General features: G+C 38.7%; 1 protein-coding gene across 1 annotated transcript; it reads left to right on the top strand.

The window, feature by feature from the left end:
- Positions 1–36,554: 36,554 nt before the first annotated feature.
- RET (ret proto-oncogene) lies at positions 36,555–128,573 on the top strand (the record flags this gene model as incomplete). The annotated part of the gene is made up of 20 exons (XM_080620268.1): positions 36,555–36,606; positions 84,118–84,369; positions 86,019–86,312; positions 87,186–87,427; positions 89,159–89,360; positions 95,820–96,019; positions 100,491–100,749; positions 101,904–102,029; positions 103,445–103,555; positions 107,302–107,421; positions 108,918–109,174; positions 110,363–110,510; positions 113,639–113,746; positions 115,287–115,501; positions 115,610–115,732; positions 118,512–118,582; positions 122,619–122,756; positions 124,713–124,812; positions 126,378–126,525; positions 128,416–128,573. The coding sequence occupies 20 exons, from the start codon at positions 36,555–36,557 to the stop codon at positions 128,571–128,573; spliced, it is 3,324 nt and encodes a 1,107-aa protein (XP_080476394.1).
- Positions 128,574–144,179: the final 15,606 nt, after the last annotated feature.

The following is a 144,179-nucleotide window of genomic DNA, read 5'->3' as shown; positions in this document are numbered from 1 at the left end:
CAACAATACTCCCACCCCCCAAAAAAAAACCACCTCAAGAAAAACCACAAACAAAAACATACTGGGAAGGAAAATTTTTATTGCATTTTCCTGAAATTGATAAAGTTTAGAATTCTTTTATAGAACCAATCATTAAGGGCTTTTTTATCTAAACCGCATTAACAGATGGTTTTGTTGACCAGTTTCACTTTCTTTTGAATGTACTTGACAAATAGGCTGTTGACTACCACAATTAAAGAGAAACAAAATAACTATTCAATTTCCTATATAAATAGGTTGCAATTATATAGTAAGATTATGAGATCTGAAAATTAATATTAAAGCAAGTGTTCTGGATATGTGGTTTGTAGTTCTGAGGTTGTAATGTTAGTATTGATTAAAATTCACTCTTTAAGTGCTTAAGGATTGGTTGTATAAGTCTAAGCTTTTAAATATGCCTAATAAATTACAGAATATGCAGAAAGAATGATAAGCTAATGAGTAGCAGGTATAATGGTGTACAGAATCCTGAAACGTCAAGGTAAGGTTTAAAAGTATGGTAGTTGATGAAATATGATGTTACTCTACCTTCACATAACTTTTTCAGGTCTATACTAACGCTGTTCTATTAAGCTTCTGGAAACTTAAATTTTAAAACAGACTCTGATCATGATTACTGTTCACCTCGGGACAGATGCATTATCTCTCTTTTTTTTTTTTTGTCTTTAAATGGTGAGGATGCAGACTGGGAATTTGGGATGCACAATACAGTTATCATGTCCAGGCACCTCAATGGAAGAAGAAATGCCCATCTCTCCCTTACAGCTTGAACTCCGTCCACATGTACCACCACCATCAGGCAGTGCTGTCAGTAAAATAAGAGTGATTTTCTCTATCTTTCATTGTCTTCCGTAGCTAGTATTTGGGCAGATACTCATGAGAATGTTTAATACATTGCCACTGTTAATCCTTTCCATGGCCTGCTTTAAGTGCAAAGGGGAGATGAGTCTCAGTCTTCTAGCAGCCTATGCCTGTACTCTAATGGAGTAATTCCCATCTGACAGAGCATGGTACCTGCATTCCCTAGTCTTCCTTACTCATGTGATTCATATTTTGGAGATTACCTTTACTGCTCATCAAACTGCCATTGCAAAAAAACCCACTCCCAAAACAAAAACTCGGATCTAGCAAAGTGTGTAGAAGGATGTGTATTGCTGTTGGTACACTTTTGGTTGAGACTACAACTTGCTGCAAATCAACCTGATTTGATTCTTCAGCACTAATGTCCCCACACAGGACAGGGAACAGTATGCATGTCCTCCAGTGAGGACAATGCACATCACTCTGCACTGTGCCGTTTTTTCCCTGGGATCCTGAAGATGAAAATAGACACCAAGAGCTGCTTATCACCCTCTTGTTGTCCCACATCACTGTGTCATGAGTTAACAAATAAAGCGAGGAGCAAAGCAGCTCTGGCAGCTTGCATGCAGCTCCACATGTGGTAAATCACCTGCCTTGCACAGGCTCCCAGCTGAGGCAGTCAGCCTGCTCCTGGGAGCCTGACTGGCAGTTCCACCTTATGTACAGCTGTAAATTGTTCCAAAAATTATTTCCAAGTCACCTTCATTTTCATTTGGGACATTGCCTATTCACTGTATTTAATTTTTATTTAACATTTTACGTTCCTCCTTGTTCTCTTTGCATAGCGTAAAGGTGAATGGAGACGGCAACAGTTCTAGGTAGCCTAAAGCATATAGTTTCCTGTTTGAGATGCTGCCTGTGCACCAAATCCCGTTGCTTGTTAGTACTGAAGCTTGAACTTCAGAGGAAACAATTACCCCTGTTAAAAGAACTCTGTTTAATGTATAGTGCATAATGAGAGGACAACAGGGGGAGGATCGTTTCACTTCTTCATGAACTACAATTGAACTTGAAGCCAACTTTTGTCCTCACTTCCACCAGTGTAACACAGGCCAGGATTTTCCTCCTATGAGTGAATGAAATGTGAAAGGTACAGTTCTGCAGCTGCTTTGTTCTCGTGGAAAGTTTCCTGACAGTGAAGTACTGTGCAAGAAGCAGCTGCAGAATCAGGCCCTTTGTACACATGCACTTGTAGTAATCTTAGAAGAAATAAAATGGGACCAGCAAAATGGCACTTCAGCTCAAAGAAAAATCCAGCATCTTCCATCTGCTCCCTGCTCTTGCAGCTGCAGTGAATTATGATGTGCTGTCACATTTATAGGGTGATTTCATCAACTGATTTATTTAATTAATTTAGATTTAACATTGTACAAAGGGTATGTGATAAAGTGGTGTAACTCTTTCCTCAGCCACTGCACCAGCCAAGATTTATTTTAAGTGTCCTCTGCCTCACTGTGTCCTCCCTTGTTCTTTTCAAGCAGCAGTCAAGAGAGAGTTTGAATATCTGATCAGACCTAAAGCTGCTTAACTAACTGTGCTGCCATGGAACAGAACAGGCAACTTCAATCTTGTGTTATGATGCTAGAGTTGAAACAGCCATATATTCTCTCCACCAAAGAAATATTTATCACACTGATGCATCCCTAGTGACTCTTGAATCTGCACAATGTTTCATGTAGAAATATGGATGCATCTGTGGTCAAATTGTTACTTGGGGTGTTAACAATATGTTTCCTGAATACCCTTCTTGGATATGATCTTGAAACAGCATAGACCACCCTGTTTTATTTTTGCTTGTATGGATCACTGAAGTCTATGGGTGCTAATAGATAAAATTAGTAGCAACACAAATCCACACTTGTGATTTGGTGTCATGCTGGTTGCAAAAATAAGGGACTCTTTCCTGGTGATGGTTTCAATAATAATTATATTTATATTATATTAATTATATAAATATATATTTTATATATATATTATTTATATTATATTATATTAAATTACATTTATATTATGCTAATATGTAATGCAGATATAGGAAAAATTAGGACATGGTATTTGGTAGCAGCTGTGTATGCAGACATAGCAAGTTATGATTCCTGTGCTGAAGAACTTCGTATCAAATTGGAAGTCATGCTTGACCAACCTCATAGCCTTTTATGAGGAAATAACATTGTGGATGGATGATGGCAGAGCGGTGGACGTGGTCTACCTTGACTTCAGCAAAGCATTTGACACAGTCTCCCACAGCATCCTCATAGCTTAATTGAGGAAGTGTGGCCTGGATGATCAGGTAGTGAGGTGGACTGAGAACTGGCTGAAGGACAGAAGCCAGAGTTGTAGTCTATGGGGTGCAGTCTAGTTGGAGGCCTGTATCTAGTGGAGTGCCTCAGGGGTCAGTACTGGGACCAGGATTATTTAATATATTCATCAATGATTTAGATGAGGGAATTGAGTGTACTGTCAGCAAGTTTGCTGATGACACTAAGCTGGGAGGAGTGGCTGACACGCCAGAAGGCTGTGCTGCCATCCAGCGGGACCTGGACAGGCTGGAGAGTTGGGCAGGGAGAAACTTGATGAAATATAACAAGGGAAAGTGTAGAGTCCTGCATCTGGGCAGGAACAACCCCAGGTTCCAGTATAGGTTGGGGAACGACCTGTTAGAGAGTAGTGTAGGGGAGAGGGACCTGGGGGTCCTAGTGGATGGCAGGATGACCATGAGCCAACACTGTGCCCTTGTGGCCAAGAAGGCCAATGGCATCCTGGGGTGTATTAGAAGGGGGGTGGTCAGTAGGTCGAGAGAGGTCCTCCTTCCCCTCTACTCTGCCCTGGTGAGACCGCATCTGGAATATTGTGTCCAGTTCTGGGCCCCTCAGTTCAAGAAGGACAGGGACCTGCTGGAGAGAGTCCAGCGCAGGGCAACTAAGATGATTAAGGGAGTGGAGCATCTCCCTTATGAGGAAAGGCTGAGGGAGCTGGGTCTCTATAGTTTGGAGAAGAGGAGACTGCGGGGTGACCTTATTAGTGTATATAAATATATAAAGGGGGAGCGTCATGAGGATGGAGCCAGGCTCTTCTCAATGGCAAACAATGATAGGACAAGGGGTAATGGGTATAAACTGGAACACAAGAGGTTCCACTTAAACTTGAGAAGAAACTTCTTCTCAGTGAGGGTGACAGAACATTGGAACAGGCTGCCCAGGGAGGTTGTGGAGTCTCCTTCTCTGGAGACATTCAAAACCCGCCTGGACACATTCCTGTGTAACCTTATCTAGGTGTTCCTGCTCTGGCAGGGGGATTGGACTGGATGATCTTTTGAGGTCCCTTCCAATCTCTAACATACTGTGATACTGTGATACTGTGAAATAGATAAGACAAGTTAATGGAATGAAAATATTCCAAATTGAATATATTCTGATGTACATACATATGCGTGTGTGAGTGAGAAAGAGAGAGGTGTTTAATTATGCTTCTTGGCTGGATGGACATAAATCTGAGAAGCCAGAGGAAGTCACAGTTTCAAAATCGTTTCTCTCAATGTTTCTCCAGTACTTGCTTAAAATGGGGCAAGGGTTATGCTGAGTAAATCCCAGTAAAATACCAAGCACACTTTAACTAAGTCAGTGTAAAATATCTACATTTATACGCACGTTTTGTAGTATTGATTGTGCTGCGGTTATAAGCTGTAAGAATTCAGTGATTCTCACTTATGAGGAAATAAAAACAATTCAGTGAAAGAGAGAATGAAAGCAGTCAGAAAGAACTTAACATTTGTTACAACGTGCATGTAGACTTGGTCTGAGAATCTCTTGTGTGCCCCTGAATAATGCGCTAGGCTTTCTGAAGCCAGAGACGGTAGAAATATTGTTTTTTATTTCTACTTGTCTTGTTGTGTTTTACATAGTCCTGAAAAATATTTGATCTTCTGAACTGTATTTTGTTGTTTATTTTCCCATAAATTAATATCTACTAAAAACATAGCTTATTTCTATGGAATGAGGCCACAGAAATGAAAGTTTTTTCACTAGTTGGAAAACTGTATATAACAGCTTTGTTAAAAATGTATGGGCTCCATCTGAAAAGCTTCAATGATCTGTATTGTTGGCTGTTCCAATTTTACAATAGTGGATAAAATCAGTACAAAGGGAGAAATGTTATTACAAGAAACTGGGCTTGTTTCCACAGTGTTAGAATTATGATTGCGACTCCAGAATTCTAGGCAGTGCTCAAAAAATAAAACTGAGGCAAACCCCACTAATTTAATATGTTAGGTCATTATAAAAGAATTCATCACATGGTAGTTTGGAAAAAAATGAGTAAAAAATTGTAGGAACTATATCTTTATTTCCAAAGCAACCCAAGTAATTAGGAGTTGATAAGGTCATTGAGAATACAGACTTACTTAGACTTCTCGAAAGTTTATTAACTTCATAATCAAAAGGTGGAGATGAGAGGGAAGAACAGCATAGACTCTTCAGTAGTACAGAATCATGAGCTAAGACTAAATTACACAGAAGATCTATTTTTATAATACCCACTTCTTAATAATTTTTACCTGATGACTACAGCTAAATGTAGGTATTTGTGCCACAATCAAATTAGATTTGATTTCCACATCAGTGTAGCTTGTTTACCTGAGATAATAAAATTCCCCACCAAAATAAGAGGTTTCACTATTCTCATGGTTCAACAGAACAGTGTCTAAAATCAGAGATGATTCCCAGTCACTACTGTAAAGATTAATTGCTATTCTTATTGAGTAATTCACCTTTTGATTATCCAATCAATAGGAACACTTACAACTTGGTATGGATGCTCATGCCTTCCTTCTTCCCTCACTTTTTTTTTTCAGTGATTTCTATGCTAGATATTGCTTGTCATGGACCATGCCCTCGTGGATCTCCCTAAGGGGATTATTTTGTCTGCCCTAGCCAAGTGCTTGCAAAGTTAAGGATTCATTCTTGTAAAAAAAAAAAAAAAAAAAAAAAAAAAAAAAAAAAAAAAAAGGAAGAAAAATCTCTGGTATGTGCTTTCAAATCCAAAGTAGCTTTCATGTGAGTTGATAGGTTTTTTTGGAAATATAATAGGAAATATTATGTTTAGCCAGAAATTCTGTCTATTAGTGGTGAATGTGAGGTTGATTTTTATACTTATATCCCATTTGGCAGATCCCTCCAGGGCTGTGTTTAGTCTTTTTTTCAGCTTTAACTTTTTTTTTTCTTTTCTTTTTCCTGCTAATGTTAAAGTTGAAAACTAGCACCACCCACATCACTTCCAAACTGTGGTTTGCCTAGGAAGTGAAAATTAAATGCTTCTGAATCAGAAGTCTGATCTCCATATGGATTCTCTCAACATTACTAAGAAGCTAACAAAAAAATTATCCCCTCCTCTCAAACTCCGAATGTTTCGTATCCACATTTTAACTAGAAAAACATGTATGAATCTCTGACATCAAGCAGCTCACAGAAATCAAGCAAATACATCAAAAGTCTAACATATGAAACTTTAAAAAGAGCCTTAATATTATCCTTTAAAAATAAATTATTATTACATTATTATTAATGAGCTTTTACTAGTAGCAGTAGTAGTCATCTCAGAAATCTTCATCAAACTATACATTATTTGGTCAATAAATTAATGGTGGGAAATGCATTATTGTCTCTAGCCAGCAGAGTAAAGAAGTGACTAAGAAAAAATGGATTTGTTTATCTTTGCTTACACTGGACAGAATGAGACTTTTTGTGGACAAATCAAAATGTTGTATGTTAGACACATTTAAAGATTCCAATTTTTGTATGCTAAACCACTGGAGGAGTTTACAGAGAAAAAACTTCAAAGATTTCTCTGTAGGGTTCATTATTTGCTGTTTGATGAGAAAGGAATAGTAAATTGCTTCCACTTCAAAACAGAGTATTAGTGTAGCTATTCCAGTGGAAGACTAGACATATATACAGCTAAGAAAAATGCCTAGAATCACTGCAGTGACTATTACTGAGAATCAGTAAATGTTTGAAACCACTACTCATTCATGAGACCTAGCATCTAATTAGGTGGCAGATTAAGACCTTGGTCACAGTAAGATCTTCTCAGCTGAAGTAAATGGCACCATGTGTGCATACTAGCCAACTTCTTGCCAGCCTCCTTTAAAGTATGTGTTTAAGACAAGGCTCTTGTGGATCACTATTTGAGCTATCTAATTTGCCTTTTCTAGCAGTACTTACCTCTTTCCAACCATCATTTGTGATCATCCTCAGCACCCAGGTTAGACTCCTTTTTCTACTCATAGAATTTTCCTGTCTCATATACTCTTTATGCCAGTCTTCCTACTCCTGCATTTTACGCCCCATAGCCTTTCTCTTCAGTGTTTGCCTCTGCACTGTGTGATCACTCCATTTTCTTTCTTCCCTCAAAAATCTCATCTCCTGTGTTATGCATTTTAATTCCATGGCTGGTTATATACCAGTGGAGAAGGGGCCATCATCTTTCCTTAGAAAAGTACAACTTTAATGCTCTGTGGCTATCTGGAATAGTAGTATCCTTCTTGTGCACTTGCTTAGGCTGTGTGATGCGCTTAAGCAAAAGGAGTCAATGCTTCACATTGATAACAGAAGCAAACAGTGACTGTTTTGGTCATTTGAAGCAGATGAACATGAGCAAAATACCCTCTAACCAAAATTAAGAGTAAATGCTGTGAAAATTGCAAACTACGTAATATTGAGCATTCCAGCTGTGTAAGTCCTTCTACTTCATTTGTCAAGAAAGGCAAAAATACCGCTTTGTTTCCAGAGATTCATGCAGGCTTTTGTCTCTTTTTACTTTCCTTGGCCTTCATTTGACTTTCATGTTTGAACCTTTGGAAGAGTACAGAATAGAAGTCATCCAAAATTGCTAAGATTGCCTGGTTTCATATTAAATGATACAAAACCTCTGAGTTCAGCATAATTTCCACCCGAAATCATAAATCTGCTCACAGTCACTCAGCCTGTGATCATGGAGAAAGTTTTTAAAGGGCTCAAATGTAGGTTTCATAATAAAACCTGTCAGCAGGTTTGGATTTCATTGCAAAAAATTTGTACAGTTCTTTTTCAAAAAAGGAAACTGAGAAACTAGCCAAAAGAAAATTCATGACCAAATCATTCAATCACCAGAAAAAGCACATAAATTTTGCCTACTGATCATGGAAAAAAATGCTAGTAATTTTCACCACTGGTCTTTTTCTGGACAGAGAATGTAATGAAATGAATGGTTTGGGTTGGAATGGACTTCAAAGATCATCTAGTTCCAACTTCCCTGCCATTCCCCCTTGTCCCATCTCTACATGCCCTTGTAAAAAGTCTCTCTCCAGATTTCTTGTATGCTCCCTTTAGGCCCTGGAAGCTGCTCTAAGGTCTCCTCTGAGCCTTCTCTTCTCCAAGCTGACGGGGAGCCCAAGCTCCCTCAGCCTGTCTTTATAGGAGGGTATGCTCTAGCCTTCTGACTATCTTCATGGCCCTTTGGACTCACTCAAGCAGGTCCATGTCCCTCTTGTGTCGGGGGACCCAGAGCGGAATGTAATCTTGTGGTGCTCAAGATTACAATTCTGGCAATCTATCTAGTCTGACAAGACAAAAATCAGCCAGATTAAAAGCTTTCAGAAAGTTACTAAACACAGCACATATGTTGTTAGGTGCCTAGTCTACCAGAAGATAACAAATGTATTATGTCAAATTAGGAACAATTGTCTGATAACTGAAAAAAGATATTAGACTATTGTTACATGTTGAAGAAATGCTTGCCTATAGAATTATCAGACACCGTAAAAAGATGGCATTTGTCTGTGCAAATGTTCATGGTTCTTTGATCAGTATTGAGATGAGCATTAAAGAAAGCATAATTCTAAAGATTTCTGTCTGGTAAGAGCCATGCTGCCATTTTTAAAAGTTAACTTTTTAATAAAATGACAGGACTCTGAAGGCCAAAATAGCTGATATCTTTTAAAAAAGGTAAAATTATTAAATCCATGAATTGAATTTGAGTAATTGTCATGAAACTACAGCATTCTTGCAGACATATCGTCCATGCTCAAGATATATGACAGGTCTCTGGGCACGTATATGTAATATATCTTAAATGGCTTGCTGGAAAGGTCTTGCTAAAAATACTGTTGTCTGTCTTCATAATTGAATAGTTCTAATATGTGCCTTTTAAAATGCTTATGTTCAGAAATTGTCAGAAGGGTACTATACTTCTAGAAGTTCCTTAAATGTGAAAAAAAAAAAAAATCTACTGTTTTTATGTGATACTGACTACAACACAATATATTAATTCACAATGTCCTTTTGAATTTTTATTTCTTTAATGAATAAAGGGGGGTTCACTCAAGATACTGAATTTATTTTATATTCTTCATGAAACACAAGGAAATGCATTTCTCTTAATGGAGAGTTAACTAGTGTTAACACTTTACAAATTTATTTAAAAATCTGTGTCTATGTACTATCTTCCAGTCCTTTATATTGCGTGTTAAGAAAAATATTGGAAGAAGCCATGATGGTTTTAAAGGAGCAGCAAAAATCAGTAGGAACCTACTTAGAGTATTGCAGTATGCAGATAAGCAGCTTTGCTAAGCCTGAACTTTGCACAGCAACATCAATACAATTTGTAGAACAATGAACTTCAATACAAATGCTGTGAAGGGAGAGAGGAAAAATGCTTCTTATAAATGAAGCAGTAAAAGGTGTTAATGCTTGTTGAGAAGAGCCCGCTTGAGTTATTTACTGTGCTCAAATACTTTGCAAAAGAATTCCTAGCAATAGCTACTTCAGAAAAAAAGGCATGGAATTGATGTGGCCTGTTTGTGTGAAATGCAACCCTCTACGAATACAAAACTAACACTTTGAGAAAGGCTTCATTTCCACGGGGTGCAGCAAAAGAGTAATAGTTGTTGGGTTTTAATTGCACAGAATTTAAATGTCTGTATGCAAAGAGATATTTTAAATCTGACAAATAATATTTCAATGTAAAAGATGTGAAATATTTTTGTGTATCATAGCTTCTTAAGTGTATGCTGTAAGGATTATATTGGCATGTGTCCTGGATAACTGCATTACATTTAGGAGTGATAAAGACATGAATAAGTTATTTTGTTATACTAAAGAAAGGATACGGTGAGGTGTAAGAGTTTTAAGTACTCACTCTTAAGAAAATAATTCATTGCATACCTGGCTATTTATTCAGCTTTCTGAAACGGAGTAGTGACAGCAATCTAGCCTCCAGGCTTTCCAAGCACTGAGTGGGCCAAAATAGTAATTCCAAATGTAAAAGATGAATGCTTCTGTGACTATTCTAGCTTTGCTGGGAAGGCTGGTTTCTATGAAGTTTTTGGGTAATCTTTTGGAAAACTTCAAGTGATCATCTGTTCTCATGCTTGTGTCTGGAAGGTCTAATAGTCTGTCAGACTTCTGGTTTCTTATTTTTTGGGATCATCTGATAGTTGTCTTCCTGTGTTTTTTCTGTCTTTTAATATGCATACTGAGGAAGAATGTAATACTAGAGACTGCCTGGTGTGGGTTAAAATGGATTCAAACCAGATATTAACATAACCACTGGCTGCTGAACTTTGCCATCAGAAAGCTCTTAGGGTCCCTGTAGCTGCTGCCTTCCTTATCCATGATTTCAATACATGTAGGTTGTTAAGTGGGTGATTGCTCTTTCCCTGTCCCTGCACACTCAAGCCTTTGAAACTTGGTTCTCTGGATCTCCCCCCATGCTGGAGCTAGTCTTGACAGCACTGCAGGTGTGGTGGGTTTGACCTTCCCTAATGTGTACCTTGGGGAAAATGCTTTAAAATTTAAAAAAAAAAAAAAAAAAAAAAAAAATTTTTAGTAAAAGCTGCCCACAAAGGTTTAGGTCCAGAAAGTGAATAATTTCTGAATAATATTTCTCATTCTCCCCAGATTCTCCTGCTGCTTTGTATGAGTAAACACTAGCACTTCCTTACTCTTCAAGTCCACTGTCAAAATCAGATGAGAAATCAGCTGCTGTTTATAATACCAAAAATTAATTTACATCATAGGAAGTCCTGTGCATTTTGGTAAGGGCAACATTTAAGTTTGAAATTGATAGCTAGAAAAATCTAATGAGACAAACAGTATAAGCATGGGAAGCAGTGATCTGAAGAGTATGTGTCTTGGTTTGATTCCCAAAGTATTACAGATCCTAACAGAGAAAACGTACCTTCTTGACTGTTGCTTAGATCAATTATAAGCAGAAAAAGTAAATGCATTTTTATGACAATGTAACAGCTAAATTTTTTTACTGTTTATCTATTTCTACGTTTTAAAACTGTGAATATTGCAGTAGCATGGGAAAAATGTGGAATTTAATTTTGTTTTAATTAACACAATGAACAGTGACATTTCAGCGTGGCTTAAGCAAATTCAGCTACTCTCATTTAAATGTTTGGAACATTTCTATTTAATTGTAACTTCCTAAAGATTGCAGGATTTCATGCATTGATTTTGGCCCAGAAAATAAAAGAAATCATCTAGTAAGCAGTCTTCAGCATACAAGGGAAAACAAAAGGCTACGTTGCTGTAAGAAACCTGAGATTGGATCCAGGGATACACCTCAGCACCTTTGTCAATTCTTGTAGACCATTGAATGCCCCATGGCCTCAGAGAGCACTACATACAAGTCTATCTGCCTTGATGCCTCTTGAATGTCACCTGAAAGCTGTGCTTTGTCCCGAACACTTTATTATGCAAAACCCAAAATGTGGTTTTATTTGTTTGTCTGTCTACGTATATATGTATTTATTTATTTATTTATTTATTTATTGTCAAGAGCAATTTTGCATAAGACCTGTAAGGTAAGATGACAGCATTGCAAAACATCCAGCTACAATTTCAGGCATGTCTTTGGGGAAATTATTTTAATACTGTGATATTTCTGAATCAAACACATGAGTCCTGCATGAAAATCAGTGAGAATCAAACTGTTCTTGTTGCCTTTCTGTCTTTGTTGGATACTTAAAAGTCTATCAAAACTTTAATGCATTGAAACTTTATGTTGTTTTGTGAGTTGTTATAAAATTATGGACTTACCAAGATCTGAGAGAGTTGGTACGGTTGGAATAGGCACCCAAATCGGTAAAATGTTTTTTTTAAAACTTTGTTGGAACACTTTATATCACTTTCATTTGGAAATTGGAATAAAGCATTGTTTGAGAATTTTAAAGTACTTTGAGTATTTCTGCTTTTAGTAAAGTTGTATGAATATTTTTGCTCATGGTTTCTCTCTTTGCATGCAATATGGCTAACTTCTCGTCTTCAGTGATAATGAACTACAAAGCTGCTGTGTTTTCAGCTAGCTGCCTGAATTTTGGTACTTACGCTTGCATCACACATCAGAAAGCTTGACTGGTCTTCGTAATGGCACAGATTAAAGCTAACCACGTATCTCTTCCTACAGCTGAAGCATTCAGCTCCAAACACAACTTAGCAAGTGTGAAGACAACACAACTCCTTTTACTTAATTGCAGCATTGCTGTGGTGCATCCACTTGAAGGTCCAGATGCATGGATTTTGCTCATTTTTTTTAATGTCAGTGCAACATAATTTTGCTACTGTGAGCTTTGATTGTTTTCTACAACTTTCTCTTCTGCTGTGGAAAAGGTAAACCTAAATGTTCCCTGTAAATGGTGGTAGCATATGAGCATTCTCTGCTATCAATCTGGTGGAGTTTTTCTGTTTGTCACATATCTGCCGTCTGTGACTACAGTGATTTGTTTCTTTTCTGTCTGTCTGAGACTAATGTGATGTTGATTTGAAAAACTGATAGAGTGGCCAGCCTTTCATTTATCTTGGGGAGGATGCTGGAACTAAGTCATTACTCTGTTGTTGAAGTAAAGGAATTATGCAGGAGTCGCTCAGCAGTGAGGACCCTAAGATTGTTTCCAGAACAGTTTGGCTTACTGAAAAATAAGTGCTGTGTGAACAAACTGCTGTTCCTCATCTAATATGCCACCAAATAATATTCTTCATCTAATATCCATCCAAATAAGTGAAAAGGCTGTTCTTTGATGTATGTTAAGTGCTTATTAACATGAAGTACTTAGAAAATATTTTCCATATTTCCAAGGGAAATCAGGGATAAATCAGCCTTCATTTTTGCTTAATCCAAAATCTCCCCTGGACACATTTGGAAAAAATCTACTTAATTGTATATTTGTTCAGGGATATCAATTTGTACTTCATGATGTTGTTATGCCAAATGTAGCGTTTCTGCAGTAGGTCATAATTCAACACTCCAAATACACAGCAGCATACTATTGATGCTAACCCCCAGGAGATGGGGTGGGTAAAATATTTGAAAGTCTGATTTCTAGTACTGATTTCAGCAAAGGGAAATGTAAATAATCTGTCAGTTTTCATGTCTTTCACAGCAAGGATTGCTTCCCTTTTAAATCTTATTTTCCTATATGGGAAATGGGGCTTTATCTGCATCTTGCCGCATGGAATCCTTTGATGTTTCAATTTCTAAAGATTTGTTTTCTTTCAGATTTTTCATCTATGGTGTTTGTATGTGCAGTGTTATTTAATCCTAAGGAAGAGCAAAGTGGTTGATTTTCATAGTTTTAAGATATGAACACTGTCACTTGGGGCATCTACTTACCTTTTGACTAGGAAATGAAATTTCCCTTTTACATACGCAGTTTCTCTTTCCAAACCTACTGGGCACATCTCTGTCAGATGCAGTTATATTTTGAAGAACTACTTCTCATAGAGGAGAATAAACAGCAAATACTCAATGATTTATTTTGACTTTTAGGCTTCAGTGTCTGAAAACATTTGAAACAATGACTTGGGTAATATAAGAGGAATTATTAGTGGGTTATGGATGACGTTAAGCTCTTTTTATTCCATAGTAATAAGAAATCAAATTATTTATGAGGCCTTTAGCAAACATATAAGCACAAGTTTAATGCTCTGGACTTGATAAGGAGCAGTTGTTCACATTTAATATATGAGGAAAATATTGAAATTGGGATTTTCAGTGTCAGAGGATTAAAAATATTGCTTTAATAATGAAATATCTCCTCAGATGCTTGGAAAATGGGGATGTAAATGTGTTAAACATATATAAAAGATGTGCTGCACATCTTGGAAAGACATGCTGCATGAGGTTTTATAACAAAATACAGATCTAATACACAGACTTTTTTCACCAATATTGGCTTTTGCATATATCAGCAAAATTTTGAGTGAAATTTTGAGAGAGATTTAACTAATTTGTGCTTGCTCATTTGAGGTTTTGAGCATTGGTTTGAGGGGAAGAGTCAGGATTCTAAAATATCTGAATACTTTACATTTTTTAGTACACAGGGCAAATAATTTGTTTTACGGTGCAGATTGCCCCAAATAACATTTTCCAGACTGTATTTGCCAAGCAAATTCTGCCTGTGATAAATGTAAGCAACATGGAATGGAAAAATGGTCAGAATTTAAACTTGCTCTGCAATGATTTTTCCACCTAATGACCATTAAGTTTTTTCAAGAACTCTGAAATGAAACTTCTATATAGACAGTCACCTATATGCATTGCTAACTCATATGTTACTTAATTTCTGTGATTTTCCCCAAGATAAGCAACTGGTGCAGCGACTTTGCTGCTTGAATTTTATTCAAACTAATCAATCAGGACAGAAAATGAAGGCATTATTAACATTCAAACTGCATTTTCACTTCCCACAGAAATGTTTTTTATTATTATGGCTAACTGTGTCAGCAGTCAGACTAGACATAGACTCATTGCCAATTAATATAAAAAAATCCTGTCTTTGATTTACTAGGAGAGACTGAAGGGACAGAATTTTTTATTTTATTTCATGCATTTCCTCTCCCCAGGCTTCACCTGATTAAGGTATTGGCTCTCTGTGGGTCAGTATACTTTTAAATTATTAACTACTTCACTTCAATCTATAATACTTAATTAAAGCTTAAAACAAAAATAAATTGGTTATGTTTGGTGAAAACGTTGTCAGCCAGATGGGATTTTAGCAACATAATAGTGCTGATAGGTTTGTTTTGTTTATAGCAATACTGGATGACCTTGAAGTGTTCATCTGGCCAATGTGGACTCTTTAAGATAAGAACCCAATTTCTTTTCTTCTCTTTACCTGGGTTAGGATTAACAGTTTGCATTATCAAAAGGCTATTAGTACATGACAAGCCTACAGATATTTCTTAAGTTATTTTGCTTGCTGTCACTCGGAGCCAGGATGAAGGCACTGTCAGCAGAACTCATACATGTTTGACTGCAGCTCTGGCTGTACAGAAAAGAAGGTAGCTTTAATATTCACCCTCCTAGATTTGCTATTGCATTCCTTAAAGTCTCTTTTTGTGTTTGAGCGGATCAATGCTGTTGTTCTGTTGCCTTGAGAGGCAGAATTTAAAAATGGAAAAGTTATTAGATTGAAACAGTTATTTCCCTGCAACCATAGAACAGAGAGCAACTAGATTAAGAGTTAGGTATTAAACTCTTCCAACCCTTCTCTTTTTTGCTGGAACCATTAAAGTCCAAAGGACTTTGTAGTTGGTATCACTTAAAACCAGCTGGACAAGAAATGTAATTTCAAAATGCCACAAAATATTCTGCCCTAGTACAGACATCAGTGATGGCTGCTCTGCTATTTCTATACTTTTCAGTTGCCACTCAGGAGTCAGAGCACATGTTCTTTTCATAACAAAAACAAAAGCCTTTTCAGTAATAAATTCTGCTAAACTCTTACATTTTTAATCCCCAGTTCCACACGTATGCAACATACCATGATTCCCTGGTTTACATCCAGCTGTTTCTTCAAGGTTAATTTGCTGTGAAAAGAACTTGCTTTTGATATCCTAGAGAGATTTTTATACCTTTTAAATAACATAGATGCTCTGTTTTCTTTTGAATAACAACTACAGCCTCATGAGATTCTTCCTCCTGTCTTTCTCCCTTCTATAGTACAAATGCATTCCTTTAAAGGGAGCATCTGGGCTGAAGTTTTCTCCTGCTTTTATAAAACAAAATGTTAAAAATGAATTTTAAAAAGGTCATTGTATGGGCTATGAGTGCCAGTCTGATACAGATGTTACTCAAAACTGAACACAGGCAAGCACCCTTTTGGCTAAGATCAACTTTAGCTCTGGTTTGATATATCTTACATCAAGCACTTTCAGGGGTCATGCATCAAAAGAAATGGTGTGTAATTTCCACTAACTCTGTTTTGGGGGTATTACATACTCTTAAAGATCTAGGATTCAGCTTTTGAAATTGTTTTAGGTATATGTATTTCCTGAAAGTTGAGAACTTTACCTTTAAAAATTTGGCCCCATGTACTCTAGCACTCACCAGTCTGTAAAAAATTGCATGGTAATATAGGTTGCTATCCTGCTGATCCTCAAAGACAAACCTCCTCCTTCTATTCTGCTATTTTCAGTGTGTATAATCTTCACACTCAGAACACTGTGAAGATTTGGATTGTCGATATGTACCTTGCTGGTTGGAAAATGCTGCCTCTTGCCTCCTTGGATTGCTAACAGTAAGCAGGCTGAGCTGAGGTGCTAACAGACAGAGGAAATAAAAGGAAATAATGGGAGTTTAAAGAGGAATTGTACAGAGAGACAGAAAAGGCATTAAAATGTCTTCTCACTCTCCAAGTCATATGTTTCTGTCACATGGAGCCTTTGCTGTATGTATTTGGCAGGCCCTTTAGTGGAACCTGCAGCTATCTGGCAAGAAGAGAGGCATAAAGTTGATTTATCTGAGTCAAAAAAAGAGCCAGAGCTTACTGAAGCATGAATTTGCAGTGTACCTTAAAGGGTAGGCGTGGATATATAAGCAGAATTTCACGTTTATGTTCCCATAGCGTAGGAGAGGTTTTCACAGAGATTATCATGGAGATTTTCTCTACAAACAATATCACATTAAGCAGAGATTTATAACACAGAAAAGACTTGCACAAGGTACACAAGTCCATATCTACCTTGAATACCTGGCTAAGTGACTGAATTTTAAATCCTGTGTGTGTGCAAGAAAGCACTGAAAGAAGATGCACAGGAGAAGCATAAACCTTGGTATATATTTTTTACATCTGCAAATTTTATTTTGGGGTTGTTTATGTCATCAGCTTTGTTTTTCTAGAAAGTACAAAACTGGGAAATAATATAAACATGATCCACAAGTGAAAGGCAAACGGCATGCAGCCAGCCCAGAAAAAATGGAACTCATTACTGTGATAATTTTTTTACATTAGGAGATATTTGTGGTGGTTTAGCCTGTGCAAAATAGATCAATACACTGAAAAGTTCAGTGAAAGCTTAATCAGTTCAGGTTTGTAATTGTCTTTGACTCAGTAATTACATAACTGGATCCTTCTACCTGCCACATCCCTTCACAATCATTTTATTGTCTTTTAGTGTCACTGTGTCGGATCCTATATTAGTTGATAATAACTTTGGTAGGGTTGTATCTTGCGTTTTATAACCTGTTAGTAATTTTGCACCTCAAGTGTGGGCATCATGGTAGTTCACTGTTAATTAATTCACTTTGAATTTTAAATCTCTAAATATTTAGTACTTGGCTTAGATAAGAGAGGAATTGCTGATCTGTTGGTTGAGTATCATAACTTCAGTCATCAGGTAACAGGAAAATGGACACTGAATTTGGTTTTATTAAACTTCTCAGACATGACTGGGTATTTTTTATTGTTATTTGATGCAAGATCTTTCTGACAGTTTATTTTAAAATGCACATAGTTAAATTTTCTTAGTTGTATTCATTTTCCCCACGTTCATCCAGAGAGCACTTTAACTTTCAAAGAATCCTAAACCAGGGAAAGCATGATCACCTTGGGAAGAATATTATCCTCAGCACATCTGAGAAAGTCGCATGCAGAGGGCTTCAGTTATTTTAAGCCAATACTTTTGTCTCGAAATAGCAAACCTACTGTGAGAAAGTTGATTATTACAGCAACTGGATGCCGGCACAGTGGACGGCAATGTGGATAAAGGTGTTAGCAGAGCCGCAATTTTGGCTATTTCCTGCAAACCCAGAGCCTTGTAGCAGCACCATGGCTGACCAAAGGCTCAAGCTAACACTCTGATGTTACTCATAATCTGGTTCCCGGCATTATAAATCATGCTGTATTGACAGAGGGGTCAGTCCTCTGAAGGTGTTGTCATTTGATAGGGGATGCTGACATTACCGATGTTCCCCTAGCAGAAGGCAACATGTGGGTGTGAAGTAGGCTTAGAGAACCTAAGCTTTGTACAAACATCGTGCTCTTTCTGCAGGTTAATCAGGTCTTTTATTAAAGACCATGGAAATGTCAGCAGTCTGAACAAATAAACCAGAGCTGTAACTGAATGTTCACTCAAACAATGAAATACAAACCCCCTTTTTTATTAATGTTCTTCACACAGAGACAAAATGGATGAAAATTATAATTAGAAAATATATATTTTCTAAATATTGTCTATAAGCTTCAGTACATAATTGAATATGCATTACACGTTTGTCTTGCAGACATGATCACACTTTAAAGCCCGCAGTCCAAAATTTCTAATGAAAAATGTTGCTTAGTAAATAGATTAAATAAATGGACGAATTAAGTAATTAAGCAACCTTTTGGATTAATTAAGAGATGATAATGGTAGGAGGAAAAAAAAGATAGCTTTTGTACCAAGGCAAAAAGCCAATCATAAATCTTTTTAGTCAGAAGTATCAAATGCTCTTTAGCCAACCTTTTCTTGCAGGTAGTGATAAAATAAAACTATTCATGAAAATACATTTTTCTGAATTTTGGATGATGAGCCTGAAAGGTGACTGTGGATGATTTTCTGGCAAAGAACGGCCATGTACCCAGATCAGCAAGTGCCTACGTGGAGTTCAACATGAACCAAGGAACAACAAAAGGTGAAGGAGGATGGGAGCGAGGCACTGGGAGTGAGAATCCCAGTAAGATAAGAAGGAGCTGGAATTTACTGAGTTGCTAAATTGAGGACTGTTGAAAAACTTTGAAGGTCAGGTTCTCACACCTGTGCTTAACCAATTATGTGTTAGTTGTTAAGGGCCTCAAAGATATGTATCCAATCACAATGGGCCAAGTTAGTGCAAACAACTTTAAGAAATAGTATATAAAGAGTTAGTTTTCTATAATAAATGGCTTTGTCTGATCACATTGATCTCTGACTGAGTCCATTCCGTGACAAGTGACTAATAACACCTGCTCTCGAAAGATCCCATTCTTGTATCTTGAGTCCTAAATTAGATATAATATTTCTTGAGATAGTGTTGATTCCTATGTTGTTCTTCTAGGAGGGTTTTGAGGGGGTTTTGCAGGGGGGGTGTGTCATGGCTTGTTTTTTGTTTGTTTTGGTTTTTTTTTTTTCAATATGAAAACTGGCTGACAAGTTTGCTTCTTGCTCTTCTTATAAGATTTTTCTCTCTCCTCTTAAAATAAAATACTGTAGTAAATTTTTCTCTGGTTTGCTTATCTGAGAAAGTCAAAATAACAATAGATCTCCTAATCAGTGGAATGTAGATACAAATACAGGAAAACTATACTTATTGTCAACTGCAGCTAGGTGGGAGTACAGTTGGTAAAGCAAGATAGATTTAATTGCAGCAAGGAAAATTTACATTTGGTAAAAGAAAAACATCTTCTATCCTCTACTGTTGAGGATATGAAGCATTGGTATAGAAAACCTAGCCATGCCCTGTAATTTCCATTCCTTAGATAAATAGACAAATATTAGTTAGGAACAACAGTCATGTCCAATCTTTCTTTGTAACGGGATAGACTGAGTAACCTTTGTAGAAGAATGAGTGTGGAAGAAATTACGCAATACCTATCTAATAAGACTGATGAGAAAGTCAGTATGCAACTCATCATTTTTCAACATATGGGATTGTTTCTGCTGCCCACCTCCCCTCCCCCCCCTTCTTCTTCATTTTCACCTGTCTTTTTATTGTTTCCAAATGAAATGGAACAGGTTTTCCCAAAAGCACGCCATAGTCCTTGACAAAGTTGATCACACCTGTAGAACCATGACCACAGCCTCTGGAGCCTTCCTGTACTTTCAGATATGCCTCTGTTTGCATTGATCAGCTATGGTGAAGGTTAAAATGAAGATTTATACTTAGTGATGCAACGTAAATTCTAACTGATATTTAGTTTTGGCAAGCCTTCTCCTCTTTTATATGCTGAGCTCTAAGTTCTGGTGTTCAGCCAGTTTTTGACACAGGTGCGGGGTAGTGCCATCGTGTGGATTCAGGATGGGTGGAGACAGAAGATAGGCTTGAAAGACAAAAGTAGGTGTGAGGCAGGTATGCAGATAGTTTGAATCACCACAGAAAAATTAAGGTGTTATTCTAGATTACCAGGTTCTGAATAGCCAGCCCTCCATGACTTCTTGGATATTGAGCATCATTTAATCCAGTAAATTGTGGAAGCAATAAAAATATTTAATTGTAAAACAGAACTTGTGTCATAAGCAGAACAATAGATAAAGAACAGTTCTTTAACAGTATTCTCTTTTCCTAGATGCCTTATTTTCTTGCACATCGGTCATGCTTATTGTAAATGTCAGTGCAGGTTGGTCTACTTCAAGAAACTTTTGGTCTAACTGTGATAGTCACCTAACTAAGCTCAGTAGCATGTATAGCGTTGATGATGTCAGGACAGTGGAATCCGGAATGCATCAGAAAAAACAGGTACGCAAATCAGTCTATAGTATGAATGCAGCTGTGGTAGTGGGACTGGAAACTGTTGTATATGTGGAAGAAACTAAGGCTGAAATGGGACTTTTCAAGGAGTCCCACAAACCAGACTATATTTTGAAGTCACTATTAAAAATAAATACATAGATGAGATCACCAAATGGGATGTGAATTTTAATACTATATGGTGTGTTGTGCTGCAATTGCCCATGGAAAACAGACATTTTCTTGTTTGCTATGGGGAAAACAGTAGTGCATATTTTGAAACTTCTTAATGAATTAAAATAATAATCTGAAATTCATGTAGTAACACATTAAAAACCTGTAATGGCTACATTGTTAGATGGGTATTCTCCTATTCCGTAGCTGATCTAGCTTATTGATTTTAGATCAAAGCTTGTTGAGCAGCATAAGAAAGTTTTTCTTTCTGCAAAGACCATTAGTCTTTGCAGAAGGTGTTTGATTGTCTAACAGAGTTCCTGTTGGGTACTGTCCCTGTCACTGAACATATTATCCAGACATTAATGTTGATAGCTTTGCCAGTTTGTTTATAAGAAAGGCCAAAATCTGAAGAGGCACAGACTAAACTAAATCCTTCCTTCCTTCCTTCCTTCCTTCCTTCCTTCCTTCCTTCTTTGTCAAGGCCTTGATACTATACGTGAATAAGAAACCTAATATTACCTCTGCAGTGACTGTCTCATGGATTAATAGCAGAATTTAGTCTCCCTGCATGTTAACATGCACTGCTCTCTCAGCACCAATAAATTAACACAAAAGTACCAGCAGTTCACCAAAAACATTGAGTCCTGTGCTCTTTCAATTCACCTCAGGTGCACTATGGCTGAGATTTCATATGAGTAAGTCTGCTTGATGACTACTGTGTGAGAAGAGCCATATTATTGCTTTAATTACTTATAATGAAGGATCATGGGATGGTGATGTCATCATTTTAAGACTTACTATGTCTAAGTGCACTGCCAGGAAGAGGAAAGATGAATGATGACTTACGTACCTTGGACAAAATTCAGATAAAAACCACTTCAAAAATGTTAATTATTTGAGGTCATTTTCTATTACATAGGATCTGTTCTTCAGAATTTCTTACAGGTTAATAAAGATGATTCAGGAGTGTTCAGCCTGGGTTGGTTTGACAAGAAAAAGCAGCAACTGTGTGGGGGAGGGAAAAGAAAGAGACAAGGGGTGTGATTTATCGATGTGCACTTTGCTATTTGTCACTAACAAAGAGATGGTTCACAAATGTCTCAGACTCAAAGCTGTGATCTGTCAGAACTGCTGAGCTGAGGAAATAATACCACTAAGTAAAAATAGATTGGTCAGCAGTTGCAGACTTATCTGTAAGCAGGTCATCCCATACTATCTATATGTGCAGCAGGCAGATCATTTTGCTGGGTTAGGAGGAAGATAACTTTGTTGCAGTGTTGTCTGTTATCAGTCAATGTTTTTAATTAGTTACATGATTGACTAATAATAATTCCCCACTGATTAATTGATCTTTTTTTTTTTTGATCTGGCTAACGCTTTATTATGAGGTGATTTTTCATTTGAATGAAATACTTCATTATCAAAATGCAAAGGGTTTTTACCACTTCTGAGGGAATGAAGGAGTAAAAGGGTGCAGAGGGGAAGGAATAATGACATCTGTCAGGGAAAAAGATATTAAAGGTACTATTGATCAATGTTAGCCTGATAAAAATTATTTGGAGGCTCTGTGAAATAATTGTGAGGATCCACACTTTGTTTTTTAATCTACTGCCATTTGCCACAGATTAACCTTCTTTTAATGATGAAAGGAATAGAGTTTAATATTATAGCGCTTCTGTGCTCTGTAATAATGCTGATCATCATCCATAAATGCTCTTATATTTACTCAACGATAAACCTAATGCTTATTTACAATTTTCTTGGCATCTCAACTTAAACATAGTTATATGTACATACACAACCATCCTCTCTTCTTTGAACAGGCAATCTGTGTTATCATGGGTAGTGATGTGCATGTGAACTTGCTCATCATAAATCTGAGGCAGGCTTTGCTGCAGCTAGCAGGAACCATCACAATAAACAAGTGATGACATTGAGTTGGCTTATAAGATCCTGATTCTCCACACGTGTATATCATTATACCTTGTGGGTAGTATCTATAGAGTGGCAAATATGTTATATATATACATATATATCTCCCAGAAATGAGTTTGCAGATTGCCTGGAAATACTGAAAGAGCAACCACGCGTGTTGCATTGAGCAGTTAAGCTGCCCTTAATATTAGCAATGTAAATGCATGCTTAGTAAGCTGTTAAACTGAGTCTTCCAGAGGGAATGGACTGAGCTGTACTACATAAAGGCTTGTAGCACTTTTGGATGTTAGGCTTTAGAGTGTGAGCCTTGTGAGCAAAGCTATTTCTGCTGGCATATGGACCAGATTCAGTTTTGTCTTCATCTCAGTAGCTTATACTGTTCTAGCGTTGAATACCTTTTTATTTTATGTCCCAGTGTCTTTCACTGACCACACTGGCTGTTTCTCTTGACTGAGAAAATGTTCATGTTAACTTGCTTCCATCTCAAGATACTCATTTCATTAGACTAGTGACCCAGAACATTAACACAGTAATATGATTGAAGTCCTCCAAAGACTATCGTCAGTTCATCCACAGGCCTATCAATCTGACTAACCCCTGCAGGATCAGAATGAATTACATCTTTATGATTTTCAAGGGATGGAGGCTTAAGAAGAAAACATCAAACTGACTCAAGATGAAGCAGCCTGATAACTGATTTTCAACCATGTCAGTTAGTGGGTGCCTTGTGAGGACTCTAAGTCACAGAGAATGAGGAATGTACAAAGCTAAGCTTAACTAGGGCTCCCCACAAACTTCCAGTAGTCAAGCGAAGCTTTCCTTTGTCTCCTGAACAGACCTGTAGATACTGACCCTGAGCTCTGTTCCCAGCTATGCTGCTGACTCTGGGCAACTCACTTTGTATCATAGTCCACGTTTGTGGTCTCTGATAGTAAATGTGTTTTTCACTGAATCCCTTTCAATATGGGAAATATAATTCTGAGAATGGAGAGCATGAGGTTCAAGTTCATGCAACACTAAAAGCAATGGACATGTGAGTTACCTCCATGAAAAATCTTGTATTTGTATTCCAGAAAGATAAATTATAACATTTTTCGCATAGGAGCAACAAAAGCAAAATATGTTGTTCTAATACTAGTAGTGAGCTCTTTTAGTAGGCAGTAATGGTAATATTTTTGCCACAGTAACTATGTAAATGAGAAATACTCCACCCCTGCTAAGGCACTGTAGCTTTGCTTTTTGCTACCTGATGGTTAAAATGCCTATTATTAGCTGCAGTTTCTTAAGCCATTCAACTGTTTTGGATAGCTAATGAATTATCTGTTTTCTGCAAGTGGAAAGTATTACCATAATAACTTTGCATGTGTAGTCTTTCCAGCTACAAGTATTTGCTAAGCTTTAGATCATCCTTATGCAACAGCAGTGAAGCAGATAACGTGCAAAAGGGAAAACTCTCGCTCCCAGATCCAGTATTTCAGAGCATGTCCACTCACACAGCAGAGTCACCGCCCAGCCGCCTCAGACAGGCTCTGTCTCAACTGACTGGTGACAAACTTGCAGGGTTTATTCCCTGCAGTCCAATGCTGCTAATAAAGCCTTTCTACTCCTAGCTGTGGAGTTGGTGTCACTGTACTGGGGGATAAACATTTGAACAGGTGAAACATTCTGTTTCAGAAGGAAATTTCCAGACCTCATTCCCTTTGTCTCTAAAGTCAATCATCACTCCTGTCCCAAATATTGCAGGCTCTAACACCTGGGGCTAGCTTTAGATGCTGACTGTGTAGATTGCAGGCTGATGTGAGCCACAGGTGAGCTGCCTGCCAATTTGTATGGGGTCATGGGTGGTAGCAAATCCATTTTCCTAGGTTTCCTGAGCGTCTTGGAGCAACAAGGCCACTCTTCTGGGCTCTGTCAGCAGGCTCTGGGCCACTTTGTCACTGCTTTGTGACTTGCAGCCAGCCTGTTGCCATGCAGTACTGAAGTCTAGGAGACAATTTGGAAGTGGGACACTAACTTCTCTGACTTCATCAGGAAGCTGATCCTGGTAGGCCCTACACAGGTAAGAAGCCAATCCTTATGTTTTGCTCAGTACTGGTGCTGGGAAAGTGGCTGCTGGATAGAACATTGACAAGGAAGGAGCTTGTCCTGCCTGAGGGTGTCCTGCTGGATGGCATTCACTGCTCCATTATGCACCAATGCATGTCCTTAGTTCATTCCTTCATAGTGCCTCATGTTAGCCTTAGTGGCTTGGTGTCTGTATTAGCCTTCAGGGAAGCACTTGAACAATTGCTAACAGAAGACTCATAGCAGTGAGAGGAATTACATAGAGAAGTGCAGTAAGAGCAGAGTACCTCAGAGTTCAGGGAGAAAGCTGAAAACATGCAATGAAAAAGTTCAGAGGACAAATTTTTATTGTGATCACATAGTGGAGATATTTTGAATTCCTATTCATGTAGGATTTTGTAGCAAGATTAAGTCACCCTGCCTAAGCTAAGCTCTGAATCATCTTTATGAAGTCACTGCAGGTTTCTGATGGCAATAATCAATAGAAACTTATTTTCAGTCTTATTTCAAGCATTTCCTGGGGCGAAAACTATTCTCAGGAGTTCTATCTCATGGGTAATCACAGAAGGTTTAAAGCATGTTGCTGACCCAGGTCAAACAGCATTTCAGGATATATTTAGAAAGACTGGGTTAGATTCATAATGAATACACAGAGCAAAATAACTTTATCTGAAAACATCCAGTAAATAGTTTGATTCATATTCTAGAGCAAGACTCCTAAGCTAACACAAACAAATTTAGGATCTGTGAGACACTGTTAGGTGATGCTAAAGTCTTGAAATCCAGAATGGAAGATGTTGAAGGTCGTAGGTCATTTAAGATGATTTCTGGGTTGTGATTTGGGAGTTTTGTTTAATAGCTTAGAAGAAGCTATTAAGCAGAAACTCATCAGCACTGAACATTACCTTCATGCTCTTGATAGAGTGGTTCCAGTTGATTTGTGCTAGAGCCTCTTGTCATTTCCTGTCTATTTAAACTTCAAGTTCCCAGTGATTCAGAAATCAGTTCTGACAGAGCATGTATTCTTGGTTTCTGCTTTCTGCTGAACGAGATGTCCACAGGTGACAACCAGTGTTTCTTTAATGTAGTTAACAAGGTTAAAGAATCTTAATCTAATGCCCTTTCTTGTGAATGTCTTATTATTCTGACACAGTTTCCCACTAGCTTCTTAGATGGTGGGTACTGAGGACTATCAGCTTAATGTCTAGCATTGTACTTCAATGTGAACTGCTTAATTTCATGTCCTCTTATCTGTGGAATCTTGTTAAGAATTATTGTGCTAGGCATGCAAAATAACAAAAGTAGATTCACCAAAGGCAGTTTCCTGTCTAGCTTCTTAGAAGACTCTATCAAGCCAGTCTGAGGTGCACTTAGCCATTGCTTTTCTTTTTTTCTGACCAGTGGCATAGAAAGATATGTATTTCAGGCAGGCAATTTTTTTGTGTGCCATTAACATACAATTTTTTGTTAAATTTGGTTTGACATTGAGAATTTTTTTCAATGTGGACATACAGCACCCCTTGAAAAAAACAAGTACAACATCTCTATGATATTTTCCTAATAGAGTTGGCATTGTGGCCAGCAGAGTGCAGTTAAAAGTCTCTCCAAGATAACAGAGAAATAGTTACTCTTATATAGGGAGTTGAAGTGTGATATCCAGGGATTCCTTATCAGTTCAGGCTGTTTCTGTGGCCCCACTGCTATTTGGGGCACCTTCAGGAGAACCAGCCTGCCAGTGAGACAGAAGATTGCATTTCCTGGCTGCAGAAGTCAATATCCTGTATGTCAACATCCCTACAACTTTCTGCTCTAGGATTTTATTTCTTACAATCTCTGTCATCAGTAGTTCAAGAGGCTGCAGCTTTTTTTACAAACCACACATCCCTTTCATTCAGAGATGCCTTATGCAAAGCATTCACTGAGGAGCCAACATAAAAAATTAAGACAAAACCACCTTCCCGATGGGAGCACTTCCTTGGTATATGTTGATGAAATATGTCAAGACTCTTTAAATTGACTTCTTAGGTTCATTGCACGGTTTCTCTTTCAATCACAATCTTCTGTCCTGTCGCCTTAGTTGTGTATATTTTGTTACTTTTTCAATGGTTGATTTATTGGTGGAGAGACCAGCTGTGACTAGTTTATATGAGATGTGTTATAGGAAGGCTAAAAGAGTCTGGTTTAACTTAGAAATGTTGGCGCTGTAAAAAATGTTGATTGCAAGTTGACAGAGCATTGAGTTACTTTATTTGATAGAGCATTGATTTACCTGATTTCTTTTTACCTGGATGTCAAACCAGTTTCAGGTGTTAACTGAGCAATGTTTCAGTGTAGAAAGTGTAATGGATAAAAGAGGATAATTTTGGGTCATATCTCATGAATTGTGTTTGTCAGATCTAACGGACAGTAGTCAATGTTCCAAAATTTTCTCTTCCAATTAATGAGTGGTGTGCTGGCTCCAAAGCTATTGCTGCACATCAGACACCACCTGTGTGGCCTTGCTTGTGTTCACCGAGTTCTTAGTTTTAGTTAAACAGAGTTGTACCTTCCAACAAAACTGAAACAGCTGTGTTGAATTGCTCCGAGATACCATGTAGTCAGGAGTTATAAACAAGAAACTCTTTCTTTCATATATATGCTGCTTCAGAGAAATTGAAATTCCAAGCAAGACAAATTTCTCTGAGCTAAAATACAGGATACTCCACAGCCCACACAAAAAGAAAAAGACTTTAAGCAGCTGAACTGACCATGCTAACTTTAAAAAGAAACTGCCTAGCCATTGATAATAGGAGACATATATACGACTGTCATCTTGTCCCATAACATGCATGAATTAAAAATATGGTGGTAACCTACTTTTGGTTATCTGCTTTAGGCATTTAAATTTTCTCGTCTCTGTCTCCCCTGGGCTCTGATTTCTACTCTTCAAGTTCATGGAAGTCAAGGCACAAAGGAATAGTAGAATGAATTTCTAAGGGTTTATATTATTTCTGTATATGTGTGTAAAGGTAGGTGTAGTTTCACTAAAACAGAAACATTTCTATCTGAAAATTGGAAAAATAAATATGAAGCTGTTCTCAGTGTTTTGATTTGCAGCAGCAAGACAAAATAAAACCTTACTGGTTTATAATATTTTTTATAATGTGTATTACAAGCAGAGACTAGTTCGAAGTTATCTCATGCTGTTGTTGCTGTTTTTACTAGAGAAACTGCAGTCAGAGCCATGTATTAGATAACGGGTAACTGCAACAGAGACACAAATACACATTTCTTCTCCCCAAAATACACATATACAGTGTTTTGTGCTTTTACATAGGTAAGTGTGTCTCTTCAATAAGAAATGGTAGGAAATGCTCTATCAGTGTATACTTTAAAAGCTGTTGTGACCTGGCATTTTGAACAGGGACCTAATGGAAGAGAGGAACGGTTTTTTCCCATGCCCTTGAAAGTCAACCCACATCTGCCTCTGTGTTAAGTCTCTAATTTAAGGAACTTGCACGCTTGGCATTTTCTGAAGACTTTCTGCTAAAATCTCAGAGTGGTTCATTTGTTCGTAATGTGTTCTCCACTCTACAGAGCCGTAGGGCCATGAAGGATGTTGGAGGTCATGGATCTCTTGCCTTAAGCTGAATCTTTACTGGGCTGGCCAATAATTAGCATCCATTTGTCTTGTTGGTCATGACAATTTTGAGAACTTTCTAGTCCTTCTTAAGTTCAAATTGTGATCAAATTCCAAAGTTAAGGGGCAGATATGAGTCACGGCACTTTTTTGTTTTTTGTTTTCTGGGTGGCTTTGGGGGCTTTTGTGTTCGTTTTGTTGTGTTGGGGTTTTTTGGGGTTTGTTGGCCATACTTGACATGTTGTATATTTATAATATATCACTTCTACCTACAGTAGAGTCCAACAGTTTGCTGTTTTCCTTTAGAATGGTTGTTTTCAGCCATTTAAACTTTTGTGGTAACACACGCAGCACTCAGTGTGGCTCCATATAGTGCAATTATGAAACTTTGATTTAGAAAAGGTTTTAGGAAATGAAATACTGGAACAAGCTACATTCAAGGACAGTATTGTAGTATTAGGCACTAAAAACAGGAGCAAAGTTTATCTTTCCAATTTGAAATCAGAGTATTTATATATGTAATTGTATTTTCTTGCATTCATACAACTCTGGGCTTACTCAGTGCACAGCAAGAACAAAGCCGAGTCTTCTGTTAGTCTCAGGTATGTTATTTTGAGGTTACGTCTTTGGGTTGGACACCAGGAATTTGCAAGTTCCAGCACTAGTACTGACGTTGACTTCGAGGAGTTCTTGAATGAGGCTTATAGGGCATATGAGTAAGCAAATAAAAAATATATGGGGCAATCTCCCTGCTTGCATTTCCTCACAGGCAAGCTCTTGATATCATTTTTAATGTAATGTTCTTTAAATGTAGAGACTATGTGCATGTGTAATAGAAAAACACATCCTGTTAGATTGGTAGAATGCAGGGGCAAACGTGCCTCTATAAACCATGGCGGGAATGAAGATACGTGACCTGACTACTTGAGTGCTTTCTTTTATGACCATGGTACTATATAGTTAAAGATATATTTTAGTATGAATCCAGATCTCTTGAATTAGCCTAGGATCATATTTCCTGGTTTCTAATGATTACAATTTAGTAACATATGGTGCTGAAAGTAAATCAGATTTTGTAGATCATTTAACCCAATACAGGTTAACTTAGAGGTGAAGTCCCTTGTAAGTCCTGAATCTGATATTTTATACTAATTCCTATAGTGACAAAATTAATTGTTATTCCATTGAATGTGATCTTTTCTTCATTAATTTTAGTGTGCCTTCATGGTTATATTTGTAACTGAATAATGGTCGTGATTTTGTCAGATCTTCCTTGGCAGAATTTGACCTGATGAAAACTATCAGGTCAGTGTTTCTCCTTATGGTATTGGGGCAAATCCCCCAGTAGCATAAGTTATTGTAACTATTCTGAACCTATGAAAGTTTACAACAACTGAGGACCTTACCCATTATTACTACAAAGCTGTTGTGTTACAAAGAAGGTTTGGTTGGGTTTTTTGCTTCTAGTACTAGATCATACATAGGAGTAGCAGGGTTTATCATTGTACTGCCAGTGGCTTCTTTTGTGGAAGACAGAATGATTTGAGAGACCATGTCTCACACCCTTGGCTCTGGGCTCTGCAGAAGCTCTCTCATGGGTTTGATTTGTATAGAAACTCTGTAAGGTGGTGAGTCAGCAGCTACCATGCTTTTCCAACCCCCCGTTTCCCACCATGTATCCCGTTAGAACTGAAGACTGATGACTGTGGCAGAACCTCACCTGTGACTGTGGGTGACATTGCCAAGAGCACTATGGCATTTACCAAACCTTGCTGTGGGTTGCAGGAACTGGCAGGAAGAGTAGCATGACTGGCAATTCCTCTTGGCTCCCCACACACAGAGATGTCTGTGCCAGGAGACTGAGGCCTCTTCTCAGGAGTGGTGTGGTAAAGGTAAAGCTGAAAAGATTTCAGAACTTAGTTGCTGAACTTAAAGCAAATCAGATTATATAGTGCTCAAGGAAGAGATGGGTTTGTCACTCCAATTAACTACATTTCATATTGAACCCCAAGCAGATGTATATTTTCAGTTAGTTTTTCTACATTATAAGTTATTTTTAAAACTATCACATTTGAAACTCCTTCAGGTTGAAACCTCTAGGGTCATGTTTTCAAGTTCTCTGCAGCCAAGTGTGCTATTTAATGAAGAAATAAAAGGAAACCTGAGGTCCACAAATATTTATTGGGCATTTAGAAAGTATCACAGCTTTATATGGCTGTTGTTATTTTTATTAAAGATGGTAATAGAGTACTTTTTAGAGTCATCTATGAACTCCAGAAATGGTTTTGGTGAGTTGTAAAACATGGTGAGTAGATTGAACAGAATCACTCTCCAACACATTCACCTCCTCCAGGTTGCTGTAAGGGTACTTTAGCCAGGCAGTAAGCAGGAAGCTTGCCCTGGCCATAACCCAGGCTGTAAGTTCCTTATGAATAACTAGGGAATTGAGGTTTCCTATCTCTCAGGTGGGCTTTTACATTTGACACCAAATTCTAAGAAACAAGGATGAAATAACTTTTTTGTTGTTATCATCATAGTAGGACATTATCTACTTGGAAACAGACCTGGAAAAGAGTCAACAAAGAATGTTTTGTGTTTTGTTAGCTGATTTTAATTTATCAGCTGCCACTTTCAATATATTTCTCTAACTAGTTGTACTGTAACTTCTGGAAAAATATCTACCCCCTACCATTCAAATTCTGATGCAGGATGTGTGAATATGCTTGTGCGTGTTCATAATGTTTCCAGGCAGATTCAAAATGTTTGTTTAAAAGCTAGAAAAATCTGGTCTTCAAAGTTCAGAAGAACTTTACTGCTCATACTGATGTGGAGAGATTTATCATATTTACATTTGTTAATACCTCAGGGAAATTAGTGTCTCTTGAGTAATGGAATAAATATTGAGCCTCAATGCCAAGGTGCCTGTGGGTTACAACTGTTGGAATTGTGTTATAGTATGGTTCCAGGCAAAAAGGATTGTCTGTGCAAATGACATAATCATGAGTCATCAGCCCTGTTGCTGCCCCTCATACTATACGGGGTGTGGAGATGGAATGGCAGCAGCCAGCCCAGCTTTGCTGGATGCCCTGCAACATGCACATCTGCCTTGAGATGTTGTGAGCTCTTCTGCATGGAGCAGTGGGCATCATCGCAGTGGGAGGCATGCATTCTGTTTTAATCACACTCCTGCAATCCTGCTGGCCCACAATAGTATACAAAATGCAGCTCTGGATTTCATTCTGAATTTTGAAACTTATACTATTGAAAGTACAACAGTTGAATGTCAGTGTGCATCTGATTCCATATGCCTCTTAATTTATATAATAGGTAGCATTCATGGCACTCCCAGGACTATCCTTAGAATAATGGTATGAAAACTGTCAGCTTTCAGGGCTCAAGTAACCAGACAGGTGCAAGACATGAGATTCTTAGTGGAAATGAAACAAGGAAACACCCATTGTTCACAAGTACTGAGAGAACTTGTTTCCTCTTTGCGTTGAAACATCCTAGCACAGTTATCCTGTGCTTCACAAAAACAGGAATGAGTCAAGCAGGTGAAAAATTCAGATGAACCAATGGTTTGAGAACTATTTCACTACTGATTTGTGGTGGCATCAGACACTGAGGTCCTTTTGGCACAAGAAAACAGATGGATATGATTTATGATTTCATGATGGTTTTGATAGATAAGTTTATGCTTTTAGTGAAACAATTTGATGGCCAGAAACAGGCATTGTTGTGGATTAATGTAGTTTCAAAAGCTCTATGTTATATTTATAGCGACCTGAACTACCCTTTCTTGGAGGAACTTATGATCTTATTGCCAAAAAGCAGCAGTGGGGTCTGATGAGGGCAGCCAGCTCACGGGAGGGATAGCTTTGTCAGATCGCCAAAGAATTTTGGTTCTTCCTGGTCTAGCCCAGGCTCGTGATCTGCTGTTCTGTTTTCCCTCACACAGTGTCTTCACTTATGCCTGTCCCCTATCACTGTTTTCACAAGAATCCTGGTTTTGCCATGAAATCTCTGTATTGGACAATGCTGAGCCCTTGCTTAAATGGCTTGTGATCAGGACGGTTGGTGGCATTCCTTCTCCACAAGAATGGTTTATTTCCTCCTGACTTGAAAGAAGTATATTCTTGGTTCCCTTCTCTAGGTGCTGTGATGGCGACATCCCTTGGCATAGGTTTGCTGCTTTCTCACGATAATGGGTGTTTCTGACCATTTCATAGCACTTTTGGATGAGTACTCCAGGAAAAATACTGCTTTCTTTTAGGGATCTCAAATGGACAAAAATTAAATAGATGGTGTGGTTATTGCACAGTTTAAGTGTTACCTGTATGTAACAAGTAGGGAAGAAAGGAGTAGACAGAAGGACTGTGGAAAATATATATGTAACAACTTGAATGAAGTACCATGCAGATAAAGTCTTTATCATTGTCACAATCAAAATTTGATCTGTCCTTTTACCATTAGATTTACCTCAGGAAGCATATCTGTTCAGTGCTATCCCAGTTGTAACTGTATATACTTACAGTTTGATCACAAAGTAGCGTTAAGTGTTAATAAGCACTTTTTATCATTTTAAAATGTTTTTCTCCTAACATGATCAACAATAGTATGTCAAACTGAAACTCTAAAATAACCAGCCTCATAGCTTGGGGAAAAAAAATGTTTAAATCCTGAACTGATCAAGAATTATATTTCAAACACAATGTTCTAGAAGGAGTTTCATCTATGAAAATGTTTCTGTGTTCATGTATGAATGTTTGGTTAATGTGGAAGGGTAGAACAGTCCTCAAGTGTTCTGATGCTAAATGAGCATGACCTAAGACTTCTGATGAAACTAAGAAACAGTTATCAATTAGCATCAGTTTCAGGAAGCATTATCATATCAAGATATCTCAGGGTGCCTTTATAAAAGAAAAAAAAACCCCAATAATTTAATAGCTCAGTCTGCTGTGCCAAATGAATGACTCAAAGCAGGAGAGAAAAAAATATGCACCTTAGTTTCACAATTGCACCAGCCTGCAGGGAAGTGTTGATTTATTTCCAAAGTATTTGTACTAGGAGAGTGATGTGAGATCTCCTTGTAAAGCTTGAGCTCATCTGGAGACTTAAGGACACCTAATTTTTTATTCCTCCTTTTCTAGCACTGATTTTCACTCAATTTTCACAGGGCTGTCAGACAAAGAAACCAAGTGAATGACATGACCATGTATTTTATGCATATTGGAGCAGAAGTTAGCTGTTGGAAGGAGATGGTTGTCGTAGGCTTGTACTCCCTCAGTAAACTCAAGGGCAGATGCTTCACAGTCTGTGTTGGGACCCCTTTAGGGGTCTGAAAACAAGTTTGGGCAGGAAGGGTTTCATTTTTCTCCCTGAACTTTGAATTCTGAGTGAAAATTCGAAATGCCCCCATTTTGATAGGTTTTTACAAGGTTTCGTGAGGTGCTGCAGTTATTTTTATCTTCCGTATGGTAAGCTAAGTTTCCTGGATGAACTATGTTTCCTCAATGTACCATCACTTTTCCTTGTTGAAGGCTTGCAGCAAACTGGAGACTGAAAAGGAGAACAGCTCCAGGAAGGATGGTGACTACATCAACATCGGAGTGATGATCACAGTAGCTGGAACACCAAAGACGTTAGTATTTGGTCCCTTTCTCATCCAAGTTGGCAACCTTTTTCCCATGTGTGCTGTGCATAAGCTATGATCCTCTGAAAACATATAAATCTGCTTAACTTAAAAGCCTGAAATCGAATGAAAAAATTATTCTGGTGACCTTACTTCTGCTCCTTGTATGACGAACATGATGGCATCTAAAATCAGTTTTAATGCGCTGGAGCAGAGCCTGAAGTTGGCAGAAGAGTACAGCTTTGGCTTCAATTGCTGAGATGCCAGAAGAGATTGGAAGTCCTTGACATTCTTCCAAGAAGTCACTTTGTCCTGGATGGAAGCTGGCATTTATCAGTGCAGATGATAGTGGTGTATTTTAGATGGCATCAATATTGATTTGTATACCGTGCGAGCTTTTAAATATGATTTAAGATAAAGCTCAGCTTAACGTAAGACAATGCTTTCTCCACAAAGCATTGATTTAATGTTAATGTTTTATATGTTTCTTTCTTTGCTATATAGCCTTTCCCTTGGTTTATGGAGACATCCTAAGTATGTTTCATAGTTCCCCCTTCCAGGCATTCGTGAAAGCCCTGGAAACACTTGCACATGCGAGTAAATATTCAAAAGTTTATACTGTCAGGCAGCTTCTAATGCAATTAATTTATGGTGGTTGCTAGTGTTCATCTCAAGTTCATCAATAGCCCTTGCACTTGGCCTCTTGCTCTCCCAAGGCTGATCAAGACCATGTGACTGCTTGATGGGGATCTAACAGAGGAGTTAAAATAGGCTATTTCTTTTATCAGTTCTACAGGGTAATTTCTTGTATTTTGCCTCTTGCAGAGTTGGGTATTTTAAGCAGAGTCCTTACCAGGCTGCAAAGCAAATTTCCTATTTGATTTGTATGTAAGTAATCTCTAGCACTTCCTGTTAGGTGAAATGGCACCGAGTATCGCTCTACAGTGTGTGCCTCTTTGCTCTTGCTCGGGCGCTTCAAAGTGTGAAAGCTGGGAAGGGTGAGAGTTGTACCTGGGATCTCTGCCTGAATCCTGACGCCCAAATCTCTACAGCGGCGCGGCTGTGGCGAGGCAGCATCAGCTATGGAGAGAAGGAGGGGGCAGAAAATATTTCCCCGGCAGGCTGACGATGACCTGGGAGGAGAGGTGAAGGGAAAGGGGCAGGGATTTCCTTCAGCAGGGAGATCAGCGTGCCCTCCGGGCAGGCAGCAGGGGTGCTGCTGCGCAGCGCTGGAGAGCGCGGAGCCTGTGCGGGCGCGGTGGGCGTTGCGGGGCTGCACCCGTCCCGCCCCGTCCCGTCTGGGGGCTGCCCGGTGGCGTCCGGCGCGGCGGCCGCGAGCGGTGGCGAAGCCAGGGGCGGTCGCGGGCGCTGCGGCGGGGGTTTCCCGGCAGAGACAGGTCCGGCAGCGCGCGTCCAGCGCTCTGGGCGATGTTGTTAGCGGCGGCTTTTTCGGACTGCGCTTGTCGGCGAGCCGGGGCTGCTGTTAGAGCGTATTTTTTATTTGACTTGGCTAGATTATTTTTTTTATTATTATCGTTAATTTTTTCCCCTCCCCCGCTTGTGGTTTAAAAGTGGCGCTCGGTCGTTAAGCGGGATGCTCGCATTCCGCGTTACTTTGGTTGCCTGCCAGGTAGAGCTCATCTCTTACAGCATCTTCCTGCCATCAAGCAAAAATTGTCTCTTCTCCCACGGATTAATTATTCAACACGTTTAATGTGTTTGGGGCGGGGAGGCGGCTACTCGGATGCATCCTGGTTCCGCAGCGCCTGTCCCTGCTTTGTCTCGCACCTGGTGTGTTTGTGCTGCTAGCCTGTCTTCCTTACCCCCCAGCCTCCTCGCGCTCGCTCCCCGCTCCCCCCTGCGGAGCTGGGGTCCGGTGGACCGGACCCCGCACCTTGTCCGTGGGGATGCTCGGGGCGGAGCCGCCGCCGCGCCCCCTCCGCTCCCCTCGGCGGCGGCTCCGCGGGCGGGCGGGGTGGGGGGGGAGGTCGGGGGGCTGCCCGCCGGGCGGGGCGGCAAGTGCGGGGCGGCCCCGAGCGGCTCAGGGAGCGCGGACCGGCGGCCTCGTCCGGGTGCGGAGGAGGGGCTGGGGGCTGGCCCGAGCCGGGCGGTGCCGCCGCCCGGGCTGCGCGGGGTCTCGGCTGCAGGAGCGGCGCGGAGAGGGGCTTCGCCTGTGACTCCGGCTTCTCCCCGCAGAGCCCGAGAGGCGCCGGCACTGCTAAGGGGAGAAGGGCGCTCTTTCCCGGCCGGTGGCAGCGGGTCGGGACCCAGGAGGGCCGACGGAAGGAACCGGCGGAGAGGCATCCCGAAGAGGCATCCCTGTGCGGTCCGTCCCGTCCCTGCCTGGCTCGGCGCTTCCCACCGCGGCCGCTGCTGCCGCCCCGGGCCATGGGCCGGCCCGACTGAGAGCCCGCTGAGGCCGGTCCGCAGCCCGCCCGGTGCTGCCCTGAGCGCCGGCCGCCGAGGCGGGGCCGCGCCGCGGGAGTCCTGTCGCAGGGGAAGATGCCCTCCACGGGGCGGACGGCGGGCTTCCTACTCGTCCTCCTCTGCGAGGGTAAGTACCGCTGAGCCGGCTCTGCGGGGAGCTTTGGGGCTTAGGTGACCAATGCGGCCGGGGCCGGCTCCGAAAATCTTACCCAAAATACAAACAAGATATAAATAACCCTAATACTTTCTCTTTGGTTTTTAATCTCTAAGGCTAAGTTAGAACAGATGTGAGTTTACTTGTATTTTAAATTTATGATGTGAAGGAGAAGAATATTCAAGTGTATTCCTATTTCAAGTTTCTAAAACATTATGCCTTCTCTGCTGCCTCCCTCCCAGTGCTTTTTGCATCATCAAAGTAAATGGGGTTTTGACTGATAAATGGAAATGACCAAAATATGAAAAGTTATTGGATACTAACTTAGATGATGCTATCCCACAGATGCTAAGTTACTAAAGCAAACAGAAAATCCATTATATCTCTTTTTCTTCCATATGGCTTTGTTTGCCAATACATTTCTGATGTTTACATGAACAAATCAAAGTTGTTGTATGCTAGAGAATGCAGTACAACCTTGCACATCAAATATGCATTTGCGAAAACACAAGCCCCAAACCAGCCCAGTAGTTCACTAATTGGTACGACAGAGAGTAAAGGGCAGTATTAATTCTGTACTTGTGATTCTCCGTAAAATATGCATCTTGGTCTTTCTCGTTATTGTTTCAAATTCATTGTTTTAGTTCACACCATCTTAAACTACTTTCTGTAACTAGCAGAGATTATAAAGCCTCTTTATTTCACTTTTTCCTTTCTATGCTAAGATGCTTCAAGTTGCCCTTATTCCTTCTCTTCCTAGTGTATTATTGTTAAGGCCTGATCTTCATAAAAACCCAGTGGTACCCAAGCATTGGATGTGTGGGACATACTATGTCTAAACTTACTTAAAAAATAGAATGGGTTTTATCCCAAGTCATTTCACTGTCAGGAAGAATTAGCCATACTTGTATTGCTAATGATGATCTATCCCGCCTACTTTGCTTTTATCTTCAGCAAATCCATTTTCTTAAATGTTTTTGGCATAATTAGGAGAAATATAATTTACCTAAGTTGTTCAGTTTGAGGGGTATGTTTTCATTAGTGAAAATGATTCACATGCATTTGCTTGAAAATGATTTCCGCTTAAGGTGGACAGGTGAACTTCTATTCATGCTGTGATGCCCCAGAATATTCTATGCACTGAAGTAGCTGGTGCTTGGAACTGCTGAGCTGCTCTCTTGTACATTTGTTGGTTTGTTTTTCTTCATTGTTTCCGTTTCAGTTGGACTGTCGTTTGATTTTATGTTTAGTTGTATAACTTTAGATGAATTTCACTCTGTAAGTCAGGGGCAGGAAGGGGAGTTGTCTTTGTGTTCTCCCCACTCCAGATAGATATCTAAGCCTTTTTCTCTGTAAGTATCAGACCTAAGCAGTTGCAAATCAGTTTAAAAGACTCTTTATTATTAAATGTGACCGTTAGTTGTTAACTCTTGGATCTGTCCATACCTTGGAGGAATATTATAGGAGTTTAATTTATTTGAGTAGAATAGATTCTCAGCTAGACTTTCTTTTTCTTAATACTACTTGCTTATAATGGCAAATATTAATTTTGTCTATGTGCTCAGCTTTGACTGGTGAGGCTTAATGCTTGATTCCCCTTAATTTTCACCAGAACTATGGGGAAGAAAAGTTGTATACATTTAGGATCACACTTTACGGTAATTGTATTCATAGTTATTTCAAGAAGTCTAGCATATTAGCAATGTCGTATGGATGTCTGTTGCTGGAGAAGCACTGTTTCACATTGTTGAGGCGTGTGACACTAATTCCTATTTATCTAATAAAAGCTGAGTTGACAACGGGGGTAAGATGAGTCGTTTTATCTTGGAGGTATCAGCAAAATCCCTGCATGCATAGAGTTCCAGTTCAGAAGCAGAGCTACCTTATGTGTGATGCTGCAGTCCCCTGGCAGGAGGAGGAGGAATACAGTGAAACTTCAGTAGGCTCCATCCTAGGGGAGAGCCAGAGATTCATTAATGGTAACTCTGTTGTGCTTTTGCCAGGTGTTGTGAAGGAATCTCTCTTAGCTGGGCAAGACCTTGTCATAGAGGATTCCCACCCAAAGTTAACATGCAGTGATAGCCTTACACTCGTCTCCTATTGGTACATCTTGGGCTTATCTAACTCGGGGGGTTTTGGAAAGCTTCAAACTGCAATAGTTCTTAAAACTACTGTGTTTGTGCTCACAACTAACCCAAAGGATTTCTCTAACTTGGAACAGGATTGCATTTTACCAAGAGAGCTGGATTAATCAGTCTTGTGAGCATGCTGTTAGTTGAAAAGGATTAGATATGGTTCTTTTGTATTGGTGGGCTTCAAAAAGCACACTGGACCATTTGTTCTGAAACAGAAAGGTTGCAGCCCGCTGCTTTTGCACCATAAGCTACGTGTGAGTCTCCTGCATGCACTGGTATTAATGTGCAGCAGCCTAGAAATAGAGGAAATGAAAGGAATGTTTCTTCTCAAATTAAGACTTCTGTCATCAGTATCAACTCAAAGAAAACCAGGGTTTTTATTCCGGAGTGTGCACATGTATTTTTCAGAAGTTTTACATCTTGTCAGTTGTACGCTTCAGGGTGTTTATTCGCAGGTTGCACTGCATGACTGTTTGGCACTGGAGTTTTGATTCATTTCTGAAAGCCCATAGATATAAGAGAAGGACCTTGTTAAGTGTAGAAAAAAGTGCCTGTGGGAAAGACGTCATAGGATTGTCTTGTCTGGAAAGTAATTTTTATTATTAAAGGGAATACTTTTGAAAAGCTAATCTATCCTCAGTGGATAAAATGAAGTTTGAAGCATTACACTACATATGTGTTGTAAAATTGTAAGGGAAACCTGCATCTACATTGAAATAATAGAGATGCTACTTCAGCAAATGTGCTTTTGAATACAGATTACTCAAACTTTTTTATTGATTATGATATGAAACTACTCATGAACATATTCTGATACTCATTTAAGCACTGTTTGGGATCAATTTTCATACTGCTAGGGTTACTGTTAATATTTTATTTTGACTGGTTATGATTTGCAAGAACTCCTGGCTCGATTTAAGCATCCAGATCAAGGACAGACTTTAGAAACCAACTGTGCAAATATTGACATTCTTCTCCCCAAAGTTTAGCTATTTTGTGTAATATTTGTATTTCATAACAGAAAACGGATGTTTTCCCTAGGAAAGGACACCTATGTGATTCTTAAAACAAAACCAAACCAAAAACAAACCCAAAAAAACCCCCAAACAAAAATCTGAACCAAAACAAAATGAGATTGCCTGTGCAATCTTTAGATAAATCAAACAGTGCTAATCAGATCAAACGGTGGAGCACAGACCACTGCCTTGAGTCACGGACCGTGTTAAAGACAGACATAAATTTCTGTGCCTGTCATTTTGGCATTGATCTGGTCAGACAATATGTGATTCTGATTCTACTTTGTTTGCCCTGACTGTAGGGCAAGCGCAAAGATAATCTGTGGAGGAACGTGAGAGGCATTTCCTTAGATCTTCAGTGTCTTATTTGGACAAAGTCTAAGAGCTATGAGTATATTTCAAACATCACTGTTCTTTTTGGTAGAAAAAAAGAGTGTTATTTATGACACTTTGGTTCTTTTCTGCTTTTAATTTTTCTCTGCCCGGAGGTTCAGCATCTTATGCGCTGGCTTTTCCCCAGGCACCTCACAGCCTGGTGCCAGCGCTTCCTCTCACTCCTGTTACCTGCTTCTGCCTGCATGGACCATGAAACTGCTGCCTTACCCACACAGGACTGACTGCGAGGTTTGTCCCGCACTCCTGCTCGCTTCACGGAAGGTGCCTGGGTCCTCTGTGGCCTTCTAGGCTGAGTCTGTCTCCTCACTTTACTCCTATTCCCAGGTCCTTCACCTTCCAGTTTCTCCACAAATAAAATTTGGCACTGAAGTTCACAACCTGCAGCATTTATCATTTCACAAAAATCACTGTACCATTTTGGGCTTTTTAACTCGTTCTAATAGGATCCATACTTGTGTATATTTAATTTCCTTCTCATTGCTGTACTACTGTACTGTACTGTCTGCCGCTCAGGTGCCTGTATTTGCCTGTCTGCCTGTCTTCTCAGGGTGTGTGTCAGGTCACTGTGCAGTATTGGCTTGATTAATTACACCAGTCAGTTTGCTAGCATCTTGGTCTTTGGCTTCATTCATGGGTTTTGTTGTTATCATAAAGACAGTACAAAGGAAATTAATATGAACATTACAAACCCCCAGCATTTTAATGCTAAAACCTTTATTCTTTAGGCTCTGATTAACAGACAAGATTTCTTGTAGTATTAACAGAAGCAGTCAGTTTGTATGACAGCCTTGGTTCAGCACCTGAATACAAGATGCACATTGAGAAGCATGCCCACGTTCAGTTTTCCATCTGCATGTCATATTACACTTCCCCCTCCCCTTTTTTTTTTTTTTTTTTTTTTTAGATTTTTACTAAGGCCACAGATACAAGGGCTGAGAAAATGTGTATTTTGTCAATCTCAAGTTTCTCCTCCATTTTGGCCCCTGGCAGGAGGGAGAGGATTCATTTGCTTGTTGCTGCACTCACATTCTTGGCACTGCTGCTGAGGCTGGTAGCAAGGCGAGTAGTAATTCTAGTCTTTTTTGGATTTGAACTGAGGTAACTGTTTTGAGGGAAGTTAAATAGTAGCTCTCTCCTCAGTACCTTGTTTGGCAACTGTACTGATTTATGCATGCTGCGTATTTAAAGGGGACAAACAGTAAACAAGAATTCATAGCTTCCGCTCCTCCTGGGCTGCTCTCTCACCTATAATGCAAATATAATAGCAAACACAAATATACAACAGGTTGGAAAAAATCCATGCTGCTTGGAGCTCTAGAGAGCCTTTTTGTGTAAAGGTCACTTAGAGTCCGTCTGCGGTGACGAGAGGGTTTGCTTTATTCATAAGTCAGCATCCTTTGGCTTTCCAGTAGAACCAAAAGTGGTGCCAGCTGGTGACTGACTGGAATTGTCTCTTGGTTTTGAAGTGTAACAAATTGCTAGACACTGCTTATTGGGTGCTGGCATTTGTAAGGCTGAGAAACTTACTTGAACACAGATGGTGATTCCCTGCATGACAAAGGTGTATGTTAAGAGCATGCTCCTTCATGACTGAGGCATGTTCGTGGTGCCGAATCTGTTCTTAGTTCTTGCTTTCTACTTTGGTTTGATTTGACAGAAGCAGACCTTAAAAATTCACCAAATTATTTAAAAGAAACTTTGGAATTGCTTTTTCTCCAGATGTTTGTTTTTTGTTGCTTGGTGGGGTTTTTTTGTTGTTTTTTTTTTTGACACATTTTGGTGAGCAGACAACTAAAGCATGGCAAGGATAAATAAAGCAATTACTGTAGGAGAACGATAGATTTGAGGTTTGCATATTAGATTGGTTAGATCAGGATTCAAGTTCAGTTAACAGCTGTGCTACAGATTTGCTTGTTGTCTCACTCAGTTTTCTGTAAAACAGCACCATCACTAACATTCTCCCTTGCATGCCACATGCACTGTTGATTGCCTATCACATAACCCCATATTGGGGCACAATGGAGGTGACACAAAGTGGGGAAAATACACTGGAAAACACTTTTCAGAATTTCTAGAGTGGTGATGCATAAGTAAAAAACAGTATCAGAGAAGTGGTAGGTTGCTATAGAATAAAATCTGTTGAGAAGCTTTATCTCTGCAATGGAATCTTTCCTTTCCTCAATGAGATTCATTGGCCACTTCCACAATGTTTTTGGTGAAACCTTTTGACAAGTTTTCATATAGATAAGATGCTTGTTAATAAGTTTATGGAGAAAGTTTGTGTTAATAAAACAGTGAGTCAGCTGAGGTGTGAACAGCCAGATGGATTTTGCTCCTTTTGGAGCTTACCTTTTTTTTTAAAGAAGTACCTGCAGCCATCTTATTCTTCAGGTTTTTTGTCTCTTTGCCCCACATAAGGAGAACACAAAACTGGTTTTCTTAAAGATTGCTTCATAAAAACAGCTCAACAGTTTCAGATTTCTGGATCTTGAAATGAGACCATAAGCATGTCTTGTGCATTTTTACCTAAAAGAGATTCTCTGTAAATCTTCCAAAATGAAGACGATCATTAGAGCTTAAGGGAAAATTAGAGTCATCACAGTCAAAACAAGGAATTGGAAACTTTAAGGGGATAATAGTGCCAAAAATGCTGTTTGACTGAATTACTTTAGATATTTGGCTAATTAAATCAGGTGATTGTAAAAAAGAAAATGGATATATTACTCCTAATGGCTGTCTAATGGCTTTTCAGTGTATGCATTTAGAAAACTAATTAAACATTATATTTAACTGATATAACAAAGTTGCTTGTGTTGCGGTAATGGGTGGGTTTTTTTAGTGTCCATTATGGCTTTCTTCTAAATGACATAAACTTCAATCTCGGATAATAAAATTAAATCAAGGTTCTTTCCTTATTCAGAGACACCAAGTTTTCTTACATTGACAGTTCCATTATCTGTTCTTTCATGTGCGAAATGGCAAAACTCGTGGGCATCAGTAGGCCAGAATGTCACATAACTCTGAAGCCCCTTAAAGACTAGTTTTGCTACTGAATTAGAGCAGGTATCCAGTAGTCGTATCGGTGCCATTCCAAAGCTGACTTGGAGCCATATCTTAAATTTCCCAGTGTCTTAAGGACACAGAGACATTTCTCTGGTTTTGTAAAGAGTATGTGAATAATTGTGAGTAGTTCTTTACCACACCATTCCTGCATCAATATTTGAGGCTTTCAGATTGGTCCCTTTGACTCCTTTTAAGAGGATACTTCTATACTGATTTGTTTCTGGTGTTTTTTGCCCTTGTTGGGGGGCTTCCCATGTTCTGTTACCTAAAAGTAGACATTGAGAAGTTATTTCTGTGCAAATAGAAATTAAGATGTAAGAAATATGAATGGTTTACAAGACGTTGGTGAGATTTGATTTGATTTGATTCTCTAGGTTATCTTCTCACCTCCTACCACTGTGTTCCTCAGAAATTACCTATGAGGTTGAAAGTAGCTCTTTGTGTTGCTCCTGTGTGTTTGGGAAGAAGATAAGGATGAGCAGTGTTCCTGCCGTTTTGTGCAGCGGGGGTGAGGGGAGAAAGAATTTGGATTAATATGAATAAAACAGAACAGAAAGCTGAAGAGAAAGTATGGCTTACTGAAATTTAGTTCATAACAGTCATCTATGGCTTTAAACATCTGATTTTTTGAAATATATATTTTAAATTAATTATGTCTATTTGGAATACCCAGTATAGAATGAGTAATACGTACATTTATGACGATCATTCATCTCAAAGTAGGAGAGCATTTGAAATGTGCATGTACTCGAGGGCTGCAATCAGGCTTTCTTTTGCAAAGAATAAAACCAGACACTGGTAAGTTATATGAAAATATTTCTAAGTTATATTGACATTGCTTTGTGGTCTGCAAGACTGTAAGACAAAAGGGTGCTGTTCATGAAATCTTAGTAACAGCGGTAGGAAAGGAGGGGATTCAAAACTCTCATTGGGAAAAGGTTTAAAGTTTTATTTTACTAGGAAAAGAAGTGGTTTATTTTCCAGGGGAAAAAAATATTAAAAATTCAAATTGGGAGTAGGGGAATGAGAGTAGATTTGGGAAAAGGGCATTGACTGTTCTGATACTGTCCTATGAAATTGCAGTGTGATAACTGGGAAGTTCTGACAGGACCTTTGGGGAAAGTATCCAATGCTCATTATTAACAGCAACAAAGTGCTTCATTGGCACTGACAATATGAAGAACATAATTTTGTAAAGCACTTTAACAGAGCCTTCTTGCATCTTTGAAATACTTGGGTATATGCTTAGGTTTAACCCATATCAACAAAGCATTTTAGTCTGGGACTGCTGAATAAAAGCCCTGTAAAGAATTGCCCAGAATTCCCTAAAGTTAAAACTGTGGCAGTATATTCAGATGCCGGATTTCTTTGCTACCCTTTGACGTAAAATTCCCTTTCCTGTCATGTACCTAGGCTAACAATTGTCATGAAATGCAGGTTTTACTCTTGTGCGAGCAGCACATTACAAGTGTAAGATCTCAAACTTCTGCTGCTGCCTGCAAGAACACAAACGACCCTGGTAGTTTGGAAGCAGCTTATGTTATTACTCAGGAGCGTAGGTGAGGCTAGCTTGCGCTGAGATCTGTGTTGTCTTAGTTTACAGTATCTAGGCTAGCATGTTTAGAGCAAATTTAGATATCTTTGGCCTACCTTTTCATCTGAGAGTTAGATAAAGTGCTCCTGACCGTTTTCTCAATGTGACTAAAATAAACATTTGAGATACTTCTCACTGACAGCATGGGCAAAGTCCTGTGTGTGTGTGTATGTGCATTTATTTACTTAGATAGTTTTACTGAGTAGCCTTCTTAATAGTCTAACTAATTTCGCTGAGTTAGACCAGGGAAGACCTGCCTTTAAATCTTTCTGTAGGTCTGTTGTTTCCTTGAACTGTAGCCATTTGACAACGTTTTCTGGTGCTCCGCTGCCTTGGATCACTTGTGCTGCTTTTGAACTGTGAGTTACTGTGGGGTACTTTGTATTTTGATAGTCAAAGTGACTGTGGAAAGAAATACAGAAACAAATGTAAAGAAATTATGTCTGCCTGTTACTGCTTTTGAGCAATTCAGGATAGAGGTTTCTCCAGTTGAACCTGTGGATGTTGTTGAAATAAAAAGGACTGACGAAAATGATTTCTCTAGAGTGGCTCATCACAATCCCAGATCTGAAACGAAAAAGTGATGAGAGTGTTTAAATCTTGAGTTCGAACATCAGGTTTTAAAGTGATGAGGGGGGAACAACATGGCTGCAATATAAATTTTATTGCACATTTCAATTGAGTATTGCTGACATCCTCCAAATGAGAAAGCATTTTAAACCGTTTTATTGCTTTGATAAACTTTTGCCTTTGTGAAGATCAGAAGAGTTGTCCTAAATTGCTTTGCTAAGGACTTTTTGGATATTAAGAGTTTATAACATATATTTTCCATATCCTATTATATTTTAAAACAAGACAGAGAAAACAACCCAAGCATTTAAAGCCATTTCTGTAAATTCAACAACAGGCAGGATCATCTTAAGACACTATGACAGATCATACATATCCCCTCTATAAAAATCAGAAACATTTACAGATTATTTTTTCTTGTAATAGTCAGGCATTTAAGGGAGCCTGTTACTGCTGGGGAAGGGGTCTTTATTTAACTCTTTTCTATTCTCAAACTTTAATAAAATTTAAAACTAAAATTGGACCAAAAGTTTCAGGGTGGTAAATACCTAAAGGAAACAGGTAATATTCTTAGCTCAAGCTTTCACTTTTTACCTCCCCTCCCCCTCACTTTTTTTTTTTCATTTTTTTTTTTAAATGTCTGCCACAGATTTTATTGTTATTTGTATTTTCATAATGTTTCCAATAATTTATTAAAGCTTTATCTCCTGGTGTCATGCAATTAGGTGGGAATCTTTCCCTTATTGAAAAGCTTCTGTCCTTTGTCTCTACACAAGAAATCTCGGCATCACAGCCTAGACTTCCTAATTAATTGAATATCAGAAAGCAAATTAGAAGAATCTATACAAGACTCTACTTTAGCCTCTCAGAGTCTGTGTGTCCACAACATGACTTCTAGGAGACAGTAAGGAAAAGGCATGTTATTTCATAGAATCATAGAACAGTTAGGGTTGGAAAGGACCTTAAGATCATCTAGTTCCAACCCCCCTGCCATGGGCAGGGACACCTCACACTAAACCATGCCATCCAAGACTCCATCCAACCTGGCCTTGAACACTGCCAGGGATGGAGCAATCACAACCTCCCTGGGCAACCCATTCCAGTGCCTCACCACCCTTACAAGTAAAGAACTTCCTCCTTATATCCAACCTAACTTCCCCTGCTTATTTAAGTATTTATGTTAGTAATCACAAACTCAGCTTAGCTTGAATATAGTAGTGTCAGTGTAATAAGGAGACTGGTGACAAGGACTTATTTTAGAAAATGTTCTGTTGCTATAAAAAAATCCCTCTGCCAATATTTTTTTTTTTTTTTTCTTCCTGATAGTGGTGATGATAATGTCAGAATTACCACATGGAGTCACGCTAAAACTCCCATCTGGCTCAGTAGCCTATTTCTTGATGATGACTGGCACTATCCAGTTTTGAATGGTGCATTTTGGCCTTCATACTTCTTGGAATGTGATGGATAATAACAAGAAGTTTAGAAAGTGCTGTTTTTGAAGAAAAATAGAAACAATTGGTAAGATTTAGTGACAAAGACGAGAACCGAGAAAGCAGTTAAAATTTTTCAGTTCATGCAGAAGTATTATAAAGATGGATGTAATGCTGAAAATGGACTAATGGTGGAAACAAGACAAGGGGGATTATAGCAAGTAAGATTCAGGGAGCGTTTTGGTAACAGGCAGCCACAGGAATCAGTTGTTTGCATTCACTGGAGGATTTCTGTTACTGGGAGTATCTTAAGAACAGGTGAGACAGCAATGTATTGATGTAATGTGTAACAGGTCCTACCTTGGGTGAGTTATATGACCTCTGCTGGTAACTTCATCTTACAGTTTTATGCTTAAGGTGTAAGAAATAGAACCAGTGCAGCCTTTGTGTGTCTGATGAAGTTAATGCCTAGTGTTTGATCAATCAGGACTCTTAAGAGATCATGATTACTTGCGTTTGTGGTCAATGGGATTTGAGAGTCAATATCAAAATACTTTTAATCGTTAACAGCTGAATAGACAGGAGCTAGATGCCTTTGATGTCAAGACAAGTTTCTGGAGTTTCTGGTTTCCAGAATATCCTCAGGGATGTATTTGATCTGTGGTGGTCTTTGTATTTTTGAAAATCAAGTTCTAATACCATGCTCAGTGTTCTCAAATCACAGGCAGTGAGTTGGGGACCTCACATTGGCACTGAACATTTCCAATTAGGGCCTTGAAGAAGCTAGTATGTGTATGGACTAACCCAGTCACCCAGAAGAATAGAGAGAATTCTGTTTTCTTCAGACAGAGAAGGATGCATTGGAGTGATAACATTTGTTGAATATTATCACTGTGTTGAAGTAGACACAGGATTTGAGAATCCATTTTCTTAAGAGTTAAACTTGATTTATGCTTTGGTAGACAGGTCTTGTTAAATGAGGTTTTAATAACGGCAGAAAGACCATGGGGAAAAAAACCAGTGCTGGGATTATAACTCTATTGTCAATATTTTCCACCCTGAATCCTAAATTGCAATTACCAGGACTGCTTATCTGTCTTTGACTTCTGCTGCTGAGAACTCTCCTCTAGTTTTCCCCTTTATCAATGCAGTGCTTTGCTAGATTTTATTCTTTGAAGAACTACAGCTTGTGTTTTTTCCATTCTTGGTTCTGTTTCACTGCAATAATGCATTCATTGTATTTCACATCATTTTCAAATAAAAAAGTGTTTATGTTTAAATGTGCTTAATTTAAAAAGGGGTTTGGGACATGAGCTACTTAACTGCTGTTGGTTGCCAGTACTGGTCTCATTGAAGGAACTGATAAGGTGTTTTACAAAATAAAACTATGGGGAAATATGGTGCAATCCTATAATGTTATCCTGTTTCTCATTCTGAGAAGATTTTTGTTTACCCTCTGCGTGCCAGCATAGTATAACAATAGGTTGTATCCCATTCTGAATGCAAGATAGAGACAGGAAATCACTCTGAAGAAAAGAGAGATTATTATTCCTCCTATCCAAGGATTGAATTCAGTCCTAGTTAGTCTTGATTTAAAGGAGAATTGTTACCTTGTCACCTTTTCTGGCATTTGGACAGAAATCCACAAATGTGTGGAACTGCTGTTGAAAATGAAATTGCACTGGGCTACGTGATTACCTTTCCAAATATCCTGATAAAGAGTGCAGGCACTGTTGCAGCATCTGTGATTTTTTAGACATGTGATTTTGTATGATTTTTTTTTTTTTTTCCCACCTCTTGCTTTTGAATAGTTTGTAAATACCATCAATCTCACAATGAAATTAAAACCTTGAGACTTAATTCTTTTTTCATTAATTAAAAAGATAGGAAGAAGCATTATTGTCACAAAGTTGACTTGGAGAAATTGCGGAACACCTCATCTTTCTCTTTTTACAAGACATCCTCTTTTAGCAACTTTAATTATGATTGCCATTAGATATCACTAGGTAATAGATGCACATAGACTCACAGAATGGTTTGGGTTGGAAGGGACCTTGGGGATCATCCAGTTCCAACCCACCTGCCACAGGCAGGGACACTTTCCACTGTATCAGGTTGCTTAAAGCCCCATCCAGCCTGACCCTGTATTATGAAGCATACTGCCTAAACTGTTAACAATGCTGAAGTTTTTTGTGCAGAGAGCTGCTAGTGCCTTTTTTGTTAGAAGCCTATATATAGTCAGGGTAGACCAGAACCCCCAAACATAGCCTTGCTTAGAAAGAATGAGCTTAAAAAATGTCAATGAGAGAAGAACTTAAGAATTTTAAAAAAATCCATAGTAAATTAATTCAGGTCCTACACTTCAGCTTCTGTGCCTATCTTATTTGCTTGGGGAAATTCTGGCAAAGTTGGTGTTAAAATATATTTCTTTTCTGCTGCTAATGCCAGATCTACTTAATGAGGGAAAACTGACCAAGTGTAGGGAAAAATCAGGAAACTGTCAATGCAGAAAGTACTGTCAAAAGCAGTATGGGCAAGATTTTCATATAATGGTTCACTAGTGCATTTAATGGGGTCATAGTCTTTTCTAGCTGCACTTAATGGAGATTGTTTTTCCCCCTAGATTTCAGGTAACCTGTAGACTGTAAGATAATTAAAACAAGAATAAAATTGACACTATTATTAATAGTGTGGGTGGTTTGTTTTTGTTTGGTTTTTTTTGTTTGTTGGGGTTTTTTGTTTGTGGGTGTTTCGGGGTTTTGGTTTTTTTTTTGTTGTTGTTGTTTTGGTTTTTTGTAGGTTTTTTTTTTTCTTTTAAGGATGCTGTATTTGCTTCTGAAGAACAGCACATTGAGACAGGTTTCAATCGACATGGTAACGTCTCCCAACATCAAGTAATGAATGAAAGCCAGTTTTGATGACAACTTCCAGAGTTTGAAAATTACTTCGGAATAAAAGCTGTGAAAGGGAGGGATCACTCCCTTTATCTCAATGAGACATTAACCCTGTAGTCTTCAAAAGGCATTTAAATGTGGTCATTGGCAAGGCTACATTTTTGTTTGTTGCCTTTGCTGATCGTTTTAGTAGAACTGTCCAGATAAACAAGTTAATCCCAGTGGAATGTTGTGGGAAACAAATAGCCACTGATGGGCATCATGATCACTGTCAGAGTTAGGTGAATATTTAACAGGGTCTTCAAGCCCTTGGCAAAGGCCATCCAGCTATGCTACCAATGGACACAGAGATTTGGCAGTGGCTCTCTATTTTAAATATCTATGGTTATATTTCAATAATAAGATATTGTATTGTAATATATGAAGTGAGAGGTTGCAGACTGACATAAAATGAGACATTAAATAGACCACATGGACTGTTTTGCTGATTTTTATCTAGCTGAATAATGTTAATGTTATTTTGAAAATACTGGAGGAGGACCAGGTGCATTTAAGTTGCTTAGCATTTGCGGGAGTCTGGATTTCTCATTATAAAATTGAATACACTGGTCAAGTACACAGATAAATATGTGCAAGCTTATCTGGTTTTACTCTTTTGGGAGTAGTACTTCTGAAATTATGATTTAGTTCAATACATGATCCAGAGATGTTGATGGTTTTTCTCTCATGTTGTTGTTTCTGTATTGTACCTCCAGCCACTGCACATCCATGGCGAAATGTGCTCCGTTTTGATCACTGCTCCTGATGGTCTGTCAACCATAGTAAACATCCAGGATGCCATAATAAACAACTATGTTGGTAGTGCTTGTGATTAAAACCTTGATGATAAAAATGCATATTGTTGTTAAAGAGAGGATGAGGATTGAGGGACATAGAGCAGTATAAAATGCTGGAAAACCCTGTTACAGGTGGTGATACTGTGTAACAACATTTTATGAAACAATTTTGAATACACAGCTGGCTCTTATGTTTTTTTGGGAGACTAGGTTGGTTTTGTGTCAAAAAAGCCTTATGTGTACATATTAAGAATCACTGGCTAGTCACAGAAAAAAGTCAACAAGCAAAAATCTCTGTCATATGACTTGAGGGCATCTGTTGCTATTCTTAAGGCGTACAGAAAGGACTGTACAGTAACTTTCTGAAACAACAGTCATTTTCCTTATAGCGGGCTTAAAAATATGTGCAAGTTTAGAATCAAGCCTTCTTCCAAATACTACAGGTTTGTCTGGTCTGTCGGCAGGTGTCAGGTTTCTTGATTTGTTTAAATCTAAAATCTCTGAAAAAAAGATTAATCTGCTTGATCTGTAAGGTAGGGATTTCGTCTTCATACACTTAGGCCTGTCAGAGCTGGTCCAGGACAGTTCTGGGCACTGATGTCATACTTAATACATTGTATTTTAGCAATGGTCGATTAACACCTCTTCCTGTCAGTAAAGCTGGATACATTTGTCAAGAGAGAAAGTGAGAAACCACCATTTCTCATCATCCTGTGGTATCTCCCTACAGTTGTGATATTAAGCCCTGCTTCCCTCACACTTGGTATGCAGAATGAATGAGGCTGTTTTAGTATGACTTCTGTTTTTATAGTTAACTGAGCTTTGAAACTGTCTCCTAAATCATCCTTGCCAATAACATTAACTACCCCTTTGCTGGTAGACAGAGATTATTCTACAGTAAGTTAAAGGGTAACTCATCTTCTTTCGTGATGACAGGAAACATGGAGGGATGTAAAAGATAATGGCTAATTCAAAGCAGATCACTCCACTCTGCTTCTGGAAATCCATCAACTCCATTCAAACACAGATCTGAAATTTTGCAACAAACTTTGAAAGCTCTTTCCCTTTCACTGCTTCAGTAAATTGTTATCTGGGGGAGGATAGTGCAGATGCCCTTGAATTATGATGCCTTTCATTACAAAGGGGTGAATTGCACATTAGCCTGGCATTCAGAAGCCTTAAGGTTTCAACTACTGTCTGTGCTTTTGCTGCTTCAGACAGGGTAAAAGAGAGATGCAAAGTAGATAAGTGATGTGGTGTTAAAGAAAGGTCTTTGTCCTTCCTTCTCATTTTGCAGAAACAAACTTCTGGAAATACATCATTTAAAACTGTGCTCGTGCTGAGATGAGTCACCCCAGCTGTATGGCTGGAGCAGGTAGTGAGGCAACAAGGGCAGGTGGAGCCACGGAACAGCAGGTGAATTAATCCTTGAGTAAACATCTGTGTTTGCTTTTTTGACATTTTCTTTTTAAAGACAGCTGCGACAAAGGAACAAGAAAATGTCATGTAATAATAGCTGTTTCAGAGAGGTAATGTTTCTAGAAACAAGCTATATCTGTCTGTCTTCTTATGGCAGTTCCATCCATACTTCCTTGTTCATCACCTGGAGTTGCTTCCGATGTACAAAAGCTAGTTGGTTTGTTTGACAGCAAGGTTGTTGCTGCTCCTTCAGAGAAATGTCATTAACTCCTTCAGAGAAATAATGTTATTTACTGTGGATGTGGGGCTGGGATCAAGAAAACAGTCCTCTTAAGTTCGCCTCAGTCTAGATCAAGAGCATTACCCCTTGCATTCTTCTGCAGCAAGTCATCTTGCAAAACCTCAAGCAAAGCACATGAAAATTCAGCATCTGACTGCTTGCTCATGGGGGAACTGGACAGTAAAAAGACTGAGATTGGAGAAACCCCCTCTTTAAACACTCCAGAAAACCTTAGAAAAATGCCGTGTCCAAGAAGAGTCTAAAGACAGCCCCCTGTTCTGAGAGGCTCTGAAGACAGGGGCAAAGACCAGATTCTACTGTTACAGCTGCTCTTAATCTTTGACTATAGAAGTTAATTAGGCAGCATTTAGGTATGACAGTGACAAACACCATAAAAAATTATGAAGTAGATTGTTTTTGCTAGGCTATGATAATAATTACAACTCCTGATAGGTGTCTTGATATGTACTGTGAACTATTTTTAATTTCCTGAGAATAATGCAACTTATGATATCTTTATGAGGATGTTTGATTTATTGGTGAACTGCTGGATCCATGTATTGAAACTGTTAATGATTCTTTTGTATCATTCCTACTGTGAAAAAGTGAGAAATGTGGTAACTTGTATGTGTTAAAATGTGAGCATACATTTTAACATAGAATCATAGAATAGTTAGGGTTGGAAAGGACTATGATGATACATGCTATACATCTCTCTGTATAAGCTCTGCCAAAGATAAATAAGGCAAATATTCCACAGTAATTGTAAAGCAGAGGAGGAGTTGCCTTATTAAAGTGGTCTTTCTTCCTATGCTACCACATACAAAAGAGATTTATTGAAAATAGAGAAAAAAACATTAATGAAATAAACAGATTTTCAGTGAAAACCATTATCACAATATAGCTACACTATTTACCAAAACACCTCATGGAAAACAATACAATATTCCAGTGAAGCTGCTTTTATTTTATAGTATTTCTTTACAAATTAATTGACAGTGTGCTTGATAAAATTCATCTTGTTATGATAGATGTATTTCCATTACCAGTAAATTTTGCTAAATGGATTAATTTGTTTCATTTATTCCTTGCAAAGTCAGTATGTTACTTGAGAATACAGCCATTCATTAATGCCAGTATGTTAAGTGATGGGGGGGGGGGGGTAAATACTTGAAGTAGAAGGAAATAGATGGGGGGGGGGGGTAAATACTTGAAGTAGAAGGAAATAAGGTAGCCATCCACCAAAAAGAGTTTAAGTTTTGCCCAAACATTATGACAACCTCTGCTGCCTTCAGAGTGCTTGGATCAATCCTTACAACTCACCTCCTTTAACAAAAATAAAGAATTCCTGAGTGTTCTGAATATTTGCATCCCCAAGCTTACTATCCAGTGTAAATCAGAGAAGGAAATTTTGTACAAAGCTGGCTGTTGTCTGAAAAGTTTATAGCTGTTTAATAAAAAAGTGTTTGGTATATTTTTGTTGCAAGGATGTACTTGTTTTTTTCCAGACAGTATGCTTGCATGCTTCTTACTTGTAGTACAGTTCAGGGGTTTTTTATTGGTAGCTCTCATGATTTATGGCTTGCCGAGTAACATTTTGTTTTCTATTCAAGGTAGTAATGGCTCAGATTCTTCAGTTAATCACTTTTATAAGTAAAACTGATGCACTGGGTACTTACAGAGCAATTTTCAGGCCAAGGTCTTTGAGGTATTCAAATTACCATAAACCATGTGGACAAACACAACCTGGTACGGGCAGATATATATGAGTCAGAAAACATTAAAGAAGGAGGCTGTAGCTGTAATGTCTAGACTAGCGTTTGTGACTGCTTGTACAGTGCTAATATGTCTCTTTTTTTTCAAGCAGAGGTGTTCAGAGGAAGCTTAAGGTCTACTATGAATTTTCCCCTTGTGGTAGAAGTGAAATAACTTTGAATAGGATCAAGCTTTGTGGATTTCAGCTGCAAAACTCTCATTAAGTTCAATTTCACCTTTTGTGTTGGTTTTGAGACCCTGCAGAATTTCATTTGGCACAGAGAGAGTTTGCTGAGGAAATAGAAAGTTTGAGAAACCATGATTGTTCTTACAGTCCTGTGATGTGTAACCTGGCAGGACATGTGTCTGTGCCCAAAGATGCTGTAGTTCATATCCCTGTGTTTGTAATTAAATTTAATTTCTTAATAAAAACATAGAGCATGGTTTGGGGAAAACACTGCAGTGTCAGCTGATTAGTGGTGGAATGAAAATACATGCTCTTACTGGAAATCAAGTGCTTTCCTCTGATTTTAAGGCATACAATGATGAATGTGATGCTGCTAATAATGCTTTTTTCACTCTTAACCTTAGAAGCAGAGGAATGCTTAAAAGCCACGTGAATACATACGTGTTGGAATAAATGTGTTTTTCAAGGCCAGGTTGAACAGAGTCTTGGGTGACATGATTTAGTGTGAGGTGTCGCTACCCATGGCAGGGGGGTTGGAACTAGATGATCTTAAGGTCCTTTCCAATCCTAACTATTCTGTGATTCTATGATTCTATGAAACCTAGTGTAGGTATCTGAAGGGATGTGTGTTCATACTTTGAAAAATAATAAGAACTTGAATGAACAAGTTATTGTGAGAGCTTTTGCGTATCAGGATTATTTATATGGAAAAGAATAACCTACATGATCTCATGGGATTCTGGCTGCTGAGAGGGCGTCACACTGGCTTGTCAAGAAGTGCTTGACAGGCTGCAGAGGACAACCTATCGGATGAGGTGTTAAGAAAAATGGTTTCCTTGTCATTTCAGTTCTTGGCCAAATCTCTTCAATTTCACTCTTTATTTCCTTCTCCAATTTATGGCGATCGAGATCCGATTTTGTAAAAGCTGTTTGTGGTCTACGAATGGAAAAGTACTCTTAGTTCTAGTAACTAAGTATTACAGTTTTCTTGTTTGCTATTTTCAAGCATTGTTGTAATTTTTTTAACCATTTCAATATACAGCTTAGTGGAAAAACTATTTCTCTTATAGAGATAATTCTCACCAATTTCATCATATGAGACACTGCAACACTGTGGGAATGGTAGAAAAAGACAAATGCTGTTAATTCACTCTTTTGTTGGTTTAAGTAGGATTCTGTCTTGGATATTTCTTCCATTTGGAAGAATCAGACAGTATTTGTGCCTGTTGTAATACGGTGTTTGTTTAAAGGCAGAATTCCAAATACATTTGTTGGCTTTTCTCCTGAAACATGACTGTAACAGGGACATGGATACCTAAGAGAGCTAAATATCCTGCAGTCTGGTTTGCTACTGATGTGCATACATAATTTCCACTGACAGTAATGGGAGTTACATGTGTACAGAAAGCAAAACAGACCCTTAAAAAATGTTGGTCAAGTAATAAGAGAGTGTGGAAGTAGGGAGTGGAAAGGTGACTTTTTTTCTTTTCACTTGCTTTCTCTTTAACTTATCCTCACTCCACTAATATTAGCTTGATATTATTTTTATGGATTCACTCCTCAGTTGTTACAGCATAAAAGGCAAGATGAGATCCATGTGTAATAGGTAAGCAGAAGATACATTATTAAAAATACACTTGCTCTAAAGAGAATGAGAGAGAAAACTAAACAGGCTGGAAAAGGTTTTCCCTTCCCTGCTCCCGGAAGAGTTAGAAGAGCAGTTTTCCCATGTAGTGGTTGTACAGTAGAAGAGTCCACCATACCGATGTGCTGCTAAATATCTTTTGCGCAGTAGCAAATAGTAGCAATGAGCCCATAGGGGCAGTGGTGTGTAGCTGCCCTCACAGCAGCACTGGCAGGCGTGCCTAGAGCCCCTCTGCAGCTGAATTATCCACACCAGTGCAGGTATTCTGGCTGCAGGGAAAGACCCTGCATGTTCTCAGCCATTGCAGTGCCCAAGGGCTGGGCTTCCTGCCTTGCCGCAGACCCCTTCCTGCTCTGCCTGTGTATATTACAAATTAAAATTTAAAGATTCTTTTCAGCAAAACAAACCAGCAGACCTGCATCCCAGTAGCATTCAGCATCCAAAATGTAAAACTGTCTATCCCAGTGCATTTGTTGGGAACTTAACTTTCTTAGCACCATATGTGTTATTTTGAACTCTGAAAACAAGAAACGTAACTGGTTTGGATGTGTCAGGGTTTTGATTGTCTTCCTTGAGCTTCAGATGAGAAAGGAGAAGCAAACTCCCATATAGTCAGATCTAGCAGTCTGTAGTCTATCCCCTAATTAAGTTCTTTGCAACCAGCATGTTTTCATTGTTAATCAGTAGGCATTTGTCCTCAGAAGAAACTAACCCAGAGGAGCGTAAGAAAGGCTAAAACTGTTGAGAAATCTGAGTGTTATACAAAAGACATAAAGATCAAATTGTCTGTTTTCAAAATAGCTGAACATCATGGCATCTTAATAAAGGGAGTGCTAGAATATGTTCTCCTAATAATATTCTGTGATTCTGTAATAAACCTCAGTAAAACCTCTAAAAATAACTACACAGATATATTCTAAGTTGATTAGCAGTAATTGAACTGATTTAATGTAGTTGGATGATGTCATGTATAATATTCCTCTAATTTCTGTAGACAAGCCATTTGAGGTCCTTTTGCAGCCAGCATAAACATCTTCATGTTGCTAAACTGAGCATTCAGACTAAAGCAGCAGAGCTCTGACATCTGACTGTTTTATCTGGTTTCTTTGAGCTACTGTGGCTTGGCTGTTTAGAAGCAGATTTACAATGACAAATATCCTTGTTTTAGTGAAAATGTGGAAACTATATAATTGTATAACAGTTTAGACCTGCTAGTTGTATAATAATCATAGAATAATAAATGTGAAAGATGGAAAGGACCTTTGAAAGCATATGGTTTCAAAGTTTCCGGGCAGTATGCATTTCCAGGGTTTTGTCCAACTAGGTTCAGGCTGCCCAAGCAGTGGGGACTGTTCCACAGTCTAATTCATCTCATTAGAAGGAAGCTTGGAAAACTATTTTCCTAGGTTTGCGTCTTGGTTTTGCATCTGCTCTTACATTTCCTTGCATATCTGCTCTTGTATTTTTACAGCCTTTAAAAGCTTGTAATTGGTTAATGCGCGTGGTATCTTCTTTCAAATTTTTGCAGTTTGGATTATTGCTTTTGTGGAAATGGTTTTGTAGGGTTGTGCTGCAGGCTTTTGGGGTCTTTTGTTTGGTTGTGGAGGTTTTGTTGTTGCTGGTTTTAATTTTGTTTAGATTTGTTTTCTGAGGGCCAGGACATCCATACATGATTTAAGTATCTAGAGTGTAGTACAGGGTGTAAATATGGCTTCTACAGAGAGAACCTGCTGTGTCCTTGCTCTGAGATTTTTCTGTTTACTGACCTAGACTGCTTTAATATAGAAGTGCCTCTAAGTTTTTCTTCATCAAACTCTGTTTTTTTGTCAGTTTCCTTCGTCGTGTCATGGGGTACTGTGTTATCAGCATTCTTGGGTGGTGTTTGATTAGGGCATCAGGATATCAATTACTGGATATTCATTTTGCTGACGCAATGGAGAAATTCAACTGTCCAAGATTTGCCCTGCTCTTTGCCACATTTAAGGTCAAGAGCAACACCTTGTGAGAAAATTTAGTAATTTATTTCTGAAACCACAAGATTTTGTTTGTTTGGTTTGGTTTGGTTTGGTTTGGTTTGTTCAGAATGGTTGCTCAGTGAGTGATTCACTAAAGCAATGATGTGCAAATCCTGTCAGAAATTTGCACTAACCTCCTGAAACTGTTGGAGTTCCAAGGGCCCTGTGAGTTACAATCCTGCTCTTAATCAAGAGGCCTGGCAAGGCCAGGGCTGTAGCTTCTGTTCTTGTATTATTAAATATCAACAGCTAATAGCATACTTGGTTAGCACTAGCTGATTTTTTAAATGATAGCTTATGGGGGAGAACATATCCTGTGGATGAGGGGAAGAGTCATTAACTTTCTCTTCAATAATGACATCTAGGAGCAGGCTTCAACATGCCCATATTTTGCCCCTTTCCCTGTTAGCCTTTGAGGAGGAGATTTCCTCTTTTTCTCATACGTTGTTTTGCCAACTGTCCTGGATTGCCTGCCCAGAGCGCTTAGCAGTTCAGTTTTCTCAGAGGGCTTGCAACATGTTTTTCTGGCTGCTGCTGGAGCACGGACCTAGGTGGCTCAATGTGAATGCCTTTTATAACCTCTGTTCTCTGTGCACTTAAGTGTCTTTTCTGATCTTTTGCAAAATCAGATGCATGTCTTACAGGTTTGAGAGTTGCTGCTGAAAGCTATTGTCTTCCTAGGAATGGGATACCAGTATGACAAAGGCTGACAGATTTTGGAGTCTTTCTGTCTCTTAAAGACAAGTCTTAAGTGATTCAAATCAGGATTGAACCTATAGCGTTTTCAGAGAGGCTGACAATGCCATTTTTATGTGCAACAGTGCACTCTATTCATCAAGGAAATGACCGCAGAAATGTGTACCCAGCTGTCTCCATATCAGAAGCATCTATGCATAGCAGCTGCTGATGTTTGTGATGATCATTTCCCATCAGAACCTTCTTATTTTAGTGGATAAGCATCAAAAAAAAGTAGTTAAAATCTTGGAACTCAAGGACACCTAAGAGCCAAAATCAAAACTATTTCAGTAACACCACTGTTGCATTGCCTTAATCCGTTTTAAATTTAAGTCAACATTGGATGATGTTCCCCACACGATAGAACTGTGCAGCGTGCCCTGCAGTCCTTGTCCCTCGAGTATGCCCTGCTTCAAATCCTGGTCTTGTCTCACTTAGCCCAGAGAGCCTCTGGGGCTCCACAGCACCCTGCAGACCCCAGGTTACTTCCAGGCGCTGCGTGGGAGCAGGGTGCTCACATCTCCTTCAGCTGCTCAGGAGATGCCTGCGGCGCTCACTGTGAAGCGTGCCTTGGCCATTAGCAGATAGCATCTGAGCAAGTGTCTGCTCTAATGCTTTGATTTTGGTTTTTATTTTTAAAACTTTGTATCTGCTTTCATAAAGAGACTTCTTGTTTTGGGTTTGTATTTTTGTAGGTTTTTGGTGGGGTGATTTTTTTTTTTTGTAATTCCTTATTGTACATTTTGTACAATTTTACAAGAATCACAGCTAAAGAGGAGATGATACCGCGGACAGGGCTTTAATCTATTATTTATTAGACCTCAGTTAAATGAGGTGCCTGTGACAAAGCAGGGTGTGTGGTTTTGGTTAAGTCCCCTGGGTCCGCTGGTATGCAGCGTATTAGGACTGTCAGTGCAAAGTGCTCTTAAAAGAACTTTGTATTTGGATCATAACCCTCCTTACTACTTCCAGCTTCTCTTTGCTAAGGAAATTATATCCTTAAAGGCACAGGTTGTAGATGGATTAGGTCTGTACTGAAAACAGATCTGTGTTAGAGACTTTACCTGATGGACATAGTTTTGTCAGCAAAACCCATGTAGATGTAGTCCTTAACCCTTCTGCACCCTAGTTCTCCAGGTGAAAATAGGGATAAGATTCTTGACAACTCAGAAGGAAGTGGGAATACATTAAAACATGATAAAACCACTTAGCACTACAGTAATCAGGAGGGGTTCTGTAATGAGGAGATATTATTTCACTTTTATGTTTTAAGGGTTTGGGAGCACTGATCCACACAGAAACCACACTATGCAATTTGTGTTCATTATTCTGTGAAAACCTTCTGTAAGGAAGAAGCATATTGCATCTTGGAATAGCTTATAGCTGTTTCAGAACTTTGCATCCAAACTGTCGTGTACTTTTCTGATGGGGCAAGTAAATATTTATCAACCTAGTGTGAAAATGGTTTTTCTTGTCCTGAGTCAGATGTTGTGGAAAAAACATAAGGTATGTGAAAAGGGATGAAAGAAATATGCTGGGGATTTAAGAACTTTGTTTACACTACCAGACAAATATGAATGCATAAACAAACATGACTACTTTTTTTCTTACTGTTCTTAAGTTATTAAACCATAGGCATACTCATCCAGTCAGCATGAAAAGTGTTGGGTCATTTTATGCTGTTCAGGTTTGGGCAGGAGGACACGTGGACTGAGAAATCTTGGACAGTGAGAACCTTTGTGGATGTTTCGGTCCTCAAAGTGGCAGAAACCTTATTTTTTCTGTAACCTTAAAGCTATTTTTCAATGAATGTTACTTCTCTGAGAACAGAGGTAACGTACTGAATACTTAAGTGGCTTCTTGGGGCAGGAGTGACACTTAAGCTCAGATTTGCCTTTTTTTCTGACTACCTGGCAATGTACACAACCAAAGGAAACTGAAATGATCTAGCCAATAGTGCCAACAGTCCAGTAGGCCACACTAAGCGGGTGTTTTTTCAACCTCTCATTAGAGCTTCCAGTCCAGGCTTTGTCTCCCAAGCTATTGAAGCTTTCTCTGTTAGATCAGTGACTTGGAACAATGATCAGTGCAGCAGGCTCTTGTTTGCATGGTTTCCTGACAGGAGGTAGATTTCCTGTATTTCTAAGTGCCGATAAAATCAGGACTCAATCAGGACTCAAAGGTTCCCAGCCTACATCCATGTCAGCTATGTATTAGTAGGATGCCTTCGTTTTCTGAGGTGATTAGGTTGATACTGGAGCGTCTCCAGTGCGCCTCACATATATTCTTGACAAAAATTTGTATGAGCTGAGCTATTCATTTACCTTTGACCCTCTTTCTTTTTTTTTTCACATTAGTAATATCTAAGCAATAGCAACTTTTATTTTAATAGTTCAGTTCCACTGTTGATTTGTTTTCTTGTTTTGGTGGGGTTTTTTTCTCCCAATTCTATGAAGAGCTGTAGTAGTTGTCCTTACATGGAAAACTGTAAAATTTGTAGTCATTACAGATTTATTTTAGAGATTGAAACCTAAAAAAGGGAAAGAGTTTGGCAGTATTTTACCTGTGTTTTTAAGAATGTGTACGAAAATACAGACAGAAAAATTGGGAAACAGTTATGCTGAAGTATATACTGATTAGACAAGACACATGCGTTTCTATTTAGGCATACTAATTGATGATTTGTATTTGTGGCCACCTAACTATACAATAGTATCTTTTGTATAATACCCTGCTAAAACTGTAATCTTGGCAATCATTTAAGAGTTTTAAGAGAAGTTAAGAACAAATTCACTGAGTAGAATAGCATACAGAATATGGTGCTTGCCTGTTCAATCTGGTGATGTAGTATCAATGAAGACTGATTTAATGATATTTTCCTCATAAGAAGTACTCAGGAAAGCAATTTCCCATTTTTTCCTAGTACTTTGTCCAGGAAAACAGAATTGGAATGAATTCTGTTAATGTTACTGGAAAAATTATGGCTTCTCCTTCTGGAAAGAATAATGGCAATTTTCATTGGGACATCTGTTTGGTTATTTGAAAAAAAAAAAAAAAGGCATGAAGTTAACTTGATTTTTTTTTTTTCAGATGGTTATATAAAATATTATTTGATTGAAAATAAATATTTTGGATTTTAATTAAATGTACATCCAGTTCTTTTCTGGGTGCACGTGTTTATACACATGCAGGGTAGTCAAAGGTCATTATTTCCTTACTTAGCTGCTCCTTTGTGACACAGTTTTATTCCATTCATGGGAGAACAAATAGAGAAAATGTAGTAGTAAATCAGACTTTATCGTGGTTAATGCCTTAAACATTGGAAATCATCTGGAATCTGTGATGAAATTGCTAGCCCACTATTATCGTTATTTTAAGTAGCCGTTTGGTGTTTCCATGTAAATAATGATGAGCAATAGGGAACCACTGTGCTCGTGCTATACTTAGCACGTTTGTTAGTAGTTTTTAACTTTCACTGGAAAAAAACCCAAAACCGCCACCCCAAAAAAACCCCAAACCAAACCAACAACCCAAAGGAGGGGGGCAAGAGATGAATATCTGAAAGTAATGCTGACTTGGATTAAGTTAATAATGAATATTTCCATTTGGAATATTCACAGGAGTGAAGTACAGACTCAAGTGAAACTATATGTAAATTCAGTCTTTCTTAAGGCTGAAGCGAAACAGGGGTTAAGATTTTTCGTGTCTCTCTCTTGAATTGTGGTAATTTTATGAAATTGCTCTGCAGCTGATCTGGGCAGAAGACCAAACCTCTCAGTCTGAAGTCTGATCCAGATATGTAACTGAGAGCAAATTTGTATACATGGAACTCAGTATCAACTCTACTCATTGCAAAAAATTTTAATTAAGGCACTTTTTTTTAGATCATTTATAAACTCAGAAGCTTATTCCCACTAGTTTTCTAATCTGCCTCTTGTTTCTTGCCTTTACCAGATTTATGTAGCAAACTATGCTCATATAATAATATATTAAAACATTTGGAATATGATAAATTTCACATAATCTGACCAGCCAGAATAATTTTAGATGCTTAGAACATGTTTTCAAAAGCTACTTCACTAAAATAACTTAACGATCTCCAAGCTCACAATACCTTGGAGGAGGAGGCCTGTATTTTGTGAAGTCAATGTTATTGGGCTGTAATGCAGATAAATAATTGGAAATTGTAAGAGTGCAGTCGATGTACTAAAATATTCTCTGAATTCCGCCTTAGATGTTTGGTGAACACTTCTACTTTAGGGTGAGAAAGGTGTGTGGTAGCTGTGTAGCCTAACATTTGTAGTTTCCATGGTTGAATGTCTGCTTTTCAAGGTCTACTGTCATAGTGGAGTTTGTTTCAGACGAACACTAGTTTAGATGTTAAAAAAGTCATGATGGAGAGTTGAGTTACCCATTAAAACATATTTGATGTAAAAGCACATTCGTAGTTTTTCAGTGCAACTGTCTGATTAAATGTTGCATTTCCTCCATGTGCAATTTTGTAGGTATCCAAACAGCCTGTAGAGGATTTGGGTGTTTTGTCTGTTGTTTGAAGTACAAAAGCTGTAGTTAGTTCATTAAGAGCATGAGGCTCATGGTTGCAGATTAACCAGCTGCACTGCCTGCATTCATGTGGTCACAACCTTTCAAATTTACCCCATCATGAGAGGAAGAATTAATTATAGTCCTAATTGACTGTTTCCTTGGATATAAGCAGGAAGGAACTGCTAGGAGGCAAAGTGATTAGTCAGTTAAGCTAGTTACATCAATCAAATGTGCAAGAAAGTTCATCATCCTAAAGGCAGAGTAAAGTAATGTCAAAATACAAAAGCCATCAACTGTTTCATTGGGGGTTTTGCCGTGTTTCTTTTGTCACTTTTCAGAGGACTTGCAGAAAATAAAAATATAAGTACATGCAATTGACCCGGTTTGTGCTCAACAATCTGTCTGGATTGTAGTGGAAGAGGCAATACGGCAATCTGTTCTCTTATCAGACATCGCATGTAGTCCTCGTTAAACATGTGCTTTTCATGCAGATGGACAAGTCACATGTATCTCCCAAACAAATAGCTTGGTGCTCCTATCTCATCAATCTTGTCAGTTGTGCCAAGGAGCTGGAGCCTCTTGATTGCAGCCTCAGTACGCTGCAACCAGGGAGCTTGATATACCGAAACTGTTAAAAGTTCCAAGTCGCAGTTAGTTGGCAGTGCCTTGTACCGCTCCCCCTGCTTCCCCCGGCTGCTGGCCCTTCCTCTCCCAGGGAACATCTGGCACTTTGAGGGCAAGTGAAAAACTTCTGGAAAATCCCCTTGAGTCATGATCATCTTCAGTTCAGGGTATGTTGGCTTATTGTAATAGACTGGATTGTAAACATCAGCTTTTAACGACCCGTTAAGTTTTCCTAGCTTTGGCTAGCAACCTCTGTCAGAGAGAAAGGGAGAAAAAGGATGGGTAATTACTCTTCTCGCTTGTGCTGGGGTGCCTTTGTACAGGGCTAGACACCACAGATCTGGGTCAGCCATACAACCTTTCATTTGGGCAGAACTGATTTAAACCCAGCTCGCTCCTTTAGTCACACACTGTTCTGCAATGTGTCAGCACAGCTGAGGCAGCAGGGTGGGAAGGGGAAAAGATGAAATATGGGTAAGAACTGCTTTTGCTGGCATTGACAATAATGGCAAAGGTCTGTGGCACTAAGGTCTCAGAGCCTCGAGGCACAAGCTCAACATAGAGCATATGAGTAACTTCTTTTGCTTCAGGGGAACCGCTCGTGCTTATATTTAGCCACATGAACCGTGTTTCAAGGACTGAAAGCTTTGTTGCGGTGCATTATTTTATAAAAGAATGCAGTTTCACTCACTTACTTGTCTATAACTAGAAGCTTAGTTCAGATGGAAACAGAAGGCTTTCTGTTTGCCTGAGCTCTGGAATGCTGTGGGTGCCAATCTTGTGACAATTCAAGGGAAACTTGGGAAATAAAACTGTGCAGGAGGTTAGGAGGGGTGTGAAACTATAAGAACCAGTAAGGCTTCTATAAAGTTAACATTGGAAAAGCTAATTACAATTTTATATGGTCCATTGGATGTAGTCATGTGTTCAGATACAAAATTCGCACAGACTGAATACTTTATCTAGAAAGAGGCACGTGAGCAGTTATACTAACTGGGTCTTGACTGTAGCTGTAAGATCAGGGTTTGAAGTCTGTGTGAATGTGTATTACTACTGTTTTTGTTGTTTGTTTTTTTCTAGACATGTATTCATGCTTATGAATGAACATGTACTAGTACATAGTCTAGTCTGTGGGTAAGATGTAACTTGTTTCAATCACAGTAGAAAAATGAGCAATATTAATCTTATCCTTGCTTTGCTTCTGTATTTTAAACATTGGACTCTATAATGATTGATAGGCTGAATGTTAGCCAGCAGCTTCACTTACGAGCTTTCCAGGGTAAATGAATTGTTTTAGAAAACAGGGTATTCTGCATACTTAAGGAGAGACAGATTTGATCCAAATTGCTCCACAAGAAACATGGTTAGTTTAAAGAAGCAATTTAATATTTTTTCTGATTATAATTATGATCTGTGCAGTGCTGTTTGTATTGGCATATGTATTTAGCATGGATTTTATTTATATACGTTTTCTTTTATAAATATCTAATCCATAGCTGCATTAAAAAGTTGCTGCATTTAATCGTTTAGCATAATGCTACATCTTTGGCAGATGGTTCTCGTTTTGTAAAATGAAACCTTTCTAGGAAGGTCATCTTTCACTTGCATATAACTTTTTTAATTATCTTGAATCAAAGGTAAAATCTAGGAAATAATATTGGGGCTGTAAATGTGTCTTGTGTGTGATCAAATGTCTTTTGGCTAGCATTCTTTTGGACTCAGTGTAAAAGAGGTTATCGTGAGTAACAGAGCAAATGGCTCTGGGTGGCCATGCTTGAGTAGGGGTGTTGGGCCTTATGATCTCCAGAGGTCCCTGCCAACCTCAAGTATTCTGTGATTTTGTGATGTGCTGTTTTAAAAAAATCTATAGCACAAGACCACGGTTTCTGAACAAGTGCCATCTGTTTGTGCCTTCTCAATTTTCCTTTAAAAGTGGAAAAGATATTGATGACTGGATAGTCTTGAGAAAAAGGCACGATGTTTCAGAAATGAACCAACCTACAATGACTAGGATAATGCTGAGGAAACAGAAATATACTCTTCAGGTCAGCAAGCCTTGAAGCTATATGACCATTCTATTCTGGACCTCAGCCTTATGACCATGGAGGTCTGCTGTATAACTCTGTTCTCTGTCTTTTGCTCCAGAAGAGAGTTGTATTTTGCTCATACAGCTGTATAAGTTGATTTACTCTACCTTTATTCAGAGAAAAGTGAATTAAACCTGTAATGAATAAATCTGATTTTAAAATTACATTGTTGATCATCACTGCAGCAACATGTGAAATCCTTTCTGAGGTTCACCAATCAAATGTCTGAAGTACAATGCAAAGCAAAATATATGCAGCTAGGCATTCCCATTTTGAGAGCCAGAGCAATGTGATCTTTGTAAAGTGTTTTAGTGAAATTTGGTCAGCCAAAGAGCTTTGAGTCGAGCAGGTCCACAAATTCCTTAAGGAATCCAATGAAAAATAGTGGGTTTAATGATATGTAGACTGATTGACTCCACTGGGCTTTTTTGTAAAGTAGCATTCATTCAAACGGATGGGGATCATTGAAGAATTATAGTCGATGTGCTACATTAATTTTGGTTCAAAATGGAATATTGTCCAACCTTAAAAACAAAATATCACTGAATTAAAGCTTCAGAGAAACTCTTTAAACTCTTAGGATAGTGGTAGTAGTCCAAATACCATTTTGAACCTAAATTCTGGACAAAGAATTTTAAAACAACAAGTATCATTTCCTAGGGAGTAGGAGCTGGGACTTTTAAATGTGTTTTCCTTGTCTAAGTTCCTAAAACATAGTATATTCTCTTTTTTTTTTTCTGACTAAACATTTTTATGCAACAGTTCTCCAAGAATACATCTTTCTGTCCTTAGGTGTAACTCATATTTTCACACATTTATGTCATTGTGTATACGCTAAAATTCGTCATTTTATCCTGTCTGCAAATATTGGCAAAGCGTTGCCTGTAGTCTCAAACCTGCTGAAGTGTGTAGGGTTCTTGATCTCAGCAAGTTTGGATAAGGCCAGTAATTGTATTAAAAATAGATATTTGTGTAAGGTGTGCCTGCACTGTCACTTATCTGAGCCTATAGTCCAGTACAGGCTTGGCATTATTTACACAGTAGCATGAACTCAAGTGTGCATTTAACCTGGGGTCTCTGAGGAAGAGAGCTGAGGTGCTGCATGTCCAGGCTCTCCTTTGTGAATTTTGACCAGGCTTGGCACAACAGTGCCAGCTGTGATACCTCCCACCCAGGGACTGGGACTTCCCACCCAGCTTTTCTCAAACTATTTCCAGTCTGAGAGCCAAGACTGCCAAAATATCTGATCCTTAAAATTTGGAGTGTTTAAGGAAATGCTTGAGCCCACTGTGCATCCTTTAGTGAGACATAGTCTTCAGTCTGTGGTTTTCAAGATTCTTCTCTTCTAGTGTGGCTGATGAGATGGTGAGCGTGAAAATTAGTCAGAAGTGTTGGCAAACAGTAGGTGTACTCCAATGGATCTTACCCTTATAATATTGCTACCTGAATTTCCATCCCTAGTTCAATGCTAACTATAATCCCTGTAACTAAGCATCTGATGCCTGTTAGTTGTTTTACGTCTTTCTGAAACACTCAGTTTTATATCTGTGTATATAAGCACATGTGAAAGGCCACATGGTAAGGGAGGTAAATTGTGTTTGCATCACAGGAAGTGGGGCTATGAGCTGAATGCCTCTAGCGCTCTTGACATTTCATTTTTATTTTTTTATATAGCATAAAAATATTGTATGTGTGAGGCTATCCCTAAAAATGTTAGTTAAGAGGACACATTTGGAGCAGATCAGATAGCCTTCATGTAAATTGCTTCCCACAACTGCCTCGTGTCTCTCAATGGACTACTGTATTTGCAGCATTAAATGGAAGTGTTATTCTGAAGCACTTGGAGACAGACCTATGTAGAGTACCTCCAGAGAAATGGGCAGAGTGGCATGAGGTGCCAGGCTTCGCTGGCAGTCCCTTTGTACCAGAAACCAAGGGGGTTTTTAATTCAACATTGTGTTCCAAATGCACAAGTCACTTGGGTTAGCTAGCTGAGCAAAGTCTTCTCCAGTGCATGGAAAGATATGGGAGATCAGACCCTTTCTAATAAAATAGGAAAACTGGAAACCACAGTGCTTTTGGACTGATTCATGAAAGCCTAAAGCTGGAACCTTATCTTTTTCCTTGAAATCAATGTTTATTAAATTGGTTATTACTTTAAAAGTGGAGAAATATGCAAGGGACTGACACTCTCCTTCCAACCACTTTCATCTTTGCCAGCCGGTGTGTGGGAACTCCTAGCAGAACTTGTCAGTATTTATTCCAGAGCAGAGCAACAGGAAAGCCACAAAATACTTTTAAGCAACTCTGCTGTTACTTTTCTCATACTGAAGCCTCATTAGAAAAGTAAGCAATTGTCTGGTACCTTTTGCTATCCTTCACTCAGAAAAATATTAGTGCATCAGCAAAAGAAATGTGCACCAAATGTGCGTAAAAACTGACACCTGTGGTTGGTTAATGCTCTGGGAAATAGCATTAGTGCTCATCAGTGAATCTCTGAGACGTGAAGATTGATTTATATGCTGGACATCTTATTCTGCAGCACAAAAACTAGGAGAATATTATTCAAGAATGTTCCAAGGTACCCAGCTTAGTTGATTGTTGTATGCATTTTGCGTCGTACATGAAGTGTCAGTGTTTAGAGTCATTGTGGATCCGTGTTAAAGCTGAAGCGGAGTTTCTTACTTTCAGTGAGGCCTGGGTTACCAAACAATGTTTTAGGTCACCCTTCCACCCCCCTGAAGAATAATCTCTGGAGTTCTGCTCAAGTTTTGAATGCATTTTGTTACAGGCATTTCATTATGTTACAGAGATCAGGTTGTATTTCCCCCTTCTTCCCTTTCTCTCAGTTTTTGTTTGGTTGTTTTTTTGTTTTTTTTTTTTATTCCAACTGCAAATTGGAACTTTGATCTGAAATTTCCTAATGCAGTATTTTTTTTATCCCGTGTAGCATGAGAATCCCGGGAGTTTAGTCCAGCAGGTTGCTGGTTTTCCCCTTTCTTTTCTTTCTGTCAGACTGACACATTCTAGGAAAGTTTAGCTTCAATCTTGAGTCCTGAACCTCTCAACAGAGAAGATTTGTGAAAGGAAGAGTACATCCTGCTGTGAGCATTTTATTAGTAGCTGTAGCATAGAAAGAAATCTGGAAGTTATAAAGGTTTGTAAGTTGTGGTCTCTTTTTGGCATGAAATATGTTATCATTAATGATAAAATGGGAATAAGTAAGTGTATGCCTTAAGTTTAAGCTTTGTTAAGTTTTTACAACAAATAGCATGAAGCCAGGCAGCTATTTATTCCTAATCCAGGGAAACTGTATTTCACGAAAAGCATTCATGGAAAAGTCAGTGCACTTGAGTCTTAGCCATGACACAAAACCCTGCTTAGTTTGTTATGTCAATGTGTTTGTGGTGGTGGTTTGTGGAGTTTTTTGTTATTTTTTGGTTTGCACAGGGCAGAGTTTCTGAACAGAGAGACAGCCTGCAATTTCAAATCTACATTTTGGTGGCATTCAGTTGAAATCTGAACTTCTATTTTCATTATGGTTTAAAGTCTTTTAGCTTGTGAATATTACTGCCTTGGTAAGGGAAGAGGGAAAGCAGAGGAAATGAGGTTTTTTGCTGACAGTTAAATTTAAAACATGAGCTTTTGATGAAATGGCGAAGCAAACACCTTTGCAGAGGAGCTGAAAATCAAAATGCCTTGGTAAAATGTGCATGGGGATTCTGTGCTGGTATCTCCATGCTGCTACTGACCTGATTACTTCTTTGTGACTGGAGATGCCACTGGAGGCATTTTCAGCTTAGAGCTGAAAGTATCAATTTCTCGAACGGAGAAAGATGTAAATGTATAAACTTTGTGCTTCAATATTCTTTTTGGGTTGGATTGCCATGGGGCTGGTCGCTGTATGACCATAGTACTTCCTTTGACTCTGGGACTGTCACTTAGACTCTGTTTATACATCAAAAAGGTGTGATCAGGATGACTACTCTGATAGTCTAACAGTTCAGAATAAATGTTAACATCAAGGACTGTCTGTGTACATCAGTGCAACCCAGGGCTCCGTACAGTTCTCAATGTAGTAGAAATTGCTGATAGTTAAAGATAGTAAGTGATCAGAAGTTAACTAACAGAAATGCTGCTGCTTTTCAATTAATGAAACCTTCATCAAAAGTGATAGTGAGAGAGAGGAATTGCCTTCTATTGGCAGTGGAGGATATAAACACAGGACAAAGATTTAACCTGATAGTAAAAACATTTTTAAAGTAAAAAAGGCATTGAAATAGCTATCAAATATGTTAATGAAATTCAGTCTTTAGTAAGCAGAGAATTGTTTTGTATCTGTGATTGTTTGGCAGTCTGATTGTCTGGTATGCCCTGTAGCAAGGGACTGGGCTAGAACCCAGAAGTTAGAATCATAGAATCATAGAATAGTTAGGGTTGGAAAGGACCTTAAGATCATCTAGTTCCAGCCCCCCTGCCATGGGCAGGGACACCTCACACTAAACCATGTCACCCAAGGCCTCATCCAACCTGGCCTTGAACACTGCCAAGGATGGAGCATTCACAACCTCCCTGGGCAACCCATTCCAGTGCCTCACCACCCTCTCAGTAAAGAATTTCTTCCTTAGATCCAATCTAAACTTCCCCTGTTTAAGTTTGAACCCGTTACCCCTTGTCCTGTCACTACAGTCCCTGATGAACTTAAGTTACTTAAAGGAAAATGAAGCTTTTGTAAACTCCTGTAAAGGCCCCTGCTATTCCAGGTTTTACTGCTACTTTTATTACTGGGGCTTTTTTTGTGTTTTTTTTGTTTGTTTGTTTGTTTGTTTTCTTAAGACTTCTCTAGGTCATTCCTGTAACTTGTCAGGAATACAATGTAGTTTGTGTGTCTCTTAAAGCTAGTTGAGAACAGCCGTCTAAAAATGCCATCAGTGTCAAAACCCATATAATTAGTGTTATGTCAGCCCATTTCCAAACCTTCTCAATACAATTTCTGCCCTTTCACTGACAGCATTTATGCTTTAAGACAACAGCATAATGACTAGCTACTGTGTGGTAATAACAAGAAGTCTCCGGAGAAGAAGTTTTTCTGTTTTATTAAACAGTGATATTCACAGCTGGGATGCAGAGGGTTCTTGTCTTTTCATTCGTCTGTCTATTTATTTAAGTGATGGCAGGTGTAATATAGATTTTTATGAAATTATTTTAAAAGCAGGTCTGTATTGTACAAGCACTTAAGAAAATGTATTCTCTGCCAGGGTATCTTCAGGAATTGGAGATTCAAATGCAGATGTGTCATAACAGTATCTTAGGTCTTACATTTTCATTTGAAGCATGCGTTTATATTAGGAGATAACATAAAAAAATAAAAATAACAAAATGACAAGACCTTATCTTCTGCATTTCATTTCACAGATAATCTAAGATAATAATCTAAGCCAAAATGTTCTGTCAATTAATGACAGAACTTTAAATAAATAAATAAGCAAGCTCACAATTACACTAAGATTTCACTTCCTGGGTTGAAAAATCGAATTGCAGGCTTGTAGCTCCCTGGAGTGTTTGGAAAGAGAATAGCAGCTCTTGATAACAGAACACTTTCCTGTGAGAGGTGGATGCATGTGTCATTACCATTTCTCTGGTAACTTTTCAACCACCAGCAGCAAAAGTTTTCAATGATTGCCTCCTACAGTAAGTCAGTGATGATACTGCTGTCTCTTTCTTTAATGAACTGCAGGAATTGGAGAAAATGAGGGAAGCTGGAGATACTATATATGGATAAAATACAATTCAGTCTGAGCTATTTGCTATGTCACTACATGAGGTCTAGCAGGCTAATTTTTATACATCTGCACTAAATATAGAAAATAGGTTTTCCAGTTTAACAGTGGAGAATCCTAAGTAAAGGAGTTGCCTACTTGCTAGGAAGTGAGAATGTGCTGTGGACACATTTTTTTTCTGAAAATCAGACCCCTCTTGCCATGACCCACATAGAGAGGCTGCTGTTGTTGATCAAGAAGACATTGTGCAATTATCCCAAACCGATACTGTTACTATTGGGTCTGGGGTTACCATTTTGTCAATTGTTGCAATCCAGTGAATGGTGAGGGGAGAAAAAAAGCTATCTGTGAGAAATATTGATACATACTTCACTAGATTGTGAAGATGGCTCAAGCATAGGAAGTAGATGGCGGTATTTGTGGTCATTAGCATTAGGATTGCACTGAGCTGTCAGAAAGTGATCCCTGATGTCGGACTCAGTCTGTTTATAATTGACAGGAAGACTCGTTTTCATTTTGATGATGCAGAATCAAGTGCAGCTGGAGGGAAGGAAATAGGGAAACTTGAGACAAAGTAGTAATGGAACATAGGAGTTTGTGCATATACAAACCTTTGTCATAAATCGACAGTTAATTGTTTTTCATTCATTTACATGAGTTGGGACTGTGAAAATTTAGTACTTTATTAAGGAAGCAGCATAGGGATACAAATCTGTATCTTAATATAGGAAGTGCATTATGATGCTGATCATCTCTTTGACTAAGATAATGAATTTAAACTTGTCTTTACCTTTAAGAACGCTTTCATCTTATCAAGTATGCATAAAAATTCTGCAGATAAGTGTCTTGTGATTTATTTTTATTTTTTTCTGAAACATATTTAGTTGTCAGTGCCTTGTTCCCCAAATTACTGCTATAATATTTACCTTGCGTATGAGCTCAGTGCTGTTGGAGTAAGTATATGTGAAAGCTAATTAAAGTATAACGAGTTTAGAGCACTTGTAAATCTCAAAATCATAAAATCCTCAATTAATAATGTAGTGACATACAACTAGTGTGTCATTTTTAGCACAAAACAGCGATACATACATTGATGGTCTTCTCTGGCTTCTCATTATCACAGTTTCTGCATATAGATAACACTTAAACACATTCTAGAAGGCACATAGAGAGTGTGCACAGACAGTGAATAGAAAAACAGTTCTTTACTTCAAAAATTAGAAATGAAACAGCAGACTGAGTTCACCTTCTTGTCTTGGCATCTCTTATAGTATAATGCAGAATTATTCTACTTGCCAGAAGTACAAGCAACATAAATGAACCTTGAATGCGTTGAGCTGTAGGAGTTCATTGAAATGAGTTGAAAATAAAGTAAAAGAAAAAATGAAAATTAAAGAAATTTACTAAAAAAGTGGTAGATAAGGGTGACCCAGTGGTTGCAGAGCCTGTCTATGACAGAGCTTGGAGTTTAATAAAGATGGTATTCCAACACTTATACTCAATTTTGCCTTTCTTCTTGATAATCTCATCCATTTTCTGGAAGCCTGTATAACACAAGAAAGGAGAGGACCATTTAAAATGCAAAATGAACCTTTGATCACTTGAATTTCTTATTTGGGTGTTCAGCAGTGCTAGGTTTGCTCCTGGTCCTATCCAGTTTCTGATGGGGGAATACATTATAGTAATGTACTATTGTATGATAATGTAATGTTCCTGGGCTGCATCAAAAGTAGCGTGACCAGCAGGTCAAAGGAGGTGATCCTGCCCCTCTACTCTGCTCTCGTGAGACCTCACTTGGAGTATTGTGTGCAGTTCTGGTGTCCTCAACATAAAAAGGACATGGAACTGTTGGAACAAGTCCAGAGGAGGGCCACGAGGATGATCAGGGGACTGGAGCACCTCCCGTGTGAAGACAGGCTGAGAAAGTTGGGGCTGTTCAGCCTGGAGAAGAGAAGGCTGCATGGAGACCTCATAGCAGCCTTCCAGTATCTGAAGGGGGCCTACAAGGATGCTGGAGAGGGACTATTCATCAGGGACTGTAGTGACAGGACAAAGGATAACGGGTTCAAACTTAAACAGGGGAAGTTTAGATTGGATCTAAGGAAGAAATTCTTTACTGAGAAGGTGGTGAGGCACTGGAATGGGTTGCCCAGGGAAGTTGTGAATGCAGTGTTCAAGGGCAGGTTGGATGAGGCCTTGGGTGACATGGTTTACTGTGAGGTGTCCCTGCCCATGGCAGGGGGGTTAAAACTAGGTGATCTTAAGTTCCTTTCCAACCCTAACTATTCTATGATTCTAATGTATAGTAATGCATGTTATACATTGCTATTCCAATTTACCTTTAAAAAAATAATAAAAATGGGACCTAGGATTGTACAAGATGCTTCCAGTGATAGGGAACTCAGAGCAGTCTCAGTAGAGATGCTTCCTGGTTTCTGATGTTGAAACTGCTGAAACTTTGTCTATCTCCAAAGACTGAGCTATTTTTAAAAATTAATTTATCTTATTCTTAGTGTTCATTTTGCTTTAGATAGATTCACACTGAATAAGGTGCTATTTAGTAACAAAAATGTGATTTGTATTATGTCATGCAAAAATGAAAAAATCATTGTAAAAAATATTTCCAATTAAACTTCCATATTTAATTTGGGAAAGGCTGCATAATTATGCTTGGGATCTCAATTTGAACCTATCATTAATCCTGTTTCTTTTATTGTTTGTATAATTGTTAGACACTAATATCGATGTCTTGACATTACGGATTTGTGGATTGATGTTCCTTTTATGTTTACAGTCATGGGCTTTATGATCCTGCAGATGACTTGAGCTGAGAAGTATGGAAAGCCTCTTATATGGACGTTATGGTGTTTCCTTTTGCTTCTGTATAAACAAACTGAGTCACTTCCAGGTAGTCCTGATGGTTGTTCTAGCTGAATTATTTAAAGAAAAGAAATGATTGAAAATACAGTTGTGTGTGCATATGCATGTGTATTTTCTTAAATTACGAACATCTTTTTCAGGATCTTATTTTAGTCTTGATACGTAAGTAACTATGTATATACACACTTTCAAGCTTCCCATGTTTCAAGTGAAGATTTTTAGCTGTCACCCACTGTAAGCAAGCCCAAACAAACTCTGAAGCTTTGCAGCTTTTAGCGTGGGCACTCTTTATGAGATCATTTCTCCGATGCTTTTAAACTCAGGATTAGTTGTTGAAGCAAAATACAAAGAGATCACTGGAAATAGAGACATGTGGAACATGATAAATCATATCCGGACAAAGGTGAATGGGAGTGGTATAAAAATGAAGCGTTATGTCTTTTTTGCTGCCTTGTAAACACCCTAAATTCCATCCAGAGGTAAATAAATTCTATTAAATATTTATTAATTTAATTTGTGCTGCAATACCATAGTCCGTTTCCTTGTCTTACATTTCAGCTCTGCACTCATACAGAGCAAAATTATATCTAGTTATTCTCATGCAATTAAGCCATAATTTAAAAAAGGAGTATCTAATCACATAAATAAGGAGGGGTGACAGAATTAGGACCTGAAGAATTTTCAGAAACACCTGCAGTCTCTTGCAAAAGCTTTCCATGCAATGGAAAGCAGTTAATTTCTACAAGGGATGGTTTAAGTTTAGTAACACTGGTATTTACAACAATGAAGCATCAAAATCTGGCCTTCTTACTGAAGTAAAAAAAAAAGCGAACAAACAAACCGTAAGAAAGTAAGACAAAGTAAGATTTTCTAAAATTTACCTAGAAGTATGGGCTTTAAAAAGGAAGTTGTAGGCACAGGTTTGACCTTGTCTGAACTGGGCATCATTGAACTAGGAGGTAAGAGGTTTAGTAGAAACATTGTCCCATTCATTCTCTGGTAGATACTGTGCTCTACAGATTTTTCATTCTTGCGTCAAAAATGGAAATCTCACAAATCCAACTGAAATGCTTTCTTTTTGACAAATTTAGGGTCTCTCTTTCATCCTGACATTTTTAAAATTTATGTTCAAAAATGCCTGATATAGGAAGCAAACTTTTTGTCTTATAGAATCATAGAATCAATGAGGCTGGAAAAGACCATCATCTGCACTTTTTTATCCTTCTTTTGGCTTTACCAGGTCTATCTTATTAATGTGTTATGAAATTATTTCTCATTTTCCTTACTAGCAGGTTAATACAAGTTGTTGACTGAGCTTTTTTTTTGTCTAATATTTGTATCTACTTAATTTCTGTGTTTTCAATCTAAAATTCAGGGTGGTTTTCAATATGAGCATGGGAATCTTGTGAGCAAAATCACAGGAGAGGCAATTAACTTTAAACAGACTAGTGTAACAGGTCTGGAATATATTCTAGTTAAGTATTGTTTCTGCTTACCATCACTTTGTAAGGACCAGTTCCTTCTGGAAGTATCATATTCTGTCAAACACATGTGTTTCACTGATACTTTGCTATTGAAATTCATTCTGTAATTCTCTACCAACTGTGCTACACAGCAGGTAAAATTTAGCAATTATCCAGTTCCATAAAATTCGAGCATGCTTTCAGAAAATTCTGGAACTAAGTTCTACAGCGTTCCTTCCCCAGTCTGCTCTAACCTAGGGTCTGGACAAGCAGCTTTATAAAAAAGGGATTAATTTAATTTTCACTTTAGTACAGCTCTCTGGTTCATATCACATCTGCTACAATTTCTGTAATGATCAGCTTAAAAGTAGCATACCTAAAAATAAATAACATCATGCTGCTGAGCTGTGTTAATGGTTTTCTAGTTAATTAAGTGTGTGCCAGTTCTTCTGTTTGTCATTGTTGGAGTGACTCTCAAATGTACTAGGAGTTACACCTAGGCACTAATGCTGCAGCCTAAACTCAGTGAGGTGGTGGCAGAATTTGACTTGACTTCTCTGTACAAAACCAGGAGAAATTTTTAATGGTATTTGTGCAGGAAACAGTCTCCTCTTAGTGATGGTCATACCCCTAGGGCAGTCGGTGAGGCTAGCAGACCCTGGTGCCTGGCTGTGCAGGCGCATGGAGGGAGGAGTACAGCAGATGTAGGGTCCCACCACCACTGGTGCTGTGTCCCTGCCTGGCACATGCTGTCTTATGCCATGACTGTGTGGTCAACCAAGGAGCTCCCTTGGAGAGAGATGGTGAGTGAGGGAAACTGTGTAGCATAAGGTCTTCTCCAGCCTGCGGTTTCTGACGCTGAAACTCCCTGGCTTGAAAAAGGAAACTCAGCTTGTGCTCTGCCATGAACTGCAGGTACAAGCTGAGCTCCACAGCCATTCCTTGTTGATGGGTCCCTTTCAGTAATGTTCAAATAGCTTTTCAGGGTGCTTTGTTTAAACCATGGTTGTTTTGCCTTGGTCAATATTAGTTCGTTGAGTGGATATGTCAAGTGATGTGCAACTTGGAAAGTGATGTCTATTGGAAATAGTTCTTCTGTGATGACCCTGTAAATGAGTCACAGTGTAATGATAGCTAGTGCAGTGAGGAGTTCTTCGTTGAAAATTCTGCTGCTGGACCAAAGGAAAGGTTGGAGTAATTCGCTGTGTAATGTGGAGGTTGTTCTCTCTGTTAAACCCTCTCTGACTGAAGAAACATTCATGTAAATGCTGGCAAAAACATTTTTATTCTTATGGGATGGGTCAGCCTGTGTTAGATGGTGGATATTGTTTTGAATACATTGCAGGGTGTTCAGTCCACAGAGTGTTGTTTCCAGCCATGCTGTTTCGTGCTACATTTCTGTTAAGTGATAGTGATTTTTCTAAATTATTGACTTTTTGGTTTATGAAGGCAAGTTTATTTCTTAATTCTGCAGGGGCTATAAAAGGGCATTAAGCGGGCAAGTCCTTTAATTTAAAATATACAATTGCATTGCTGCTCTTGTTTTCTGATGAATCAAATTTTGGGTATATTGATACTAGTAATGGAACATAATGGCTACATGTCAAAAGTAAAGATAATTATTTCAGGAATACAAAACTAACCTTGACAGATAATTGCTTTTTGAAATCTGATGCGGTGCAACAAATGGGGGATTATTAGCATCAGACTCCCATGTTCATCTATTATTTCATTAAATCCTGTATGTTACAATGATAGGGCCACCATTGCATTAAAAGCATACCCCTTTTCTGGGAGATCCATGTCAATTCTTGATTAAGGATTTTTGATTGCATGAGAGCTGTTCTGTCCTTAATAAATCATTGTGGTGTCGTTCAGAATGCTGTGAAGCTCCCAGTAAATTTTGTCAGATGTGGGTTATATGGGTGTATATTACTTGGTGAATGAAAACAAACCCTTGTTCCATTTCTGTGTTTCTGACTTTTTTTAATCTTAATGTTCTCTTAAATTCACAAAGCAGTCCTTGTGTTTTTTAAATGCATGTTCATCCAGCAGACATTGAGAGATTTGTGAAGATTTTTTCATCTGCTGGAAAAAAGTGTTACTTTTGACATGAACTGGTGAAAAGAAGGTGAAGGTAGCAAGCATGCAGGCTAGAGAGAGTCTTCAGATTACATGAGTAATGAAACCCCAAAGAACTTTAAAGAGATATGTCTTTGTATGTCTATTTAAAGAGATATGTTTTGTAGTCTATGGGGCGGAGTCCAGTTGGAGGCCTGTATCTAGTGGAGTGCCTCAAGGGTCAGTACTGGGACCAGTATTATTTAATATATTCATCAATGATTTAGATGAGGGAATTGAGTGTACTGTCAGCAAGTTTGCTGATGACACTAAGCTGGGAGGAGTGGCTGACACGCCAGAAGGCTGTGCTGCCATCCAGCGAGACCTGGACAGAGTTGGGCAGGGAGAAACTTGATGAAATATAACAAGGGAAAGTGTAGAGTCCTGCATCTGGGCAGGAACAACCCCAGGTTCCAATATAGGTTGGGGAACGACCTGTTAGAGAGTAGTGTAGGGGAGAGGGACCTGGGGGTCCTAGTGGATGGCAGGATGACCATGAGCCAACACTGTGCCCTTGTGGCCAAGAAGGCCAATGGCATCCTGGGGTGTATTAGAAGGGGGGTGGTCAGTAGGTCGAGAGAGGTCCTCCTTCCCCTCTACTCTGCCCTGGTGAGACCACATCTGGAATATTGTGTCCAGTTCTGGGCCCCTCAGTTCAAGAAGGACAGGGACCTGCTGGAGAGAGTCCAGCGCAGGGCGACTAAGATGATTAAGGGAGTGGAGCATCTCCCTTATGAGGAAAGGCTGAGGGAGCTGGGTCTCTATAGTTTGGAGAAGAGGAGACTGCGGGGGGACCTTATTAGTGTATATAAATATATAAAGGGGGAGTGTCATGAGGATGGAGCCAGGCTCTTCTCAATGGCAAACAATGATAAGACAAGGGGTAATGGGTATAAACTGGAACACAAGAGGTTCCACTTAAACTTGAGAAGAAACTTCTTCTCAGTGAGGGTGACAGAACATTGGAACAGGCTGCCTAGGGAGGTTGTGGAGTCTCCTTCTCTGGAGACATTCAAAACCCGCCTGGACACATTCCTGTGTAACCTTATCTAGGTGTTCCTGCTCTGGCAGGGGGATTGGACTAGATGATCTTTTGAGGTCCCTTCCAATCTCTAACATACTGTGATACTGTGATATGTCAGATTTCAGTCAGTTGAAGTCTTTAAATCAAGAGCAAGCCTTTTGTTCAAATACATGGTGTACCTTAAATCAAGCAGCAGTCATTTAAGGTTTGGATTTTTGCTATGAACTACATAAGACATCTGTAAACAGATGAGGAAAATGGTTTGGCTGAGAACCTTGAATATGAGCAGTGCAGTGCTTTCACAGTTTCTGTGGGTTTAGCTCTTAGGTTTTCAATCCCAGGTTCAACAGAGAGCTAGCTGCTGCATGTAACTGACCAGCAGCTCACTTACTGCTACAACCTGCACCGGCTTCTCTTCAGAAGAAAAAGTCACGAATGGATCTTTTGTCTTGTGGACCAGGGTGATGGGATGCTTCTGACCAGTGACACTGCTGTATGCTGCTTGTCCTCTCTTACTCTCTCTAATGTGCTTTGAGACTCTGCAAGTGATACACATAGGCCTGAGATGGTTTTCTAAGGACTTCCCTAAGCATGTCCTTTCCCAGAGCAAATTTTCTGACTGGGATAATTTGCTCCAGAACAGGTTTTCTGAAGTCTGCAATTGTACTTTGAAAGATGGTTACAAACTTTGACTGGGAGAATGTCTTACAATGATGTCTTCCTTTACACTAATTAAAAATTCCGTGTCACTTCATTTTGTGACTAAAAAGCTGAACTACATTTTTCATCATTGTGGTTGATGGTAAGAGTATAATGTTGCTATAGTCAGTTTAACTGTTTTCATCAAGAGTAGTCCACCAATGCTACTCAAGGCTATGGTGGCAAGGATAAAAAGCGCTAAAAATGTGAAGTTTTCTACAACAGATTTTATTAAAAAAAAAAAATTATATCAAAAAAGGCATTATTTACCTAATTGTCCATGACTGAAAAGAAGCACATGAAAATTTGCCTTATTTCAAAAGGCAGTGAAGTCTTCAAAGAGTATATAATCTCATTTCTCCACTCTCATCTGCTTTCTGTCTCTGACCTGGAAAACTGCTGTCATAGCTGTATCTATTTCCTGTAGGAGCTATTAGTCAGTAGCATTACATCCGCCTAAACATGATCACTTTTCTGTATGTTACTGATACCCTATTATCATGTAATACTTTTCATCCATCAGAGGTTGCTGAGTTCTCTGTGCTGATTGTAGAACAAAGCGCTGAAGTGTCCTCTTGAAGAAAGTTCAGAGATACCAAAATATTTTAGTAACTCTATTTCTCTCATGTAACTCATGAATGTTACAGAGGACAACCTTCTTGTGGTATATTTCAGGGTTGTAACATGAAATGCTTCTCCGCTTTTAATTCCTAAGCAAAAGTACTTCAGCCATCAATTTTGAGCATAACCAGCTCAATTCCTCTTTATTTAAACAGCAGATTCAATAAAAAACTCCATCTGGCTTCCATAGGAAGCTTGCACAAGTCCTTTTTATTTTTTTTTTCAGGACACAAGGAACTGTGGCCAGGATTAGACCCTCTTCCTCCTGCAGCGTACTTGCCAGATGACAAGGTTATTGAATCTGGTTTTAACTTACTATGGCTTAAAGGAATGAACACAGCTCAGGGAAGTGGGTGCTACTTTTCTACTTCAAAGGTCTCCTACAAAATCAGCCTCCAAAGATTCACATGCAGAGTGTGGTTTTGACTTGGGCAGTCTGTTGCATACCTCTCATTTCTTTCAGTGCTTGAAATAGGGTTAGAGAGTGACACAAACCACATTACAAAATCCCAGCAATTTCAAGATCAGCAACATTGGGTGAACCTTGTTACAAAATCCCAGCAATTTCATGATCTGCAGCACTGGGTGAATCTTGTTACATGCCTAAATTCAATTTATATTTTTTCTTTTACCATCTAAGTTTCTACAATGCTGTAAAGTCTCTTCAAATGCTTGTTTTCTAAGTAAAACATGAAAGTATTTCGTATCCACTGGTGTCACTTAAAATTATCCTCAGGTGTTGTCCTCAATGACATATGCACTGTGCTAAAAACTTATCACTTTTGATGGACAGAATTTAGTTTCATCAGCTTTCAGGTTTGAATTGGGGAGAAAAAGATCATGCTTCTACTTTAAATTTCTTAAAGTGGCTTTTACTAATTTCTTAAAGTGGTTTTACTACTTGTGAAGAACATTTCTGGTTAATCAATGATGCAAATTCTAAGCTATTTTGTGAAGGAATCCTTCTCCTTTTTCAAAATGTAGATCATTGTTTTGCATTTCTGTTATCTACAGAGAAGTCAGATTGTAATATTACAGGATTTTTTTCCCAAGAACAGAGAAGACTGCTCCTGTGAACTGATGCTGAAGTATTTCAGAGTCTGCAGCATAAATACTAACCTTAATCTTTCAGATGCAGAGCAGTCAGGATGCTGACCTCTGCTGAGGTGTAGCTGCATGCAAAGTTTCAGACATTCAGGTGGCAATGCCTGTCATAATTATGCATGTACTTCATTAAACATAACTGTGTACATAATAGCATGCAGCGTGGGCCCAGATTTGTAAAGCAAAGCATATAAAAATTAACACACTTGTGTAAGATGAGGAAATAAATAATTCCAACTTAAAATATCCTGGGTTTCTCTTTTCCAATTTTGCACTTTACCTATACATACTATTTATATATACTCTGAGTTCTATTTGCTCCTTTTGCTGGAGGTGATTTCATGTCTCTGCCACTGTGCCAGTTCTTGCACTGCGTGATCTGTTTGTGATGCTGAGCACACAGCATTGCTGGCATTAGAACTGTTCAGACCAGTCTTAGAAATAAGGAAATATTTTTCTGTCCTGTAACTAGCTTTGTATGAGCCTCATTTCTTTGCATCAATGGTTAAAAGTAATCTTTTAGTCTTGAGCAGTGAATTTTCAGTGCTAGATATGTTGTGAGGAAGTTTTCATAATTCTAAAATCAGGTTTTTATGTAAAATAGTTCAAGGAAATTTATTTGCTTGCACTAGGAGTGGGCTTGCTATTTGGGTATCCCTTTATTCCTCTTGTTGACAAAACAGTTTGTTGGAACTTCTAGCAGTGAATATTTGCCAGGTTTGCCTTCACTTCAAAACAGACAAAGGGACTAGGAAACTATTTCGAATTTATTATGGATGCTCAGGAAACTTAACTCACAAAAAAAGATGGTGATAGCACCAGAATCCCAAGTAATAGTTTTCTTTGAGACAGGGGTCATCAGGACTTAATGCTTTTCTAAAACTCCCCAAAAGATTATTGTTGGATTTCCTTTGAATGAACTAATTTGGATCAAATTCACCTACTGTGTTACTTTAGCACTTTATTAAAAGTTTATTGCAAAATATATGTAAAAAAATAATGGGCCTCTGTCAATCTCATGGATCTAATTGCATCCAGGGATACTGATGATGTCATGAATCATTACAAGGTACAGCGGTTTCTGTGGTATTTCCAAATGAAATTAGAGGTCTCTTGTTTACAGTTTGTTTGTGGTCCTATCCATTCAGTAAACCAGTGTATGGATCCAATAATAATAAAAAATAAATATGTGCTATACTCTGATGCTATTTTGAAGAAGTTTTGGCATTATATCTCTAATTTTACTGTTGTATTACCATCATTTCCAGTTGTATCTGGCTTGATTTATGATACTCTTGTATTAGTAACATATGAAAATTGTTATTATTTTCATTTGTTCAGCAAATGCATAAATCTTTCATATGCCTTACTCCTCATCAAATCAGATTAAATGATTCAAAATTCTGCACTATGCAAGTATTCTTTTCTACCTGAATGAGTACTGACTATTAGTGCAGGTGAAGCACAAGCACAAGAGCGACAGTTCCAGTATTTCAGTTCTCGTGAATGCAACAAGCATCACTTTGTACTTTTCTTGCTTATCAAGCATTCCACTGTGATCATATTTGCAAGCAGTAGAATTGGAAGGGAAGTACTGGAAAGGGGGAGAGAGGCGATTGAAAGTGACCTGGTAAGATGAGATCATCTGAAGAAATAGGCATCTACGTCACAGCTGAACCCTACTAGATGCAAATGTCAGAGGGTGGAGGGAATTGCAGAGAAATGATGGGTCAGTCACAGCCCATGTATTAAAAGTAAATGTATGTTTCCTGCCCCAGTTCAGGCAAGTCAGTTCTCTGCCTTCTCCTCTGTCATATTCAAAATACTCATAAGACTTTTATATCAATTTTATTTAAACATTTCCCATTTTCAGAACCAAAAGTATCATGCTGTTTAGAAAGGGAGGGAGCCACGAAAGGACTCTTCTGTAAGAGAGGTTTTATGTAGTCCAACGAAATGTGTGCAAGGCATTGCTATATTTTTGTGTTTTCTCTCAAGAGAGAGTGCCTTTAGCTTTTGAAGTATGTGACTTCAACAAAAGGTTTTTCCTTCTTTGAATATAATCTGTGAGATAATGGAATTACATCTGAGAGCTCCAAATATGAACTTAAGTACAATTTGACAAGCAGAGCTTCACTGATGGGACTTTGAGCAACCTGGTCTAGTGGAGGGTGTGCCCTCCACTTCGCATAGCAGGGGGAGTTGGAACTAGATGATCTTTAAGGTCCCTTCCAACCCAAACCATTCTATGGTTCTGTGATTAAGCGTTCTGCTTGAACTGGGCCATGCTTACAGCAAAGCAGTTTAGTTTTCATATGATTTTGTAACTTGAACATAAACCATAGGCTAAATTTTTGGTGGCTGTGCTCATGATTTGAGTGCAGTACAACTGTGTTTATATACACCACGTGAGGATCTGCCTTCTTCCCCGTCTTTTTTAACACTTTTTTAATCCTTAGAGAATGAAGCCTTTGGTTATTTGGAAATGCATCTTTTAAGAAAATGCCAGCACAAAAATCTTTTAACTGTGAGCACCTCTCCTCTTGTGTGCCTTCCTTTGCAGCTGCCTTTGGTCTCTACTTCCCCAGGAAAGAGTACTTGGAAAATGTTTACATTGATGAGCCAGCAGGTACACCACTCCTGCGCATCCACACCTTGAGGGATTCACATGGAGAGGTGGCCCACTTTCATCTGTGCCAGAATCTCATCATTTCTCGAGCAAGATCGCATGAAAATAATTGGTTTCAAATCAGAGAAAAAACAGGACTTCTCTACCTCAGTAAAAGCCTGGATAGAGAGGACTTTAACATGCTGTGTAAGTATGAGAAGACTATCTTTTCTTGTTAAAGTATTTCTTTTTAAAACAAAGTACAATTAGATCATGAGGTCTGTCCATTACCATATGAGCATCAAATTTGGAGAAAAACATATTTTCCGTTTTAAAATCAGAAAGCAGACCCAATGAAACACAGCAAATGCAGGAAACCATATGCCAAAGCAATCACTGCCCTGGAACTGGTCCAGCTGCTCACACTATGGACTCCAGTATGATGGGAAAGTTGCATTATTTGAAATATTTTTTTCTGCATTTCACAGCTGTATAATTCACAGCCATACATTGAGATTTGCAGTTTGCTCATCTACTGGTGCAAATTAAGCCAATTCCACTGTGCTAATGCTGGGCATTTAGTGCCCAGACCAATGTAGTTACATGAGTTAAACTCTGATCTAGAACGTCCTTGATTGGTAACATGGATTCGCAAAGTACCTTTGTATGTTACACCAAGCAGCAGCCCTTGGAAGAAATGGTTAAGTGTATCTCTCTCCCTTTCTTGAGATTTGGCATTGTTAGAGAAGCTTACCGCTGAAGTACAGAAATGAATTATCCTTTTTTTTTTTCCCATCTTCTTTTATACTTTAGCAGTAAATTGGTTTTGGTGATTTTGATCTATGAGGAAATTAGGTATCATTAGATAGTGGAGGAGGAAATGGGTGAGGAGTTAATGGCATACCACTGTGATCAGTTGCAGAAATTCTGCTGTGGGAGAGAGTCTGTAGTAGCTGTCTTGAGTTTGTAGGAGCCATATATCAACACTACCCTTTGACTTAGGTGCCTTGATGTTGAAATGTTCAACTTCAGACACTCACTGTTACATTTTTTAAGGGCTGAGTGCTTGATATCTCACCCATTTTTGCGGCATTTTTGGTACTCAGTGTTCATGAATATCAAATAGCTATTTGTAACTGAACAAAGGAAGAACAGCTATCCAAAACTTGAGAGCCTTGTTTTGTCCATATGGGTCAAAGTGACTTAGAGCGTCTTTTCAAGTGAATTAGATCTGCTACAGAAATACTATCGTTCTGTCTGTAGTCAAACCAAGGTAGTGAAAATAAATAAAGCTTGAGGTTTTATTTGTAGATGCTACAAGTTGATGTCTATGTTATCTTTTGACTAGCTCTTTATATTTCAAAATTACAAAGCAATTTGTCCTCCAAATGTAAATAATTTGGCCCATATCCTCAACTGGTATAAACTATCAGACTTAAATGACAGTAGTTATGAATCTCTCCTGAATATCTATTCCATTTCATGCACTTTTTTTTCCCTGCTGCCACCCTACTCTGTTGTAGTCCTTCCAAAAACCAGTCCTATCAATAAGCTGATTGCTAGTAGTGACCTGGTTTATGTCAGTGTCTTACAGACAGACTATATCATTCTTTGAGATTCTGATAATGTAAAAGTGGTGCTAACACCTATAGTTTTTTGTTTTACTGGGATTATTAAGATTAGAAGTCTTCCCACCAACAAATAACTCACTGAAGAATTGCTTCTACATAATAGGACTATATGGTTGCTTGTGCAGTAATGGACTAGAGTACAAAATGACTAAAAAATCTTGGTTTGTCACCTGCAAAATATTTCTTTTGGCGGTTTGTTCTTTTATTTTATTTTTTCCTCTGAAGCTGTAGGAAACTGGATGCCATTATCAAAGGTGATGCTGTATGTCTTCCTTTCATCCCACCCCTTTCAAGAGAAGGAATGTGACTTGGCTACACGCACCACAGTTTTCCTCTCCTTGATGAATGCTACTGCACCAGCTTGCAGTTCCCTGACAGCAAGGCAGCTTTGCTTCACAGAAATGGATCTCTCCTTTCACATCAAGGAGAATAAACCACCTGGCACATTTCATCAGCTCCAGTTACCTTCAATTCATCATCTGTGTCAGAATCTTAGCATTTCCTACAAACTGCTAGCAGGTAAAACTAGAACTGAGCCACTCATGTACCAGTAATAGGTGTAAACAGCTGCGCTCTGTTAAGATGTCTTTTGTAGCAAATCCCCTAGATTGATTCTGTAAAGGAAATTCTATTGCAAATGTGAACTCAACCTGAAGATTTTTGCCTTTGAGATATATAGGGATGGGAAGAAGGTCTGTCCACTTCCCTAGGGAAAAAGTTGGGTTTAGAAGTTCACACCAGCTAAGAACAGACTGGGAATATCCTGGGTTTAAAAACGCACTGCTTCTAGATCGTAGAATGGTTTGGGTTGGAAGAGACCTTAAGGATCATCTGGTTCCAACTCCCCTCTCATGGGCAGAGACATCTTCCACTAGGCCAGGTTGCTTTGACACCATTTTTAACACCATCCAGCCTGGTGTTAAACACTGCTGGGAATGAAGCATTCACAACTTCTCTGGGCACCTGTGCCAATACGTCACCACTCACAGTCAAGAGCTTCTTCCTAATATATAATCTAAATCTCCCCTCTTTTAGTTTAATGTCCTTGTAAAAAATCTCTTTCCAGATTTCTTGTAGGCCCCCTTTAGGCACTGGAAGCTGCTCTAAGGTCTTCCCTGAGCCTTCTCTTCTCCAGGCTGAACAAGCACAACTCTCTCAGCCTGTCTTCATAAGAGAGGTGCCCCTGTTGTGTTGGGGGTTCCAAAGGTGAACACAGTATTCCAGGTGGGGTGTCTACCCTAATATAACCACACAATTTACTTGCGAGTCTGCCTTTTACCATGCAGTCCAAAATGGATTTACTGTATTGCAAAAGAGTATTAAAGAAGAAACCATCAGAGTCCTACAATGGGAAGTGATAGCACCTGTTTATACTGAGGCTCTGTTTTTCAGCTGAAGGTATGCCCTTCCGATACAATGAGAACACCACCGGTGTGAGTGTGACACAGCGCCTAGATCGAGAAGAGAGAGAGAGATACGAGCTGATAGCCAAATGTACCGTGAGAGAGGGCTTCAGGGAGATGCAGGTGGAGGTGCCCTTCCTGGTGAATGTGTTAGATGAAGATGATTCTCCGCCCTTCCTGCCCAATGGCACTGATACTGCAGATGCTGTTGTGGAGTTCAACAGGAAAGAGGTAATTTTCTTCATCTAGTTCCTAAAGTAGGACCATAGCAGTGAGAGGCATGCTCTGGGTAGTGGATCTTGGCAACAAGCACATCACCGCACCATGCTCTACAGCCCTGTGATTATAAAATGCTGGGTTTGTAGGATTCCTCTCTCCTGAGTTGTACCTTACTCAGACCCCAAAGAAAGAAGATAATTAAACAGTGTAAGGACATGTGAACAGTTCCTGAGGCCAAGGTGGACCATTGCTGAGATTGTGGTCAGGATCACTGTATCTCCCTATACTGAGGTCTGCTCTGTATTTGTTACAGAGTTGCTTCCCCCAGGTAACTAAAACCGAGTGTTGTTACGGCAGCACTCAGAAGGACGTGTGTGTCCTTCCCATATATGCAGATCTATGTAAGATATCAGAGCTTTACTCAAAACATTTATTAGAATGCTGTACCATTAACAGAAAGTTAAAAGAAGCGGTTGCCTTCTGCAGACAAACATTGTACCTGGCAGTGGTGTTTCCAGGGCCAAGCTGTTAAGGGAGAGCTCCAGGATCTTACTTTAATGATGCTTTTCCACTTTTCCTTTACCATCACCTGTCCTAGTGATCTTTCAAGAGGCTTTTCAAGAGGTCTTAACCCAGGGTGTATTTGTGTGTGCCCCCTGAACATGTACACCCATGTACATGTACATGTACACTTCAGTAGAAAAGTATACAGGGGAATTGTTTGGCTCTTCAATAGGAGCAAGAACTCTTTATAAGTCAGCGGTATAGAGAAGGCACTTTGGGGGCCTCTGTGATGTGTTTTTCTTGAGGGGACTTCTGTTTAGTAACAACATCTGTTTTTTTTTGTAGTCAGATTTCCCTTCAAAGTACATTTTGCTCATATTTGTGTTTGGAAGGGGTAAGAATGATTTTGGGAGTTTGCTGCCACCTCCCGACTAGAACAAGTGTTGACAAGACACCTGTGACCATGTCACATTTGCCTGGGTGTAAAGTAATTCCTTTTTACTTCTGAAAAATTTGAGGTGTGGGAGTTCTGTTTAGCTCTGGATGACAGAAATTGAAGATCTCCTGAAAGTGTTTTATAAAGTAAAATATTTTCTTTGAAATTACATGCCTGCAAAGTGTTTGGAATGCAGTGGGGAAAAAAAAAAGCATTATATTTCTAAACTTTCAAATTTTTCTAATACCTAAGTGAACTTAAAACAACAAAATGGCTAATAGAAATCTTAAAGGCCTTGTGGCTTCAGTGTCTCAGTAGAGAGCAGCAATCTAGTAGACTAAGCAGAAGACAGACAACCCAGGTCCCTTTTGTCATTTGGATAATGAGTTTGACCTGTCTGAATGTATTTCATGCCTATTAAGTGTGCATATTACTTACCTGTTTTGTTGGGGGTTTCTTTAGTAGTAGTGTAAAATAATGTTGATTTTTAAAAATTAAAAAAATTGAGAGCTTTCAGGTGCACTCATTTCCTACCTCAAAAGTTTAGCACTGTATTTAGATATAGACTGATGTGGAGATATGACAAGATGATAAGTTCTTTTTAACTGCCATCTTCTTTGATCTTCTAACTCAGATGCAAATAGGTGTGAAATAGGGATAACCTGAAGCTTAAAATGAATGTGAATGAAAGTAGGCTTGAAAGTTGTAAGGTTTTAGTTGGCCAATATTTCAATCTCCCAAACACATATCAGACAAAAAAAGCTTTGGATAATTCAGCAATGTAATTTGTTATTTCCTTCTAGGGAACTGTTCTTGCAACACTAACTGTATACGATGCAGATACAACACCTATTTATCCCCTCGAAAGCAGCCGAAAGAAATACACAGGAACCATTATTACTGACGATCCCTGGATGAGTGAAACATTTCGGGTAGAGCACATCTTCGATGAAATCCACTTCAGCCCAAATGGCAGCCAAGTGAGGGGAACTCGACATGAGTACAGTAAGGTCTTTTTCTTCAAATAAAGAAGTTGCTTGGTAGTAATTGGCCAATAAGCTCTTGAAGTTTTCCAAGTATTCTGTAAATATTGAGCCAAAGAAAGCTGAGAAATTTCCAGTTAAGCAAACACCGAGTTTTAAAAATGTACTGAAAAAATTGAGTTAGTTCATCTCTGGGATAGGGAGCTTATGGCGTGATGTTTTGGGTACTGAATAAGCAATAAGTTCTGATTGTGGGTTTCTCAGCATTATAGGTAGACGGTAAGAGGACTTCTTCAAACATCCTCAGTGGCACAGAGCATAACTCTGTAGAAGCATATTTTCATTTTTAACTTGCCTTCTGTTTCCTGTTAGGAATAACTTTGATACATGTGATTCTGATATGTATCATTTTACTGGAATTGCATCAAAATTTTGAGACTCAATTTGGGAGCCAGGTCTACTGGGGGCTGGTGGAGCTGGTCTGACAACGAAGGGGAAGAGCGTTTTTGGTAGGAGGCTTGCCAGGCTGGTCATGAAAGCTTTAAACTAGATGTGTTGGGGGAGGGGGGCATCATTCCATCCCAACACTCACAGTCAGTTGCCAGCACCTATAATAAATGCTTGGAGCAATGCAGAGATATTCCAGCCGCTCCAGCCAATGAGCCAGCTTCATTTGGAGCTCAGTTCAGATGCCTCTATACAAACATCCATAGTATGGGGAACAAACAACAGGAATTAGAGATGTGTGCATGTCTACGGGGATATGATGTAGTAGGTATCACAGAAACATGGTGGGATGGCTCCTACGACTGGAGTGTTGGAATGGAAGGTTACAGGCTCTTTAGAAAAGACAGGCCTGGCAGGCAGGGAGGGGGAGTTGCTATTTATGTTAGGGAGCACCTGCCATATGAAGATAGGCTGAGAAAGTTGGGGCTGTTCAGCCTGGAGAAGAGAAGGCTGCGTGGAGACCTCATAGCAGCCTTCCAGTATCTGAAGGGGGCCTACAAGGATGCTGGGGAGGGACTATTCATCAGGGACTGTAGTGACAGGACAAGGGGTAACGGATTAGAACTTAAACAGGGGAAGTTTAGACTGGATCTAAGGAAGAAATTCTTTACTGTGAGGGTGGTGAGGCACTGGAATGGGTTGCCCAGGGAGGCTGTGAGTGCTCCATCCCTGGCGGAATGAAGAACCTGAACGCACCCAAGTCCATGGGACCTGATGAAATCCATCCGCGGGTCCTGAAGGAGCTGGCGAATGAAGTTTGTAAGCCACTGGCCATCATATTTGACAAATCGTGGCAGTCAGGTGAAGTTCCCGATGACTGGAAGAAGGGAAATATAACCCCCATTTTCAAGAAGGGGAGAATGGATGACTCAGGGAATTACAGACCGGTCAGTCTCACCTCTGTGCCTGGCAAAATCTTGGAGCAGATTCTCCTGGAAGGCATGCTAAGGCACATGAGAAACAAGGAGGTGGTTGGTGACAGCCACTAAGGGGAAATCCTGCCTGACCAATTTGGTGGCCTTCTATGATGGGTCTAAGGAACTGATGGACAGGGGCAGAGCAGTTGTCGTCATCTACCTGGACTTGTGCGAAGCGTTTGACACTGTCCCACATGACATCCTTGTCTCTAAACTGGAGACACCTGCAGTACATTGATGACATTATTGTGTGGGGCGATACAGTGGAAGAAGTCTTTGAGAAAGGGAGGAAAATAATCCAAATCCTGCTGAAAGCTGGTTTTGCCATAAAATGGAGTAGGGTCAAGGGACCTGCACAGAAGATTCAATTTTCGGGAATAAAATGGCAAGATGGACGTTGCCGAATCCCCACAGATGTGATCAACAAAGTAACAGCAATGTCTCCACCAACTAATAAGAAAGAAACACAAGCTTTCTTGGGTGCTGTGGGGTTCTGGAGAATGCACATCCCAAATTACAGTTCGATTGTAAGCCCTCTCTATCATGTGACCCGGAAGAAGAATGATTTTAAATGGGGCCCTGAGCAACAACAAGCCTTTGAGCAAATTAAACGTGAGATAGTTCATGCATTGGCCCTTGGACCAGTCCGGACTGGGCCAGATGTAAAAAATGTACTGTACACCGCAGCCGGGGAGAATGGTCCTACCTGGAGCCTCTGGCAGAAAGCTCCAGGGGAGACTCGAGGTCGACCCCTCGGCTTTTGGAGTCGGGGATACAAAGGATCTGAGGGCAGCTATACCCCAACTGAGAAAGAGATACTGGCAGCCTATGAAGGGGTTCGAGCTGCTTCAGAAGTGATTGGCACTGAAGCACAGCTCCTCCTGGCACCCCGGTTGCCCGTTCTGGGCTGGATGTTCAAAGGCAGGATCTCCTCTATACATCATGCAACCGATGCGACATGGAGTAAATGGGCTGCACTAATTACACAACGAGCTTGAATAGGAAATTCCAGTCGTCCAGGCATTCTAGAAGTCATCATGGACTGGCCAGAGGGCAAAGATTTTGGAATGTCACCAGAGGAGGAGGTGATGCGTGCTGAAGAGGCCCCACCATATAATAAACTGTCAGAAAGTGAAAAGCAGTATGCCTTGTTTACTGATGGGTCCTGCCGTATTGTGGGAAAGCATCGGAGATGGAAAGCAGCCGTATGGAGTCCTCAACGACAAGTTGCAGAAACTGCTGAAGGGGAGGGTGAATCGAGTCAGTTTGCCGAGGTGAAAGCCATCCAGCTGGCCCTGGACATTGCTGAACGAGAAAAGTAGCCTGTACTCTATACTGACTTATGGATGGTGGCAAATGCCCTGTGGGGGTGGTTGCAGCAATGGAAGCAGAGCAACTGGCAACGCAGAGGTAAACCCATCTGGGCTGCTGCACTGTGGCAAGATATCGCTGCCCGGGTGCAGAACCTGGTGGTGAAGGTACGCCATGTAGACGCCCATGTACCCAAGAGTCGGGCCACTGAGGAACACCAGAACAACCAACAAGTGGATAAAGTTGCTGAGATTGAAGTGGCTCAGATGGACTTAGATTGGCAACATAAGGGTGAATTATTTTTGGCCCAGTGGGCACATGACACTTCAGGCCATCAGGGCAGAGATGCAACATATAGATGGGCCCGTGATCGAGGGGTGGACTTAACAATGGACACTATTGCCCAGGTTATTCATGAGTGTGAAACATGTGCTGCAATTAAGCAAACCAAATGGTTAAAGCCTCTTTGGTATGGAGGACGATGGCTGAAGTACAAATATGGGGAGGCCTGGCAAATTGATTATATCACACTCCCATCAACCCACCAAGGCAAACGCCGTGTGCTTACCATGGTGGAAGCAACCACCGGATGGCTGGAAACATACGCTGTGCCCCACGCTACTGCCTGGAACACTATTCTGGGCCTTAAGAAATAGATTTTGTGGCGACACGGCACCCCAGAGAGAGCTGAGTCAGACAATGGGACTCATTTCCGGAATAACCTTATAGACACTTGGGCCAAAGAGCATGGCATTGAGTGGGTATATCACATCCCCTACCATGCACCAGCCTCTGGGAAAATCGAACGGTACAATGGGCTGTTAAAAACTACATTGAGAGCAATGGGTGGGGGAACTTTCAAACATTGGGATACACACTTACCAAAGGCCACCTGGTTGGTCAACACCAGAGGATCTGCCAACAGGGCTGGTCCAGCCCAGTCAGAAATGAAGGTTCCTGTGGTGCACATAAAGAATTTGCTGGGGAAGACAGTCTGGGTTATTCCTGCTTCAGGTAAAGGGAAACCTGCTTGTGGGATTGCTTTTGCTCAGGAACTCGGACACTTGGTGGGTGTCCTGGGTTCAGCAGCAGCAGTCACTTTTTCTCCTTCTTAGTAGCTGGTGCAGCGCTGTGGTTTTGACTTTCGGCCTGGGAATAATACTGATAAAGCCGATGTTTTCAGTTGCTGGTCAGAATATTTACTCTGACCGAGGACTTTGTGAGTCTCATGCTCTGCCAGGGAGGAGAAGCTGGGAGGAAGCAGGGACAGGACACCTGACCCAAACTAGCCAAAGAGGTATTCCATACCACAGCACGTCATGCCTGGGGAGGTAACTGGGAGCTACCCGGGAGGGCACGTCCTCTTCTCTGTCGGGCTTATTTCTGGCGGGTGGTATCGTATTCTCTTCCCTTGTTATTTATCTTATCATTATTATTATTGATGGTAGCAGTAGTGATTGGTGTTAGACCTTAGTTACTGGACTGTTTTTATCTCAACCCATGGGAGTTACATTCTTTCGATTCTCCTCCCCATCCCTTTGGGGCGGGGGGAGTAGAGACTGCGTGGCTGACTTGCCGACTGGCTTAAACCATGACAGTGGGTAATGTGGGAAGATGGGGAAGTCAGATGTGTACCTCAAGGGGATTTGATTTTAGGGGAAAACAGCCAATGAACTCAATTGTATGCTGTTGCCTGCTATGTAGCACTTTTATAGATCACCAACTAGATGTCTTCAGGTCACCAGCAACAGGCCCTGACTTCCCTCCGACCATCATCCCAACAAAGAATGAACTTTGATGAAACCAGATGAGTTCTGAGGTATCATCGGCAGGCAACAATCCAACACTGCACACAGTCTCTCCTGCTCTGAAGGACTGTTACAAGAGATAGAGCCTGACATCATTGACCTGATGAACTCAGCAACTTCATAGAGATTGGTCCATGCACTAAGGAATGATCTCTTTCTCTCTTTGTGTGCATGTGGATGTATATATACGTATTATATATGAGGCAAGAGTGATGGTATATTGAAAATGTGGGATCAGAGCATGATGTGAATGGTATGGAATAAGGGGTGGATACTGTCCTGGGTTCAGCAGTAGCAGTCATTTTTCTCCTTAGTAGCTGGTGCAGTGCTGTGTTTTTGACTTTCAGCCTGGGAACAACGCTGATAACACCGATGTTTTTAGTTGTTGCTCAGTAATGTTTGGTCTGACCAAGTACTTTGTGAGTCTCATGCTCTGCCAGGGAGGAGGAGAAGCCGGGAGGAATCAGAGACAGGACACCTGACCCAAACTAGCCAAAGAGGTATTCCATACCACAGCACGTCATGCCCAGTATATAAACTGGGGGCAGTTACCAGGAAGGGCTAGATCACTGCTCAGGTCAGGATGGGTATCAGCCAATGGGTGGTGAACGGTTGTATTCTCTTTCCTTATTATTTCCCTTATCATAATTATTATTAGTGGTAGCAGTAGTGGTTTGTGTTATACCTTAGTTACTGGACTGTTCTTATCTCAACCAGTGGGAGTTACATTCTTTTGATTCTCCTCCCCATCCCTCCGGGAGTGGGGGAGGAAGGAGGGGAGAGTGAGCAAGCGGCTGCGTGGTTCTGGGCTGCTGGCTGGGCTTAAACCACGACAGACATCAATTGGATAGGTGAACCTGTCGGTGGATAAAGAACTGGCTGGATGGCTTCACGCAAAGTTGTTGTCAGTGACTCAGTGTCCAGCTGGAGACCAGTAACGAGTGGTGTCCCTCAGGAATCGGTGTTGGGACCGGTCTTGTTCAACATCTTTGTCGGTGACATGGACAGTGGGATTGAGTGCAAGTTTGCCGATGACACCAAACTGTGTGGTTCGGTTGATACGCTGGAGGGAAGGGATGCCATCCAGGGGGACCTTGACTGATTGGGCTGATGCCAGCCTTATGAAGTTTAACCATGCCAAGTGCAAGGTCCTGCACCTGGGTTGGAGCAATCCCAGGCACAGCTACAGGTTGGGCAGAGAAGAGATTCAGAGCAGCCCTGCGCAGAAGGACTTGGGGGTGTTGGTTGATGAGAAAATGAACATGAGCCGGCTTCAGTGTGCGCTCACAGCCCAGAAAGCCAACCGTATCCTGGGCTGCATCAAAAGGAGCGTGACCAGCAGGTCGAAGGAGGTGATCCTGCGCCTCTACTCTGCTCTTATGAGACCTTACTTGTAGTATTGTGTGCAGTTCTGGTGTCCTCAACATAAAAAGGACATGGAACTGTTAGAACAAGTCCAGAGGAGGGCCACAAGGATGAAGAGAGGCTGAGAAAGTTGGGGCTGTTCAACCTGGAGAAGAGAAGGCTGCGTGGAGACCTCATAGCAGCCTTTCAGTATCTGAAGGGGGGATGGGATGCTGGGGATGGACTATTCATTAGGGACTGTAGTGACAGGACAAGGGGTAACTGGTTAAAACTTAAATGGGAAGTTTAGATTGGATCTAAGGAAGAAATTCTTTACTGAGAGGGTGGTGAGGCAATGGAATGGGTTGCCCAGGGAAGCTGTGAATGCTTCATCCCTGGCGGTATTCTAGGCCAGGTTGAACAGAACCTTGGGTGACATGGTTTAGTGTGGGGTGTCCCTGCCCACGGCAGGAGGATTGGAATTAGATGATTTTAAGGTCCTTTCCAACCCTATCTATTCTGTAATTCTGTGATTCTAAAATATACATTTGTGGATAGCGTGGGTCAGTAATAGACTAATCTTTTCCTTTGCAGAACTGGTACTGAATAAAAGCATTTCAGTCACAGAGCATCGTTCCTTCCAGTTGGATGTTTTGGTGAATGACACAGAGTTTCATGGCCCAGAAAGATTGGTGATGCTTCATTTCAATGTCTCCATCCTTCCTGTCAGCATTCAGTTTCCAAACATGACCTACCAGTTCACAGTGAACAGAAATGCTGAACGCTTTGCACAAGTAAGAACTATGTTGATTATAATTTCACTTCAGACACATCTCAGTAGATAGATTACTGAGACAAAATGCGTTAGAGCATTGGTTTTAGTGGTTTTGAGTATAATCAGTGAAAAATATGATATCAATATGATTGTTGCTGGATGCAGTGTATAGCAGCTAGACTGGACACTAGCTCTCCCATCAACACAGGAGGAGCCACACATGGAAATCATGTGTTATAGACAAGAGGACTTGCAGCCCTTAGGCATAAGTAACTGGAAAAATATCAAGGGTAAAAAAAGGAAATTTGAAATTTGTCCCAGCTATTGGAGTCACAGCTTTATATATTGCAGTACGTTAATGGCTTTTCTCTAGATAATGGCTAGTTAGTAATTAATGTGTTTCCTAATTTAACCCTCACTCATTTTAGCTTAATCACCACTATGGCCCTTAATAATGCCTTCCAGAAACACTTTCTAGCAGGTTGACATTAATCAGGTGAAAATTGCAATGTAATTTCTATGGAACACGTACATTAACAAGGAACTAGTTTAATGTAATTAATATTGTGAAAGTGAATATTAAAAACATCAGTGGTGATCCATTTTTGGAGAGCTGCTGGAAAGTATACCTAAAAATGAAATAAAGTTATAAAACTTCCATGTATTGTAGCAAAGAGGAGGACTGAGACTAAAATATGATACGATCATCCCAGTTGCAGAGAAAGCCAGTTCATTAAGAGAAAGAATTCAGTTTTATTAATCTTCAACTCTCTGGCTAGTTGTAAAAGTAAGAAGGAAGTTAGATATATTGTCTGTTCTTACATTCAATCTAATGAAATGTGCTATGGCTTGATAGCTCTTCAGAGTACGGAATGAGCCTCACACAACCAATAATAATGCCATTGCTTCATCAAGGGATATTTTACCCACAGTGTGCACTGAATATAAGAGAAAAAAGAAAATAAGAGAAGGATATTATTGGTGTGCTCACATAGTGGGCTCTTTACGAAAGGCTATTTCTTTATATCATTTTGTGATGACTTGCAGCTGCAACTTTTAAATTTGCAGTCTGTTAGAAACTTCAGCACATATTCAGTGCTTTTTGTGCAGGTCACAATATTTTTGATGTTCTCTTTGGGTAATTTGTAGCACCAGATTGTGAAAGCTTTGTTCTCAGTACTGTAAAAAACCCCTCTTACTTGGAGATAGGGTGAAACCCGTCGGTTTCCCCTTAAAAGAAGTAACAGCATAGGTGCACAAGATACTTACAGCCTAGCTCTTAGCATCTAGAAATAGATCCCAACTGTATGTACGTCACGACACGAATGTAATTGTAAAAAGTGCAGAAACTTAACTATTGGGTAGATACAAATATAGGTTAATTTATTGCAATTTTTTTTTGTGTGTATATAGGTACATGTGCACACAAATTTTATATATAGGTATATGCATCTCATGATAATAAGAATTAATGAGTTCCAAATTAAATTTGGATAAACTGTGTTTATCCGTACATACCCTAGATTGCTTAAGCACATTTGTTTGAAGTCTGGAGGTATATAGTTTTCTAGTTCCAGAATGCAAAATAAAAAAGACCAGCCAACCATTTGACTTTTAAAGCTGCCGGTTTTGCTCTTTTCAGGACAGTCAAACATCTGAAAGGGAAACATCTGAAAGAGAATTTTAAGGTTCCTGGAAACAGTGGCGCTTCCCACTAACTGTGCAGTTTCACTGGGTGGCAGTAATAGCAGGGAAGTATGTTCCAGGCAAGAACTCCCAAGACTGTGGGAAGAGCTCTTTGTGCTGCCTAAATACAAATTCACAAAGAGTGTTAAGTGGTCTGATTCTTGACCAGGGAAATGCAAACCTCATCCTGGCTCAGGAGATGGTGTTCTCAATCAGTTAAAGTGCCATCCACTTATTTCCAAGACGAGGTTTGAATATACGGTATGCTCGGCTTGGAGCACAAGTCAGTGTAAGCAGCTTAGTCCCCAGCACTTCACATTATTGAAGTTGTCTGCATAATTAGCCGTGATGTGCCATGGCAGTGAGGAAAAGTACTAGGCCAGATTAGTGTGAAGGCTGAACTGCCTCTTGCCCTAAGGAAAACACAGAGCATGAAGAAATGATTAACTGCTGGGCTGATGCCATTTGTCTATTTGAGCAGCTAAATGAATTGAATAACAGAAGCATGGCCTGACAGTACAGGCTTGCCCAGTGGCATTTAACTTATCAAAGGACTTAAAGCTCTATTGACATTTACTGAGACAAATGATGAATAACATTAGCTGAGATTTTTAGAGAGGTTATATGTCCAAATATCCCTAGAATTCAGTGAAGAGGTACATTATCCTCATCCAGACTTTATTAAACTCTGGAGCTCAAAAGATGTTTTTTTCTGTTCCTATTTCTGATAATGGTATTTCTATGTTAACTATTTAGAGTCTTGCAACAAGCACCTTTGTGGGTTCCTCCCTTATATGCTGATGTTAATCCTGATTACCAGGCTATTTTTCACCATCCTTATGAGACAGAAGAACTTGCTGCTTCTACCTACTTTTCCTCGAGCTGTGCTCTGCTGCATCTGGGAGCTGTCCTGACTCCAGAACCTGTGGTGCAGAGCAAAGTTTTGAGCTTGGGATTTCCCTAATAGAGTTAGGCAAGAAGAGAAAGCCTATCTTTTGTGTAGAAATGTTTTGAGGAGAGCATTTTTAGCTTCTCAAATTATGCAGAGAAAGGAAAACTGGCCCTTATGCTCTCTGAAGGATAATCTGCTCTTCAGGGACTCCATATTTATGGGATCTTCTCCATCCCTTTTGCAGAAAATTTCCGTTGATCAAAAAAGTAGTTCTGACACAGTGGGCAGAAAGGGCAGTTTAGTCTATATCAAGGTTAATGCCAGGGAACATTGTTATGTTCTTGTACTGCCTTAAAGAAATGCCATCTAAGCAATTGCAAAACACTGCCAGTTGCAATACAGTACCAAAATGAAGATGACATGGTTCTGGAAAGGACCTGTCTAGACCTTGTGTCTAGACAGAATTTATGAACAGTTGAAGTCTTGTCTTCTTTTTCTTCCTGCCAATCCGAGCATGCTGTGGAGAAGAGATGGCATGGAAGAAATGGCTTAGCTTCTGGTTGCTTTAATAGTCTTTCTCTGTTATCCTGCCAGAAAACAAGCAAACAAACAAAACCCCAAACCAACAAACCAACAAACAAAACAAAACAAAAAACAAACCAGCAAACAATGATGCCAAATGACCAGTGAAGTGAATGGAAATAAGTTAAATTAAGTGGGACTATCCTGTGACAAAGTATGTCTTTGAGGAGTGCAGAAGCTTCCTCTCTGACTTTAAATAGTCCAGGTTCACAGGAAGAGATCATAGTATAATTTTTTTTCTTTTTTCTTTTTTTTTTTCCTTCACTTTCTTTAATAAGAATGCTAAACCCAAGATTATAGAATGGTTTGGGTTGGAAAGGACCTTAAGAGCATCTGGTTCCAAGCCCCCTGCTATGGGCAGGGACGCCTCACATTAGACCATGTACAGATATGCTTTTACCAGTGGTGGTGTTACTTGAAAATACATTTTAACTGCAACAATTGAAAAGGATCCATCACCAACTTCCCTTCAATAACACTCCACCCTTCACATTGTGGCTTTCCATGCAAGAAAAGCCAGTGCCTCTGGGCCTGATCTGAATCCCACTCTTGTAAATGGAAAATCCAAAGTGAGATCAGTTTCGTAGAGGAGCTGGGCAGGAGATGGGACTTAACATTCCTATGCTTCTTAAATAAATTGTTTTAGGCTGAAGAGTGTTCTAGGACAGACATTTTGGCAGGCAGAAGTTCAAATATGGCAAACCACCATATTTCATTTTTAGATTAAAATGTTTTAGAAATCGCAAATTGAAAACAATGAAGTCCTTATTCCTTTTAAGGCTTCTGAGAACTCTGCTGGCCAAAAACTTTTTGACTGTAATATTATGAAAATTATGTATTAGCAATTTCTGTCTTACTTGAAAAGAGTCTCAGCTTTGTTCACACTGAGCTCTTTGCTTTTTCAAGCAAGACCAAAGTGTTTCTCACTGATCAGCCTGGAACAGACCAGGGACTGAACTCAGACTTTACCAAATCACAGGGTTTGGTTCTCACTTAACAGTGCTGACCAGATATCACTGGATCTCTGGGTCAAGTCTTTTTTTGCATGTCCACTGCCAGCCTCAAGACAATGGTAATACTTTATCTCTCATTTTTACTAAGGGTAAATCACATTTGAATCATTTACATACTGCATTGGTAATAAAATATCAAATCTGTCATAAACTGGAGATAAATGCTGAACTATGCCAGATGTAATGTGCTTAATTGTCTTTCAGATGTTTTTGGGAAGCACAGAATATTTTTGATGTATAGTTGGGTTTGTTTGGTTTTGTTTGGTTGGCTTTTTTTTCCTGTTGTCTGTGATTTCTTTTTTGGTGTTTGAGTCTAGATAGGAAAAATCTGCATTGAAAACTGTATGAAGTTCCGTGGTGTGAACATCACCTACAAGTTACTGTCCCCCAACACAAGCTGCTATGCTGTCAGCATACTTCAAGGCCGAGAAGACAAATATGGAAGCCTTTATGTGAATGATTCCTCTGTGCTGCGCAGACCCGAATGCAAAGAAATACAGTACACTATTCAAGCTACAGACAAGCAGAGCAGGAAACATACCAAAACCCTCCTCACTGTTTTGTTGGAAGGAACTCGTAAGTACCTGAGTCAATTAGAACTATTTACTTATCTGTGAGTGTTACTGGTATTGGGTGATGCGTAAGTAGGGTAATCTATAAAGTGATGGCATTAACAATGAAAATGAGTCTGAGCTGCAAAATACAGATCACAAAGTTTGATTTTTGTGTTTTGATTCAGACCTGCCTGTAGCAGATACTTGTTTGAAGAACTAATTCACAGGAAGGTGGTTTAATATACACAATTTCTAATGTTCATGATGACATTTGATTTATAAGAATCTTTTTTGTGTGTTTGTGACCTTTATTTCAAGAAAAGGAAGGAAAAAAAAAGTGTTTATATATGTATGAAACCACAAATCTCTGGCCTACATATATTTATGCAATCATCTTTCTCTCCACTTCTCTCTAAGTTTTCCTTTTAAAAAAACAAAAACCAAAACTAACAACAACAAAAAGAACCACCACCAACAGCAACAAAAAAAACCCAACTTAATATTCATGTAGGGCTTTGTTTTACTGAAAAGTTTGTAAGGGCAGAATGTTAGAGATATTCTGTACCAATCACAGCAGAGGAGAACTACACTGGAAATAATAATTTCTTTCCAAACTATATCACACTTTATGCAAAACCTTACAGTTCTACCTGATAATTGCCTCTCTTTGATTTTGTCACGTCAGAACTCCTGTGCCAAGAGCAGATGGCTTGAGGAGGAAGAAACAAAAGCCTTCAGTGGACAAAAGCCTTATGCTGTCTGAAATCATACATTTCTAGCTGATGCTTTTTGGGCAGCTACTGCATTAGCCCAAGTACTAGGTGTTTTCCCTTAATTAAAAGTTTTGTATGAAGCTACAAGTACCTATGGTCTCTGGGGTTTTTTTATTAGTATGTTACCGCATTTCTACAGTTTTAGGCATTGACAGTGTGCTATTAAGTAAAGATGACTGCTGTCATGATCTTGCTGTTTATTTCACAGAAAAGCTGGACTTCTCTTTAGTTGTTACCTAAGTTTACTCAGTGTTGGGACAGTGTTCAGTCCTTCACTCCTTTTTCCATCTTTCTTTCCTTCCTATCTATCCCTAAAAATGGAATTTTCTTTTTGATTTGAGCTGACTTGCTTGTGTATTCATCTCCCTTGTACTGAACTCACAGCAAACTCTTTTCCCAACAGTTTTAAAGAAAGAGGAGGACTGTCCTGACTCTTGTGCTGTGAGTAAGCACCATGCTGAATGTGAAGAGTGTGGTGGCCTGGGAGTGCTAACAGGAAAATGCCAGTGGAGACAGGGGAGTGGAAAAGGTACATTTCTGTTGTGTGAAATTAAGCTTCTGTTTAGTTGTAATTGTGCATTTGACTTCTATAGATATAAAATGATTTATTCTGGCTGGACAACATGATACAGTAAACTACACAGAAGTTGAGGCTAAAAAAAATTTATCATAATACCCAAATTAAACACAGAATCATAGAATGGTTGGGATTGGAAAGATCATCTAGTTCCAACCCCCCTGCCATGGGCAGGGACACCTCACAGTAAACCATGTCACCCAAGACTCTGTCCAGCATGGCCTTGAACACTGCCAGGGATTTACCGCTTCTTTGGGCAACCTGTTCCAGGGCCTCACCACCCTCACGGTTAAGAACTTTTTCCTTATATCTAACCTGAACTTCTCCTGTTGAAGTTTAAACCCATTACCCCTTGTCCTATCACTACAGTCCCTAATGAAGACTCCCTCTTGAGGCCCCCTTCAGATACTGGAAGGCTGCTATGAAGTCTCCACGCAGCCTTCTCTTCTCCAGGCTGAACAGCCCCAACTTTCTCAGCCTATCTTCATAGGGAGGAGGTGCTCCAGTCCCCTCCCCTGATCATCCTCGTGGCCCTCCTCTGGACTTGTTCCAACAGCTCCATGTCCTTTTTATGTTGAGGACACCAGAACTGTATACAGTACTTCAAGTGAGGTCTCACAAGGGCAGAGGGGCAGGATCACCTCCTTCAACATACATAAAGAAGAAGTAAAAGGAGGTTAAGTTGCAATACTAATTCCTGATTTTGTCACTGGTGGTGTTGAACACGGGTAGTGAATTGGATTTGCAGCAGTGTAAATGGAACAGATGACTTATAGCTCACAAGGTAATCTCTGCAACTATGACTTGAGCTTGGAACATAGCAAACATAAGCCTGTGAGCAGGTATGCCCCAGCAGACAGTTAGTGAGCACAGGAGCAGTGTCTCTGTTGTCTGTTTTCTGTAGCACAGATCTGACAGGTGACAGCACTCGACTCTTCCAAAGCAATGCTTCTGTGCTGATGGTTTATCCTTTCAAACTGCATGAATATCACGAAGTCTCTTTGACTATTTGTAACCTTCATATTCAATTATATGTGAAATTGTGAAGACATCCCTAGTTGTGAAAGCAACTCTTCAGTCTCAAAATGGTCAACTACTGCTCTTTCAAGTAATACTCACTGTCACTGCAAGTGACATGCCCAGGGAGTTGTTGAAAGCAGAAGGCATAGTAAAAAATAGATTTCTTCCAGTTGCTTTTAGCAGTTGTCTTGCCTCTTACTTTAGCAGGTGATATTTATATTCATAGATGTTTATTTAAGAAAAAAAAGCAGCCCGTGTGTCAATGTGCACTGAGAAAATGGAAAATGGAATAAGCTTTCCTACAAAGCCTGTGGTATTTGTGCAGCTGTATATTTCTGTGTTAACAGGGATCACCACAAACTATTCCACGTGCACCCCAAGTATCAAGACTTGTCCGGATGGCATCTGTGATGTGATTGAGAGCAAAGATCCAGCTGTGTGTCCCCAAGACTGCACAAGTATGGAAATGTTTTAGGATGGGCTTTTCTATGTCACTGCTGGTCACTGTTCCAATTCTGATTTCCTGATTCTTTTACAAGCTCAACATATTTAGTATCTCTGCATTATCATGCCTGCATTTCAATGATACAAGGGAGTTAAAGTTATGGAGACTAATCTTGTTCTTTTTTAAGCCAGTCAGCCAGCACCTGTTGGCTGACAGTAATGGCAAGATAATGTTTTCTCAGTAATTCTCATTCCTCTCCCCTGTTAATTCGCAGGTAGTGTTTTTTAGTGGAGGTGTTTGCTGAAACAAGTATAGGTGTTAGGCAAGTTAAATGCCCTATTTCCAAACTTTAGCACAATTTGATAGAAACCATACCTTTTGAACTGCAATTTAAATAAGTAAGAAAAAAAATTCCATTTATAATATATGTGATTACAGAGGATCATTTGAGGAAATGCACCTGGCCTTATTTGACAGGTGACCATCAAAATGATCCAATGCCTTATCTATTTGAAGATGCAGGCAGAGATTCATACAAGCAGCATTTATGAAGGAAGAATTGAAAAGCATTTGTGTTTTTTCCTTGAGCGTGTATTTCTACATTCCACTCATATACCTGCTCGTACCTGCAAGGTTTCAAATCACCCTGAAGATATAAAGGTTAGAAAAACAGTGTATTGCGCTTGAGCAATTTCAGTCTTTCATGAGATTGTAATTTTTTAGTGGATCTTTTTATCTATTGGTATCTAATTCAGGAATAAATACATAGATGTTTCTTGAATTAATTCTTATGTTTCTGACAACAGTATACTCCAAGTTTACATTTTAAAACTGAGTCTTAGAGAATTAGCATTTACTTACAGGCTAAGACTTACGATCTTCTATAAAAGGAATTAATAAAGAGGCATCTTTGTATTTTTTACATGTAAGAATGGGGCTCTGTATTGTAAACGACTTATTGCAAAGATAATTATTCGATTAGAGTGCATAAAAACAATCCTGTGAGTGGCAGAAATACTTGAAGTGAATGCAGGTAACTTCTCTAATCATCTGAAAAGAATTCTTTATTGGTAATTACCGGAACCAGTTGTCATTCCAAAAGTTGAAATATTTGTGCCAGAGGCTGCAATGCTGAAACATGCAATGTGGAACATATACAGCATCAGATGTTTTGCTCAACAGAAGCCTGAAAGAAATAGTGTCTTATTAGATAATAGAAGCAGGCAACTAAGACAAGCTTTCAAGATGTTATGTATGCCTTTTTAATGCCTGAGTTTGATAATATTATTCATGTTTTAATGCAGTTCAGAACCTGGGCCGGTGTCCAAAAGCAGTGTGTTTACAGACAAAGAAATTAGTGTATTTTAGGAACTTAGAGGTACAGGAGTACCATTATATCAGCTTTTACTGGCAGGGGACATTTCTTTGGGATTGACAAGAAATAAATAGAAAGCCCCAAATGGGTTTAGATCAAGGATATTCTTTAAGTACTGACATTCACTAAAATACTTTTTTTTTTTTTTTTTTTGTAATTCATCTGTCATTATGATGGCTGTGTACTGGAATCCCAAATTTTCTTTCTCACACTAGCACTATGAATATTATATTCAGGGGCACTCAACTGAAACAACTGGTGCTGTGACTGTGCCTATCAAATAGAGGCAACCTAATTGCATTCTAAGGAAGAGACTTTCTTGTTGCAAGTGGCTGCTTCTGAGCTGGTTGCAGTGTGTGAATCTGGTTACACATTCATAAATGATTGGTCTTTGTAGGTTGCTTTGAACTTTGGCTTTCTGATAATGGAAAAGACCTGTAGCACCTAGGCTTCTACCTTGCTTTGTAGGTCTTTGTTTTCAGTGGTAGTCAGATGTTGTCTTTGGTTTTGTCCAACAACCCGTGTTTTTAACTTTCTGAATTTCTGGAGTGTCTATGTGATGTAGGATAGAGCCACATTTTAGCTTTTTCCAAATTACCCTGAAGCAGGGAAACAGCACAAGGGAAACAGCTGATGATTTCAACAAGAGCATGTGAAGTGCCACACAATTCAAAGCGATATTTTGGAATTTCCTTCCCAGCAGTGCATTGGTGAAAATTACATTTTTGGGTAGCTGGAATGCATACAGGAAGTTCCAGTTTTCTGATACACACCTCCAGTGACAATGTACTCATTTCCTTGCTGTGTAAAACCCCTTTGTCTTCAAATACTTTGCTCAAGAACAGTTTAGATAGGACCTGCTCATCCTCTGCTTCCCCTTCCTCAGGCCCTCAAACGTAGGCAGATATAGATAAATACATAATATTTTTCTGAGGCTAATGGAAGTTTTACTTCATCAACTCTTCACAATAGAGAAAGTTAGCTGGTGATGGGATATTCAAGAATTTTTGGGAATGCCGACTCTTCTTCAAACAAGTGTCAGCTCAGAGCAGTGACTCAGCAGAGTCTCTTCCAGCATTAACCAGCTGAGCTGCATACAATTTGGTAGGTGTGGCCTCTCTAGAAAGATGATCAAAATCTATTTTGCTTAAATACTCAAGTCCCCATTACACTCCTTCTAAGAAGCATATTTGCCTTTATGCTGCCAAAAACTATCCTTTTCTTCAATTCATGTTACACATCTAAAGAATGTAAAAGAGAGAGTCGTTCACTGTACTGTTGACTTAGATGTGATGGAGGAAAATGAGTTAAAATAAAACCAAGATGATACTGAAAAAAACTCATTCATCTTTTGAATCCCTTTATAGTTTAGCCAGTTTTTCTAAAAGGCAGCTAAACTTGCAGAACTTGATTGATTTCTGTCTACAAATGCTGTTTGTGATTAAAGGCAGTTTCTAAAAAAAAGTGTCACAACTAATGGTCATTTTTACAATAAATGCAGAAAAAAGTTATTTAATTGGAAACACAGTTGCAATTATTTTGCTTAAAGAACTCCTGCTTGAAATCAAGAGCAGTTCTGCATAAGTTTCTGCGCTTTTTCCTTAAAATTAAACAATGCCTTTTCAGATAATGGAAGATTTATTTTTTCCCACTTACACTTGGCACTTACTCTTAATGCTTTTGCTAGACTATCCCATGGCATTTACAGATGTGATTAACTATTGTTACCTTAGTTTGACAATGGAACAAATGATTTCTAGAACAGTGTGCTGACTTTTCCAAGGTAAGAGGAAATCGGCATCAGAACCAGAACAGAACTGAAGTCTGTAAACTGCTGGTCTAAACCACTGGACATCATCTCAGGAGTGAAAAAATGCCAAAGGCAATGGTGGAGACAAACTAGAACAAGTAGACTAGAGAAGATATTTTAGGGAGAATTTTAAAACGTAAGATGACCTCACTGATACAGAACAATAACGTTTTATGAGGAAACTGAGTCAGGGCAGCAATGAGATAATTGTTTGAGGTAGGTGTTTGGCATTAAGTACGGGGGTTCTGTATAAAGTTTCAAGGGGCACATGAAATTAGGCAAGTAACCCAACTACGCAAAGAGAACTATTATATTTTTATTAGAGGTAAATTTTGATCCAGAGTCTTCCATAGTGGGAATAGCTGCTAATCAGGGCTAATGTTCAAGCAGTCCAAGGTCCCCTTATTTCAAAATTTAGACTGTCCCTTAATTCTTAGGATTCCCCGTCTTTATCAATGCACCGTGCTGTGCCCTGTCAAATTTCAAATGCATACTAAGATAAACCCATGGGAAACTTTTTTTTTTCCCCTTTAACTATATGTCAGAATCTTAGGTTGTGTCTGTATTTGATTAGGTGGAAACATTATTGGTGGTCATGGGAAAGGCATTGGAAATCTTGGAATTAAGTCAGGACATGGCATTTGTTACTGCTTCCCAAGGCAGAACTGTTACTGTGAGAAAGATGATATCAAGGGTAAGTCTAAACATTATCTGCTGTTCTTATACTGATCTTTCTTCTGTTTGTATTTACCAATGATTGAAACTTATGGGCATGTTAATAAGCATTGTCTTTGGTCAGAGACTGCTGATATAAAATTACTTAAGAACTGGCAACTTGACTTCTACTATGGAGCCTGAAAATTTCCATAGGGGGCTATATCTAGCCTTGGTTAAAGATTCTTTTTTAGCCGTTACTACATGACAAACAGGTCGGTCGTCCTTTCGTTTCCAGCAGCATTCGCATTTCAGTGAGACTCACCTGCTATTTGCAAAGACAGCTAGGAGAATTAGAATAAAGACTTCAATTACTTTCAAGTAATTCTAGCTCCTAATAATTTCTGAAAATCTCGACTTCAAAATGTCAGAGGTAACCAGCACCCACTGTGTTAGGAGGAGGAGTGGATTACTTTTTTCATTGACTTTTGTTTAAACAAAAAACTCTGTGCAGTTATTTGAAACAGATTGATGGGGATTAAAAAATGGTGGTTTTTTTTTTAATTTTTTTTGTTATTAATCTACGTAAAATATTTTGCATTTCTAAAACCAAATTGTTTAGAATATATCTTGATTCGCTTTTTTGAGTAAATTTTCTACAGGCATAAGACAAAATAAAGTTTATTGCTGGATTTTTTTCTTCTTTTTTTTTCTCTATTTTTTTGCTCTCTGTTCTAGAAGGATATTGGGCTGTTTCCATTAATTTCCACTTATTTCGGAGGTACAGCTTGCAGACGTAGCTAAATTAATTGTGTATCTGAAGTCAGGATTATCTGATTCGCAAAGGACAATATTTTGGATCTCTCAGTTTCTTCAGGAAGTGACCTCCTAGGGATGCTGTCCAGGTACCCTTAGAGTTAAAGAAACTTAGCTTCCAAAGGAAGACACTAAAGTGCTTCTGCAAAAGAGGAAGTAGTAAATGGCGAGGGAAAAAAAAAGCTTATTACTTTAGAAGCAATTGCAGCATTAGGCAGTGTTTTTCAGAAAAAATTACTTAGATAAATGCAAAGTAGAAATATTCTGTCATTGTATAATCTAAAAAGATGAAGAGAAATATTCTGTAATAGCTAATAATTGACATAATAAATTAAATTTGTATTTGAAGGCTTTATTTGATGGGTTGAATGACCCTAACATAAACTGTTGTCAGCAAACAAAATTCAGTTGTAGATCTTCAAGTGGTATTAGAAGATGAATACGTAGTAGGCTGGGTCTTAAAGAAGAGTGGCAGAAGTAGCCTACATCTATGAAGATGCAGAACACGGGATAAAGCTAGCTATCCTTACATTTACACAGACAGTTAGGCAAACACCTGCTGGTGTCCAAAATGATAATAAAAAAAAAGAATTGGTAAGTTTTTCCTCTAGGTTTTTAAATGATTTTGAGTTATGTTTCTGTCACACCTGCGTGCATTATATGCACTGCCTAATCAGAAGGAGACAAGAAAAGTTCTGAGAAGCTCTTCTTGATCCACAGAGCCACTATGTGATGATGTGTGCAAGACCGTGATAGCAGGAGCAGTGCTGCTGTCCTTCATCATCTCTGTGCTGCTTTCTTCCTATTTCATCCATCGTTACCACAAGAATTCTCCGAAGCCACCTATTGCCTCTGCAGAAATGACATTCCGGCGCCCAGCCCAGTCCTACCCCATCAGTTATTCTTCTACTAATGTCCGCCGGCCTTCTTTAGATTCTATGGAGAACCAGGTGTCTGTAGACACCTTTAAAATACCAGTAAGTCTGATGTCATTTTGCATGGTTTCTTTTGATGTCTGTCTTGTTCCTAAAGAATGCTGCTTATGCAGGCAGAAAATGTTTCAGAAATGCAATCTATTAATAGAAATACCCAACTCAAAAAGCTAAATTGAGAATCAGGTGTACAGGTAGGGAACTGAAGATACTTGATGAGTAATTGAATAAACCATATAATTTACTCTATAAGGCTAATATATGCTTGCACTTTTGTTATGTTTTAATATATAGTAATATCTTAGCTCTGATTTGAGACAATTTTTTTTTCTAAATGGAACTCTGCATTTGACACTAGTGGGGTTTGACTTTAACGTTGTTCAATTTAATACTAATAATCAGCAGCTTCATAGTCTCTGCCATAGTACTGCAACAAGGCTACGTTTAAAACAAAATCAAAAATCCTCCTGAGATCTGTTCGATCTGTTCCTGATTTCTGATATACAGACTGTAGGTGTCAGTTGGAGTGGGATTTTTACCCACATTTGAAGTTTTTTTACCCTTCAGACTATCATACCTTTAGTCGAGTTTCTTCTGTGTTGGATCACATACTATCCAGGATGCTTGCCAGCTGGTAGAGAAATACTGCCACTTTATATGACATGTGGCAGCATGAAATCTATATGAATTTTAGATAGTGAAGTCTTCACAGACCTTGTGCTCAGTTTGCTTTAATTTCTTGTCTGGTTTGTACATCTCTCATCATTTTGCAACTGTAAGGCTTAATAACACTAATTTCATAAGAGGAGGATTGTTGTCTCTGATGAATTCTTAAGGGGAAACCTTATTCCGTGAGTAAAACTGATTTACTTCTCTGTGAAGTCCAAAGTCGTATACTCATAGTTACTCTGAAAGCAAGCATTTATGCTGTATCACTTCGTTTTTCATGTGTACCCAATTTTCCAGAACTGCAAATATAATCCGTTATCCGTAGACTACATGTGCAGCCTGTTTTGAAGGAGATGTTTGCAAGGTAATGGAAAACTCTTGCAAAATACCTAGAGTTTCAGAAGCTTTCATCAAAATGCACTGAGACTGATAAAAAGAGCAGCCAAACATTATACATTAAAGTGTACCTATTCCTAAAGAATGGTCTCCTATTGAACATTAATGCTTTGAGTGTAGCTAGCCATTCCTTTTCTTGCTTCATCTTCATCCTTTTCTCTCCTGCAGGAAGATCCAAAATGGGAATTTCCTCGGAAGAACCTAGTTTTGGGCAAGACTCTTGGAGAAGGAGAATTTGGAAAGGTTGTCAAGGCAACAGCGTTCCGACTCAAGGGAAGAGCTGGCTATACCACTGTAGCAGTGAAAATGTTAAAAGGTACATTTCCATCTGGGTCTGAAATTATTTGAAAACCTTTTGTTGTGACCTCTGAATGGATTTTAAGAGGGGCTAGCATTAAAGTAAATGTTAGCTAAAACCAGCCAGTATCAAGGGCTGTATTTCTTCCAGCATTCTGTTATATGCTGGCAGATTTCTGACTGTAAGCTAGCACCACATTGATCTAGGTAATTTCCACAAGTAATTCTAATTTGTGGTGTTCAGGGAGCCTCTGTCTTAACATAGCAAATGTATTTAACTTTGTTTGTCATTGATGGAAATATTGCAAGGGTTTGTTACAGCTTCCTGACTGTTTTTGTTTTTTTTTTTTTCCTCTACCCAGTTTTTTTTGACAGAGCTTTTAAAATAAATCATGTTGTAATCACATCAAGAGACAGAACAGACCTATTAAGTTACTTTTCAGTTTAAGAATTCCATCTACTTTTATACTTTATGGTTTGCTTTTTAATTAGTGGAAGCGCTGCCAAACTGGCATGAATAGACCAGTGCTGTCTTCTGGTGTCTTCAGTTTTCCCTAAGACTCTAAAGCTGAGGAAAACAAAGTATGCCTAGATAATGTTAAGATGGTAACATGAGACCTTGAGCTCAAACCATTCACTTCTGCTTATAAGTAAAAACATGTCATTATAAGAAAATGTTATACTATTTATTGCCATTTGTATTATATGCAATTAAAAAAAATAGGGGAAAAACCTAAGAAAATTACATCCGTTGCTACTTGAGAGCAAAGATGAGGTATGTCCCATCGTGTTACCAAATAAATAAATGCATTAAGTGCACGTTTGCATTGCAGAATGTTCAGTGGAGAATAGGTCATATAGAGGAAGTCTAGAAACTATTTTTTTCAGAAGACTATTTAACTGTTACTTGTAATAGTCAAGTAATGAGCTGTAAGCAATAGAATAGTCATAGCTATTATTTCATTTCATATATATTTGTGCATTCAATGTCACTGGTTTTTCTGGCACATTTTTACCAACAACATGTGACTGAGTTAGGATTCCAAGACATTCAGTTTTCCCTAGCTATTATGAAGGAAAGAATTGACAGAATTGATAATGTGAAGAAGTAATCCTTTATTTTAAGCACTTTATTTTAATAAATTGATCTGACATTTACAGTAATACTTCAGGTTCTAATGAATCCCTTTGTAATGCAAATTACATTGCAGATAGTCACATGAAATTCTATTTCCCAACTTGACTGCAGAGAACATTTGTCATTCTGCAAATATTCATCTGTTGTTATTGGTTTAACTTTACTGTTAACACATGACAACTGAAGTATGAGAAACGCTGCATTAATCCACCATGGTCTTTATAATACTGTCAGAAAGTATAAAGGACATTTACTTTGGATCGGGCCAACATCACCCATTCTTTCCCTATAACAGACACAAAAGGGGTAATTTGTCTGAGTATTAGGGACTCTGTGCTGACTGATCTTTAAAAGGGAACGGTATGTATACCAGCATGTTAATGGAGAAAGCCTCTTGCTTATTGCATGAAAGGTATCTCATGTCTGAGCTGTGCAGATGAACACAATCTGTGGTTAAGAACAGGCCAGGGTAGAACTCTCCGTACATTGTCAACTTGGTGTTATGCACTGGTGAGGGAACAAAGAGCAGTAAGTAATATCTGAATCAAAATAGTCTCAGAGCTATGAATGGATGTAAAGGAACAGAGACATATTTTTTTCAGAACATTATGACTGCTTTTCTCATATTAATTAAATCTGATCTCCTGCATGATGCAAATGCCCTCATTACAATAAAATTAAAGGGGAAAACAAAGAAAAAATAATATGTCAATAGACATGATTCACAATTTTTAAAAACAAGGGGCATAAGGCTTCAGAGCTAATTGTCTCAATTTGTGCACTATTGAAGTTAGGTTTTCCAGCAGACAAACAAAAAATTGGACTTTCTCACAGGCATTAAGTTGATGTTGTTTATTTTTGGTTTAGATAAATACATATTTTTCCGTAGTGTTTAACAGTAGTGAGAGAGAATCTGATACTGCACTCCCTGGGATAAAAGACTCTGAAGTCTGAGTGGAGGTTCAGACTATAAGATAACACATACAAGCATATACCACTGATACAAACATACAGTCGAACAGAAAATAAAAAATGCCATGACCAGGGAGAACTATTAGCACACATATTTTAAATAGATATGTAAATAAATCCTTTGGTGGTTACAGCCTTTATGCAAAAGCATGCAATACAGTACCAAGGAGCAGAAGCCAAGCTTGTAGCCTTAAGTAAAGGTGACCACATATTTGTCAGATGCCCAGTAATAATACTCTAGGAACCATCTGGCATGTTCTGTATGTCAGAGAGATTAAGGATAAGGTAGAAAAAGGGTTATTTCTGACCTGTGGTGTCTTTATAACTAGGGATCTACTTCAAGCCCCAGTGCATTCTAAGAGGAAGCTTGTTAGTCAGAAGAATTCTGCAAAAACATAAGGCTTGAAAGGCTAAGAAAACCCTATAGGGATAGTGTGTTGTCACATGATTCCCACTGACAAGAGAGAAGCCTCCTTACATGTCTCCCAGTAAAATCAATCTGAACTGTACAGTGGCTTTAGAACTCTAAATCTGGATGTGTGCTACAAGTGTAAGCCAATAGATTAGTGGATTTTTACATTGTCAGAAAATGTATTTTTGTCTTTTTTGTTTGGTCAACATAAAATCATGGGTTTCAGATGTTTCTGAAGCTTCACCTGCACTAATTCACCCTAAAAAGTTCTTTCAAAACACTAGGAAAAGGTCTGTAACAATTTCCTGGCATCTGCAAGGCATTACAGACTCTGGTCGATTCTTGGCTGACCTACTGGTTCTATCATCATTTGTATCAGGGCAGAGTAAGGATCCTTAGAGCAGGTTTCCAAGCCAGAACAGCAGCAGTCCTATTGACTTTGTTCTTATCTGAATGACTGTAGGACAGTGGAGATGGGAAAATTTCTTTCCTGTGGGGAAGTAGAGAGTTTTCCAGACTCTTGCTTATTCCAGGATAAACAGTTGATCTCATACTTCAGATGGTACATAGAAAACTCTTGAGTAATGCTTTCCTAACCACAACTGTGTTTGCACACTTTCTGCAGAAAATGCTTCCCAGAGTGAGCTGCGAGATCTGCTTTCGGAGTTCAACCTTTTGAAACAAGTGAACCATCCTCATGTCATCAAACTGTATGGAGCCTGCAGTCAAGATGGTAAATATTGGAAGCTCTTTATTAAGATGAATTAAAAAATAGTTCATTGATGGGTTTGGACCACTGCTTAATATTTGCTGAGCACCTTTTAAATTTGCTGCTGGCTGAAAAAATGAGGGATATATAAGAAAAGTGATATTTGAAGGGAAGAGGAAATGCTAATTCACTGTAAGCATTCTTCCTGTGGTTTTCTTCAATACATGTTTTGATTTAAATTTTACCAATCTACTACCGATTCTCTTCCAATGTATATTTTCATATTATGTTGATGCTCATTAAGTGTTTTTAAACGTGGATAATATTTAAAAGTTTGAGTTTTCATTATTATTGTTGTTATTCATACTAAACCAATGCTTTGATGCCTGATCCAGGGAGTGAGATCTTCTTTTGGGAAAAAAAAAACAACCCCACAATCAGTCAAACAAACAAAAGATGACTACAGATCCGTTTGTTAAAATATAGATGGTTAGATTGATACTTAGTTTTCCTCCTGTCACAAAATTGTTGTCTGCCTCTTGTAAAATAGTTGCTAAAAGCTACAGTCATTGAAAGGTACGTTTTAAGGGGGGGAAGAGTTTCAGATTCGTGTATTATAAACTGCCAGTGAAGCAAATTTTGATTGTTCTGCTTAGGAACTGATATGAATAATTTGTGTTCATTTTAAATGAAGTTGCATGGCAACATTCTCTTCCTTTTGCATCAGTAATTGTGCAGCCTAAAATCATAGTCTGCATGTTGCAACCCTGGGCAAAGGCCTTCCACTTCCCCCCCCCCCCCCCCCCCGTTCTGTTGAAAGTGTCACTTTCAGTTGAGAACAGAGAATATAATTCAGGACTGAGTCATCTCTGAGTCTTAGTAAGGTAATGAACCGGTGGGGCGGGATTTTTTTTTTTTTCCCCTTTTCAGTACAATGTATTTTTTCATCCCAAAGGAAGTGAATTGTTTCTGAGTCACAGGCTTTTAATAAATACCAAGTTAATTCATTAGCGTATGACGTGGGAGGGTTTTGATGCGGCAGACAAATGTATGTAGCATTAAAGCACTGAGTAGGTATTATTCATATGGGTAATGAGGAGGAGAAACTAATGGATTGAAATGTCAGAATGTTTCTAAGTGGTCTGAAAAGGCACCTTAAATACAACACTGGAATTAGAAGATGATTTGTGAGCTCAGTGGCACACACTCCAGAAATATAATTTTTTAAGTTTCTCTAAGTTAGGCCATTTCACAGACGTGATTTGTAAGAGGGTTGTCTCTTCTTTGGTCTCAAATTATCTAGGTGAGGGAATACAGGCAAGAGCCTGAATTCTGCTTTGATTTAGACTAAAGTTCACTCACTTTGCTTAGAGGATGTAAGCTGAAAATATTCTATGATTCCATGGCTGATTCTGTGCCTTTTACGTAAAGGCCAGAGGTGTCTGGACTGTTAAGACCATGTGTTGAGTAGAAGAGGGTTTTTTGGGGGAGGGGGGAAAAATGGTTATCTGTTAATTTGATTATCTGTTAATTGTTTACTTACCAGTGTGCTTGTTTATTTCAGGCCCGCTGTATTTAATTGTGGAATATGCTAAATATGGCTCATTGCGCAGTTTTCTCAGGGAAAGTCGAAAAGTAGGACCGAGCTACGTGGGTAGTGATGGCAACAGAAATTCAAGTTACTTGGATAACCCTGATGAGAGAGCCTTAACAATGGGAGATCTGATCTCATTTGCATGGCAGATATCACGAGGGATGCAGTACCTTGCAGAAATGAAGGTAGGGCAGTGTAATAGTGATCTGAGTTTGTCCTTTTGATAGAGAGACATGTCAGCAGTTGGATCCTCCACAAGAAGCATAAACACTCTTGTTGGTTTCTTCCAAAAGCTCGTGCATCGTGATTTAGCAGCCAGGAATGTATTGGTGGCAGAAGGGCGCAAAATGAAGATTTCTGATTTTGGCCTCTCCCGTGATGTGTATGAAGAAGATTCATATGTCAAGAGGAGCAAGGTACAGTGCATATTAAAAACAGTAGTGGAATGATTACCTAATCAAGAGAATGAATTTATACTGCAGGATTTGACCACAGAAGGAAAAAATAATGGCCATTTTTTATTAATTTAGAATAATTGCCCTATTTAAAAAAAATAAAATGAGGTTGAAGCAAAATTATGAGCTTAGTCAGTGGGACAGTAATATATATATGTAAAAGGTGTATTATATTTCAGTCACCATTACCTCCTCCAGCTCTTTTTGTTGACTTTTCAACAAAACCAATTTATTTCCAATATGTAGAAGTTACAAGTTAAAGAAGGGTCACTATGATGATTAAGGCCTTGCAGCATCTGACATGCAAGGAGAGGCTTATACAGCTGTGTTTATTTAGCCTGGACAAAAGAGGGCTCAGGGGAATCTTGTTGATGAGAGAGAATAAAGCCAACAAAGCCAGGCTCTTCTCATTGTGGCCCAGTGACAGAACAAGAGGCAATGGGAGCTATTTTAAATATGAGTAATTACATTTAAAGGGAAGAAAAAGAAAACATTTTTACCCTAACAGTGACCAAACACTGGAACAGGCTGCCTGGGTGGAAATAATGTCAAGAAATGTGGTGTGGCTGGCCCTGCTCTGAGGTCCCTGTACACCTCAGTGGTTCTGTGATCCTGTGAAGAGTTGCAAGACAATTATGTAAAGAGCAGGATGAGATCTGTTGGTTTTTTCAAAAGCAATGTGCCAAACAGGCTGTAATAAATTATTTCTTTTTCTTAAGGCTAGAGAGTTCACACAGGATGATTAAAAATAGCATGTTTGGTTAACATGAATACAGAAGAATGACACCGTTTTGAATTGCAGGAGCTTTTAACTTAACCTTTTTACAGGCAGAGGGTAGCCCAATTTTAAATGAGGTTTATCTAGTTCCTTATCACTCTGCTTGAAGACACAAACAAAAACCACCACCATTTTTCTCTTTTCCTATTTATAATTAAAAACATAAAAAATTCCCAAGGAGTTGGAAAAAAAAAAGTGCAGACACTTTCTATAAAAATCCTCATTTCAGTAATTACCACATCTATGCAGAAAACATGAAGCAAAACCCTCCTACAGATATTTCCAAAAGTATGAAAGATACTGAATCTTAATCAGAGTGGTTCAAAATCACAGATAGGGGTAGATGAGGAGCTGATGATACCTGCCGGAGGTTATTTAAAGCAATTCCATGTTCCTTGCCACAGTAAATTATTGTCAGGTGCCCAGATACAGTTCTGTCTGCTCAGTGCTCATGGCAGGATTCAGGACATGATAATATTTCATCTGTAGCTATGTGCAAAAGGAATATGATGGAAGAATGAGTTGTTGAGTCACATTGCTACCTCCCTGAAAAGAAAGACTTGAGCATAATAACTTTGAGACTGCGAAGTTAAGACTTGTCATTTATTTATTCTTGTAAAAAATACTGTTAAATACAGTGAGCCAAGTCCTACTTTCTGCTTGTTTGTACCAACTGTCACTGACATCAGCAGATTACAAGTCAGACCCAGGCCAGACACTACTTTTTATTGACTCTTCCTAAGACGAGTAGTGTTTGTTCAGGTCCCTTTATGACTTAGTATGAAAGAGTTACCAACCGATCTTTTTTTGTATGCATGTGAAAACGTTAGAATTTTATGGACAGATTTCCGTAAATACTGTGAATTTTCAGTTTAGCTTTCCCTGTTTTTTTCAGGACAGTTTTTTGTGAATGTTTCATAAGTTGAAGTAAGTTGGAAAGGAAAAAACACTTCTGGAATACATGATCATATGTTAAAAGGCTTTGCTGCATTCATTTAGCTGTCTTGTGGTGTATATGCTTCACATGGATCTATACCAGTTGCTCTGTATTTTAAGAATGATGCATTACATAAAGGTGGTTTAATTTTATTTGGCAGGGTGTTAACATACTGAATGGATATTTTCTCTTTAGTTCTGAGACACTTGTCACTGTAGACATTCAGAGCCTAGCAAGCATCTGTCTGCTTGCGTAGGGAAATGGGAAAAAGAAAAAAATAACAAGGAAGGAAAAAAGATAAGTTTCAAATCCTTCTGAAACAGTTGTTGCATATATATGTGAATTTCATGAGAAGAAGTAAGTCGTATGAATCCTAGTGATATTGTGAAGGTTATGAAACATCTTGGAAATTTTTCAAAGCCAGATTTTCATTAATATCTTGGGCAGATTTCTCACATTTTATCAGTGAATTTTTGCCAGCGGAAACTACCAACTTGTAGATTCAATTGAGTAACAAGTAACTGAATATGACTATCCAGGTACAGTTCTGAGACTAAAGATATTTTAACATATAGGTGCTTCCATTTATGCATCATCTCTAATACAAGGAAGATCGCTCTTCTTTAATCATCATTCCCCATCATTTTGCACTTACATGTTTCCCAAGAGCAATTGGAAGCAGATATTCATGTTTGAAGATCTTAACTCTTTGGATGAAGCTCTTTGTTAAGGAGAGTTGAGTTTATCTGATGTAAACTGGTGACTACCTGGAAAAAAACTACACCACTACACTACTACTCCTGCACATAATTAGATTACTGAAGTGTATGGAATGAAATGAATGAGTGAATTTATAAACTCTTACAAGTGTTCTCCTCACTGTTTTTCTCATGAAATGCCAAAATATTCAGTCCATTGGAAAATACTAGAGTACAGATAGAGTTTTGAAGGTAAACACCTTGGTTTTCCACTTGGAAACTTAATTTTCTGATGAGTAATTGCATTGTTGCTTTTTTTCCTCCTAGGGTCGAATACCTGTTAAATGGATGGCCATAGAGTCCCTATTTGATCATATCTATACAACACAAAGTGATGTGTAAGTGTAAATTCTTGCATTCTTCATGTTTTATGTACTTGTTTAAGGAGATGAGGGAGGAAACACAACAAGGTACATAGGAGCCAAAGCTGTTACTTTTACAAAGAGACATGAAGAACACAGCCTGGATGGCACCATTAGCTGGCAATGATATGCAAAATTATTATAATGTTGAATTAAATCTGAAGAAAATATTATCAGAGGCATTTAGGTACACTCAACAGAGCTATTTAGGTACAATCAAGTACAATTTAGGTACAAGGGTTGTATTTGTTCATGTGACATGGTTGCCTTTGAATTGACACAAATTATTATTCTTTGCTAAAGGTAATGGTTATACCTGAACATCCAGTTCCTGTTCATCACTTCTCTGAAGCACTTGCTGGCAGATAAGGAATGGGTTGGGGAAAAAAGGAAGAAGAATTCAATGCCTGCCGGCACTTCTGTTGAAATCAATGACAGAACTTCAGTTAATTTTAATGACAGCTACCTCAGACCTTAGAGTCTGGTTCCAGTGCCAAGATGCAAGTTCATTTGCATGATTAGGAAAACAGAGATCTTGAAGATAGATATGCTCCCATCTCCACCTGGGATGATTAGGTGGCAAAGCAACCACAGCTAAGCTGTTTTCCCATCTGATAAGCAAGGGGCCAGGCAGAGGATGTGCATGTATACATTTAACTTGTGATCAGATACTTTCATGTCTTTCTCTCTGGGATGAATGATGTTTGTGACTTATCATCAGGTAGACACTAAAACTAAATATTATTTATTTAGGAGAAAAACCTCTTGGAAACTGCAAAAGGAACAGTACTTATGCCCTATTTTCTGCTAGGTAGCATTTTGGGTAGCAGTTTGATACCTTCCATGTTTCCCTTTGAAAGAGGATATGACAAGGTTTCATTAAGGTTTCATTAAACTCAAAATGTAAAACATACCAATCACAATGACATTTCACTTTAAGGAAAAAGCCCATTTTGATAATAATAATATGTGCAAATAGGAAGCTTTTGGCCTGTGCTTCTAAAATTATTTATATTCACTTTTTACACTTCTCTCTGCAGGTCAGAGTAGTTCTAGTGCAATAGAATATTTTGCTTGCCTTGGAAATTCCTTACAAAATTAATTTCCAAAACTTTTTCATTTATTTTGTTTCAGTTGGAGTAAGAAAAGAAAAAAACTGGGGTAATTGTTGGGACAATGTCACTTTTACTTAGGTCTGTTTACAGGTTTTTTCTGGGTCTCTTTTTATCCTCCTCAGGGTATCCATGTGCTGACCTGCTTCCCTACAATGACTTTTCCCAGAGAATTGCTGTAATTCTTTAAAAACTTTCTAGCATATTTTTCATTTCTTCATTTTCTGCAAAACAAACTTGTCACTGTGGTTTGTGGCCAGAACAGATTGTGTTGTTGTGTAACTGCCTCTTCTTTGATTGTTGATTAATCTTATGGATCCGATACGTTCCTCTCTGTTTGTTTTCCTGATTGGCTGCTATTAAGCCCAAGAGCCCATCTCTTGTATGTGTGATACAACACCGTGCAGAGATTGCCCAGCTGTCTGGTATTGAGAAAGCTAGCTTAAAGCTCTGGGCAGCATGCTGGTGCTGTGTAGCTTTACTGATGCCCAGATCTGGATTAGTATCTCTGTATAAAGCCATGCTGATTTACCAGCTTTCTTGGAGATGCATCAGGTTTTCATAACAAGAGGACTGCATTGTGCTTTGTAGGTCTGCTTCAGTACAGTGGCATAAAGGTCTAAATATCTGCCACACTTACATGGTGCCTTTGACTCACTGGTGAGGTCATTTTCACTATTTGTGTCATTATACATGAAGTAATCTGAGAGTGTTATATAGCAGCTCCTAATTTAGCCAAGTCTCTACAGGACAGTACTTAGACACAGAGTTGCAAAGCAAATCCCCTGCAGCGCTAGGTTTTGTGAATGCCATTCGAACAGCAGCAAACTGGTACGTGAAGTACTTTTTTTTGCAGCACTGATTGTTATATTAGATAATTAAAGTCACTGAAAATATTAATTTATGAATAGTCTTTGCTTTTTTTGTAGTGCTGCAGTTATGTTTTAGGAGAATGTATATAGAAATATACAACAATTCCAATATGGTCTTTTTTTCTGATACTCTCAGTTTCCATTTTCCAACCTCTTCTTTCTAAAGCCTTTCTATATAGTTAGTGGTTAGCAGTGCCTAATAGCAGTACCACTTGCCAGCATTTACAAAATCCCATTTTTGCTTTAGGGTTTGATGACATCAGTGGAAAGCTAGCCTACTCTCTTCCTTTTCATGTATTTTTCTTTCCTAACTTTTTTTTGATCACATTTGTATTCACCAAAATACGTAGCACAATGGGAAATTTTTCATCTCCCATTCCTCCTCCCATAGTTCTTAGTTTGTATAATGATTTGGAAGCGTTGCAGCATTCTACAGGATTCTATTCTAATACGTTGTTTCACTAAACAACATTCATGAAGAAATTATTCATCTGATCCATCCTTCCATATTCCGTAAAATTACTCTTAAACAGAAGAGGAGTATTTTAAAAATAAAACCTGCCATGTTACAAAGTTTATTTGAATTAATCATGGACAGAATTATAACCTGATGGCAGAGCATAATTGGCTTCAAAAGAGTATGAGAAGGTATATTAATAAAGTATATGAAAATGCTATAAATATTCATTAGCTTTCAAGAATTTGCAGGGTGATTAAAAATTAATTCAATGAATGGCATTAGGGAGAAAACCGGCAGCATGCCACGTGGGACAGAGTAAGACTCACTTTGGCTTCTCTGGCCATTTTGGAAGTTTTATTGGTGTACTTTTGAGATCACCATTGTTCTTTAAAATGCAAGAAGCACAAGTGGAATGTAGTCAGACAGGAGATGAGGTTTGTGGCTAACTTTTTGAGATGGAATTTTCAAAGGGAATTACACACTGCTGTTTGGTTTGGTTGATGTGTAACACTTCCTAAAATCTTCTTAAAAGTGGAGTTTTCACAGAAATTACCCAATGACGAGAACACAAAAGATATAATTTGTCATGAACTGCATATAATTTTGCTTGCAGATACATCCCATTGTGTATTCTGCTTGAGTGAAACAGTGCTATGTTGTTTCTTCAATTTTGAACATCCAAATTTTGGCAGTTCTGTCAGTTGAGCAGATTTGGAGTAATTTGTAGCTTGTGTCTCAAAAAAGCCTTCCACAAAAGAAAGCAAAATGTTTTTGCATCTCTTCTCCTGGCCTGCCCTCCAAAACCAGACTAATTTAATCTAAATATTTCCAACCCATTGAGTAAAGTATTTTGTTTGAGCTCATCAATAATGTAGGTTAAAAACAAGTCTTTATTTTTTCTGTTCATTTCAGAAATCAGTGTCTTCTGTTCTATGTTAAACTATATTTTAGGCATTTGGTATTTGCAGAAAAAATTATTTCCTCATCACCTCTGGGAAGAAAATTAAGTCCTGAACCATTGAAATGGCCTAACAGAGCAGCTGAAATCAAAGGTGCTGATTACGGTTGAAATGAACATATAGAGAAGCACAACCTCATAGTCAAGACAACAAACCAGTTCCTTGGTAACTGGTGGATCCAGCCTGTGTAAATTTAGACACTTAATAGGACTGTAAGAGCCAATTAGGGAGTTTAGACTCCCTTTGCTGTCAAGGGAGGCACCTCCAGGAGCACTGTATGGAAGAGAAACAGCCTTTGGACTGGACAGCCTTGGGAGGGACTTTCTTTTTCTGCTGCCTCGAGAAGATGGGCCTTCCCAGGATACAGTTAGCTTTTGTCAATGGAGAAAAGAGGGGTATCCCTTATCTCTACTGTCTTGGTTGCTAGCCTTTTTAATGAATAATATTTAGAAACAAAGATGGCACTATGTGCATCTGTACAGCCTCTCTGGCTCAGCAGTGTCTTGAATTTGGTTGAGTTCTCAAAACACTAAAGATTTGTTGGGTGAAAGCTACACTAACCTCTTGGAATCTACCTCTCTAAATAAAAGCTCATTTCTTCTTTTTCAGATGGTCATTTGGAGTTCTGCTATGGGAGATTGTAACTCTGGGAGGCAATCCCTACCCGGGTATTGCTCCTGAAAGACTCTTTAACCTCCTAAAAACAGGCTATAGAATGGAGAGACCAGAAAACTGCAGTGAAGAAATGTAAGTAGCTCTTGATCAGATTAGATTTGTAAACATCTCTTGAATAAATACATTAAAAAAAAAAGTTTAAATAAATACTATTCTTTATATCTCAGAGGTATAATCAAAATGTGTAGTTCTCAAAAGAATATAATTAAATCAGTGTACAGTAAAATGCAGGAAAAGAACTGCCAGCAGAATGCTTGCAGCTACACCCAAAATATTTGTAGGATATTGAATAACGCACTTTCCAAACAATTAAAAGAGTTTGAATATTCAAAACTTTTGAGGGAGGAGGAGGAGAATAATTTCATAAAACACTGGTAGCTGAAATATTCAAGAAGATGTTTCACTGCTTTTCTACAAATGCGATAATTGTTCCAACCAGAGTCCTTGTCTATTAGTTGTCTTGGCATTGCATAGGAGAACTGATACCTTGACCAAGAAATCTATACCCTGAAAGACACAAATTTTTGGTAATTTGATAAGCCCATGGCAATTTCTTTTCTTTTTGGAGACAGTTCTTTTGGCTGATTTACTAAAATTATCAATATGAAATATCTTCTCTCTGTGGTTGCTCCATGGCAGCTGGAGATGAAGCATGATTTTATGTTCAGTCTGCAAATCTGGCCACGATCACTTTGTTTTTAGAGAGTTACCAGGCTGTAATGACTGTGATATCTCTTGACTGACTTTCCACATGAAAGATACTTTGGCCATATCTGGGCTGAGATAAAACAGTATAAATAATATATTTTTTTAAAAATAATATATATATATATATATATATATAAAACATTAAGGGTTTCTGAATTTAGGCAAGGTGGAAGTTTACAAGCATCACTGGCAAATATCCTCTAGCAAATACTTAATTTATTATTTTTTTTGTTTATTTCATTTCAACAGGGAATAAGACCTCATTTCTCAAAGATATATTACATTATTGATAATTACTAGGTTAGGCAAGCTGACCATGACTGAGGGTTTTTTTTTTTTATTCAAGCCACATCATGGTTTTCTGATTGGTTGAGATTTTTTCTATTTTACTCAGAATTTTTTCTGACAGGCTTTGAGAACCCACTTTAAGGACCATTTTCTTTAGTGTTCTCTGATTTACCCAGTCAAGTGAGAAAGAGATCATGGATGACGGCAAAAAATGCAATGCCTTTGAGTAGCTTGCTATAGCTCTTGTGGCCAACTATTTCCGCAATTAGAGCAATTTTGTGACTAGATCACTTAGTCCAGAAAACACTTGAGCTAGACAAAGAAATATGAATGGCAGAGGTTGGAGAATTACACATCCAGAACTTGGCCAATGTCTGTCTGATAAGTCACTCAACTCCAAGACTTTAATTCTGCTTCTTTCAGTTTCCACACTGTATGCTGTAGAAGGTAGTTAAAGATAGAATAAGAATAAATATAATCAAAATAACAATAAGAACAGTAATCAAAATAATGTTAATTTGTGAAAATAGTCTTAGGTTAGTCTTTCCTTGAAGAAAAGTTTACAGAAACTTCACAGAATTTAAACAGATGAAGTATAAAATTCTACTTTCTGATATAACAGCAGAGTTTTTCAGGTTTGAGGGATGCACATCAGTGATGATATACAAATTTCTTCAAAGTCACATGCAAAAGAAATCAATCAGGAATCTGGCACACTGTGTACACATGAGGTAGTCATTTGAGGAAATGAAAATAATGAAAGAAATCTAAGACTGCAGTCCTTGAAGGACAGCCCATGTGCATCATCATTTAAACTCATAGGGACTCATGAAAATAAAAGCCCATTCTTGTGAATGGCAGTTTTTGATTCAAGGGAATGTTTTACAGAAGACTCAACAAAGATTGATGTACTTGCGGATAGCCTTCATACCACAGTTCAACTTCAGTACTCTGTAAATTATTTGAGCAGAAGCATGACTCACTTCTAAGAATAACAGTTTGGGTTTTTTTTCACTTTGTGGCGGGTCACAGGTACAACCTAATGTTACGCTGTTGGAAGCAAGAACCTGATAAAAGGCCGACATTTGCTGAGATCAGCAAGGAACTAGAGAAAATGATGGTGAAGAGTAGGGTAAGTGTGGAAAGGCATGAGGTTTTGGAAGTTTTTGTGATCATCTGAGCTTGAATATATAGAAATAATGATTTTATTTATTTATTTTTTTAAAGCTGAGTGATTTACTTTTCATTAATCTTTGAAGCACATACCTAGTTTCTTCCAAAAGCATCCAGCTTTTTGAGAGCAATACTACTTTATATAGTGGCTTTAGTAACTTCAGCCCTAAATGCAGATGGGTTATTCTTAATCGCTTTAGCACTCTTAAATAACTGTAGAAAGCCTAGAACTAGAAGAATGCAGTATTTCCTCGAGCTTAATTTAGCTATATGGTGATAGCAACAGAGATACAAAAGCTGTATGATTCCACCTGTCTGAGTTACTTGAAAACTATTATAATCCTATGCAGACTTTCTTTGAATGAATGGATGGTGAGGTCTAAAAATAAGTGCAAGTTGCATATATTTATAAAATACATACATACCTACTTGCACATAAACACATTTTTATTTTTTTTAATCTAGTAGTTATGGGAAGGGGGGCAGTTACAAATGAAAACCAGGAAATGTCAGATTTGAAAATGTGATGGCATTTACATTGGGTGCAAAAAAGGACCAATAAACAAATGGGAACACTTGCTCAGGATGTGAATGTAAAAATGAGTTCTGAATTAAAAATGGCAGAGTGAAAGGTCTAGGCTGTGTACATTAAATCACTCTGACTTGCACTGCTAACTTATAGCTGCTGAGAACCAGTATGCAAACGATCTGCGTGTCCAAGTGACAGACTTGTAATATGGAGCTTGGCAAGTTTTTTGAAATTCTCACCATAATTAAAACAAAGGCAATCCAAAATAGAGCTTGAAAAGTCAGTCTTTCTTCTTGCCTTTCTGAATGAAAACCCCTGAAGATTCTTCAGTTTATAAAATTGGTTAACTTTAACTTGTTAAAGTTTTATTTTGGTCAGTTTCCAAGGGAAAGCCATTTTAAAGGAAAAAGTGTGTTTTAAATGAGTTAAAAATCCTTCACATTCGGTTTTTGCGTTAAAGCAGTTCAGCAGCGTTGATGAAAACCTATGCATTCATGTGGTTGACCTAAATATTTAGTTTTAGAACAACGGCATCAGAAGTTTTATTTGGCAATATTTACACGGCTAATTTTATACATGATTATGTAACATCTTTTGTAAAAATGATGAGATCTGAGTACCTTCTCCTTTAATCACACATATGTATCTATATATTTCAGGCATGCATACGTATTAGGCATAACAAACTGAAGGTCAATCAAATCAGTTAGCACAGCACTTTAACTTCTTATTTTACTGATGTGCAGATTTAAGTAAGGGAAGTATTAATATGTCTCCAGCATGTCCAGTGTTCTGGCGAATCAGATACTCCCAAAGATGCTATGGTTGCAGAAAGGAAAAGCCTACTCAGGTGCCAGAGATACTATCAAATGACAAATGTAGTGAGGTCTGTATTTACTTGTGTTAAAGGTACCAGATGCACATAATAGCCTTTATACCCAACCAGCAATACAGCCACGTATGTTAACCCAGCTTTTTCTGTGTTCACTTCTTAGGACTACTTAGATCTTGCAGCTTCCACACCTTCTGATTCCTTACTTTATGATGATGGGCTCTCAGAAGAGGAGACACCTCTCGTGGACTGTAATAATGCTCCCCTCCCTCGAACCCTCCCTTCCACATGGATTGAAAACAAACTCTATGGTAGAATTTCACATGCATTTACTAGATTCTAGCAACACAAAAAAAAAAAAAAAATTTTTCTTCTGCACTGTTCTCAGACTCTGTAACCCCATTACAGTGTTTCTTGTTTGAATGGAGCCAGTCAAAATTTGCTTGGAAGCTTCTTTTGGGTTCTTTTGTTTGTTTTTAATTTTGGTAAATGTCAAAGTTTGCATCAGGATCATCCTTTAGTCATTTTGCAGCTGTGTTTAAAATGAACATTTTTAAAAGGATGTGAAAATAAGTAAAATGACTAGATATCATACAGTAAAAGAAAAAAAGATCAGGGACATAATCTCAGGGGAAATATAAAATGCTAATGAGTATCTAATTCAACTATCCTATTGGGGGAGGCTAGGAACATTTGAAATACGTTAGATTCTGCACATCTAATTTAAGCAATAGATGATTTTTTTTAAATACTGGGTTTTGCCAGAGCTCAGTTATAGGACCCATCTGCAACATTTTTCATTTATCAAGATGGATTTCTAAATTTCAGCTGCTGTTAATGTGTTCTGGATCCATAAGCTGAAAGGTCTATTTAATGTATCATAGAATGAAACCAGAATATTATATACAGAAAGTAGAAATACTGTATATAAGTATTATATACAGACTAAATTGACATGTAAAGTCCTTTGAATATTGAATGGGCATTTTGAAAATACACTCAGCTGTTTTCACGTCCTTTGATTTATTATGGAAATGTCAGTACTAAACCTTGATTGAATGATGTAGCAAGTGTTTTTAAAAAGAACATATGCTTTCATATTGTGATGGTGAGATGGACAGTAAAAATGGTTCTTGCCAAAACTCCTACATTTTGTCTCCTGATTAAATACTCTGCATGTTAGATACTTACTAGCATCACAGATATTTTTTTCATTCTTCAGGCAGTATGACTTTCGAAAAGTTGGATCTTTTAGCTTTAAAGTTGCCATTAATACATGGCTTTGGATCTATTTTTGATCTATACCTTAGTTTTAATTTTCTTTAATAGGTTCCCCCAACTCACGTTCACTTTGGGGCACTTAGTGGCCAAATTGTTAAAAGAACGCAGTAACAGGAAAAGTTGCCACCAAGGCCGATGGCAAATGCTGAATGCTTAATAAACAACAAAATCAGATTCCTGTTTTTGAAAATCTTGACCCTAGTGTGGTTCTCTGCTTGTACAGCTGGATCACCATGGTGCTAAGCACTCTGTTTCCATGTTGGTGATCATGTGTGCTTAAACTGAGGAGTTACTGGACTCAATGCAAGTAGTTACGTGCCTGAAATACAGATTTGAAAGCTGAATCAAGACAAGAGTGCTCAGGACTTTGTTGAACTTTACTCGGCTGTGCTACTGGGATTTCCTAAAATTAAGCAGGGGATCCCTGGTGAGGGGATGCGAGTGTCCCCAAAACTTCACTAATGCCAAAGGAAAGGTGCCCATATAAGTAAATAGAAATACTCTCAGCCATTGGAATAGACTTTGGATCCTGTCCCAAATACATTTATTAATTCTTGGAGCACTTCGTGTACAGCAAGAACTTCCTCTTGCAAAGCTGTATATTGCTACATGATTGTTAAAAAAGAAAGTAATGGAAAGTTGGAGGCTTGTCAGAAGAGAAATGACTAGCTTTTCATTATGCACATGTGCATGCACGCACACAATTTTTTATCAAGTAAGCACTTTATTTTTTCAGGGTTTTTGCTTACATTTGAATTCGTGCTTCAGGGATTTTGAAACATTATTTATATGAATTGATTTGGGATAAAATCCAGTGGACTGGCTTAAAATATTGAAGGGAGTTTTGCCAAGGGCCTTACTGTCTGCACGTGAAGTTATGGTTCTTCAGTGCAGAAAAAATTATCTGTTTTCATTTTTAGGCATGTCATACCCGAACTGGCCTGAGGAGAGCCCCGTTCCACTCACAAGATTCGATGGCACTAACTCTGTGTTTTCAAGATATGCAAATGATAGTGTATATGCTAACTGGATGGTTTCACACTCAGCGGCAAAATTTATGGACAAGTTTGATAGCTAAAATTTTCTTTGTGAAAGGTAATGGACTCCTGAGGGGAACAAAGATGCAAAGAATGGAAAGTCCATTGGCTCGTTCTTTGTCCAATTAACAACCAACTTTTAAATTGGCAAAACCTTTTATTGGTAGTTTCTAAAGTGTGTTATTCATGCTGAAGACTATAATTGGTGATTTCCCCATTCAGAAAACATATCAAGCTGGATAAGAGTTGTAGTTCGAGTACTTCTTTCTAGATTGCCGTTTTGCAAATGGCTCCATTTGGCAACTTCTTACTGGAAATGGCTTCACACTTCATTCTCACTGTTTTTTAGACTAACCATCCTGTGTTACAGCTTTCTTGGATGGGAAAATGTACTTGAACTGCCACTGTTATAATGGCTGTTAGCATATGACCACTTGATCTAAGCAGGAAGCACAAACAATATATGGAAGGGAGGGGGGAAATAGGCTCCCAAATTACTGAGCTTGCTATCAAATGAGAAGTGTAACGAAGCCTCTTTCTTGGTTTGGAAGCAAACATGAAGTAACTCAATAGAGGACTTGAGAGTCAACATTTGAAGTCTTGTAAAATGTAGTTTTGTCTTAATGAAAATTTGTTTTATTAGTCTTAACTTCTCTTACCTTTAGCACAATGGAGATAAATTTGATACAAGATAAGCTGTATAGACTGATGGCAATTGAGTGCTCACCTGAGACAATTTACTTTCTGTCACCTTTATCTTACTAATGTTAAAATGTACAATCTTGTACAATCATAATTCCTCTTATGAGTTCAAAATAGTCTGTACAGGATTTTTAGATTGAATTCAAGTAAACAGATTTTGTTTGCAGTCACGTTCAGAGGGTTGGAGTTCTCTTCTCAGCTCCAAACTGGATACACTGCCATGACATAACTTCAAATAAGCCTATAACCTTGAAAGTCATGACAACACTTGCACAGCAAAATTGGTGTAAAAATCTACAGTTAATTTAACTGTACAAGGAAAATGTCATCGGAATTTATTAAGGTGAAGTATAAAAATGTTGTGCTTACAACACTGACGGTATTTGGGAGAATTATCAGACTGTGGGTCGTGTTCTAGATGGAAGAGTAAATGATCAGCTCTACTTTTGTCTTTATTTGTAATCTAATATTGTTAAAGGTAACTGTTTGCTACAAATGTTGGGACGTAAATCCTGAGTGACCAGTTGTTAGCATTGTGACGGTTATTCTAAATAATCCAGTTCTACCAAAGCTTGCTCCTGTCATTTACAATCTATTTTAGCTGTTTTCAGATGTTGTTTTGTGTATCAACTTTATGTTTCCATTAAAGTCTGTGATTTCAGAAACAAGATCTTGAGTCAGACTGCCAAACTCGAACACAGATTTTCATTTTACAGAAAGTGGGATATAAAGTTCAGTGCTGGAACTTAAACACCTTCACTGTTGGATATCATACTTGGTCCTATCCTGGTTTCAGACAAGCACTAAGCAGAGTGACTTTTGCTTTGTACAAACACTTGCTCTGTTGTATAATGCTTATGTACAGTAAACAGATACCGCTATGTATACGAAAGGGGTTTGGTTGTGATACAATGGTGATCTTCACTGGTATGACACAACTGTCAGAATAGATGAGCTTTTTTTTCTATTGAGATTCCTATGAAAAAAGAAGAGAAAAATGATGCTTGTAACTTTTTGCTTTGTCCATTCCTTTTCCTATATGTTATGTTTGTAAGTGGGAATTCTTTATTTGCCATGGACAATCAAGACATCAAGATTTTGTTTTATTTTTTTTTAATTCTTCCTTAAATTAGGAATTTCTTTTTGTCAGCAATCTTCTGCAATAGTACTAAACTGGGAGATGTGAAGCACCCAGTTTCTAACCTGAAAAGCCCTGTGACAACATTGCTGTACAGTAGGTGAGTGGGATAGTAACTGATGGTGAAATAACAAGTGGATGCAGGAAGTATTGTGTATTTTAGACTTCCAGCACGGGTCAATGTTGTCTCAAACATTAATTCCTGTGAAAAAATTCACTAATAGTTATTGTCACCTATGTTACCAGACATAGATTCTGCATATAAAATACAAGCACAGCTCATAGTTACAGTTGCCATACATAATTATTTGCATTAAGTGCAATTTAATGAAAAATTCTTAACAGGTGTTTCCTAATCCAACTAATTTTGACTCCCTTCCTGCTTGTGAATGTCGGTAAAATATTATTACTTACAGGTATTCATTTGTAATATGAGAGCTTCTTACATATTTGTGTATGATATTTTTGTAAGTATTTCCCTTGAAGTGTTTCCTATTTGTTCTGTGTTTCCATTAGTCAGAATGGTGACAATCTTGTTTCAGTTCCCCATTAGAGAGTAAATGTACTTCCCATGCGGGAAAAAAGTGATAATGCAGATGATTATTTCCATCGGTGCCAGAAATACTTACGTGCTTGGCTGCCCTGAGGAAGGAGAATTCAAAAGGAACAAATGACTGAACTAAATGTACAGGTGGGAAGGAATAATGTTCTAAAAATTTCTGCCAACCTTTTCTAAATATCTGTGGAGATACTTAGAATGGAGATGATGTAGTTTACCTGGTTTGTGCTTTATGTTGTGAGAGATGGGAGAGAGAATGAATCTCATGTGTTCTTTCAGTCATCACAGCAGCACAAGGAAGTTATTATAATACTAGTTTCTGCAAACTTTTCCAGTGATATGATACTCAGAAAGTCTACTGTGAGAATGCAGATAGAATCTGCAGACAGTGGCCTGAAATTTTAGAAATTTAGATATTTTAAAAAATCTTGTCTCATGAACATGAGGTACATAATACTTGAATTGTGGATTTATCTACAACTTGTCATGCAAAATAAGCATGAATCTCTATGGTACACTCAAACAGACCTAAGTAATTCTCAAAAATTCACAGTAAAAGCAATTTATTATTCTTTGATATTTTATAATCAATCTCACAATAATAATAAAACCCTCAAAGTATATCTGAAAAGGTTATTTCTACTGTAATTTTTGAAAATACCTCAAAGAATTGCTTATAATATTGAAATGCTTTCTTTTAAAACTCAGCCCACCTGAAAGCCTTCTGTCCACTACAGCTATGATGGTAAATTTATAACAAAATATAAGAGATGATCTTCAGCAGCACCAGTTCTTTGGGAGCACCAGGCAACATTCCCCATAAACATGATGCAGATTGTCCATAGCGAGATGAATGCTTTGACTTTTTCAGACTAAGTTATCTTTCTGAAAAAGAATCCTGTGATTCCCTAAAGATGTATAAAAGTATGTAAAATCTTAATAAGAACACATAAGCTGTTCAGGTCCACTGCATCTAATCTAAGCAGCCTCTGTGAAGTTAGTGGTTTCATTCATGAATAAATTATTAAAAAATTGCTGGTCTAAAATCAAATATCCCAGTAGTCTGCTAGCAAAAATATGAAAGATACTATCAAAATACGGCCAAAGTAGCAATAGCCTGGTCTACCCAGCCCTAGCACGATATTGTAACTTGTCTATCTAGTGGCAGTATTTAGAGGCAGGTACGAGACACTAGAAGACAGGTAAGCATAGATGTATCTCTAACATATATCTAGAAGTCCCTGAAATATTTTTCAGTACTTACCAAGTTCTTCAGTCAATATGAGTTGTCCATGTAAGCTGTAAGTTGTACGTGTTTCTCATTTCTAATTCTTTGGAACAGCAATCTGCATCTCCCAGTTTCCATAGAGAAATACATATTCTTAGTGCAGTTTGAGAAGATGAACAGTTCCTCTCTTTTCATAGTGTGTTTTTGGGCTTACCTGGTTTTATAAAGGGTTGTATGGTATCTCAATACATTTCTTGCTAAAAATATATTTCTTTGAGCTGTTATGAAAGTTTATTTTGCTGATAACATTCTGAAATTAAGTAAAAAGGTGTTGCCTACCTGAGTACAGACAAGTACAGCTGTAAGCTCAGCTGAAATTAGTTCCTTCCTTTGGGCTAATAAGTTAGATTTCATAAAAATCCATCTCATCTGGAAGCTGTTACAGGTCAGTCCAAAATGGTATGAGTCATTTAAGAACATTGCAGTTGTACTTTACATGTCAAGAAATAACTTTCCAAGTTTCACTATTGGAAAAGAGAATGAAAGAGAAGAGTGCTCATCTCCAGAGTTGTTAAAAAATCAGTAACTTTTGAAATCAATGACAATGTAATGATTGTTGGCACTAGGTATCAGACCAAGAGTTTGATTCTATCTTTGCTAATATAAGCAAATGTGTATTAACATATAAGATGACTGGGTTTAGTGCATTTTTACCTTGGCACGAGTAAAGCTTTCCACTTAATCAGCTAAGTACAGAAGGTTGTAGAGGTTCAAACCATTACACTGATAGCAAGTAATGTGCATATTTTAAATAAATAGTGATGTTTGCAGTAGGTGTTTCTGTTTCTTTTGCTTTTTGTTTTTTGGGTTTTGGGTTTGTTGGGGTTTTTTTTTATTTATTGGCTCACAAATGTAATATAGATAGGGTATTCACAGAGCACTCAGCTTTAGCCAAGGTTACCTCCGATTACAACTTTGATAAACCTCTGCTGATTTTATAGAGGGAAAATACAGCGAACGGAGCAAATCTTGACTCAAAATATTAATATAAAACTATGCCTATTTTATCACGGTATTGATGTAGTGGAAAGATCCACTAGTTGCATTGTCAGAATTACTGAATGTAGTTGCACATGGAATGTTTTAAAATGTGAGTAGGGTAAAAGCAAAAGGTAAAAGTTAAAAGTGGACACTGTTCCCATCTACTCCATAGATAAGGGGTAGGGTCCTATCAGCCTGGTACCTGCATAAATCCCCATGGGAAGTTAGGTTAGGCCCACATTTTGTGTAAATTTTCTCTTGTATTTAGAAGATGACATACAGCTGAAGCACTAAGTTAGAGACTTGGGGGGAGAGGCGAGTTGTGAGCTGATGTATCAACTTCATTTTCTCACCCTCTTTGCAAGAGATTGTTATTAACAGAACCAGATGTTATGATTATTTCTGAACTTCAGAAATGTGTTGGCGTGTCCCAAAAAAGAAATAGAGATCATAGAATCATAGAAAGGTTTGGGTTGGAGGGCAACTTAAAGATCATCTGGTTACAACCCCCCCTGCCATGACAGGGACACTCTCTGCTAGACCAGGTTGCTCAAAGCTGCATCCAATCTGACCTTGAACACTTTCAGGGATGGGACATTCATGTTCTTATACCCTGCAAGGTAACAAAAGCCATCTGAAGTTAAAGAATGGAGGTTCGCTTTAAAAGTATAGTCCTGATCTGAACAGACAAGTTTATGTACACATAGCCTCTGATGTTGAGAGGGTTGGTACCTCATAAGCATAGCATGATTTGTGATTGTATATGCCCAGTGCCCCAAGGTTGTTATGAAAAGAGCAAATTATCCTTACACAGAATCATAGAATCATTACGGTTAGAAAACTCCTTTAAGATGATCCTGTGGGGTTGTAGCTAACACATCTCCTCCCACAGAAGTAGCTGTTAAAACCCCTTTATACAATTCTTTCTTAAACATGCCATTATTACTAGCCAAATTTCAAGAAATTCCCAGCAACAAAAGGAAGGTTTAGAAATGCCAAAATAAACCTTCTGCATCTTCAGGGGCTTCAGAGATGTGGAACAGATTCGTGTACAGACACAAACGGAACAAGTTTGGTTGGAGTGCATACATGTTTCTCTAGGTTTTTGCCTTATGCTGGTAGACATCTGCTGTAGAACAAGCAAGTTTGGACTGCCAAACCTGAATTCTTTTGTCCCATGATACAGCCACAGATTTGAATTCCTGTAGAAACTCAGCCTAGATCTGGTTATCAGTCATTTTCCAGTCTGATTTTTCTGCATTCCACAGGTCACATAAGTACTTGTTAAAGCAGTTACATAATTTTTCAGCTATTCAGGGCTTTCCCTCCTGACATGATCATAGTTGAAAGAGTTTGATGTGTGCACTGATTTTCAGTTGCAACATGTGCCATTTTTATAGCTCCCTGCCAATGCAATTTCCTGTCCAAATTTACTGTGCTTAAGGATGGAAGTACTTTAATTTTTTTTTTAATAAAACTATATCAAATGAACTTGTATTATAAGTACTAAGTACTAAGACTCTTCCTTGCCTATATCTAGATAAATTTTAAGGTTATATTGTAGGAAAAAACCCAAATAATTCATTTCCTCTTTCAGTTTTTGTAAAGTAAGGTATAGCCCAATGCAGATAACTAAAATATTAGAATATGCTGATCCTACTTGTTTACTGAATTGCTACAAATAACAAGAATAGTATCGATTTATTTAAGAGTATTTTCAAAAAGGGAAGAAATTTTGAGTAGCTTTGTTACAACCTTACATCAGTTGAGAAGGAAAAGGTGGAAAAGGTTGAATCCCAGGTAAGTGGTGGGTAATATAACAGACAAGGGGGGCTGCGCTCATTCCCTTAGAAAGCTGATAAAGGGTGCATCTACTGAAGATGATTGAAAAGTTTGGAAGAGCATTGTTAAGGCTGAGATGTGGGAAAAACCCATGGAAATATCCAGGAGATAAATACCAGATTTATAGTGTATTATTTTAATACAGCAAGAAGTGAGCAGGGCTCACTGTTCTTCAGGATAGTTTTTGCCTGGTCAGGACTGTTGGTGATTATTTGACAGCAGAGGACAAGAACAATTCTTTCTGCTACAGGGTATAAATGAGAGATTTTAGCCTTGAGTCAGGAAATCATTCAAACACTTACTTAACTGGTTTTCATGTGCAGAGGGGCTTTCTGAGCAGTGGCCTGGTCCAGATACAGCAAATATAAAGGCGTTAAGTTTATGCTTATTACAAGGATTTTTATTTTGAAAAATGACTGTTGGAGGTATCATCCAGTGTTGCTCTTCCAGGATCATTTGATAAAATGAACTGTGACAATTTGTTAAATACTGAGCAGAAACAGATCATGCGGATTTTTGTAAAAATGCTACTGAGCATATTTTAATTTATACTGAAATATATTTACTACCATTTTTTACATAACACATAAAGTAAGCAAATTAGATTGCAACAAGTTGTCAACAGAGAAAACTTTTACACCAAATAGAAATAATGCTTTTTGAATTATTTTTACTTGCTTAACTGACTCTCTGTTATGGTTTACTAATGTCATGTGAAATTAGTGTTTTGAAATACTAGGCCTTATACTAGAGATTACTTATAATAGTTACAATTTCAAATTATAATCACATATTTATTAGGCAACGCATAACAGAACACTATTCATGCTATTAGACCTTGAAATGCAGTAATATGAATAGCACATACTTTCTTTATTGCTATAAAAGGCATCAAATCTACAGTAAAGACTTTGTTGTACAAGATTTGAACATAGCTCAGGGGAGCAGAGGGAGAATGTACAGTACTGTATCTTATACTGACCCTATAATCCACATTATGACAGAAGGCATACAAAAATATCACATACCCCTCAGCTATTAAGCATCACTTCCATATGTATCACAGGTAAACAAAAGCCCCTAGTTAAGCTGGATATTGGAGTTAAATTAAAAACTGACATTAGATGTTTTAGCCTACTTGCTTATTCCATGCAGCCCCTCAGTGGCTACCCATCCCCAGCATTAGGTTTGCTGTGCAGCAGGGAGGTTGCTGCTGGCCTGGGAAGCTAGGGCAGAAAGTTGTGCCAGTTCATGCTGGGCTGCTGCTGCAGTTACCTGTCTCAGGCAAGGGATGCCCAAGGGACCCCTTCCTTTGGCACCACCTCATCTTTCCAGAACCCCAGTGCTGCTACGTTTTCCTCATGTAAATAGCCTATGTGCAGAAGCACAAGCTGACATCATCCTGATTACCAGCTCTGCCTCACGTCTCATTATTAGCTGGAGGATTCAGGACATGTTGCTTGTGTTTAGCCGAGGTCTTATCAAACCTCACAGCTGCAGCTATCAAGCAGCTGGCTTGTGACCAAAATTGTAGACACTCACCCCACACAAACATACAAAAATTGTCATTAACATTCACAGGTTAAGCTATTTTTTTCATCTGTTACATGGGGCCAGATTTTATAATTTGCATTCGTCTGCATTCATGAAGAACATCCTCATGTTTTGAGTGTTAAAAGTGTTAAAGTTACAAAATTAACTCATGTTAACTTTAACACAAACTGCACACCATTTCTGTGATGCCTGAGTTGCAGAAACAGTCAATTTTAAAGGCCTTTTATCTCTGTGCTTATACTGTCATAGATATGGTTTGTTTTCTAAAATACTACAAGTTGTTGCTCGTCTAGCAGTCACAGAATGGACAGCTGATGTTCTTGAAATCTGAATTAAAAAGGGAATGAAAATGGAACAGAAATGCCATTTATAACCATCCAATTTCATCTGAACCTTATATTCCTTAATTTAAATGGAGAGCAAGCTACCAGATCGTGTCTTTTTCATTCTAGTTCTAAAAATAGAAGCAGGAAAGGAGAAGCGGGAACAAATTTTCCTTGCTCTTGAGAGGAGTTGGAACAAATTCAAGTGAATTTCAAAGCATCTTGCTATTCAGCTCTCCTATGATTGCATTTGTAATGTAAAATCTTGCTTTCAATTAATTTGATTTGGAGTTCTGTTTTACTGACAGATGTGAGCCATCACAAGATTTGCATTAGCAAAGATTTTTCTTAACAAAACTAATAATAAAACAATTGTTACAAGTCAAAAATTAAAGAGGAGCTTGTGGCACTGCTAGGAATATAGTGCAATAACATTTGGTCCAGCTCTGAAAATCAGTTCATCTTTACCAATTGCTTTTACAGTAATAGTGGACTCTCAATAGCATGCTTTAACACACTTCTCAAAATCAGCCACCATTTCTATGCACCACAGGAACAGATGCTGATTTCCATGCAAATGTAAATGCAGTATTTTCAACTGCTCAGTTGAGGTATGGTATTTTTTTTCTGATTCTCTGTTGATGTTCTATGTTAGCCTCTTGATGAGGGAATAGCGTACATCTTACCTTCCTTTAGCACGCCCTTGCAGTGTTTCAACACTGAGAATTTTTCAGTCATAGATAGTAAAGTACCACCAATAAAATCAATGTCATAATGTGATTTTGCTATTTCCATGATTTTATGGGAAGAACAGTTTACAAATGCAGAAAAAGTTGCACTTAAAAATGTTTTAATGATGTATACAGAACAATGATAGTTACCAGAAATGAGAAACAAACATACCTTATGAACTGATTGGAGTTTGGACTTAGAGAATCATAGAATAGTTAGGGTTGGAAAGGACCTTAAGATCATCTAGTTCCAACCCCCCTGCCATGGGCAGGGACACCCCACACTAAACCATGCCACCCAAGGCCTCATCCAGCCTGGCCTTGAACACCACCAAGGATGGAGCATTCACAACCTCCCTGGGCAACCCATTCCAGTGCCTCACCACCCTCTCAGTAAAGAATTTCTTCCTTAGATCCAATCTAAACTTCCTCTGTTTAAGTTTGAACCCGTTACCCCTTGTCCTGTCACTACAGTCCCTGATGAAGAGTCCATCCCCAGCATCCTTGTAGGCCCCCTTCAGATACTGGAAGGCTGCTATGAGGTCTCCATGCAGCCTTCTCTTCTCCAGGCTGAACAGCCCCAACTTTCTCAGCCTCTCTTCATATGGGAGGTGCTCCAGTCCCCTGATCATCCTCGTGGCCCTCCTCTGGACTTGTTCCAACAGTTCCATGTCCTTTTTATGTTGAGGACACCAGAACTGCACACAATACTCCAAGTGAGGTCTCACGAGAGCAGAGTAGAGGGGCAGGATCACCTCCTTTGACCTGCTGGTCACGCTCCTTTTGATGCAGCTCAGGATATGGTTGGCTTTCTGGGCTGTGAGCACACACTGCCGGCTCATGTTCATTTTCTCATTGACCAACACCCCCAAGTCCTTCTGCGCAGGGCTGCTCTGAATCTCTTCTCTGCCCAACCTGTAGCTGTGCCTGGGATTGCTCCAACCCAGGTGTAGGACCTTGCATTTGTCTTAGTTAAACTTCCTAAGGTTAGCAGCAGTCCATCTCACAAGAGTGTCAAGGTCCCAAGGACTTAGAGGGAGATGGTTTTTTGGACAGTGACAGACAAGCCTGTACCTGATGCTGGGAACACTGGCCTTGTATTAACTGTTTGTTAATCTGTTAGCATGTATGATCATCTCTGTTCTGCATACCCCTACGGCTTTGTCTTTATTTTGTGTGAAAGGTGGTGGTGGGCTTTTTTGACTACTGGACAAGCTCAGTGGGTACAACACGTTATGCAATAAGGCGTATTAAATGCTGACATACCAACTATTTTGTGTAAAACATGAAGCATCTCAGATTAAGGAAGCCCAAGTGCTTCCTTCTATAAAGATATTGCATTTAATGTAGATATTTATCTGAATAGTTCAAGCTTTGGTGCATGAGGCTTTCAAGAACAAAAAGAAATCCAACCACATAAACAACTAAAAAACCTTGATAATTTATACTGTTATCTTCTCAGACTAGGAGTGCTCATGAGAGATTGTCTGTCCTAAATCTCATATATAGAATGACCTAACTTATTTCTTTTTCTGCATCCTTGACAGTGAAAGCTACAGTTTAAAATGCATTGTAATAGGATTGATTTTAAAAGTATTACTTTATAGGTTTAACATCTTCCTGTTCTACAATACCAGAGAAGTTAAAAAAAAAAAAAAAAAAAAAGGAATGTGTCATTTTTGGTGTTTTGCATAATATTGAGTTCTGTAGTCAAAGTCCTCCTAATTTGTTTTCCATTCTAGGTACAGAATATGGCTGCTTAGACTTTGTTTCAGAGCTGCTTTATAGTCAATATATTTGTGACAAAATTGTCTTCTCTTTTTAGGAAAATACCTAGAGCACTTCTTGGTGTCATTACACAGAAGCTATATAGTAAAGGTGTCTTGGAATAGTCAGAAATAAACCAATATAGAATTCTAGCACTACATATGTGAATTACTTTCCATATGTGTTGTTACTGGTTAGTCTGGTATGATACTCTGGTGCAGTTGCAAGTGAGCAGTGAAGATTTGGGCATATAACCCATTGTGCCTGCCAGAAAAAATAAGGGCATGTGGCCAGGAAAGATGATGAGCTACTGCTGCAGAATATTTCCTGCAGCTCTCTGCAATTGCCCTTCTAGGATCCTGTTCCTGTGCTGCACAAACCCAAAGTGACACACATACTTCTGGTACAGTAATATTTCTCGGATCCATTTACGATGATGAATGAGCTCAGCCAATACCTGTTGCTAACAGTGACTACATACTGATTGCAAAAAGAAAAAGTTTTTTAAGACATTGTATCCAAACAATTCAGATGTATCCTTCCATACACTTTTCCAGATGCCAGTACCATTGAGAAAGTTAAACTATATTATCACTATTCAAAGAAAAACAGGTGGACTATACTATGCGGTTTTGTTACCCTTTTCCAGATAGTAAATAAAATTGAATTGTATTTACATTCACTTATAGCTGTGATTATATTGATTATCTTTTCTGATAAGGAATGTTTTCTACTTTCTTGAATGAGTACAAAATTTACTGAGTCTGCTTTAATGTATGGAAGGACTCTACAAATTTGAAGTCAGTTAATACTGTGGTTGATATAGTCTATACAGATTGTTTTCTAATGGGAATTTCTGAAAGGAAGTAATTTAGCAACTGTGATCCCAAAACAGCAGGAAAAAACAATCTATAGCAGTTCATTTCCCAGACATTATATAAATTATATGCTTCTGGGTCCACAATTTAGTACATTATAATACCAAAAAATAAGTATTTATCTGATACCAAACCACAATGTAAATATAGTCCTTCAACATTCAAAGGCATAGAGGCCAAGTCTAAGAATTGCCAAAATCAAAATGTTTCTACTGTGCAAAATAAACACTTAACAATTTACAATAAATATAGGAACAGTAACAATAAATATGGGAAGATTACTGCATGGTAGAGTTGCCGTGGTGTGTTGATGCAAAGTAAGTTTACATATGCACTGTCTCTCCTAAACCTACCCTAAGTCAAGAGATTATTTCAGCCTCTAAATCAGTAAAATATCTAGACTTTCCAAGCACCTTTAATACTCATTGTAGATGCTCTATGATAATGATAAAACAGTAATGGTTTCCTTTTTACTTTGGAAGATACACATAAAGCGAGTCCTAGGTTAGGCTTTCAGTGACCTGGTTGATGCTCACACTATGACATCATCAGCAGAGTCTGAGGTCAAGGTTAGCATTCCCCAAGCAAGACTTAAGTTAATTCTCCTATAGTGCACCACCCCTCCTATGACCCCTTATTTCATAGCCCATAGCAACAATATGTATGTGGACAGGACCAAAGACAAATTAGAATATAATTTAGAATAAAATCTTGCAATGAGGATTTTGTGGGAAGAAAATATAAATCAAGGTGATTAAAATACTATAGTGTGGTTTATTTCAGGCTATTAAAAATTCATTATACTTTTGGTTGCACTGTTTAATATCTGTTATAAATAATTTGCAACGACTGAAAAAAGGATAAAGAAAACAACTTCACAGTGGTTTGCCTTGGAATTGTGTCATCAGCAAGACTGAGCTGTGGGTTTTGACAAAAAGCCCCATGTAAAGGCAAACTAATGACTATTGTTTGGCAATTAAAGCTCTGAATTTTTAAGCAAAATAACAAACCATTTTTTTTTATTACACATACATATTTTATTTCAGCTTGAGAGGATAAGAGAATAAAGATATCCACTGTTGGAAGTATTGCTTTTTTTCTTTGCTGCTTTGGTCTCATTTACATTACTCCTTCACTTAGGCATCATGCTCTCAGATCAGGTCCTCTCTTTTTTGCTATTGCTTCTTCCCTTCCAGCCCACACGTATGCTTTAAAAAAAAAAAAAAAAAAAAAAGAAAGAAACCAAAACCCACTAGAGGCTGGAGCTAATGCTGTTCTGGAAAACTTTTTCTTTTTTCAAATAACCTATTGCCAGCCACTTCCTTTCCCTTAACTGTACCAATTTAAGAACAGCATTTAACAAAGTTTAGCAAAACATTTTAAAGCCTGCCTCTGTCTCTAAAATAATCATCCTATCATAATATTTTAACAAAATTCAGAGCTGTGTCACCTATATGTATATATACACACACACACACACACACACTGCTTTCAGATGCTAGGAAGTCTGCCTACTTCATTCACAAACAAACTGGGAATTTCTCTGTAGGCCTGCAAGACGAACACCAAATAGGAACTACAACACATGTCAGCATAAATATAGGTCTGAATTATGAAGGAATGTCTAATCTTGGAATAGCTCATACTGATAAAAGAGTCAGGAAGTTATACACAACATCACCGCAAAAACATTGTTTGTCCTGTTGTGAGGTAAACCTCTCAGACAGTGATGACTATGAGTACCCAAGCTGTAGAGTTTATGAAACCTATTCTTCTTCCCTTCTCTCAAACTGGAGTGGGGGGGGGGATCAAAATTAAGGAACTCTGGTAAATAAAGGAAAAACTGGCACTTCAAGAAGAAAAAAAGTATTCTGTGTAGTGTTTTTTGTATCCTGTAGGGCACTGTAGACATCTCCCTGCGTAAGTGGCAACTAGCTTTTATGCAGAAAAGTGGTACCTGGAAAGCTTTAGAGTAGAGCTGCTCTCTGTAGAGCAAGCAGTGGGGGGTGCGGGGTTGTCAGAGCTTTTTTGATATCTACATTGTTAATTATACGAGTAATTTCAGTTATTTCCATTCTGTAATCTTCTTTTATGTCCAAATAGTACTATGTCTACAGAACACTGCAGTCTTCAGTAGCAGTAAAATAACATGGGTGTCTAATAAACTCCTACCCATTTACCACCACAACACAAGACAAGGAGGAGCTGAGGTGTACTCAACAGTCAATGAGTACTATATGCAACACTGAAACTTTGCATGAGGTCAGGTTTAAAATAGTAGTATATTTACATACTGTTTTTTAAAAGAGAATGAACCCACATTTACCTAGCTTTAGGAGCATATACATGAAAATCTAAAACCTTCTGATAACTCCCTTCTCCATGAGCTTCTTCAAATATATTTTGATGGGTACCTAACTTTCATGATCCAGTCTCATGATGAGCTTCAAAGGATAGGAAAGTGCTCACATGGGCAGCTGGTCACACCAGTTAAGCATGCTTTCCCTGGACCAGAGCAGTGAAGTGGAGCCTGACAGTGAATACAGTTCCCAGTCTATGTGGAACACCCAACTGTCGGAAATTACCGTTTATTTAAGGTATTGCCTGGAAATACCTTTATTATCTGAGGGCTTTAAATCCAGACTGAACAGACCGGGTCCTTGACCGCACATCCCCCTCCCAGGCTGTGGTGTAGCTATTTATGAACAGATAGGTTTCCGTCTGCCTGAAGACAAAGGGCTGCCCTGTCCTAAATGGGGTGCAGACCTCTACAGAGCAGTAATGTGACAGAGACAGCCTCTGCTGCCAACACCATCGGGGGCTCCATTCTGGAAAGCACTTAGTGCCTACCTTTCAGGCAGGTAAGCAGCCCCAGGCAGACCAGCAGTGTGATGTCAAGTCTTTACTTGATGCAGGTCTTTACAACGAATGTCTTTTCACACGAACGTGTCTTTTACACGAACATCTTCTGTGATGCAGGTCTTTACACGAATAAGCATTTACTTGCTTTTGAATGCATATGACTCTGGTTTTGATGAGCAGGGCCAGAATCATTTGATATATAGTTGTGAAAAAACATTACTACCTCATCCGTTTCCTGAGCTATTCCTAGCCTTACCCTTTTAAACTGTTATAGGCCACCCTTCATGCAGACTGCTCAAAAGTGCAGAAGATCCTAAGCCTGGCTTCAAGTTAAGCCCCGCAGAAAAATAATTTTAAAAAATATCTTGCTGTTCTGGAAACGCTGAACTGTAAATAAATATTTGGGTAAGTAGAAAATAATTATTAGTAAATTCTGCTTGTTGTAGACCCTGCACCTCCAGCATAAAGGCTACCTCACAGCTCTAAGGTTTTGTTACCTTTTGTAAAACCAGCATCGCCGTGCTGCTGCTGGACCTCCGCTCGCCGTTGATCTCCGCAGCTGGCACAGCAATGTCTGCCATCCGTACTCACACAGTGCCATGGCTGTGGCCGGAGAGGAGCACGAGCACCTGTTCTGAGAGAACAACTGAACGAGACAGGGCTGCTGGTCCAAAGAAGCGCAGAGCAAGCTCGGCCCTCACCCAGCAGCGCGGCTGCTTCCCTGCAGCGGCAGTTGCCATGACCGGGATGCTGAGCACGCCGCGGGCCTTCGCCAGCCGAGAGAGGCCCGGTGCAGGCCCATGAGCCTGGGGCCAGATGTGCCCTTCTCCCCCCGTGTCCGAGATCTGCCGCGGTGTGTGTGCGTTACACCTGGCCGAGGGTTGATGAGCAAACTCGCCTGACGAGCGCTCCCCGGTAGCTCCGCGCGTTGCTCACTAGCAGTCGCTACCAGTCGCACAGGGGTGTATGTATTACATCCCCAACGTTAACCCTCAGACACGTACATCTGTCCTCCCCAGGGC

This window comes from Psittacula echo, assembly GCF_963264785.1.
Source record: "Psittacula echo genome assembly, chromosome: 6".
NCBI lineage: Eukaryota > Metazoa > Chordata > Aves > Psittaciformes > Psittacidae > Psittacula > Psittacula echo.
The sequence above is the reverse complement of the archived record's forward strand: the minus strand, read 5'-3'. Positions and strand labels throughout refer to the sequence as shown.